The sequence below is a fragment of the Zosterops lateralis genome (assembly GCF_965231275.1).
Source record: "Zosterops lateralis genome assembly, chromosome: 3".
Taxonomy (NCBI): Eukaryota; Metazoa; Chordata; class Aves; order Passeriformes; family Zosteropidae; genus Zosterops; species Zosterops lateralis.
In genome coordinates, this window is record NC_139764.1 from 20,207,434 (window position 1) to 20,310,394 (window position 102,961).

Below are 102,961 nucleotides of genomic sequence, written 5' to 3' on the forward strand. Positions count from 1 at the left end.
TCATTTAAACAGGCCATTGTGGTTGAACTGTTAAAAAGTTCAGGAATGCCTGTGTCAGTTCTTTCCTTCCAACATTTTATTCTATCCTGTCATTTTGTCAATTAAGGCTATTCTGCCAGTTCAGTGCAGTCAGCAGAAAACAAAACAAGGCAACTGCTTTTTTTTGGGGGGTGGAGGAGGGGCTAGGGGAAAGATGGAAAAAGAAGTACTACATAACCCAAGTAATTTTAAGCCTCTAAAGTGGTAGAGTGACTCAATAAAAAAATGAAACCTAGTACACTCAACAAGGTACATTAACCAAATAAGGTATTAGAAAAATAAGTCCTAAATAAGTAAAAAAATACACAGAGAGATGTACACAGACATACTTAAATGCAGTCAGGACTTTAGCTCAAATCTTTTTTTCCCTGGTCACCTTAAAATGGGCAGAGGAAATACTTCAAACTGACCCCATGCTCCCTGAGGATTACATACAGTCTTTGCCACAGTTAGAGACCTTCCTTTTACAGAATCATTTTTCAGATCAACTCATAACAAATCCTCCAATTGTTTCTGGATCAAAAGCTGTTCTTCCTTAGATCAGAATATGTAATACTGCTGCAGGACAGCTCTGCACCTTTCTGCATCAAGGAGTGTTTGTTGTGCTACTGTAGAATACATCTTTGGAAAAATTAGATCCTGCCAGGGATAGCAGCTTCATTTAGCACAGAGTTTCTGTTTCCACAGAAACCACACCACTGAAGTCTGCAGAGGGCAGATGTGGAGTGGGAACATCTGTGACCACTTAGGTTAATTGCCTTTCCCAACTCTTCCCCCACTTCTGGTCTCTGGTGGCCCTCTGAAGATCAATGGCAGATCACCAGGCGTCTTGTTGCAGGCTTTCTGCCATCCTGCCCCATCTCCTGGGGTTATCTAAAGCTGGTTTTAAAACTGTATCCAGGGGGTCCCCAAGGACCCTCTGTCTCCTTTGTCCCTGGCTTTATATCTGCTCCTGGACAGACCATTTAGAGCCTCTGCTCCTCACATCTACAGCTTAGCAACAGCTCAGGAAGCTTCCCAGCTCAAATGTAGAGGTGCATTATGTTTTATGTGATAGCTCAGATACAACTGTGATAGGAATCATGAAGATTTAAATAGTGATTTTACTCTTTAACATGCTTTCATAACAAATAAATATTTCCAGAGAAAGGGAATACCGAGATATTGCATATGCATTACAGATACTTCCAACATACTACATTGTTTTCATTACTACTCTCTGATAATCTTTCCTAAGAATGTTAATATTTCCCAAAAAGTGAATAGCAAAAAAGATATTGTCAGTGCTGATGCATGAAAATGATTCAAGCCTTACCTCCTCTGCCAAGATACTAATCTAAATTCAAGCTACAAAGAAAAAAAGAGGAAAGAAAGAAAATGAAACTTTTTTTTTTAAACTAAGTTTGAAACCACCACTAAAAGCCACAACAGTTAAAAAATTCTGCAGCAGAAGAAAACAAGGGGTGAAATTCTCACAGTTGACATTGCCCCAGGTTCCATTCTGGTTCTACCTCAGTGCTTCAGTGGATTGCTACTTTCCTTTTGAAACTTGTCAGATGTGGGAAGAAGTTGGCTGTATGGCTGAAGAGACTGGGGGCATCAAAAGAAAGATATCAAAGCTGAAGGAAACAATCAAAACTAGCTATTTTTAGCTATGATTATTAAGAGACAGTGCAGAGATCTTTAACATGGTGGGACCAGTTTACAAGATCCTTCTGGTTTTTTAGGCTATCAGAGACATGCTCAGGGACAGAGCAACTGCCCTTGGAAGCTTCTTCAGACCATTGGCAAATCATATGTTTAGGAGGTAACTCTCTCTTCCCTGGAGTAGATTTTCTAATACCATTTTAGAGGCCTTGGGGATTTGCAAGAAATTTCTGCAACTATAAAGTTGTGCTGTGATTTTATTATCCTTCTCCCAGATGTCCAGGCTAATCAGTGACAAATGCTGCTTTTATTTACCGTTTTCATACGAAGTTCTTACATGGATATTCTTAGGACAGTTCTTTGTAATGGCATTGGAACAATAAAAACCTTCAGTTACCCAGAAAAAGTGAAGACACAAACTTAAAGACTAAATTTCAGTACAACTGACGTTGAGACAAATTCCAGCCTGTTAAATGTATTTAAGCATTTTGGGGAGGTTTTTTGCACATACATGATAGGAGTATTCCCAAAAGGTATGGCTTGCTATTAAAAAAACCCCCTCAGTTGTTTGCAGGTTTAAAGTATTAAGGCAAATTTTAAGTTACTTAACTTTCCACTAAGACTCTACTTCCTAATGATTCTTACAGCAAAATCAGAATCTTGATTGTAACTATTAACATATTTACCAAGTCTATACACATATTCGGAGTACATGTAATTTTTTCAGTGTCCCTCATGAAAGTAAACAATCCATAGAGCCCTCTACCTGTAGCTTGCAATGACCTCAGGACTACTTAATGCTATTTAAGCCTTATTGCATGCAGCTGGAGGTATTTTACTCTTTCATATTTGCCAGGTCTTTCATTTAGTTTTCCACACCACAGTAGATGTTCTGGTGTAATGAGAGGCAATAAAGAACATGATTTTGCTCTGTTTCGTTCACATCTCAGTGGTCACTTGTTCCCATGGTATTTCTGAACCTCCCACCCTTTTGCTGTTGAGAACTGAATTTGAAAATTGTGGGAAAAAGTTTCATTCAAGCCAGAGTCTGAAATCATTACTATTACAGTGGATGGGATGTGGGCCCTGGTAAGGTGGTAGAATATCCATGTTTTGAGAGCCGAAGCTGAAGCCACTCACTAAACACACACTGTTCCTGCTGGGCACCAAGCAGGACTTAATGCTACTTGAAGCAGCAATAACTTTTGGCATATTTTAGTTGCATGTCTCAGACAGTTTGAAGCTTTCTCCTTTCAGGCAATTTTTGTGCTCAGCCCACTGCCTTTCTTCTGCTTTGTCTCTTTGAGGAGTGACTGAGTTATGACAGCTTCTCTTCCATACAGCTCTTCTCAGTCATTGTCCCTGCATTTTCCCACCTGGGGGAAACATGAAGTCTGTAGTAATAACACAACAAAATTAAACAGAGCTATTAAATGAATGACTGACCTTGGTAATACGAAAGAAGATGATAATGGTGGATATCCCATGGCCAAAACAACTGCAAAGCAGATCTTCAGATAACAAGAATTATTACATTATTACACTTTTAATTTCTGATGAAATTTTCCTACAAAATACTGACCAAAGCTTATTCAAATTGTAAGACATGAAGGCTCTCTAAGCTTTGCCTGAGTTGATGGTGCCATTAAACACAAGTAGAAGACATTGGAGCTTACACTTCCTTCTTCTCTGACCACATGTGCATACACAAATCCACACCAGGATGGGTTTGCATCAGTGGGAGTTTTGACCAAGTAAGGATTGCAGAGTCAGGCCCCACACAGAGCCCTAGACACAGTCTTGTTCTTACTTGGGATAAAAGTGAGTGCATTTTGATGAGCTAAGCAACTAAACTGGGTTAATATCCAGTTTGTCGACAAACTTGTTTTGGCATGCCGGCTAGACCATGGCTGCTTACCTCACATAAACCCAATCTTGGATTATTTTGTTCCCAGTAAAACAAAGGACCCTAAAATTTCCTTTGCAGTTGGTAGTTCCAGCTATGTGAGGAGAGAGCTAGGAATTCACAAAAGCCCTCACCAGGGTTTGGGAGGCTTTGCTCTGAGGATGAGCTGAGAACCTCTAGCATTTCCTGACTGACAAATCATACATGCTCAGAGCAACAGGATGCTGAATGTGCAAACAGTGAGTGCAGTTACACTGCTCCTACAACATGGGGATGTTCTCTGCCTGTGCCTCCATCAGCTGTTTTCCCAAATATGTGGAAAACTCCATGGTAGGCTAAGCAGTGTTGAAGCTGGGGGTACTTCTTGAATGACACTAGAATTAATATAGCCAGTTTAATTAATATATTAAACATACACTACTGGTGTGTTTACCTATACACCCAGATGCATATATATATATATATATATATATGTTATTTATAAGTAATGTATAACAGTCAGTGCTCTTTCATGAGCACATAAGAGCTTCCTGAAGACAGATACACAACTCATGAAGTGCCTTCCCAAGTGTTTTCCTAAGGAAGGTTTTCCAGAACGAGGATTGTGTTTACAGAATTTATGAAGATGTTTACAGCCTCAGCTACACAAATCTGTCAAAATATTGCAATGGAAATTCAGACCCACTGTTTTGCTTCTGGTGCAGGAGAAGTTGGGGGGGTTCTTGCATTTTTTGCAGATTATTTTTAGAATTTGGTGAAGGGTTTGGCTGGTTTTCCAGCAAAAGCTGCTGTTGTGTAAACACTAGTAACTTCTCAAAGACGAAAATGTGTGCATGGTTCTAATTTTAAGCACATGAGGTCACTGGTTAAGTGTTCAAGGACTGTGAGCTGGTCGGACATGAGCGGAGGGATGCGCTGCACAGCCCTGTTGATCCCATTTCAGCTTCAAGTGGGTAAAGGAGGCCGGCGGGCTGGCTGAGGTGCACAAATAAACAGTTTGATTTACGCAGACGCTCTGATGCTGACACAGGGTTTTACAAACCTCCAAAGAATCCATGAATTGCAGACTTGAAGCTGCGTAAGAGGCAGATGGGCTGCCCCACTGCCCTTCCTCAGGCTCCTGGTCACCAGAGACAACTGAGAGCCCAGGAGGGACAGCTGCTGGCAGCCAACACCAGCGGCCCTATGGGCTCTGTCCCACCGCCCACACGCAGGGGGTTTGGGGCTCTCCAGGCCACTGACTGAGCGAGTCCCGCCGGCTTTCTCCGAGGCCTCTCCAGGCCGAGGGACACGCCCGGTCCCGCACACCTGCCCCGCTGAGGCACAGCCCAGCCCGGGCTGGAAGGGACCCAAGGGGAGCATCGAGTCCCGCTCCTGGCCCTGCACAGGACACTCCTGAAAATCACTATATGCCTGAAAGCGTTGTCCTAAAGCTTTCTGAACTCTCTCAGGCTGGTGCTGCCACCACTTCCCTGGGGAGTCTGTTCAGCGCCCAACCACCCCTAGTGACGAACCATTTCCTGATCTCCAACCCAAACCCCCTCTGACTGAGCTCCGGGCCATTCTCTCGGGTCCTGTCACTGGTCACCACAGAGCAGAGATCAGTTTTGCCTCTTGCTGACCAGGAGGCCCCGTTCCGCTTCAGTCCCGGTCCCCGCCCAGGCCGGGCCGTGACGGAGCCGCGGCCGCAGCGCCAGTGGCGCCACAGCAGCGCCCGCCCGCCCTCTCTCCTGCCCGCGTTTGCCGCGCCCGCCCGCACCGCCCGGCGCTTCCTGCGGCGGGCCCGGCGGGGCGGGGGCGGGCAGGGGGAGGAGGCGGAGGAGGAGGAGGAGAAGGAGGGGAGAAGCGGGGAGGGGAGCGAGGCGGAGTCGGTGCCGCCGCCGGATGCTGCGAGGAGGCGCCGCGGCCCCCCTGCGCTGCCGGTGGCTCACCTGAGCGGGCAGGAGGGCGGGGAAGGAGGAGGAGGAGCCGGCGGCCGAGCTGCGCGGAGCCCGGCGGCGGCGGCGAGGCGGGCGGAGGGGCAGTGGGGCGAGGCGATGGCGCCGGGCGCGTAGCGGGCAGGAGGCCCCGCGTCCCGCCGTGTGCGCCCGGCTGCCGGCGGGGGCGGCGGGCGGGCTCCGCCGAGGCCTAGGAGCGGCCTCTCCCCTCGGAGCGCCGGGCGCGGCGCCGCCGCGGCCCGCACCATGTCCACCCGCACGCCGCTGCCCACCGTCAACGAGCGGGACACGGAGAACGTGAGTGCCGCGCCGGGACCCCCCTCCCTGCCTGCCTCCTTCCGCCTCTCCCCGGTACCGAGCCGAGCGCCCCAGGGGCGGGCGGGCCGTGCCGTGCCGAGCCGAGCCGGGCCGGCTCCTCCGCCCGCCCGCGCCCCGAGCTCCTCCATGCGGCGCTGCCGGGGCGGGTCCGGCCCGCCGCGCTCCACGTCGCCCGGGCCTCCCGCGGGGAGCCCTCCCGCAGCCCCTTCCAGCGCTGCTGGGCCGGGCCGAGCTGCCCTTATATGTCCTCGGGCTGCGGGCGCGGGCCCCGGCGGCGAGAGGCCTGTACCCCGCGGGCCGCAGCCGGGGGCCCCGCCTTAGGGCGGCCCCGCACTCGGCACCCCCGCGCCCGCCCGGGGATGAGAGCCACTTGTGGGTGAATGACGGCCCGGCACTTGGCCTCGCCTCACCTTTGGGGCTCGGCGGTACTTGCTCTTTGTTCGGTTTGCACCTCCGAGACGGTCCCTGGTGTTGTTGTATTCCTTCCTCCGCTTTGCTTTGTGTTGTCTCCGAGAGAGGCTGTGGTCGTGTCCTTGATTCTCACCGAGTTCATTGTATCTTCCTTTGTGCTCTGTTTAAATATCTTTGCGGTCTCCTCTGCTCTGCCGGGACTCGATGGAGCGGGAGCACGGCGGTGTTCTCTGCTGTGGTGTCTTCCATAGAAAATAACCCGTCTTGGCTGTGATGGACAGCGTACCTGAGGAATGCTGGACCGTGTCTGGTCCTGTCCATCCGTGGTGATTATTTACATAGGTGGTAGTGTGGGAGGCGTGAAATTTTCTTCTTGGCTGAGGAAACCAGAGTTAAAAGCAGTATTGTTTGCAATTCGTATCCTTAATTACCTTTGGGAAGGTGGCAGAAGGAGGGGGGAAAGGAGGCATAGGAATTGTAACACATGCAGTTATACCCTCCTTCTGTTTGTGTGGAAATTGATTGGTAAGAAACGAGGGAAGATGGCCTAGAGGGCTGAAATGGGTTGAAGATGTTTGTTTGTATTGCACCAATGTATTCTATAGATGTCCTGGCTGGTAGCAGGAGCTCCTAAGGTTTGTTACCTACAAGCCCAAGCAGCAGTGCCTTCTGAATAGGATACTGACAGATACCAAAAGTGAACGTAAGAAGATGATTTGGAAGACAAAGGTAACAGAGGTAATACAGCTAGAAAAGTTAAAGCCTAGTTTGGTGAATTATTATAATGAGCTTTTAGTATAGTCACTCAGTAGAAGTTTAATTCATACAGCAATATCAGACTTATTAGCTAAAGCAAATAGATGTGTTTGGTCTCTCCTTAGTCTTCATGGACTGATGAGTTCTGTGTTGCTGTAAGAACAAAAGCAAGTCCTTGGGCTGAAAATTTTGATTTAATTAAATGATAAAGTCCATGTTTGTGTGATGCATGTTACTCATGAGTATCTATTTCAAATGTATTTAGGAATGTAGGTGAGAGATAGATGACAGGAAAGGATAAATATTTATGTATTTATCTGGTAGTACAGTCCACGAGGCTTGCAAAATTTACACAAGGCAAATGGAAATATTTTCAAATATCACCTTTTATGGAATGAAAACTTCAGAGTGTTGGTTGTTAATTTAGAAAATACTATGCTACTTGTGAGTGCTCAATTTTGACACCTAAGGAATAGTAAGTGTTATTTTTTTATTACTGTGGTTTCAGAGAGTGCATTGGGCATCTGAAACATCCAGGTTTGCTCAGGGTATCAGAATACTCAAATTTGCTTCTGAAAACCTTGGTGTAAGTCTGAAACCTTTTACTAATGAATACAATCTTCTAGCCAGATTAGCACCAAAGATCTGTGCAGTTGTAAGTTCCCCAGTCTGTACAGAATTACTTCAGTGCTGTCATTAGTGGCATCCACAGGATTTGGAGCAGAGACTTTGAGTTGTGCCTGTTGGGCAGCCTCAGGAGCAGCCCTTGCTCCCCGTGGTGTCTCTTACGTCAGACCTTTGGCTAAAGTGGCAAATGTAGGCTGGAGGAGGAGTAGGTGGTCTGTTGCTGACTTCCTGATCAGCAGCATTCCTTGATTTAAAATGGATTCTGTGAGGGTGAGGTGAGACTCTTAAATTACTTTTAATGCTCTTCCTTCTGCTAATAAACAGTGATGGGCGGGGAGCTGGTTTTGCTGGTGGCTCACAGTGGACAAAGTCGAGCTCACAAGCTCTGGGCAACCGAGGTGGTGAGAAGTTGTAACTAAAGGGGGATGTAATTGGAAAGAGTGAGGAATTAAGAGCCGGTTAACAAGTCCATCTTTGTAGTGCATACTTCCAGTTCTCCAGCCTGTATCTTAGCAAAGCTCCCCTGAGCAGCTAATGGTGATCTTCAGGAGAGGCTCTTTTCTCCCATCTGCTGTGCGGGGCCATCTCGCAGTGTTGCTCCATTGTGTGACTCCCAAGGGACAGACTGGAGCTCTGTATCCCGGAGAGAGCTGATTGATGCTTCTGAGGACAGCCCTGCCTGTGTGTCCAGCTGTGCTCTGCTCATGGGGTGAGGTTGTTGCACGAAATCATGGGGAGCTACCCTGCCAGCACCACCCCCTGTCTCTTGGCAGCTGCTTTTAGTGCTTTGAAATAGAAAATAAATACAATTTTAATGTGTGCTTTTCTCAGTGAGTGTGCAAGCATTTGTGTTATTATTTGAAAAAAGAAATTATAATATTGGCTATAGCACCTATTAGAAGAATATACATTCCTCGAGGAATTAGAGGAGTTCCTGATGGGATGGGTGAAAAACCTGCTTGTTACCATAAAGCCTTGTGCCTTTTGTCCCACAGTGCCCTTTGAAAATATTTTAGAAGGGATAAGATCAGGCAGCATATTACTTGATAAAATCTTATCAGAAAGCTGGAGTGAAAAGAACAGGAACCGGCAGCAAGGGACAGACAACAGGTGGAGGGAGCAGGGCCTGGGAAGCATCAGGGTGTGTGTAACTGATAGGTCTGTCCTGGGGAGCTTCACACTCTTTCTCTTTTCTTTGCCTTTTTCTATTCCTGACATCTCCCAGTGCTATGTTTAGCTTCCCTAGCTTATGTCCATAAATACTTTTCACTGGAAATGTTATTTCTTGTTCACGAAAGCTGTGTTTAAGGAAGCTAAGTAGGTTATGATTATCAAACACTTACTCTTACTAACAGTTTATTGGGAATCTTGGGGAAATTAATGGGTGGAGCAGTACTGTATTTTCATGTGTATTACTGGATTTCAAGTGAGGGGTAAGAGCAGTATTCAAAATAATCATTTCCTCGTGTTTTGATTTTGTACATGTAACTATTTACAGCCTCCTCTTGATACGTTTTTGGTAGGCTGTGACAGGTAGTGTATCACTGCATTCAAACAATTGCACTTGGGGTTAGTTTGGGTGAACTGAGCTTCCCATCTCTGCTGTTGCTGGGAGAAGAGAAGGACAGGAATCAAAAGCTTTGAGGTAGAGTATCTCTTCTGTTTTCATTGAGTTGGTATTAATTGAGGAAAGAGGAGTTTTTATGTTTTTCCCTTCATAATGTGTTGCCTTGTATTGTGTCATTAAATTGAGGAATGGTTTTTCTAAATTAAGGCAAAAGAAGAAATACATAAGTAATGTATTCTCTTAGTTGGTTTTGGGGAGCTCTGTGTAAGAAAAGACTCAGAGATTCAATAGTTGGCTCTATACTGTTTGCTGTATAGTACTTTTAGTAAAGTTAATGAGAATGCTGGAAGTAGTTTGCTTTTTCTGACATGAGGGCCTCTTAGTCTGGCATAAGAATATGTGTTTTTTTTGTCTATAAGTGTAATTTCATCTTTTGAAGGTATTACTATTATCTGTGGAGGCATTGCTGTTCTCGTGCTGTGGTCTCACCTATCTAGCTAAGTTTTAAGGTGTTCTTTCATTTTGTACTTTTCAAATACCTGAAAGTTGTTTAATTCTGCTGGCATGTTTACAGTGGAAGAAGGAACAAACAAGGCAGGAGTGCTGGATGATAACTCTGGCCGGAGCTGGGAAGGAATGTGGGAGTTGTGGTTTGTCTCACCTAGCCGGTGCTGTATGAGAATGATTGAGATGTCATGGCAAGGGAAGTTTCAAGAAGGATAAATGAGTTACCTATGGTCATGTGATTTGCTTCATTATCATACAAATAACGCTGACTTTGACACGCACACACGGGTTGGTGGGTGAGCTGTGGAGGGTGACATCTCAGCCAGCTCAGGTGGGTGTGGTTACCGGTGTCTTTCTGACAGGGCAGCCTAGGAGACAGCTGCATTTTAAGGAGGAAAGAAGTTGAACAGGGCAAGAGATAAGAGGATAGAATGAAGTGGTCAAGTTGAGATGATAATGATTATACCATGTTTAATTTCCTTTTTTTTCTCCTTCTGGGTTTGCTTTTGCACAATAAGAACACATGGTTTTGATTTGGACAGAGGGGGCGTGGGAGAAAGTATCTGACAAGAATTCTTTCCTTCAGTGCCTTAAGCAGAAGAATGGCCTAATTTCCAAACCTTATGGGTTCAAGAGTACAGCTGTATCTTTCTTATCCACAGGAGATGGACTTGAGCAAAGTGAAGAATGCCTGTGTTTTTTCCTTGCAAGTTTGTTTTCCTTGACCATAAATACACCATTAGGTTTTATGCTTGTTTGCATGGTAAGAAGAGGGTATGTGCTCCTAATCTTATTTTGAAGGTTTGTGTTTCCTCTATGCAAACTTTTGTTATTGTTTTACTTCACATCTGGAGTGAGCTCCTATGTTGTGGGGGAAAATGTGCTGAGCTAGAGCACTGTGCATGGAGAGAGCGAGGTTCATTTTGAAGTTATGGGACAGGTGATACACATATTTAGTTTCATTTTCTTTATGTAAAGAGGAATATTTTGGTACAAAGTACTGAAAATGTTCATGGTTCAGTGTTCTTTCTAGGCATCACAAGTGATGTACAGTGTTAAAGTTCAGAAAGAGTTAATGCAGTTTGCTTGTAGCACTTGTTTCATTTCATACTTCATGGGGGTTTGAGGTTCATAGGTAAACATAAAGTTGGATTGTTTGTGGTTGATGTTCTGAAAACTGTACTTACATGGTCAGTGGACTTAAACACTGAACTAGAACAAGGAGAATGTGTTCTAGGAAAACTGACCAGTGGGGTCCTTACAATTGTATATTTCTGATCCTATGGACTTACTGTTTCTATTGAGAGATTTATATATTTTTTATATCTCTGCACTTTAAATGTTTCAATCATCAGTAAAGGCAGGAATTTTTTCCCCATGACACCTGATTACATTTGCAAACTAATGTCTACTATAAATGTGTAAATTTTCTGCCATCACAATTGCTGTTTCTCAGCAGAGGAATCTTCTGCCAGCTTCTAACTGATATCAGTAGTTAAAACACAGAAAAAGCAGTTACTTAATTTTTAAGTGCAGATACTGGGATTTCTCTAAAATTATAAATCAGTGATTTGTAGTTGTGGAATTTTTCTTCTTCTCAGAATTTAGATAGACCTGACCTTAATATCTTAGTGATGCTTGAGAGAACTTTAAACAGTGTTTCAGAACAGATTCATTAAGAAATTATCCTGTAGGAAAGAGATGATTTTACAATTAATGTGGAGATAGAAAATTATAGTGCAACTGAAGCCTTAAGGCAGGTTTCTTAAAGCTTGGCCTACTCACATTGAGAGTTGAGGAAAACTTTTCATATGTCGCAATATCAGAGAGAAAGCATTTTATCACTTCTTTTTAGACTTTATCTTTTAGTATCTTCAGCCTGTCCTTTATTTTAAAATACATGTTTACAGTCTGTGCTGCCCTCCAGGTTAAACATACTACTTGTAAGCTGCTGCAGACAGTGACAAGTTTCAAATTCAGCTTATTTATGTTGTGGTCATGACACCATCTATTTTTTTGTTGTTGTTGGAAGCACAATACTTGCTTTTTGTGGTTGGATTTGTTGTGTTTTTTTAATCTTTCTGGAATTTCAGAATAGGCAAAAAAATTTGTTAGAATTTCACAATTTTTTTTCTGCGTCTTGATTCTTGAAAGTTTACTCTGCTCTAGATAGTGGTAAATTGGGAAGAAATGTTTTCCACAGTCGACTGTGAAAACAGTCATGAAAACAGGAAAGTTTCATCAAAACATTCACATTGTTCAGTGTAATGAATATAATGCAACTCAATCTGAGTTTTAATAAGAAGCTCCTTCTCCACATCAGCTACCAAGCCTGATTAATTGTTAGCATTTCTCTACTTCTTTCACATTGTCAATTAGCTTTTCTTTGGTGTGTTCTCTGCTCAGTGCTAAACCGAGCTTTAAATTGGGCCAGTTGTATTTCATGTAAGAATGAATCATCTTTGTTTTTCTGTGAATAACTTAGTAAAATAGCAAAATCAAAGGCTTGTTGAGATCTCAAGGTCAGTTTGAGACTTCATAGCTGTATGTGATGATTCAGCTTAGATTGTTTTGGTGAGCATCCTAGTGAATCTAAGGTTAAAAATTCCATGATGATAAGATGGCCCTTGTTTTTAAAGTACACTTCCCTGTGACTATTTCAACTTTTATTTCCTAAGTAGTGACCAAATATGCTGTGGCTATTGTGGGAAAATAGTTGAAGGCAAGAGCATTTGAAACTACACTCTGTGCTTGTCATAATCCTGCTTCTTTTTGACCTGAGATGGCAGTTGAAAAGAAAGGTTTTTTGGTTGGATTTGGTGGTGGTGTTTGGTTTGTTGGAGGTTTTTGTTGTTGGGTGTTTTTTTGTTGTTTGTTTGTTTGTTTGTTTGTTTTTTAGCATAAGCTCTTTTTTTGTATGCTTACAATGAAAACAGCAGCTTCTGCTGGGAGACATATGCTCACAGTTGTAGGGTGCTTGTACAGTTAAATTCAGCTGGGCTACAATTAGCCTTAAAAGCACTGAACCAGACATGCTCATGGAACACTTCCACAGCTTAGTGTCTAATGATGGATCAATAGCTGTACTTATGTGAAAACCACAAGTAAGGGTTTATTTGGCATCTCTTAGAGTGAAAGATCATTATGTTATTCTACAGTTCTTCATCTTATCAGGACAGCTGATGAACAGTCACTTCACATTGCTTAAATCCTTGTGGAAAGCAGGCTCTCATGCTGGAATGTGTGTGCTTGTGGGTTTTCAAGCTCTCCTGTTCTGCTGTTTATTGTATATGGTTTCAGGAAAAAGTAATTTTCCCTTTTTTATCTTGGTGTTCTGTGCTTGTGGAACACCTTAGATAGAGGCTGTGATGAGCTATGTCAAAATGAGAAGTGGTCTGCACTCCACTTGTTTGGTGGGCATGAATGTACCTTACAATTAAGATGACTTTTGTAAAGAACCCTTCATGGCTGTTCAAGATCTAAGTACCAAAGACTTCTGTCCCTTTGTGTGCAAACTATTTCAGTTAGAAATGTTTTATAAAAGTGTATGATTGTTATAGAGACCTAAATATAAAATACAGCAGCACAATGTGTGTTGAAGAAAAGGATTCTTTTTCTTCACACTTGGTTTCTTCAAAAGCCTGACAGTATCTCAGAAAGAAGACTCTTGGTTACAGCAAGCTTTAGCCAGAGTAATTGTTTATATTGCAAAGATGTATACCCAATCTAAGAGAGCATTGAATCACCACACACTGGTACGTGTGTTCACAGCCATCGTGATTTCTGAGGTGAGGGTTGTTACATGTAATGGAGTTTTATTGAGGTCACAGCGAATCAGGTTTGTGTCTTCAGATCAGCCTCTGCCTTGCTCACTGTGACCCTACTGATGAGCTGGGAAGAAGCAGAATAAATATCCTGGCTTTTGTTTAAACATCTGTAGAATTCACAAAAGTAGCAGAATGTTAATCAAAGCAGAGAGTGATGTCCAAACTTAATATGTATTCCAAGTGGTCAAACATGAGGAGTTTCACCCAGAATTGCAGAACTCTATTTTCAACACAGACAGTTGTGATATTTTGAATAATAAGAAAGAACTTTACTTCACCTCTAATGAAAGCACTTGTGTAGTACATCAGTGTTCATGTAGCTGAACATACAGAGTTACTGGATAGCCCATGGCAGTCTTTTGCAAAAGCAGATAATGATAATATTACTGGTGACAAAATCTAATTGCTTCTGTATTATAAAGTAAAGTAGTGCATGATAACTTTTAAAATCTCAAGCAGACGCAGAATTAGGCAAGGTTGTTAGAGAGCAGCAATATCTTTCATTAGACAGATGTGGTTGAAGAAAATAGATGAGATTTGGATAAGTAGCAGGGCTTGCTGGAAAGGCTCTTGCCTAAGGTGAGGCTGGTGGTAAAACCTGTAGTGCCTGTGCTGTGCTCCTGTGGGAGGGCCCACACCTCACTGCTGGTGCAGTGAAACGCACACCTCCTTGTAAGCAGAGGCTCAGCCACTGGGGTAGAGTGCTATTTTAAGGTCTCCTGGAAGGATTCCTCCCTTCCCCACTGTTGCTTCTTGTCTTTTTCATCTTAACCCAGTGCTCAAGAAGAAAGTAATAGGAAAAATAAAGTAAAACATCTTGTATTTGTCTTCAAGCAGTCCTTTTCTTTTTTTTTTTTTTTTTTTTTTTTTTTAGAAGGGAAAAGGCCATTTATTTGTAATCATAAGGTTGTCACGTAGGTAATTTCTCTTATTTAGTCCCTCAAAAATTTGACCAATTTAATTTTAAGCATGGTGTTAGTCCATAACCTGCCATCACATCAGCTTTATCCTTACATATCCAACATCCATCTTTCTGTGATTTCAGTCGACTCTGTTGATTAATTTGCTGGTCATTAAACCCCTGCAATTTGCTATAATCTCACATTCTGGCCCCCCTGCCCCCCTTGTTTTCTCCCCCATTTTGCTTACTAACGTGCTTTTGTGCTGGAGCTTGGCGTGCTCATTGCCAGCTTCCTTATGCTTCTCACTCTTTCTGGGACCTTTTCCAGTTTTGCTCATTTAATGACATAAGCAAACCCAATACAAAGCTTTATAAAAGCCATGTAGTTGCAACTCCTGTTTATCCTTCAAGTAATACCCTTCTGTATGAATCCCAAGGAGCATTTTAATGTGGGAATAATCTGAATTGTAAAGCTGAAGGGAGGGGAAAAAATTGTTTGCTGTGGGTGGGCTGGGAAGACCTGTTTCTGTGTTGGGGGCTCTTTCAAATATTAGTAAAAATGATTATTACTACTTGAAATATTCATCAGTTAGACCATATTTTCCTCATTCTACCTTTCCTTTCCTCCACCCTGGTAAAGTTACTGGGCTTTCTTCTCTCAGATAACAGCAGAGACTGACCAAAGCTTCATAGTGATTACTTAGACAGGACATAAAATTTTATCATGTTCTCTTAAGGATCTTTTCCATACACTCAGACGCATGAGGAATTTAATGGGTGAGTTGCAGAGCTGGAGAAGGGGAGAGCAGGGTGTACTGCAGGCTGTGTAGCAGCAGTGTAAATTACTTGTGCTTAAACAGTAAATATCTGAAATTCCTTTTGCGAGTGCATGCTTGGCTTCAGTCATATGTAAGTATCTTTCTACTTCTTAGATGTTTGTCTTCACTTAAAATAAGTAGAAGCATAGCTCAGAAATTCAGAGAATCTTATGTGTTAAGGGGAGTCTTGTTTTTGCCATGGAAATTACCTGAGTCTGTGAAATGCTACGTTGAGTTCTTAGAGAGGATATGGTTGTTTTCCACAAATGGATTACATGTGTAATGTATTTACTCATATCTCGTTCCAGATAATATTATTGATTTGAGGTAATATAATTCTTTAAAGCATTTGGGGTTTTATTTAGTAATTTTTTTTTCCAACAGTAATCTAATTTTCTTCCCCCTGCCATTATAGTAAGGACAATCTACTGGTGGTTACAAAAAAAAAAATAAATTCAAAGAATGTCTTTACTTGTTGGAGGACTAAAATGGTATTTTTTTCCTCAAGATCAGACTTTTTCCTTAAGATCAGACTCCCAAAGGAATAGCATTTTTAATCATTCAATACAATGAAATGGATACAGAAAATATTAATAATATTGTTCTGAGTAATCTTTAATAGACATACCTATGTATAATAGCTTTTCAAATTTGTTTTTCTTAATTTGATATTAAATGAAAAAACACTGGCTGCTATTTAGACTTCTTTCTTCCAGTGATAGACATAAGATGCACATGAACAAAGAAAATTTATGAAAGCCCTGCACAGTGTAACTCTTGCTCCATCTACTGCAGAGTCCAGTGAAATCTTATCCTCAAACCTGGTATGAGCAATGAGGGTAGAGCTAATATAGATGCTGGAATTAGTCAGTGGAAGACATAATTATTATCAGAGAATGTATGCCTCCAGTAGTGTTTGTAGTCAGCCTGAGGGAAATCTAATCCCACAGCCTGTGCAAAGTAGACTGATAAAATTGCATTTAAAGGTCCTTTTTAAAAAAGCTATTCTTGCTCATCCAGTGATAGCAGAAGTATAGTGCTCATATAAAAGTCAAGTTTGATGTTTTGTAAGCGCTACAAGGTAACATATTATTATTACTGCTGCTGTTATTATTAGTTTTTTGTGTGACTTTTTGTAAAACTGTGTTTTGGTATTGTGTACAAGCTTCTTCCCTGTTACTCATTAAATTAATTTCCTAGTGGTATGTACCATTACATTTCAATAGAATTATTTTCAAGTGAGAGATGTCAAGCCTTCTGGAGTGGTGTAGAAGAGACAGAGTGGACTCCTCTATCCATCTGTTTGTTTTCATAACCTTCACAAAATAATTACTAACCTGAAGAAGCTGAATTAAATACAGCCCTTGAGTATTAGAGTGGAGTTCCAATCAAGTGAAGTGTTAATGGTGCATCGGCCGTTTTCCTCATATTATCTTGATTTAATTGAAGATTAAACTTGGTGAGTGACATAGGAAAAGAAGAAAGCAGACTGGGGGACTGCCAAGTTTATTGCCTGGTAGAGCAGTTATGTGTTGGAGTTAAGTGTACCTTCAGATGGCTTCCTACCCTTTCTCCAATACTATTCCCGATTTCAGGTCACCTGTTGAATCATAGGAAGGCAGTAGAAAATGAATAGATTTTTTTTAACTGTTTGATGAAAAGAGAAAAATATTTAACACAATAGTTGTCATCACCAGAGGTTGGGAGCATTCTGGTTAGTTTGGCTAAATTAAGGGGAAAAAAATAGAGTTCCCAGCGAGCATGTGATAATTGCAAGGGATTGCAATGGTGTATGAAGGGATAGGTGATCATCTCTTCTACGGTGCTGTGGCTTTCCTCACCTGTTAGGAGGCAAAGAGCATTTTTTCCCACTGTGGATGGGAGAAGGACCCTTGGCACATTGGTGGTAGAAGAGAGAACAAAACATTGCTGGCAGCTCATCCTAAGACTTGGAAAAATTCAGTTGTGTCCACTTGTAATCTGCTTAGGGATGACTTCCTTTAAAGTTTAGGGACAAATTCCCAGTTTGCAGTATGGAGGTTGGTATAATCCCTGTCACCTGTGACATTGCCCTCAGATCCCATTACTTCCTCTGCTTTTATGACTTTCCTTTCCTTGAGACTGAATCAAATTAATTCCAGTTTTAATATGAGACAGCATTCAGTAAGGCACTTCAGCTGGGGATTTCCAGGCATGCTGCTCTAGTATTATCCAAACTGTTTTGATGTCCAACTCAGGACAGAATCAAGAGTTGCTCCTACTAATGGTGGGCTGGAGGCTGCTGTTGCTGCTACTGGTTATTTGATATGTCTCACCATCTAGATAAAGAATTCTGAAATGCCCAGTTTTCACAGCCTGCAGGCTGGGCTGCTGTGTAAAGCCCAAAGCTGGGGGGATCTGGGATTCCTCACTCGCAGATTGTCAAGGACTCTAGAGAAGGTCATACATTTTTTTTCTTACTGTTGGATTGGCTGCTTGTTTTAAGGCCTTTATTAATTTTGAATACATACTTACATACAAATTTGTTCAAACCTCTAATCACAGATTATCTGGCTTGTTTTATTAAGATTTACCTATATGTGTATATATATGTGTCCATTATTTCTTCCACATTTTCCTAACTTGTTATTTTAATGGTCTGGGTCAATGCAATATCTGCTGGTCTTAATACTTTCTTTGCATCCTGTGATTTTTCTTTCACTTCCTTAGCCGAATTGTTATGTGGTCTATTAAATTTGTTTTGTTCATTCTTGTGCTTGGTTTTTACATCTCAGTTAGGTGTGATTTCTGTCCATGGTTTGAATTCAGCACGTTGACATCAGTCTGCTGTATATGTGTGGTTCTTGGTATTCATTATCTATTGTATCACTGTATCTTACAGCTTAAAACAGCTAAAGAAATGTATATAGCTCATTTTCTAGCTATATTGCATACTTTGCAAAATCTTTGAGGAATATTGCTGCTGTTTGCTTTTTTTTTCTAGTTGCATGCATTTCTGCTTCCTAGTTGCATGTATTTCTACATTGCATACTCCATAGTTTGTGATCATGAATAATTGAAGCCCAAAGGTTAGAACAGGGTGGTTGCGTGAGTTTAGGAGCAAGGGCTCTGTAGATATTGTAGTCTGAGCTCTGTGAAAAACACACTTTGATCATAAGATAGGAGCTGGTCCAAGGGCCAGACGCTGTTTGGACAGCTCAAAGTTAAGCATAAATCTGTGCAAGCCTGGGAATATATTTGCTAAGTTGAAATGTGGTATAGCATTATCCAGATAAAGGTAAATAATTACTACAGCTCAACTGAGGACATTTTATTTGATCTGTTAATTAACACTTACGTGAAGAACAAGGTAGAGAGCACTCAGCAGAAGACTCTCTTCATTTTGCTGTTTTGTTTGAGTTCACCATGTCCCAGCCAGTTGACTTGGATACATTGTCATAATCTTGCTCTCTTTACATAATCTTGTAAAGCATAGTTAGTGTTCTGAAAGCATAAATTCAGTGGTGTCCTTATAAATTTATCTGCATCTCCCACCATCAGGTCGTGCTCTGCTGGCCTGTTCTCAGGAGACAAAACTCTGGTAACTGAATGCTGCTTGAGTGCAGGCTTGTTGGTAGAAATGTCCATGCCAGCTAAGGTGCTTCCTCCTCTTAGGAAGGTGTTCTGGTTTTCCTGTGTGAAAGTATCTGTTACTCCTCAGAGTCAACCTCATGCTTACAAAAAAAACATATGTCTGCAGAATGCTGGGTGTGATGAAATTCTGGTTTAAATATGAGAAACATGTTGTTGATAGATGAAGTCCATCCAGCCCTCTGCAGCTCTGTCCTCTGAGGCAAGGCTTGTTACTGACACCAGAAATCCTTGGCTGCAGAGTGGTGGACCAGCACATATTATAAAGCCTTGAAGGTGGAGAAACTGAATTGGTATGTTCTAGTGCAAGAGCCATGAAAGTGCTCTTCAGGTCAGGAAGGATTCCCTGTCCCTCCCTTAAAGGCTCTGTGGAAGGGCTTGAGACAGGCCTTGTTAATCTGCTGTAGTTTCATGCTTTCTGTTCCTCTCTTCTGTCTAGGCATCAAGTTAATTTTGATAATTACTTCTAGTTACATTTATTTTGTATGTACTGTGTTGTATGAAGGGAATTGTTAAGATGAGTGTCTGTACTCTTTTAGATTAGACTTCCAGGATCCCTAAAAGGAGCATGTCAAGAGAATATGGGAAAATCGTGCTGAACATTGGGTAACGGCATTTGAAACAGAGCCTGATGTGGTCCTCAAACATTACAGAGTCCTGCATTCCCCAAGACAGTTTCTTTTCTAGGACATGTGTACATCAATTAGTATGTACTGCTATCGGGTTGGATATTCTAATTGGTCATCTCATCACTTTTTAGAAGCTGGCTTTCCTTCAGAAAGTTAATAAGACCTTGAGGTAAAATAGTCTTCAAAATGAGATGGTGATCTGTCTTGACGAATTTGTCATTGGATCCACTGGATGAATCCAGTAATGGGAATATAAAGACTTCAGAAATACTGTCCAGCTTTCTGGAGGAGGAACTTTATCTTTTGTGTAGCAAAGTGTTGTCATCCCTATGTCATCCCTAAAGAGGAGCTTCTTAAGCTCACATTGTGTGCTCTTCTGAGGGTAAACAACACGAGCAAGCAAGCCTGTTTACTTGTTTGTGGGATTGTTTTTGTTGGTTTTGGTTCTTTTCTGAGTCCTTGTGTGTTTTTACCTTGTTGTGGAATGGGAATAAGTATCTCCTAGCTAAAGTTTCACTACTGGTGTCAATTTGCCTTTGGATTATCAAGAAAAGTAGTGTGATCAATTTTCTTTTCCATGTTGTTCCCGTCCTGATAGCGCAGTTCCACGAGAGTTTAACATAGAGCTGGTGTGATCTCATCTTCCCAGTGCTGGGTGTTGCCTTTTGTCCTTGTGCCTGTGCTGCTGCTGGGGAGGTGTCAGGGGCTGCCGGTGCTCAGGGAGCTGGAGGTGACCCTGGCAGCAGAGTTGCAAGTGTTTGTCTGTTTGGCTGCCTGTGCCGTCTGTCTGTCTGTCCTGCTGTCCCAGCAGTAGTGGGGTTGTAGGTGTGTGTGTGTGGGCACGGGAGCAGTGCTGGATCAGCTTCAGCAGCCATCGTGCCACATGGGAACTCATCCAGAGCTGTTGTAGGAATGCAGTGGATAAGGAAAAAATGCCCTTTCAACAACTTTGAGTGGAAGAACTTTGAGTTGCAATTCAGAGCCTGGTCCCAATTAGCTGCTGTGTTCTTTCCTTCTGTAGGAAAACCTCAGCTGGCCTAGAAGGTGGTTGTTTGATCCTGAGTGTCAGACATGCTTCACACTCTAATCTGGTCGCTCTTTTGTGAGTAAACCTTGCCTCCTGCTGCTGTTTTCCTCGTCTGGAGGCCAGCCTCAGGTTTCAGAATTGCAGTCCTTAGATTGTAGAAACAAGCCTTTCCCCTCAGTTCTGAAGTTTGATATTAAAGAGTTTTCTATTTCTTGAGCCTTGCAAATGCTCGAGAAGCTCCATATGCTTGACATGATCCTGAACTGTAAGTTGTTTCATGTCTCCCTTCTGCCTTTCATCAGGCCGATTGAAAAATGACCTGGCTGCATCATTTATAAGTGCAATGAAAACTCCTGCCAGTTTCCTTTGCCAGAAGTTTTGCTTTCTGGGTGTGTTCCTGTTCTTGTTTGGTTGGTTCAATTAACAACCAACATTTGCATTTAGTTTTCTTTTTGTTTCACAGGGGATTTTTGAGCAAACTGTTGGTGCTGTGGCATTCAGAATCAGTGGTGCCCTGCAGCTGCCTGTGCCTCCAAGTGCTGGCAGGATGTCCTGGGAGAGATGGGAATGTTCACTGGGAGGTCTGTGCTGGCAGGTTTGAAGATCTCATGAAATAAGTCAAAAAAGACTGGTGAGGTTAAACTGTTCACCTCCTGAGGAAAGAGCAATGGCTGGCATTGTCTGTGAAGGGCTGTGTTTAGATGTGTCCAGGAGGCTGCAGGAATAGTCTTATTCCTTCCTTCACTCTCCCATAAGCGCTTTCCTTCAAAAGAATAGTTTTGTGTTAGGTTTCATGTGTGAGAGACATTTGACATTTGATTTTGACAAGATAAATGTTTTACTCTTTTGCTTTATAGGGCTGATGGTAGTTTCTAGTACTGTACCAAATGACAAAAATGAGTACACAAGAAGATTTTACGAAAACTTTCCTTTTTTTCTCCATCATGTTGGTTCCACCTGTGGTTTACAGCTTTTAGCTGGCTTGTCTCAGTTTTCATGGGGCTACAGGGAGGGTTCAGTTTTGTCCTAGCAATTAATGGAGATGATATGGGCTGGCTGTCCTGAATTAGCCCTGGAAAATCTTGTTTGTGTGTTTGGGATGAGTCAGGAAGGAAGGTGCCAGGTTGAAATAACTGTGCCAATTCTGAGTGAAATGGAACAAAGGCAGGAAGGTCCTGTTCTGCTGCACCTGCACGCCTGGCCAGGCCCAGGGAGAGGAGGAAACATGTTAGCTGAGTTCAGGTTACAAGACCTGATTTCATGCTACGGAGGTATTTGTTTTTCTGAAATGCTTTGGCTGTCATCTTGAGGGTGGACCAGCACATTTTTAAGGTTTTTTTTCATCCATCAAATAAAAAGGATCTGAAATTCCATGTGATAATGAACTCCACCCTTCCACATGACGTTACTGCAGTGTTTAAAAAAAAAAGGGAATGAGCAAACTGTATCATGCACAGGATTAATACAAGTTGGTGTAACCATATGAAAATTAGGATTATTCTAAAGATCCTTTAGATGAACTTCTGAAACTTATTATATGTGTCTAGTTCTTCACTGATAGATCATGGGATGTTTTCTTTCCTAGATTGCCTCAAGTATGGAGCTGTAAACATTGCATCCTGTGTAGCTTGAGATGAGAAAAACAATTCTGTCTCAAAGTTAGCAAATTTATTTCTGTATGTCTCACATAGATCTGCATATGTTGAGCACTTAAAAGACAAACAAAACCATAAATAAAACAAACAAAAAACCCAGCAAAACTTCCATGGGCTTAGATCCCATAGTAACAAACACAGATTAAGATTTACTTAATTCTCAGCATAAATTTACTGTCACCTCTGTACATCTGCTTTCAGAAACGCAGCACTTATTTGTCTGTTGGCATTGGGGAATTTTATTTCACCTTGTAGTAGAAATGTTTTCCTGTTACCACTGAAGTTGTCTCCATGAGATAGACACAATATTACAACTGGGAAGAAAAGGGAAGAGATGCAAAAATAAAAAGAGGAAGTTATTTTGTTTAGTATCTCTTGGTGCTGTATAGTTTGGAGGGTTTTAAGAAGTTTTAAATTGCTTTTCAGAGTTGCAGTGTCAGTTAATGAAATCTTCGTGTATGCTTGACTCAGACCAGCTTTATTCAAATTGTATCTTATAGCTGGTAGATTCAAGCTATCCTAAAGGATGATGTCTGGCATTTTTACATATTATGTAAGTGATCTAAAGAGAAGGATGCACATGCACGTGTTTGATTGTTTTGTTGTTGCACTTTCAGAAAGTGCATAAGCAGGCACAGGAAATGGGTACATTCTACATTTTGTCACAGCTTTGTCTGATTCTCTTCTTTGTCTGTCATGCACTGAACTTGGTATCTGATTTAAAAACTGTAACTACTTCTTTCCTCACTCTGTTGTTGTTGCTTTGGTTTTTCTGAGCTTAGTCCTGCATATTATCCTCTCTTTCAGGAGGGAAAGGTTGGTTGCTTTGGATTTTGGTGGTTTTTTAATAGCAAAGCTTCTATGATGCATTCACAATCTGATGTGCATGTAGTTGTTCTTAAGAAATTATGAAGGAAATCATGTGTACATACATTGTCTTTTAAATTGCCCCTTCCAAAACACTTCTTGACATGTCTGAGAGGGAAAATTAGATAGTGCTCTAGTAGAGCAGAGGTGCTTTAGGAATTGTAGTATGATATGATAGATACATGTGGCAGGAGTAAGGTGCAGTTTTGAGCAGATGTGAGGCTTACCTGGGAGAGGAGGGAATCCCCTTCTTTTGCCTCTAACTGGGGGATCAGGTACTATCACTGTGTGCAGTTTGTATCATACCTGTGCCACCTGGATGCTCTTGACACGACGCAGAACAATCTCATCTGAACATTTCTGATAGTTTCTACTTTGAGGTTTACCAAGAACTTTCAAAAAATTGGACTCTTTCAGTTTAGTTTGACTGTTGCTTCAGCAAAAATTTTGCTTGAGGTGGTTTGCTAGAAGCTCCTGTGTCCTAAGGAGTAGTGACAGACAGCAACGTGACAGCAGGTGGACATCCAGGACTGTATTTCACATCTCTGTCCCCTTTCCTTTCCTGGCATTGTATTTTAAGAAACATCTAATTTTATGTGTTTATTTCTAGAGATTTTATTTTATACTGACATGAACTGAGTATATCAGGAGTCATGTTTACAGTGTGCTAGTAAAGGAGTGTTTCCCACTACATTTTACATATATTAAGAGCAAAGCTGTTGCAGATTGGAGCTATTTAGAAGACTGTCTTCTCAGCCCTTCAGATTCCCTCTGTCTGGGCCAGCTATTTTGAAAAATATTTGCAAAATATGACAGCTGTTACAAATGCTCATGTGTATGGCACATGCTTGGAAATAGTAGGAGTTATGAATATAAAAATTTGGCTGCAAGATACTTATGTCCAGGACAGGATAGAAAATACTGAGAGAGAAAAGTGTGATGACTTGCCTTTTCTAGAACTGCATGTGCAGACTTTGCTTCCATGGGCTGAGTCTACCAAGGAATTTACCTTGTGATAAATGAAGATGGGGAAAATTCAGGACTAAGAGGTTTGTTTAATCAAGCGAGGTGTGTTTGTAGGCAGATTCATGTGTGGAAATTACCCTCTTACTATGAAGGACTATAGAGGCCTTCAGTGTTTTTTGATTGAGAAAGGCTGGATTAGTGACTAGAACGGTTTGGGGGGATTTTTAAGACCAAGCTGTAGCAGCAGTTAATACAGGTGATGTTGTAAATTTGATTGCAGTGTATAATCCCTGAGGGTGCTACTCCAGTGGCTGGTAAGTGGCTAAAGAATGCTGAATATGTGAAGCAGTGAAACCCACACGTTGTACCTACTTGGTGGGGTTAGTTTTTCTGTGCTTTCTTAAGGATGATGTGTCTGGGCATCGGGTCATCTTGCTTTGGCAAAGTTAGCTTGGGTAAACAAAGAAAATGATAGCTTTGAGAAGCAACGGGTCAGGTTAACTCTTGTGGTCTTACTGCCCTTGCCTTTCTGTAACAAGCCTGGTGGAACGTGTCAGAAACAGACTTGGTATGGAGCAGTAAGTGTTAATCGAGCTCTCTTCTGTTACAATTTAAAATTGAATGCTAGAAATACTTAGAGATTCCTGAAAAGGTGGATTTTGTTTTGCACAAGTTACTTTCTTATTTTAAAATACTTGACTAATGTGAAAAATACCCGAATGCTCTAATGAACTGTTTCAGCTCTAAACTTGTTACTGCTTTACCCTATTTTCATTTAAAATTGCATTTTAAGAAACATCTAATTTTGTGTTTATTTCTACAGACTTTATTTTACACTGACATAAATAGAATATATTGAGTCATGTTTATGATGTATTAGTAAGGTTGTGTTTCCCACTACATTTATATATCTAATCAGGGTATCTAGTGAAATAACAGAATCTCTAATTAAAATCCTGTGTGGGAAATGCAGCTTGTTGGCTGGAATTGTTTTTAGAGGACAGTCAACTTCAAGGAGAGTATTGGTTTTTACAGTCCCCTTGTTTTCAGCACCCTGAAAAATTTCTCAGAATTTAGAGATTGTTCTACTGAAATGGCATTTTAAATAGCCACATAGTAGCGGATGCATAATGAATAAACGTATTGTAATGGACCAGAAGGATCTAAAAACTATGTAGCCTTTCCTTCTAGACAGTGTGGATGTTACATACTTGCGTGAAATTCAGCTTGAATATTCTTTGAAAATAATCTCTGAGATACTGTTATTTGACCTTGATTTTCATTTTTTTCCAACTTCTTAATCTTTTGTTTCAATTTCACTGAATGTTGATTTCTAGGAGTTGATAAGTTTCTACTTTAAATTCCTCTTTACCTTCCAACAATAGCAAGCTGTTTATGTGTAGAAAAGAGGCCTAGTGCAAGAACAGTTTGAATTTCATTCAGTGCTGTTCAAATTCAGAAATTGTATATATTTATTTATGTGTGGCTTACAGACTAGGAAATTTGACCTTCTTTATGCATGTTTTCTGTCATCCTTGGGCATAGCTGGAGAAAATGGTTTACTCTGAAGATAATCTGTTTGAGAAGGAATAATTATGTACCATCCAGAGTGGCTTAGTTTTTCTGTCACAAAAAGACCAAAATCCAGAATCATCATGCCCATGAACCTTGTTACTTTTTTTTCCTCTTCAGGTTTTGTACTGTTACACTGTAATATTGATTAAACAATACTTTCCCTCTTCAATCTGCATTGAAATTATCTATGCTGTGAGGGCATCTTCCTCTTTGCCCATGGCATTGATTGAGTCTATCCAACTGTTTCTCTAAGGGATCCCTTCAGGATCTGCTGGGAGTAGGCTAATCCTGTGAGGCATGTGAAATTGGCCACTGATATTAGGATTGCCAATGCTTCTGGTGGGCATTGTGTCTCCTGTAGTGAAGCTCTAATTCAGTGAGTGAAGAGGCTCAAAGGCTTCTAAAACTTGTTTGTGTAGCACACTGCTGTAGCCCTGGATGGGGTTCTCAGTACAACTGAAATATTCATTGTTAGCACCATACAGATACTGATTTTGCAGGGTGCATTTTTAGGGGAGGCTTTTTTTTTGGGCTGTGGTTTTATCCCATGTGGGACTGGTGTCCGATGCTGAAGGAATGTTTCAAAGCCTGTTTGCCTGGAGCTGCCCTTATGATCTTCTCTTTCAAAGTCCACAGAAAACATATTAATAACGTGCTTCTGAAGAATAAATACTATTACTAGCATGTTATTTCACAGCTGAATAAATTTGTCTGATATACAGAATCTCAACATGCCTGGCTTGCTTGGTTCTCCAGTAATTTGGAAAACAGTTTATCAGTGGGAGTACAATAGTATTTTGTAGAAGGACTCATGCAATGAAAAGACAAACAAAATTATATTTAGGGCTGTTCTCTTGGCCGTAGTGAATAATTAATAATGCTGGAGGTGATGTAAGCAGGGTTGTGCTACATTTGGGAAGAACATTCTAGTTGTGGTATTTTCCTTGTTTTTTCCGGTTGTGTTGCAGCTGTTTGCTACTTTTCCCAATTCCACTACTGCTTGTGTCCTGAAATAATCTTGCCTGGTTCAGTGGGACTGTCTGTAAGCCTGAGTGCTTACAGGAGGGCATTGACTTCAGTCTCCAGCAAATGCACGCTGAAGCTGGAAGTACTGCTTTAAATTCTGGTTGTATGTGAAAATAATTCCATAAGGGAATGATGGATGAGACCAGCACAGCCCAACATAAGGTTGGGTATTGGGAGAAGCAATAAAACTTCAGCTGCCCTTAGACTCTGCTTTCAGCTTAAGGTCAAGGATCTGGGAACAGGCTTGTTAGTACTCTGTACAGAGATAACCACTTTTTAATTGAGGCAGGCAGTAATGGGAAAATATTCAGGTGTCTGTTGGTGCTTTATGTTTAGCTGGGTGTAAGCATGCCTTTCTGGCTACAAATCTAAAAACTGCACTGGGAAGACACTCTCTCTACCTCCAGTATTTGCCAGCCTTCAAAGTCTGTAACTTAAAAGATTAGAAGCTAAATTTTACCTGTTAAACATTTGTACCCATCTGCCACTCTTAGAAAGTATTTGAAATACTGAAACACTTAGCACTCCTTTGACATTTTTCATTACTTTGGTTTCTCCTTGGAAAAATTCCAAGCCCCATCTGTAACTTGCCCCTTATATACTTGGAAGTTAGAGTACAGAAGCACTGCAGATTTCAGTGACTAACATTTAATGTGGGATGATGTGTTGGCATGCATTAAAAATAACTTCCTTTTAGTTCTTCAGACTTTTGAGATTTAAAATATTTTATGTGATCTCATGGAGTTTTAAAGAATAGTTATTTTTAAATAAAGATGTAAGTTAGTTTGCTACTTGAATAAGAACTTAAAAAGATGCAAACATGTTCGGGGAACAAAGCTTACTTGAAGAAAAAAATAGTGTCATTTGACTGAAGAAAGTTAACCAAAAAATAGTGAAACTTTGTTTCTAAATATGCCAAGGTACGAGTATATTTTCTACAGTGTATTTTTAAAAGACTAACTTTGATTATCATTAGACAAATTTATCTGCAGCAGAATGCTATACTGTGTGGTTTGGCATGTTTAAAAATGTCTGTAGTGATTTATAGGTTACTGCCTAGGTATCTGGTGTTGCTTTTGGAGCTGGTAAAATCTTTCTGCAGACTTTTTCATGAGACATGTATTGAACTCTGCCTGAAGGCAGCATTTTCTCCTTAGGCTGCCATCCAGAGTTTTTCAGTTACATTGTAAAAGTTAAATAAATTATTCCCCCTTTACATCTTTTTATGCTTGTGGTCTATTCTGTTGCAATAGTCTAAAATCCAGGTAGCTGAATTCCCAACTCTTTTGTCTGTCTTGCAGCACACCTCTGTGGATGGATACACTGAACCACACATCCAGCCTATCAAATCAAGTAGCAGACAAAACATCCCCCGATGTAGGAACTCCATCACCTCCACAAATGAAGAGCATCCTCACATTGGAAATTATCGCTTACTGAAAACAATAGGAAAAGGAAATTTTGCCAAAGTGAAGCTGGCAAGGCATGTGCTTACTGGAAGAGAGGTAAGCCTTGGGGAAAAAAAAAAAAAAGATTGACAGTCTGGCTTGTTTTCTTTGGCTATCTTTATGATAAGTATTTCTTCTAGAAGCTGTTTCAGGATACAGAAGAAGTTACCTGACATGCCCGAGTTTCTACCTAACCACCCACCCACCCCCTTTTTAAAATGTAGCTTCTTGGTGAAAGGATCAAAATGTTTGTTGTGCATCAAACAGTATTTTGGGTCTGAGAAGGTGTCTGTTCATCTTCATTTCTAAAACTGAAGAGAAATGTATTGATAGGCAGATTTCATTGATATTGGTGATCTGTTAATAGATAAATCTTGTGTTTGGAGGGCCTAGACAAAATAATGTTGTTCAATCCAAACACACAGAAGTATAAAACTCATTCCTTGGTGGCAAAGTTCCAAGTTCCTGCTGGTAAATCTTAATAGGTGAGAGAATTTTGTTTGATGAAATGTATAGAAGTAGACACACATGCATGTTTTAGAGATGCATCAATGCTCTTGCTCACAGAGGTGCAATATATTTTTGTTCAAACTTAATATATTCAAAAATATATTTTTGTTCTGGGTTTAGTAATTCATAGTTTGTTTTTTTTCCCCAAGGTTGCTGTGAAAATAATAGATAAAACCCAGCTAAATCCTACTAGCCTGCAAAAGGTAAGAATAGACCATAACATCTGAAATTCTGTAAACAGCTGAACCACGATCCTTTATTTATTTGACAAAAACATTTGATCCCCTTATCTTGCTAAACAACATTTTGTGTGTGACCTTGGCAGAATGTGGTCTCCCTGCTGTAATGTGCACATACATTTGTCTGAGGGCAGTGACTCCATGTGGTTCCTATCTGAGCTTTGTTGTTTTGCTCTTCCTTCCTCCTCTAGCTTTCCTCTTTGCCAGCAGTAACATTTCTTTCCAATTAGGTATAAAAACAGTTTGTCTACGTGCTAAACCAAGATCTAATGCTGTAAAGGATGGAATTTTCTTGGATTTTTTCCTTTAATGTAGTAATTTTATTTTTTTTGTGGACTTAGAGTACTAACTTCTATTGCTTTAATGGGTTTTTCTACATTTGTCTTTATACTCTTCCAACTTTAATAAAATATTAGCTGAACTCAGGGGACCTGTGGCAATTAGTTTTTGTGCATGGAATTGACAAAATGAGTGAATATAATCAAAACAGTGTTGTTTATGCCTGTAGATAAAAATTCAGAAGTCTTTCATAGACATTGTGATAAGGGTTTTATCAAAACCCTGGGGATTTTTGTTTGGTTTGGATTTTTACTCTTTAACTCTGTGTATGTTTTGTTGTGGCCTAAGCACAGAAATGTTGGAGGATGTCCATTATAAAAATTTGAGGTATTTTTTGTTTACAAATACTAGACTGCTGCTGTCTGTAGCTGTAGAAATGAGAGAAAGACATCAGCTGTTATCTATGGCTGTATTAAATTTTTACAATTTATTTTATTGTGTAACTTTGGTTATGGGGAGTTATAAACAGCTTTGCTTTAATTTTTTTTTTTTTATCTCTTTTATACTTTATTTGCTTTAATGTCTCCTTTGTAGTACTTGAGTGAGTTCCTCTGGATTTTTTTTTTTATTTAACCTGCTGTGCAGTCCATGCAGAAGCTTTGCTGTTAAGTCCTCTATCCTATATTAAGCAAATCTCCTTGCTAATATTTGAGCTAGAGAAGGGGGACCCTCAGAGGCAGCGTGACAGATCATATTGTGGAAATCCTGTGCTGCTTACATAGCTCATTTCCTACCTAGCTTGGTGTTTACACTTGGAGAGCTGGGTTTGTCTCATTGTTGAGCAATGAGAAGCTAAAATATGTTAAAACTTTCTGGAAAAGTAAGCAAGAAAAACTTAGCTTTGGGACAATAGTTTTAATGTTAAGTTGTATTTCATGCAAAAATACTTGATAATAATTCAATAAACCATTCCAAGTATAAATAAGACTTTCATGGCATACAAAAATGCTGTCACACTGCACAAATAGTACATAAAATACTCATGCAATAGGACATGCTGTTATTTGTTTTTTTGAGTGGGAAGCTGGCAACAAGCGAAACAGTGTTAGGTACTGTTAGAAGCAGCTGATAGTAGAACTAAGGATAGACATTTATATTTAGTGATTTAACTGCAATTCCATTCTTCAGTAACTTTTAAATATATTGATCCTATACATCTCCTGCTCACACTGAAAAGTGGGGTAATTTGTTGGTACGATGCTTTCATTTGGAATACATTATAATTTTCAGAAAAAATAATCTTTGTTTTGAAGCTTTATATGTCTTCAGCTGTGACTAAGTGAATGCATATTGATTGCCTGAAAGCTCTTAAGTAAACTTCAGCACAATTTCTGCACAGTCACTGAAGCAACTGTGCATATAAAGCAAATAAGAGTGAGAGGGTGGTTTATTAGCGTGCTTAAGATAATTTCTGTTAGTTTTTAATGGGTCATTTGTGAATTGTAAGTAAAATAATAAAAATTCTATATCTGTTCTATGAAATGAGTCACCCTTTTTTTCTTTCTGCACTGAACTATTACATTTTGTTTCTGATTCTTCATGTACTATTTAGTATCACAGCAATGTGAAGTTTTATAATTTTGTCATCAGACTTATACTGTACAAAGTGCTGTTAAGTGGTTGGGCTTTTTTCTTCAAGGCAGTATGGGGAATGGAAGCAGTGATAGTAGCATTGTGTTAATAGGAACAGACACTTATCTTATGAGGGTTTATAGAGGACACTGGAGTGTGTTAATGGCACAAAAATACCGCTCCTGAGTCTGAACCCATTTGAATTCTCATGGTTGAGAGCGCAGTCTCTAGAATTTCAAAGCTGATAAACTGTATGCAGTTCATAAAAATTTTTAGACCTTCAATCACTACTGATTTTATTAATCAAACAAGACAAATTTGTAGTTATCTTGGGCATGGGGTCATTCACAAAACCATCCCCTTTCCATTCATCAGGGAAGTATGAAGGATACCAAGTGCAAGTCAGTTCTGTTACAGTGCTTGCTATTGACCTAATTAAGTGAAATGAGTCATCATGGCTTCACATGCACCACTCTGTTTTGTAAACAGAAATATTTGAGCACATACTTCACTTGCTCTAAGTGTTATACAAGCTGGGTCTGTAGTTAGTCATGGGTATGAAAGCAAAGTGTTTCATTTCTTAGCTGCTCACCAGTGGCTTTCATGCCCTGTAACGTGGCCAGGGCACTTCAGACCATTATTTCAGCTTGTATCATGGCCTAACATTTGATGACTTAAGTAAGCTGACCTTGTCAATTTTTAATTTTGCTTTCTTGTCCATGCAATGTGATAGTCTTAACTTACAGCATATTTCTCACTCCAGGACCTCTACCTCTTTAAATAGAAAACCCATGTTGAATTAAGGGTTCTGCCTTTCTATTTTGTTTTCAGTTTGTTCAGTATATGGTTACCACTGGTCTCAGTGAGCATCCGTTTAGAACAGAGCTGGCTTTATTGTTGACTTGCAGTCTTGATAGTAACATACTGTACTGACTTAGCTCTTTCCACTGTCACTATTGTAATTTGTTCCCAAATGTAAGTATTTGGGTTTTGTCATAACACAATCTTGTATTAAAATAACTGGTCTATTTTTTGCATATCTGCTACATTGAAAATATTGTCTTCTACTGGCTTCACCAGGGATGTTTCTGAAGCAGCATTCTGTTGCTCTTCCTCAAACTGCTAATGGAGCAGAAGGTGCTTTTTTTCATTAATTTGTTTAATTAGAAAATGATATTTCAGATATGCCCCTTTTAGGGGTCAGCAAGCTTTTTAGTCTTTAAACATGTTTGGAGCCTCTAACTTAAGTTCCTTCTGTTGTTAAAAAAAACAGAACAGAAGCCAAGTAGTGTGGAAGATTTCAAACAATTTCAATATATTACCTATTGAGAGCTGTGCTTCTTTTGCCACATCCCTTCTTAGTAACAGTTTAGAAAGCAGAGCAGCTTTCAAGCACATTTTTCGAAGCAAGACAAAGCCTTGGTTAACTGAATATTTTCAATTTGATTGTAGTAACTTAAAACTGTAAATCTTAAACATGGATATCAATCTGCCAGCAAGTAGAAATGTTATTAATGGTGTGGCAAATCTTTGCTTTCTGCAGTTTGTGCCTTGGAAAATTAGGCTGGAAGCACAGGAAACAGTTTTTCAAGTCTTTCAATTTTTTGCTAACTACTGATTTTAGGAACAATACAGTGCTGGCTGTCTCTTTCTATAAGTGAAGCTTTTGAATCTGCAGCTTTCCAACAAGGAGATGCTTGTTGAAGTGCTTTTTTTTGAATGGTGGCACTTCTTAAAGAATGAAGAGTGGTCCTATAAATACGTGGAGGGGGGGAGGAGAGACAAGTCAGGGAGCACTTACACTTTCTGAGAGAAGGACGCTGCTGCTCAGGAAAATACAGATGTGTCTGAATTCTGAAAATGCTGGTTTTTGTCAATAAAAAGATCATCCTGCAGCAGGTTGTCTTGTCCTCAGAGAGGAACAAATACCACTGTTCTGTCCAGATTTTTATGAATTTAACTTGGCTTGGTAGGAAATAACTGTGGCCTTTTTGCTTAAATAGCTCTATATGCAAAGGAAGAGATGCATTCTGAGTGTTATTGAGGGTTGTAGTGGCTATTGTTTAGAGGTGTTTATATGTGTAAATACATCATTATTGACATTGCAAGTGTTAATGACCAACATGCTTCTGCATGGGGAAAGCGTGGGGGAGGGGATTTATCTCAAAGTAGTGCTTCGTGGAATGCAGAGATGCAATGTAAAATAATATCCTCAAATACTGTTAAGGCTTTTATTCAGAAATTCTTGTGGAATGAAATTTCATGTCACCGTAAAACCAATTTGAATCTTAAGCCAATTAGTGAACTTGTAAATCTTGTCAGAATATTTAATAGAATTATGCACATCTTGGTTTATTTTTCAATGCCTACATGCTTTGTATTAAATATAAAATTGTGAGAGTTAAAATTATTTTCTATAGAAGTCTCATATTTTAATCATACTTATGAAGGTGTGTGTTCATTGCTGTACCTTTATACCAGCATTAGTAGTTTCAAGTTATGAAATAGGTTTCCAGTCTTTTGGGAGGAACTGATTTTCCACATACCTGCTTAGAAGCTCCTTTTGATGCTGTACTATCCATTGGATTAGATTTGTTAGCTTCTGATTAGTTTGTATTGATTTAGCTGAGAAATTTATTCTTGTGCAACAAATTCCAATACTTAGGAAAACAGCCAGTTCACAAAGAACATCCTGGTTTGGTATTTTTTCTTAGCAGTGACTGATTTTATGAGGAAAAGATATTTGCTGAAGCTAATTCTGCTGCATAATGTTACATACCCTTGTTTTCTGTTTTAGACGTAAGCAAACTGCATCTGTTCATATTTGCTCAGAGAAATGCTTTTGTAGTCCTTACTTCCCTCTGAAATTATTTTAATGGCAGTTATAAGGCAAGTGCATAGTAACTAGTGTGAAATACTTAAATAATGCAAGTATAATTCTGTAATATTATTACTTTGAGCTGCAGTAATCATACTTCATCAAAATCTGATTTCCAGTAAGACATTGCTCTGTAGTCTTAACTTGCAGAATAAATGCAAAATTTCAGAAATCTAAGATACACTAAAGTGCTACTCTTTGGGGAGCTATTTGGTCTCTGGCTTGAATCACTGTACCCTTTTGCAAGGGTTACATCTGATCAAATGGGACTAATTTTGAAAATAGAGGGTGGGATGTCTCTGAGACATCAGAGACACGAAACTGCAACGGCACAGTTAATGTGTTAAGCACAGTTTCTCTCTAAGGAGGACTCTAGTGCTAAGCTGTTTCCAAAATATCTAAGCATTACACTGAGGAGTGAGCATTTCTTCATTTATTTCAGCATCCTACATTAGCCCAATAAGGTACTCAGAAGTGTGCAGCACAGTAAACAAGGGCTATGCTGTTCAATTAAACATGCCTATCAGTGTTGCCAGCCTCACGTACACAGCACCAAACTACATAGACATTTTTGATTTCTTTAATTTGCCTTTCCTTTGAGCCCCTAGGTTAGTCTTGATGCATCTCTAATTAATTAAAGCCATGAATGTAGAAATTTAAGAGCAATAACCTCTTTGTTATTAAAAAAAAATTGTATTAAGTATATATATTAAGGGCTTTAAGTTTGTCCAGTTTTTTATAATTACGTGATTCAGTGTCATACAGCAGGCTTTCAGCAATTATAAATCTTCAGGACTTGCAGAGGGAGAGAGGGGGCTTTGCTGATGCTTGTGACCAATGTAAAATTTGGTAGTTGTGGGAAAAGCAAACTTGCCTGCTTCACCTCTGTGGAGCAGCAGGATTTGGAGGGTGCTATAATTCCCGGTGTCTGATTCCATTTGAAATCTGTGTGTGACTTTTCTCTAGTGCTACACTTTGTACTTCCACCTGCAGTTTCGATGTGTTCAGGGTGGTTGGCTGAGCTTGCCAGCCACCAAAGAAATCAGAGAGAGTGAATACTTGTGTGAACAGTCTGTGGGGTTTGGTCAATGTGAAACTCCAGAAAGGGCTGTGCAAGTTTGTGTCTGTTGGCATAAAGCTTAAAAATTAGTCTGATTTTGGTATGTAGTTATTTGTAGTGGTTGTATTTATGTCATACATAAGATGTAGATTATGTTTTCTGGAGTTCACTGCACTATATTTATTTTATGCTAATGCTACTTTCTGTGGCCTTTTCTGTCTTCTTTTTGACATTTAAAATTGCATATCTTGTGTAATTTTTCCCTAATAAACACGTTCTAAGGAAATTGTCCTGCTTCCTTGACAGTTGTTTCGAGAAGTGCGAATAATGAAGATTCTGAATCATCCCAATATTGGTAGGAGCCCTGCATTTCTGCAGACTTTTTTTATGTTACACTGTTTACATTTTATTCTATTTGGCTGTAGTTGAATGTTTTGCTGTTAAACTTTTTTTGAAGCTAATAGGACAGTAAGCATCCAGTGAATGCTTCATTGTGTCACCTCCTTTATTGACTCTGCTTGTATCAAGAATTTTGCCCAGAGGAGGTAAACTGCTCAGTCCAGGAAAGCCTTACACAGAGTAGGAGATAGGAGCTCTCTGGTCTGTCAAGTACCCCATCTCCCTCTTCTATTGAAATTATTCTTGAGATCCAAAAGCATGAGTTTCTCAGGTGAGAGTAGCAGAACTCCACTAGTTCAGTCTAGGAAAGACTCCTGCTGACTGATATTTCCAGAAAATTAGAATTACCAAGTATGTAATTTTCCCTTTCTGCTTTAGTTCTTTCACCTACCCCACAGCTTCAGGGCCCTACTTTGTGATGACAATTCTTCTGGCTGAGGAGGGCTGGACAGTCTTGTTCCAGAGACAGTTAATGGTCCTGAATCGGCCAGAGGGCTTGTTGCATACAAGGTATGGACGAGGTGTACAAGTTACTACGTGCTAGGCACTCCCTTCTCATCCCTTAAATTGTTTGTTGCTTTTTCAGCATTCATAGCTTCTGCTGGTTTTTGTTTTCTTGGGGGTGGTGGGGGTGTGTTTGTTTTAAATGAGTGGTTATATTGAAATCTGAGGAAAGTGAGACTTTAACATTTCTGGTATCCACTTGGTTTTTGGTTGGTCAGAATCTCAGATTTCTGACTGTGAGCAGTTTGCTAGCAAAACAGGGGAGGTTTGTATGATCTTAAGTTAAGTCTGTGTCAAATTAAACACTAATTTCAGCATGAACTTGTTTGTACAGTGTGCGTAAACTTCTGAGAAAATTGTGAATTAATATGCTTTATTATCAACTGTGATTTAGAAATTAATTTTTGGTCTTTTTCCCCCCTTTGAAAGAATGCTAACCTAAAGGATTTAAAGTTCATATATTATTTTGCATTATCACTGGCCATAAATTATACTCATTCCACGAGTATAATTGTTTGTTTGTGCTGTGCTTTTACTCCTGGCTGCAATCTCTCTCATTCATTTTTCTTGCAGTAAAATTATTTGAAGTTATTGAGACTGAAAAGACGTTGTATTTGGTAATGGAATATGCCAGTGGGGGTAAGTGGATTCTGAAATGTACATTAAGGGTAAACTGAAATGCCAGTTGCATGCCTAGAAACGCTTTAAGGATTTAATGGGTTATTCCAATCTGGCCTTCTGAGCAGTCCCAGCAGACCTCCCAGGGCAGGATTTCTTGACTCTGTTAAGTAACCTCTTAGGTTTGTGCTTGAAGGTAAGTTCCCATTCTGAGGTTCATGCTGCAGTATCAAGAGATAATCTGGCACAGATTCTGGCAAAAACTCTGCACTGGTATTTATCTGCTATTTTTAGGCGAGCGCTGGTGCCTCATTTTATCTTGCAAATGTGTGCCAAAGCACTTGAGGAGGCAGATTCGCGGATGGGAATCAGTCACACAGGAAGGGGAACCAGCAGGCTCATAGTGAGAGGGATGGCAAGTGCCTGCTGGAGAAGCTGCTTAGCATCTGAATGGGAAACGTTTGAATGTGGGAAGAGAATCCAGCACAGCCAGTGACCAGCTAGGAAAGGCTGCTGTCAGACAGTGCAAAGATGAGAATCTGAAAGGCATTTGAGCAGCTTTATTAAGAAAAGAACAAGAGGGAATAAACAGAAATAATATAAATAACATTAAGTGAGGCCTCTAAAGATGTGAAAACAAATCTGGTGCATAAGTTGCCTCATTCCCAATGTGTCTTTATACATGTTATGAATATTTTTCGTTATTGATTCTGTTTGTTTCACAATGGTGAAGTAAATTTGTTTTAAAATTTGAAGAAACCTTAATATGAATGGTTCCATTTTTACTTAGTTATTTGTCTGAACGAAATCCAATGCAAAAAGTCAAAAGGAGTTTTTCTTGGCTGCTTCTATTTCCTTTCCCTTCAAGAAGAGGTAGCAGCATGGGGTGTGTGTTGTTTTCAAGCATGTTTTGATTGTGTGTGATAGTAAAAAAAAACATAATACTGCTGTTTTGTCCTTGTCATGATCAGGAGAAGTGTTTGACTACCTAGTTGCACATGGAAGAATGAAAGAGAAAGAGGCTCGTTCAAAATTCAGGCAGGTATGAAATTAGTGTGTTCATCCTTTCGTTTTTGTTTCCATTTATGTTGTTTTCAGATAGATGTGAGTGTGAGCAAACTTCTTTTATTAAAAAAAAAAAATTGTATTGGTAATGTTTATTAAAGCTGCAGTGGAAAAAAAGAATCCCAGAAGAGAAAAATACCTGCTTCCTACATACTGTCTAAAAAGAGTAAAATTGTTTTACATTTTCTTTTAGTCAGTGTTCCTCAGGGTCACTTTTTAAAATTGTGACTCACTTGGGTTTAAATCCTTTTCTGAATTTTTTAGAACTTTGCAGCTGTTCTATGTAGAAATGTTGATATGATGACAGGTACTGCTGTGTCATGTCATGCTGTTTTGTATGAAGGCTATTCTGTAGCAGGCTTTCATACTCTTATTACAGACTTTCATATTTTAATCCATTTCTTACCCTGGTTTTAGTGATTGTTTTGGAAAAGCTGTAATCAGATAAATATATTTAAGTTTGGTGTTTTTCAAAATTAAGTTATATAATTAACATTTAAAGAAACTGCTTTTAACTTGCTGTTTCAGACTTGGTTTTTGTTGTACATGTGAAAGACATTAAAGTGTTGAATGAATTGTTCTGCTAGGGATGAATTGCAAAGATATACAGTTGATATTTTAGAAGATAAAATCTGAGCTGACATATCTCAATACTGGCTTGAAGGGTAGATTAATTTCAATAGTTATTGCTATTGGATGATTTGCATTAAAAAATAGGTTTCTCCAATTATCTTAAGTGGTATGTATTAAACTTTTTAGTAGGAAAATGAGCTGCTTATAGGGACTTTCTAGTTTTAGTATTTAAGATTTAATGAAAGAAACTTAGATTAATCTTTTTTAAGATAAATGCTTTATTCATTTCTTACATTCTAGTGAATCAGAATCATATCAGGAAACAAAATTACTAAATTATATGCAAAAACTTTTAGTGAAGTTGAAATAAAGTATTTCACTGATCATTTTGGTGTTTCAGATTGTGTCTGCGGTACAGTATTGTCATCAAAAATGCATAGTTCATCGTGATCTTAAGGTAGGTTGTTACTTATTTTATTTTTTGCTGCCTATCATACAGACCTAATTTCATTCTGTATATTAGTCCTTGCCACTGCCAGTGAATTCCTCAAGCATGTGAATGAGGGAAGTATCACTTGTATTTTATTCTCAATTTCCTGAAGCACAAAAATAATGTAGCTTGCCTCTTGGAACAGGGGAGAGACAAGAATAGAACATGTGTTACTTTCATTCCAGTTTTGGCTTTTAGAAAAAAAAAATGCTCTCCAAAGAATTATACCTGCTGTCATGCTGGTATCTACACAGTGAAGCTGCAGAAGAGCAATTGATACCAGCCATCACTACTTAATTAAAATATTTTCAGTAAAAGTATATTGCAAGGATGTATAAAACAGTCTTTCCTTAGTGATTTATAAGAAATATATTAAGTTTGAATTTGTGGTTTATAGCCTAATGTTTTCGTTTGGGCAGGAAAAATCAATTAAGGGTAAACAGAAATCAGTTGAATTTTTTTTTTTGATTCCTTCTAGTAATCTATCTGTATAAACCACCAGACCATATTAAGAGTACAAATGCAAGTACAACCTAGGCCCTGCCTGAAGTTGTCTTCATGCCAAGTTTAGGTATCATGGGACTTGGACATCGTCTTCACCCACTTAAAAGCTGTCTTGTGCTGTTGCTTTGATGTCTTTGAACATTTACAAAGAAAATACTGGTGTAGGTTCTTTCTTACTAATGTATCTGAATACTTGTGAAAAGCTGAGATTGAATAATTCCTCAGAGTTTTTTTCACCAGTATCTTTTATCTTTTAATGCACTGCAGTGTTCTTTCAATCTCATTCTTAAAAATTTGTTTCCTCGTACCTATCAATCTGCCGGCTCCTGGATGTGCACATGAGAATGGAAAATAAATACCTCCTTTTCTGCTGAGTTGTCACTGCCCCAGGAGTGTTGTCATCTGATGGTGGAGGTGCTGCCCAGCACTCTGAAGTCAAAATGCAAGGAAGGAAAAGGGCTGGATCTCACTGAAATCTTGATTTAAAAAAATTCCTCCATATCTTGCCAGACTGTGAATGTTTTGTCAAGCTCTCTGGAGCTTACTCTGCAGCCACTGCTGCTGAGCTTTGCAGAAGCCTGCACTCAGGGACTTCTTGGCCAGCCAGGATAAGCCCTTCACTGATTCTCTTGATCCCACACTCAGCTGGGAGTAGGGAGCCAGCCATCTCCTCATGATTATCCAGCTCTGGCTCCTCCAGCCCAGCTATGTGCCTGAATCTTGCTGCATTAACCCCTGCAGTTACTCAGCATCCTGCATCTTGCTTTCTCCCAGAGCCCCTTAGAACCTCCACCTCTCTGTCATTTCTTACTTCCATAGCACACACACACCTCACAGGTTGTGCTCTCAAGCTTATGCAAAACAGCTTTGCAGCATTCACACAGGGAACTACCTGCCACGAGGAGTCTGCTACTGATCTCCTCCCTGTTTGCAAGACAGCCAGGCAGGCTCCAAAATAACTTTTATTTGATTTTTTTTTTTTCTCTCTCTGTCTTCTCTTGGCTATGGAGTTATGCTAGACTCATTTGAAAAGTTCAGAGTAAAGTGTGATTGAGAGCCAGTCAGCCTAGCTGATGAAAAATAAATTCTCCAAAGGAAAAAAGGCTAAATGTGTGGCTTTGAGGGGGTGTTCTTGCTTCATCTCTTCTTTCCAAGTGATATGACATCTCTCTCTCATTTAAAACTCTTTTCATGGAGCTGCAGAGAAGGGAGAAGTAAGTTTAAAGTGGTGTCTGCATCTCATCTGCTTCTGTTGACTCTCTATGTTATCAGCTCATTTTGCAATTGATACTGCAGCACAACAAGGCAGAGGTTTAGCAGCACTTTGGATATTTTTGATAAGACTTCTTGGTTTTAATAACAGCCAGAAAGTCTTATCAAAAGACTCTTATTTACAAGTTATTTCAGACTAAACTGGAGAGATGTGTAAGAAAATACACAAGTTTGTCTAGGCTCTTCTGGTTAGAAAAATTGTCTTCTTGTTACTTTGTAATTATAAACAACTTGTGTAGAAAGGGCTGTAACCAATTCCAGCTTTGTGATCCTGTGATGCAAAGAACTTACCTTTTCAGTTCATGCTTTTTGCTCTGAACATGTAATCAACAAGAGCATCATCTTTCTATTTGGCATACTAAAAAGGTCTTTTGGTGTTCTTGGTTGAAATCAGGAACCTGAAAGCACTTGCCATAGGGCACTTGGGTGGCAGAGTACTGTTGAGCTAGGAGAACTATTGTAATCACAGAGCAGCTGCACTGACAGTGCTGTTTTCACCACAAGGAAAATGAAGTCTTTGTGAAGTAGTGTAGAAGGCTGTCAGATCTGGAAAACAGCGCTATGAGTCTGTCTGCAGGCACATCAGCTGGAACCAGCTGGGATTACAGGTCATGAATTGGAAAAATAAAATATTTTCCAGGATAGAGTTTGTAAAAATGGGCTGTATTTTACTCCTGATAAAAGCTAAATTCTTTGGCTTGATATACTGATAGATAATTGTCTCTTGTTCTGTTCACTGAATATAAGTGAAATTATTAAAAATAAACTCAAACAAACCCAGGTAAAATCATGTTTACCCTTTTAATCAAATCAGCTGACAATTAGATTGCTGCTTCTCGGATTGTGAGTTGAAACATTTTTATATTTTCTGGGCTCAATTCTGAGCACAGCATCTGATGAGGAATGTCTCTTTGCTATAAAACTGTTGTTTGCTATAAAACTCTGCTTGGGTTAATATCTGACCTCCTGTTGTAAAAGCAGGATTCTTCCACTGCTTGGTGCTGTCTTCTGTTGCTGACATGCAGATCAGGAGCTGGGACCCAGTTAGATCAATAAACATTGCCCACTTCTGCTGCACTCTGTGCACAGCATCCTTCTCAAGTGATTTGAGAAATCACTTTATTCCCCCAATAATTTATTAGTATTTCTGTAACTTCACCATTTTAATCTTCTTACCTGCTTACAATACTAAATATAAAATACTGTTTACTGACACTCCAGGTACCTGTGCACTTGCATCTATGTATATGTGATGCATTGCATTCACATGATTGCTGCACAGGCATTAATCTTAGATGTATAGGGTACATTCTGTGTGAAAAGAATTAAATACTTGAGTGCTGACACCTTGGTGTTGCTGAAGCAAACTAATAATAAAAGAGAGAGGATTTTTTGGTACAGAATGTTAAGGTACAGCATGTAGCTTGAAGTGTTTCATCTTAGAAGCAGAAGGTATCGTCTTAAGTCTTAAATTCCTTCTAACATTTAGTCTGCCATAATGGTAGATGATGTCTAGGATTAGATTTACTCTCCTTGGCATCAGAAATTGGCATGAAGCTGTCAAAGGCTTCAGCTGCTATTCTGAGATGTCTAGATACTTTGCTCCAAAGCTGAACTAAGTTATTTCTTCCAGAAAATAAAATGTTCATCGTTGATTCACTAGCTGACTTGTAAGTTTGTTTAGCTGCTTTTAATAATTATATTTTCTTGAGTAACCGTTGCTGATTTTCAGTCCTTGTAACGTACGTGGGGGGATTAGTTTCTTCTATTCTGCAAGAAGGAGGCAGATGGTGAACCGTTTTAGAAAAAAACATTTTTGTATTTATTGATAAATGATATATTGTACTATATATATTTATACTTACTCTGATACAAAACTTGTCTTATTTTCCTCTTAGGCAGAAAACCTTCTACTTGACTCAGATATGAACATAAAAATTGCAGACTTTGGGTTTAGTAACGAGTTCACGGTCGGTAACAAACTGGACACATTTTGTGGCAGCCCGCCTTACGCCGCCCCGGAGCTTTTCCAAGGGAAGAAATACGACGGCCCCGAAGTGGATGTGTGGAGCCTTGGGGTGATTCTGTACACACTAGTGAGCGGATCACTGCCATTTGATGGTCAGAATCTAAAGGTACAGTTACAGCATGAATGCTGGGCTTCTGCTGGCATTAAATCTTCTGTGTCGTCAGGAGCTCACCTTTTAAAACTCTTATTTTACAGGAGCTGAGGGAGCGAGTGCTGAGGGGGAAGTACCGCATTCCATTCTACATGTCCACAGACTGTGAAAATCTACTGAAGAAGCTACTAGTGCTGAATCCAATAAAACGAGGCAGCTTGGAAGTAAGTCATTTTGTCTTAGAAAAAAGGGAGTTCAAATTAAGAAAGAATAAAATACAACAGTTGCTTGAGAATTCTTAATTTTTCAGGATAGATACTTCCTTCCTGTTGTAAGGGCCCAAAAGTCTTGTTTAAAAAAAAAAAAAAAAAGGAGGAAATGTCCCAGAAACACTGCAGCTTGAAAATAGAAAGTGTTAATCAATGAAAATCTAACCTTAATTGCAGCTGACTAACGACTAAATTAAGAGCATTTCAAAGTGCAAACTGTTCCCACTTGTTTCAGTCAGATAATGGAACTAGTTCAAAATCTGTGGAAAGCGGGACAAGATTGTAAATATCTTCCCAGAGTTTTTCAGAAAAACAAGACCAGCAGCAGGCAGTACCATAAGCTTTTTCAATTGGCCATTTTCATGACTTCTTAAAAAGGTACAAGAAGCATAACTAGCTGATGGAAAAGAGTGCGGAGTTTTTTTGTTTTAGTGCCATAATACATGTAAACACTAAGAACTCTGTGAATGATAAACTAATAATGGCTAGTTATTACTGTTCAAGCCTTTTTTCTCCCTTTTCTGGTAGCTTTGTTTCTGAGTAGCTGGAAAATTTATCTATATAATAATTCCTGCTCTGTCCCTCAGGTAAAATCTGTTTTGGGGATTTCTAATGAGTTATGATTGTTGTTAGTGAATTAGATTTTCTTTTTATTAGATGTGGAAAATATCTGTGCACAACTGGTAAGGTGTCTAAAAGGTTCAGTGTTTTTTAAGGGGGTTTTGTTCAGGATTGTTGTATTGGACAGTACTTGCTGCATAGCTGATATTTAACAAATAATTGGTGTAGAATTCACTCTAAAAGCTGCCTGGTTCTATTGTGTGAATTCTTTAGCAGGAGGAATTTTTTTAAATAACATCTGCTTACCATAGAGATGAAAGTAGAGCGGAAGATAAATAGAATACTTTTAAAATAGTATTTGCATGAGTTAATCACTAGTGACTTTTGTTTCATCTTTCTACACATACTTGTGCAGGAGTGGATGTGTTCCAGAGAATAAATCCCACTTAAGCAGCCTTTTGTTTCTAGTGGCATGACTTATGCTTCCTGGCATGGAGGCTACCTGTGCAGGGAAGCATGCACTCACTGAGCTCTGTCTGCATGCACATTCCAAGCTGATACTGGTTTATGGCTTTTTATAAATAGTTTTAAGTAGAATAAAGTCTGTGCTAATGAGAATAGTGAATGATAGCTTCTGCTTTACTGATACATGCTCATTAGTTCTGTGATTACTAATTTATGTCTAAAGGACATAATGATAAGAGAGTAGTCACTTCAAAGGTCACTGTTTACCTGTGTCGTGTTTAGGTTTTAGGGAAGTAGTTTTTTCTTTTATTGAATTTTGCTCCAGATTTTCAGCAGTTTCTCTTCAAATCTAATTTCACTTTCATTCTAGGTAGTGTAGTGTTATCCAGTTCTTGTAAAATTCCTTCCTGGAGAGAGGTGTTGGATAGCAGCCTCACTGAAAGGCCGAGGTTGTCACAGTGTGTGGAAGAGAGCAAGTAAATGTGTGTGACTGAGGGTCTTGAGCTAGTTCCAAAAATACTGATAACTGACATTGATCAGTGTGCTAACCTGAGGGGAGAGAGAGAGGCATCACAACCTTTTTTTTAAAAGGAATATTCCTGAAATCACATTTGCCGAATTAAAGAGTGTGGTATGTGGTTTGGAAAGAAATCTGTCTGAACACTTCTAAAAATACATGTTTAGAATGAAAGTATAAATTAGTTGGAAGCTTCTAAAAGTGGAAAGACAACGTCATCTTAGATGGTGAGGATTTTCTTGTGCTTTGCCTTTTGATTATTTGCTCAGTCCCAGCCATACATCATCTCAGTTCCCATGCATATTTTTGGCAGACCATCCAAAAGGATGTTTGTCAGTGACATCGTCATCAAAGCTGAGATCCACGCAAGATCAGCACCGTATGGGTTAGGCTTAGCACTTGTCCTGTGGCAAAGACCAGGCAAATCCTTATTAAAATGGTTCCTCTAGACTTTTTCATTGTTGCAGCTGAGAAGAAACATTTCAGAAACTAGAAAATGTTGATATAAACCAGTAAATCTTTCCAGGAAGAGGTGGGGGAAATATACTGTCAGAAAATATCTCTTAACTGTCAGGATTTTGAAAAATTCCTCTTTCCCTCTCCCCTACTCTTTTAATTCTTTTGCATAGTGTTGCTCTGAAATCCCTCCAGAGCAGATTTATCATTACAGAGTGTAATAAGTCAAAATTATTTTGACACAGACAGGACTTGAGCCAGACCAGATTTTCATTAGTTTTCCTGAAAATCGAGGAAAAACTCATCAATAATATCTAGCTGGTTGAAATTTAGTTTGGGTTGACGTTTAAGAAATACAGTTTGGGTCAGATTTCTAAATATTCTGATTTCTAAATAGCTGCTGTTTAATCAGCTGACTGAAAGCCCAGCAGAACTTACACAAATGTAGTATTGATCCTGGAATTGGATTGTTTGTGTCGCTTCAAAATGCTTGATTGTAAGAGCCTGTTTAAGAGTTGTACAATAACTCAGTGTGCCTCTGAGATAATGTATTTAAAAGTCAGAAGCCAGCAGAAATGTAGATATTTAACAGATGGAAACAGAGAGCAGATTACATTGAACTCTAGATCCACCTACTGAAGAGACATGAAAAATTGTAAGTGGGAATTTTCAGGCTTGCCTGTTTATTCAAGAAAGGGAGGTAGAATTTGAGCAGTAATTTGTCATCCACTTCATCGTGCTTAAACTTCATATTTATTTAACAGTATCTTTAAAAAACTGTGGTTGCAGAGACTGCATAGTACTCTTTGGAGAGGCTCTCCTGTTCCTGCTAGGCTACAACTACATAACCCAAGTCTGTTGTCAGATTTGTGCTCTGTGTGTCAGAAATGCAGTATAGCAGTATGTGTTCACAATCCCTCCCTTTTTATCCCCTCAAAAGCCAAAAAATCAATTCCATGATAGAACAAATCTTTAAGTGTTATTGTCAGCAAAATGTTAATTGGCACAAAGTTCTGTATTGTTCTTGTAAGGGTACAGCTATTAGGGGTCTGTAATTTGGCAGCAGCCCTACACACAAAGAATTTGGTTTATCAATGGAAAATTGAGTCTTTAGCTCTTTGTGAGAAATAACTTAATTTAGTGTTTGCAAGGCATATTTGGAGCCTGTGGGAAACTTGATTTGCTGGCACTTGTTTCGTTCTTGTGTCCATGTAGTGAGCAGTATTAACATCTGTCCCTGAAGAGACCTGTGTGCCTGTTGCCGTAGGAGGGAAAATGATTTTAACTTTTTAAAGATGAATATGCCCATAAGGAGTATTTGTGATGGTTTGGGATTCCAGACAAATCGGTCTTGAAGGCCTACAAAAAGATCCCAGCCACAACAGAGGAAATTTTCCAAAGAAGGCAGGAGAAATTTTTGAAGTAAATAACCACATGGCATAGAGAGAGTTAAGAGGCATTTCTCCCTCCAGCCAAACTTGGAAACATATTTAGATCAAGTGCAGTGAGAAGATCCATAGGAAAAAATGACCAGTTGGCATCATGATCTTGAAACTAATGACTGTAGGAAGCATCACTGCATTCCTGAATTATTCCTTAGCTTCTAAACATGTCCTTTGCTATTATTTAAAGGAGCCCTTCATCATCATAGGGCTGGTATTGCATTAGCATCTTAGGATGTTAACCAAGAAAAGCATATGAGTGTCAGTCACTGGGCAAAATGAGATAAAAAAACAGTAGAAGTCAAGGGTACAAAATGAAATATTTTGGTTTTCAGTGGTTTTTCTGATATTTTAGGCAGGGTGATTGTATAGGGAATAGTAAAAAGGAGGAATGAACTTATGGGAACATAAGGATGCAAAAGAAAAAAGAAAAATAAGATGTTAGGAGAAAAGGTATGAGGGAAAGAGCAGTATTCAGATTATTATGAACTTTAAATTGATTTTCAGCAGACAAGCCAGCACAGGTGTCATATGGGGTATGGTAAAGGGCATGTTGGCCTAAAGCTCTTTGCTTTTCTTAGCAAATCATGAAGGATCGGTGGATGAATGTTGGCCACGAAGAAGAAGAACTAAAGCCATATACCGAGCCTGAACCAGATTTCAATGACACCAAAAGAATAGGTAAGACTTTCAGAAGGATGTTGCACCTGGTGGACATAGGCAGTTTTATTTTGGAAAGCAAAATAAACTTACAAATTTGACCTCAAATCTCATCATACAAGTAAAATGTGTTCTTTTTATTTAAATGAGAAATTCCATTATAATGGCCTCCTTATAACTACTGTTGTGACTTCATTGAGCTGACATCAATCTACAAGCAAAGCAAAAGACAAATAAGACCACAAAATTTAACAGACTGAAGGAGACAGATTTTGTTATGAGGGCAACACTTCTTGCCTCTTGCAGTTAGAGAGAGCTACTGTTTTGGCCCAGTAGCTATTCATAGTTTCTATTTGCCAGTGCTTTACTTGTTGTTGAATAACATTGAATGTTGTATAAATTAGTTAAGAGTTGTATAATATAGTTAGGAGTTTTTAAGATCAAAATAACAACGAAAGAGAGGAGTTTGTAGCATTTTCTATTTTAGCAAAAAACACCTTAGTGTGGGTTGAGTTGAGTCTTAGTTACTTGTAAATTATAAGGCTGTTTTTCTGTTTTCACTGTCCCTAAGTTGTGAGTAAACCCAAACACTTACTCTGCTGATATGTCTGGCTCTTTTTACTTTTAGACATTATGGTCACAATGGGCTTTTCAAGAGAAGAAATCCATGAATCTTTAGTAAACCAAAAGTACGATGAAGTCATGGCTACATACCTGCTTCTAGGTAGAAAACCACCTGAAGTAAGTGTTGTTTACATTTTCTGGTTTGGCCTTTATGTGTTGCTGGGTTGAATGATGTTTTTCTTAATTATTTTGTAACATTTTTTCTAAAATTGTGATTGATAACTTATGAATGTCTTTCCTTTTTCATATCTTCTTGGATATCTTGTTAGTTCCTATACGAAGAAATAAATTGAATCTCCAGTATGTTCATGTTTTCTTGTAAATGTGTTGAATTGTTTTTCTTAAAAAGCTTCCTGTTTATCTGAAGTGCTGTGACTTCTAAGTGCTGAGTTTTCATCTTGTGTGTTTTCAGTTAAAATCTGAACTAGTTAATAGCAGTTATTTTTCTAGCCATTCAGATGTGACATCCTTTATTGCTCAGAAATGTGCTCATCCTTTCTCACTCATATACTGTTTTATAGTATATTGAAGTAGTCAATCAGTTATTGCATTGTTGTCATTAATAAATTTGTGGCAGAAAATCTTGTGATCGTTTTGGAACTAGAAGGATCAGTACATTTTTGGGACCACATGGATTTTTCAAGAAATCAGAGACTAAGGCTTTCCTTGTGAAAGAATTTTTTCCCTGCTGTTTCATTGGCCTTCCTTCAAATCCAAGAAAGTGTAGATCTGATATGTGCATCCTTGAGTGCATTTTCTCACATCTCTGAGCCAGAATTCCCTTATGATGGCAGAGCATGGAGGGAATCTGTCTGAAATCATTTTGGCTCAAATTGCTTGGAAGAGGATATTTGTCTTTTCCTCTGCTCTTACATAGAAGTTATGCTTCTTAAATACGAACAAATCAGTGGCTGAGTTACAGACCTTATAAAGATGTTTTGAAAGTCATAAAGAATCCTTTAGTCAGTACTTGCTTTTTTAGTCCTTCTGACTCAGTCCAATTCATTTTAAAATTGTTCTGGAGCTATGAATGCTCTTAGGCTTTAAAACAAAATTTGAAAAGGCAGGGAAAACCATTCTGTCACTTCGGTTTTAAAATAGTACCGTATTTGTTTCTGTCAAGATTCTTCTAATTTTGTTTTAAGCATTCATTAACTATGTAGCTTTAGCTATGTGTTTTTAAAGCACATGAAACACAAGATGAAGTGATATAATTATTCTTGAAGAATATTAAATTCTGGATGCAATGCTAAATTTTTAAAAAGCGCCTTTGATTGGAACTTTTTGCTTTATAATGCTATAAAAGTATCAGTAGTGTTGAATTTCATTTATGCTTTGAAAACCTGTTTTCCTTGTAGTTTGAAGTAGGTGATTCCTTGTCCAGCAGCAACTTGGGTCAAAGGTCTCGTCCCAGCAGCGACCTCAACAACAGCTCTGTGCAGTCCCCCGCTCACCTGAAGGTCCAGCGGAGCATCTCCACCAACCAAAAGCAGCGGCGCTTCAGTGACCACGGTGGGCACGGCGTTCCAACAAGTGAAGTTACAGAGACAGCCTGGTGGGAGTGGGCAGGATTTGTAGGCCTGGCAGTGCCCCCACTCTGTGCATTTGTTGTGTAGCTCATCGTGATGTGTCTCTGTATGAAAGTTGCTGTAGTAAATCTGGATCCACGCACCTCGCAGATTTAATTCTTTGGACTTGTTACTTGGTTGACTCGCTAAATGAGACACTGAGGGTGTTTTCTGTTTAGGAAATAATGGCAGCTATTGCTCTGGACAACCCCAAGGGCAGCAAGCCAATAATTTTATCATTACATTTGGCTGTGGGGCCAAATTGTTTGCTTCCAAGAGGCAACAATTTTCCTGAGGATTCAGGAAACGTTTTCAGGTGAAAATGTTTTTATCAAAAAGGAATACGTATTTAAAACATTAAATGGAAGATGATTTTTTTCCTCAGCTGTCAAATTGCTATAAATATTTCTTAAAATGTTCAGCCCTTTTCTCTGCCTAATTTACATTATTGTTTTCTGTATTTTTGTTAGCTGATGTGATTTTTATTTCAAAGTAATGTAAAAGTCTACTGATAGAGGAGTTTTTCCAAAATATTTTAAATAATGATGAGGGGAAAAGAATTGTGATATTTTTCAAGTATAAACATGCTTGTAAACAAAGTAGGCCTATGGTTAGGGGAAAATAATCTTTCACAGTGTTTAGAGGAAAAGGTCTGCAGCAAAAAGTACTAAAAAAATTGAAAAATATAATTTAATTCATTTTTTTCATAATGCTGTACAAAATTCTGGATGTAAAATGTGAATTAAAATGCTCTTCTAGGTTTTACATATTGATGTGAAGTGGGAAGTAATTCTAAACTGCAAATTGGTAGTGAGGAGAGAGTGGGTAAAAAGAACACAGGCTGTCACAGCTCGATTTAGTAGGTTGGTCTGTGTACTGAGTTTGCCGTCAGAGTTGTTCAAATGCTTTTTTTGGACTCGGCGAATTATATTTAGACTACTTTGGCCAAGAAAAATGCAGTGATTATTTTTAGATATTTATTAATTCTATTTTTATTTGGCAGTTGGCCCCTCGATTCCTCCTGCTGTGTCATACACAAAAAGGTCTCAGGCAAACAGTGTGGAAAGTGAGCAGAAAGAAGACTGGGACAAGGATGTCTCACGCAAACTTGGCAGCACTACAGTGGGATCCAAAGGGGAGATGGCTGCAAGTCCACTCGTGGGTCCAGAAAGAAAGAAGTCAAGTGCAGTTACCAGTGTGAGTTGGGTGTGCTTCTGGCTTGTTATAATTATTTTTCCCTATTTAAACAAAATGTGCGGCACAAGATTACTATAGACATGATGGGTACTAAATAAGCCACTAAGTCTATTTCTGGTAACTTTTACTGGCAGACAGAAATAGGCTACAGTAGATGTCTTTTAAAATAAACCTTTCCCTTCCCCCACAACTTCACTTTTTCTAGCACTAACATAACAGTAAACATGAGAATGTCTGCACTTGGGCAAACTTCAGTTTCTGTCAAGAAAAATACTGAATATTTAAGGAAGGAACATAAGAATGGAGCTAATATGGAGTGCTCTTTTGCTGGTTTCTAATGCTTGTCTACCTACAAGGAATTCAAGGGACTTCTGATTCAGAGATTTCATATGAATAATCCTTCATAATATCTTTAATGAACTTTCTCTGTAAATTTGGCTGTCTGGTTCTCTGAAACCACTTTATTTTGGACTTCAGAAGTGAAGTGAGATGAGGGGGAATGACTCACTTGTTCCCTGGTGCACGTGCCTGCTGATATGATTTACAACCTGACTGTTGTATTAAGGAGCTGAACTAGCAAACTAATAATTTCTTAATGTTTCTGTTACAACATTAGCAGTTCTGTAAACGATCATATAACTGCCTCAAACACCTTTGTTCTAAATCAGAGAGTGTGTCTCTTCTAATGTGAAAGCATCTACTTTGCCTTTTGATAATTCTTGTGCAGCGAGATTGGTGTTTAGGATTCACAGTGAAAAAATACTGCATGGTGTTTAAACAGCTACTTAGGAGCAAGAGTTCATGTGGGGAGAAAAAAATATGCGTGAATCACGATTTAAGACTCAAGTATACTTTGGGTATTTAGGAGACATGGTCTATTAAATACAAAAGCTCTTGCCATCTTTTAATACAGTAGACTGGCAGCAGGAATTCTCATTGTCCTTTGAGATTTTGCATGCTCCCATCTTGGATATTCTGAAAACAAAATAAATGCTGAAGTTCATTTAACTCCTAATGTTCTGCAGTACATCTGCACATGCTTAATTATTTTTTTTTAATTCTAAATAGAGTTGTTGTCACTCCACCCCCGCAAAAGTCTTTGAAATTATGACTGTGTGGATTGCATGCAGGAACTTTGAGTCTTCTAAGATTAGATCTCATATCTGAGCTTTCCCAAAACTATATTGCCCCAAAGCTGATTAGAGTCATGTGTGGTACATACTGATATGTCACAAGCATTTCTCTGCTTTGTGAGAACTAATTAAATGGAGTATCTTTGCTATGAAGAATGAGAAATTGATTTACTTGCTAACGGCAACTTCAATATTTATGCATTTTTAGCTCTGTTACTATTTTGGGGACTTTGAAAGGCTTTGTGATGGGCATGATTAGGGAATATTGGTGTCTGATAGTACAATAGTACTTCAAGGTTGAGCAGCTTACACAGATACTGAATATTTTTGTTTAAAACTCAAGCATTTCAAGTGAAAAAAGCTAATTTAATGTGGATAATTTTAAAATACTTCGGTGTAACTTTGGGAGTAATATGATGTTCAGAAAGGCAGAATTTCTTGAAAACATATTTATCACCTTCAGTCATATTTGTGTAACTCAGGAGAGTTTACTTTCAGAAACAGTTATTGCAGTTGTTAATCTTCCTTGCAATTTGGCCTTAAAACAGTTTATTAAGTGGTCTCTGTGGGGTCATATTAATGCTGACAAACTGTAGATGAGGGAGACCTAAACATAGTAAATCTTGCAGAGTTCATGATGTCCTGCAGTACATGATTCTAAGGTGTTTGAAATCTTTTGCCAGCAGCATCAGAATGTAATGTTAGCACAGTGCAACCTCTCCCACCCCAAATTCAGTATGTAGTGTATTAAAAATGAGAATCATATGTCATGTACTAGAGCTAAGCCTTCAGCAGCTGACCTGTGCTTGGTAGGGATGGAGTGTGTTTATCCAAACTTAAAATTAAATTAGTAACAGAAAGAAATACCATCAATATTTTTGCAACAAGCCGTATTTGCCATGTTATCTGCATCATAATTTCTGGGTTGACTGACACAGATTGATAGTATTTCCATTTTCCTCTTAAAAGCTCTTTTGGCAGGGGCAACAAACTGGAGCCCTTGGTGGAAAACTGTGCTGTGCAGGAAAGCCTTTCAGCCAGCCATAGGTGTGTTCTCCGGGATCCCAGTTTGTTTGATCCCAGGGACAAATAATACAGGAAGACAGTATGTGGGAATTGCATAATAATACTTAGTAAAGCGTGTGTCAGCAAAATTAAACTTCCTTGTGTTCTCTCAGTGTATTCTCAATGGTGCAGTAATGAGATGGTGAATGAGCTATTGGAAAAAAACAGCTGATGATGTAAATGATTTGTGTTGACAGATTGACTTGGTACATTTGAAAGCATTAACAATGTACATAAGTGGCTGAAACACTGTTTTGATTTGCTTCTTCCAATGCTTAGATTTTTGTACAAGGTGATATACAGTAGAAAGTATTTAATTTAACTTTAGTGTTAATTCTCTTCTAGAATAATGTATTTTCTGGTAGTGGAATGACAAGGAGGAACACTTACGTTTGTGAACGTTCTTCGGATCGCTATTCTGCAATACAGAATGGGAAGGACAACAGGTATTGTTCAGCTTTCCTTGTTGATTAGTTTGGGTACAGGAACTGAGGCACAGAAGAAGCAGGTTATGCAAAATACCACTATGTATCATAGTGTAAAATACATGAAGTCCAAGTGTATGTTTTCATCTTCCACTGCTGCTTCTTTGTTTGTGATGAATTTCTAAGCTAAATGTGTCAGTCGGCCTTTGCTTCTTTTTATGGGATCACTTTGATTACTGAGGGTTGTCTTCCAGCACAGGATGAAGTAACTGCTAACAACTAATTGCTGTGTGGGCAGTTGTGCTGTGGAGAGCTTCTGATGGATTACTCTGGCAGTGTAGCTTGATCCTTTTTCATTTTCCCCCTAACCACTCAAAAGGTGAAATGGCTAATATTTGTCGATAGCTTTCAAAATAAGTTTTTGGCCTAAACAGTATTTTCATCATGATGGTAACCAGTTTGTTTCTATTTGTGGGATGACAATGAAGCTCAGTTTAGTATGTTTTATTAAGTAGTATTGTGTTAACACAGCCAGTCTTTCTAAAAATCTTTTTTTCATCCTTAGTGTTATTTAACCCCTGTACTTGACTGAAAAATAAAATACTGGCTTTAATGGAGAGTAATAAAAACTGGATTTTTTTAATTTAGATTCAAATAACAGCAGTTACTCTGATGCTTTTCAAGCTATTCAAATACAACAGTTACTGTAAAATGAACAAAAAATTTCATATAAGCATAAAATGGCATCATCTAGTAAACTAGTTCTCTTTTGTTTTCTGTCATAGTGTTTGAGTTTTTTAATGATGCATAAAATTTTGGAAATAAGAAATATGGGGTTGTTCATTTACAGTAAAATGAGCTGTGGAACACATAAAACACAACTGTTTAATTAAACACTTACAATTAGTTTTCTGCTTTTCAATGTACTTCCTTAAAGCATTTGAATTTCAAAGTATTGGATGGGTGCTTTCAAAAGTGTTTTCCCAAATTTTTGTGTATAGTTTCAAATATTTGAACAAAGGTAGTAACAATCCTTTTTTGAAAAAAAGCAGGTAACAGATGGTTTTTAGATAAAGGTTTATAATATAGATTACAATATTTTTTTCTGATCTGACAAAGATATTTTCTTTCAAGAGATTTAGTACATAAAACACAGTAAAGAGAAGGGATTTTTTTTCCAAAGCTTTTCATTTTACAGTGGATTTTTTCTATAGTATTGAAAGATTCTTAATCCCTATTCCTTTCATGAGGGTAGTGAATATTGTGCTCAGTTCTCAGAGCATGTTCTGAAAAATTAGGAAGAATTTTCTACAAGATGTTGTGTTGCAGTTGAATTTGTATTTGGTGCAGCTGAATGCCTTATGTCATCGAATTATTCATCTGAAATCTTTACCTCTTTGCTACAGATATTATCTAGCTGTGGGACTCCAGTTGCTAATACATTATTAATGCAATTTCACTTATGCTTGTAGAGGCAAAGCTGTATTTTGCCTTAATTCATTTGACTTTTGTTTTAAAAAGTAATGGCACAATAGTTTTGCCCCTGCTTTCATCTTTCTTGCCACTTAGGGAAGGAGAAATAAAAGTACTGATAGAAGGAACTGTACTTTGAAAGGGTTGACTCAGCCCAGCAGTGCCTGGAGGACACTGTCCAGAGGAGGACAAATTGCTCCTTTAAAAACCAGTCACTTCCAAGTGATAATGTGACAGCAGTTCCGATGTTTCATGTTTTAGATGTTTGTTTTAACTGCAGGTAGGGGTATTCACAAAAGGAGAGTCTATTTGATCAATCTATTTAAGTCTTTGTGAATTTCTTTTTCAGTATTTTTATTATGTCCTTGTATTCACTTTCTTCATTACTTTGAATAATGTGTGTGCAAGCTTTAATCTTGGGGGGAATGAAAAGGCCTAACTTAACACATACGGAGAATTCATTTATGGATGAACATAATTTTGTTAGAAATATGTATTCTTTCCTTTAGCTAAGGCAGGCTGGTCACTCAGTCTTCTGTTAAATTAAGCAGCAGTGCTGAGTTCTAAAAGAAGAAATTAGTTATTTTCTGTCTTTTTTTTATAAGGGGTTTTACACTAAGCTTTCTTTTCCCCTGTCATTTGTCCATCCCTGCTGCCATGGAACAGCCTGACGGAAATGTCTGCCAGCAGCACATCCTCTGCAGGCTCTGCAGTGGCCTCTGTGTCCACACGCCCTCGGCACCAAAAGTCTATGTCTGCCTCTGGTCACCCCATCAAAGTCACACTGCCAACCATCAAAGATGGTACTGAAGCTTACCGACCAAGGTAACAGATTGATGGGCGTTTTCCTTCTTGCTGTGCACTTCAGAAATGCTCTTGTTCACTTCGTGACAGACCTCAGAGGGTTTGTAATCCAGTCAAAACTGCCACGTTGCGTTCTGGTTTTAAACAGGAGCTTGGTTGAATATTGTAGGTTTTACAGATGATTTAAACCTGACTTTGCTCATGACACATGTTTGCATACAGTTAAAGAAGTTCCTTGACTGCCTCCCTCTGGAAACTTTTAGAAAATTTAGGTAGTTAAAAATTTGACTACTTTAGATGGGACTATACAACACAGGGCACCATAAATTGAAATTAAGTACCAGAATGTTAACCTCTCTGATTTGTAGGTTGCTAAGCTCATTGGTGTCTAAAAGCACCACAGTATAGTTGTTCTTACTATAAGTTGCCTGAATAGCTTTATACATTTATTTCTGTCAGGTTATGACTTAAGAAATATCCATTATGTTTTTTGGGGAGTACTTGTTTTAAGGGCATCAGTGAACGCATTTTTCTGGAAGAGAGCTGGGGATGCTTTCTTCAGATCTTGCTACAGACTTTTCTACTTTTTTCCTTTTGTCCTATTATCTGTGTATAATTTTAACAGCTCTAATACTTGATACAGAAATAAGCAAGAGATATTTTCATTGTAAAAACAGAGTATGAATCCTAAAAGCAAATCAATAGCACATTCAGTTTTTAAAGAGGATCAAGAGCAGGGTTTCTTTTCCCGGCTTTTGAGAAACAGTTGTCACGTAGGAGGGCTTTTAGCCTGGTCTTTCTCGTTATTTATGCTTCTGTTTTCCCAGCAGTGCAACTCAAAGAGTGCCTGCTGCCTCCCCATCTGCTCATAGCATTAGCACCACCACTCCAGACCGGACCCGCTTTCCCCGGGGCAGCTCCAGCCGCAGCACTTTCCACGGGGAGCAGCTGCGGGAGCGGCGCAACGCCACCTACAACGGCCCGCCTGCCTCGCCCTCCCACGAAACCGGCGCCTTCGCCCATGCCCGGAGAGGCACCTCCACCGGCATCATCAGCAAGATCACCTCCAAGTTCGTTCGCAGGTTGGTACCTCGAGTTTACAGAGGAAAAAATTATAAAAGCACAGCCTGTAAGCAGGACTTTAATTGGGAAGTGTTTGACAGATTCCAGTTTAACTCTGAAGTAAATACAGATTTAGTTAGAATGCTGCTTGGATTGTGTGTTCCTTCCAGAATCTGCCTTGTTTCACTTCCGTGGGTATGTTGTAACCATTGTTTGACCAGCTATTCTGCTTCTTTATCTTAAAAAGGAGCAAGAGAACACTGCTCAAAAGGGGCTTTTGCTCCTGTTTCACAGCTGTGATACAATTAAATTAAAATCATTAAATTCATTTAAATACTGAAAAAAGGGACTTCAAAATGTGTCCTTATTTAATGGACTATTAACAATATTTTACTTTTTTAATTGTATGCAGTTTGTCACAAGGGCTGTACTTACAATCATTTAAATCATTTTATTGCTGTGCTTAAAAGGAGTAGGTATTCACAAGTTATTTCAGGTAATTCTAAAATCTGTGAATAAATTAGAAGTTAGAAGCAGGCAGAAGTCTGGAAGTGTGGAAATAATAGTATTTCAGTATCATACAGCCTGTTCTATTATGTCACCAGCTTCTTCAAATGTAAGTTCAGGTTTCTGAAAGGAGAAAACCCACACATCCTGGATCTGCATTCATTCCTGTGATGATGCTGTCAGTAATTATCCTGTGAGGAGAGGTGCTGAGAAAGGTTCTCAGATACGCTGTTCAAGTGACTGTTGACTTAGCAGTCACAAGAGCTTTTGCAAAAGGAGACTTAATTTGCAGTTTGCCTCTTTCCACTGGTGATTTATCTATTAATTCTCAAGCCTGTTTATGAATGTATCCATAATGCATTATTCTCAGTTTTACAGCGCAATTATATCCTGGAAATTTCTCCTTCCCTTGCTGAATCAGGCTGTTGTGCACTGAATTCTACCATTTGTGTGCAGGGAAAAAAAAGATAAATTGAAAGTTAGTTTAAGCTCATATTTGCAAATTTGTAAGTAAAATATTGTGAATTGCATAAGCTGGTACTCCAAGGGAAGAGAAGAGAAAGCTGGAGATGCAGTGATGTTCCCCACAAAACTGATTTCACCTGGTGAGCTGTTAGTGCATCAGTGTGTGTCTAAGTAATACCTCCTATGAAGACTTAAAAAGAAAAAATTGTATCGATTATTTTCTTTTTCCAGAAACCTGAACATACAGCACTGTGATCCTCCATTACTGGTATCTCCAGCACTTACATAGTTGCAAGGAGAGAATTGTTCTCTGATTTTAAAGAGAAAAAAAGTACTACAGCAAAGCTAGTCATCTGTTGTCAGTGTAGATTTCTAAATGGGAAGAAAGGTATTTTCTGTAGAGCAACTAATCGATTTCAAGAGTACAGACTGCTTTTTAGTGTAATAGCTCCTTGGTTTTTTTTTGCAAGAAATGATATCTTGACTTTGTTTTTAAGAGTTAGATAAAAGAAATAATATTTTGATGATCTTAAAATATTAAAATAAAAAAAAAACCTATGTGTTTAGAATTGAGATACATCAGTTTGGGATATTTCAAATTTATCTTTATTATGGAAGATTTTATACAATTTCCTAGTATGTTTTATAATGTTAAAAGTATATTTTGTCATGGCCCGGTAGGGTGTGTGTTTGTTTTGTTACTGATGATGGTGGGGTGTTTTGTTGGGGTTTTTTTGGGGTTTTTTTGTTTAAATTTGGGTTGTTTAAGACTTAAGGGCTGGGATTACATGGGTGGAGGTCGAGGGGCTTATTTTTTGCTGTTCTTTGAGCTGGATCACATAACTTTTAACTTGTGTACTGTTCAGGAAATAATGGTTTAAAGCATACTTTGACTAGAAGGTGTCATGAAAGATTTTTTTTTTTTTACTAACTTTTGACAAGGGTAAATGCCTTTTCTGGTAAGTATATAAAATGAATGCTTAGTATAATGAGAATGCTTAGTGTATAGGGTATTGAAGTATTTTGAATCAATGATTTATGTCAAATGATACTTCCCTGGTGTTAGTTACAAAAGTATTTGTGTTTTGAAAGTATCAAGCACCCAATTTAAATTACCTGATTAATGCAATATTGGTACAGCAGCACTAGGAACATACCTAGGTGGCTTACACAGTATGGGGATATATTTCAAGTTTCTTCATACTAAAAAGACATAATATAAAACAATTCCTTGAAAAGCACAGCTCTAATGCAACAAGCTAAAGATACGTTTAATCTCAAGTTCTCTGGTAATCTCACCAAAGTCAGTGTAACAGCTGATTTGCTTAAAGTTAAGCAGATGTTGAAGTAACCTTCCTGAACTGGGCTTCAAACATTTGGTCTCACAAACTTCTTAGGCACATCTTACTGTTAATTGCTTGAGTGTGCTTAAGCATGGGCTTGTCTCAAAGTGCTTTCAGGGAAACACAAAGGCCTGACCTGCAAGGGTGCAGAGTGGAGCCCCCCTGGACCACCTTGACCAGCCGCTCCTCTGTGCTTGCTGGAATTACATGTGGCCATTGCTCTGTCTGCAGTAGGTTCAGAACAACATGTTAATTTTGCCATCAGTTGGGAAAAAGGAATTAAACAATTACATGTCAGAGCTGGAAATAACTAAGATGTCATAAAGGGAAACTAAAATGTGAAAAAATTCCATTAAAGAGTATTAGGCTTGACATTATTATTATATTTTTTTTTTGTCAGTAGCTATTTAACATTGTTCTAGGTGTAGGTTTACTTAACTTTTATTTTTCACTTTTATCATTGAATCTCAACCTTAACTTTGTTTTGAGGGATCCAAGTGAAGGCGAAGCCAGTGGCAGAACTGACACCTCAAGGTGAGGAGTCACTATTAATACTTCGCTCCTAGGTCTTTCGAATCAAGTGATTTCTTAAAGCCTTTTAAATCAGGGTGTAAAAGAGAATAGTGCTTAAATATTCTGTATTTCAAAAATGTTTTCTATTTGGGGGGAGGGGGTCTTGGCAAGGTCCTTTATATCCCTCATTTCTGCTTTCTTGCGAAGTATTTAATACAAAACTTTATGTAAGCATATTCTTTTGAATAATAAAGCCCCCTGTAGGAGTTAACCAATCCTTTAGGCACTTAAAATCATGTTTGGACTTGCAAATATTTAATGGTGTTTACTTTTGGTTTCAGTGGACAGTGTAAATACTTCAGGTGTCTGTGTGTATATATGTATCTATTAAATTTTTACGATAGTTACATACTGTGCTCATTACTAAAGCCGCTGCTTGCCATAAGTAAACACCTTATAGTCCCTGAGAAATGAATGTCACTTGTTCTGAGAAATAAAGCAAGTGACATTCAGACAAAAAGGGTGGTGACTGCCAAATATTGAATTTCTGTGGCAACCACTGCACACAAATCTATAGATGCTTTGTTAGCAATAAAACATTCCTTCATATGCTCATTTTCCAGTATATCTGCTCTTTTGCCATGTTTCAGCTTTTGGTGTGCTTAGCACAGTGCATACCTCTTTATTTTTCTGCTCTCTAATGAACAGGCATTGTAGTTTGCATTTATTCTAAACCAGTCACTTACAGAAAGTATTGATTTAGTTTTCAAAACAGAAAGCCTCTATTAAAAAAAAAAAAAAACAAGCACATTCTTACCCAGATACACGGTATATAATACACAATGCATTTATCTAAGTTAGCCCTTTGCAATTCAGAGTCTCTTAGCTGTCAAATTATTGGATGTGGAAAGGGAAAAGAGACTGAGTGTTCAAATCAAGTGTAAAGTTGCTTTCAGCTCTTGCTTTCATTCTCTAGCTTTCTCTGCTTTTTGTCATCCTACAGTGTCTGTTTTGGGCTAAAAAAGTCATTTGAGATCTTATCCCTGCTCTATCCCTTGATATCAATGTGGTTCTCTGGGGGTCACACAAAGTTGAATTAAAAGTGCTTGTTTTGACTCCTCTCTGAATAATCATCACAGTTTCTAGACTGGAAATGAGAGCAGCACCTTTCCCCAGTGATGGATGGGGAGGCATCAGCATCAGGAGTACCTGGGGCAAGAACAGATACAGCTGACTGTGGAATTACTTTAAAATAATTAGTGCTGGTTCTCAAAATGTTTTCTGCAATGGAACAAGTAATCTATTTGATAAGGATGCATCAGACTAAGAGCATTAATTGGAAATTGCTCCCTTGCAATTTTGTCCTTTATTAAATAATATAGTTTGTGTCTGTATTTGTAAAACACAAGTCGCTGTTTCTTATTTGTAAAAGCTGCTGGCCATGTACTCAAATGGAGACCAACAGGCTGTTCATGACCAAATTACACTCCAAAATTCTGCCTCATGAGTTTAAATAAAACACGTTATTATAAGCTCTTTTGATGCAGAGAGAGGTCAAAAATCTAAACAACTACAAAAGTGGGGGAAAGAGAAAAGAGGGGGAGGGAATTAATTAAAGACTTGTGAATTGCAGGGTGGGATTTCTTCCTCTGCTGCTTTTACAGTATGATTTCCGCTTCAGGATTGTGTCCCTCAACTTCAGTTTTGTTGGTGTATGGCATGCTCCAGATCATGAAATCAGCAGAACTTCAGTCATGCTTTTACATAGATTCCACTTTCTTTGGAGCAGTATGGAGTAACGTGTGTCTGCTGCAGTTCCCATTGCACATGTTGCCATCAGAACATTGCAGAGCAGGGGTTTCCAAACTTGCTTTGCCATGTGCCACTACTGTGGCACAGTGCTGTGCTGGGCACACACGTGGGGCAGGGCTGTTCCAGCAGCGCCCATCCTGCTCCCTGAATTCCCTTGCCCGTGACTTGTGGCATCTCAAGGGCAGTTTAGAAACCCCTGTTCGAGAACTGTACTTCTCTTCTCTCTCTCTCTCTCAGCTAAACTGCTCTGGTTCTGACTTTGCTGTGTGTCACTTGTTCCAGGAGTGTTTCTGGGGAGCCTAAAGACAGAGAGAAGGAGGATAGCAAAGATTCGAAGCCACGCTCATTGCGCTTCACGTGGAGTATGAAGACCACGAGTTCTATGGACCCGAATGATATGATGAGAGAGATTCGGAAAGTGTTAGATGCCAATAACTGTGATTATGAACAAAAAGAGAGGTTTTTGCTCTTCTGTGTCCACGGTGATGCACGACAAGACAGCCTTGTTCAGTGGGAGATGGAAGTCTGCAAACTGCCACGATTGTCGCTCAATGGAGTTCGCTTCAAGAGAATATCTGGGACTTCTATCGCATTTAAGAACATTGCATCCAAGATAGCAAATGAGCTTAAGCTGTAAAGAGAACCTAAATTCTTTGGGATCAGGGAAGATTCATACATGATCTACACTTTGAATGTACTGGTTTCGCCTAATGTGATTGGCCTGTGAAACTCCCCATGTAGAAATTGCCCTTATTGCAATAAGGTTATACATAGTTATTCAGAATTGTAAAGTTAAATCCAGTATGACCTATATTAAATAACTGTAGCTAAAGAAGTTATGTTCACATGTACAGGTAAGTATATAGAGCATTCTGTTCATTTTATGTTCATAGAGTTGTATAATAAAAAGATGACTGCTTAAATTCAGATCTTGTATAGTTGTCTAGATTTCTGCACAGAAATGTATGTTTGATGCTTTGAGTTGGAAAAGTTCTTCCCTATCATTTACATTTTTGGTGGGTTTTATAAGTCTTACTTCTACCATGCGTTTTTTAAAAAACTTGTGTCCTGAGTCAAATGCACAAACTAGTTTTCACAACTGTAGCATGACCATTTTTAATTATTTAAAAATTGTTCATGAGTTGAACCAAAGTCGATGAGTAATTGGCTTTTGTTCTACATGAGACTGTTCCTGCTTATCTTTGGCTCTTATCCTTGTTATTGGACAGTGTTTAGTTGAAAAAAACGAGACAAATATGTTTACAGTGTTGGCACTTACAGTTTAGAAACTTTGTTCTGCCTTTGGCCAGCTCAGAGCTGTGGGGGAACAGAAACCAGGCATAAGTGATTTCTGTCTGCAAATTCCAGTGCTTATTCCCATGGCCCATTAACAAATGTAGCACCAAAACTGAGAACCAGAATTATTTCATTTGAATATCTTGGTGTAAAATATCACTTATTTGCTGCCTTCAGAATACTACAAATTCCATTTTATGGAAATCTATTAACATTGGGACTGTTTAATAGCACAAGATAATCTGAAGTGTTGACCAATTGTGTAAGTTAATAATACCACCTCAGGAATTAGCTTGGCTTTTGGAACATGTGCCCCCAAAGAGTACATGCAATTCCACATAATACTTTACAGCTAAACATACATTGTTTATAATGATAAATTGTTGATTTATGCTTTTGTGATTGTACAGTTTGTTCCCATGTAACCTGTTTGTGTTTAATATTTTACCAGATTTCTTGTATTTATTCCACATCATTATGCCTGTAATGTGCAGCTTTGTAATTAGGCACTTGCCTACAGAAAAGAAAAAAAAAAACAGCCCCACATTTTTTTTTCCTTCATAATTAATGATTCTAAACTATGTAAAACCACTAGTACTGGTACATTTTAATACTTGTTCTTTTGTACTGAATTAACCATAGAGGTTGGTTGTGCAATGTTATTTAATGTCGTAATTACTGTAATATCAACATATGGGCCCCATCTGCACACTCTTGTGAAGAATAGAAAGTTCATTAAGAAATTGTCACTTTAAAAAATAAAAATGAAAAAAAAAGCTGTGGTAAACTCTGTAACCCTAAGTTAGAAAGCTGTAAGTGTAGTAAATGTGCCATTCTCTAATGGCTTCTTGACCGAGATGGACTTTACATACTGTACTGTGATGTAGCTTTCCTATGTAACAGTTATGTTCGGAAATGGACGTGTATTGTTGCCTTAGAAAAAGGGTGGTGTTTGGAAAGAAAGAACTGTAGCCCCTTTTCTCTTTTTTTTTATCTGATGTTCATTGAACCAAATCTGATGCAAGTCATCTTGATTCACTGGTGCACTCTATTAAAACTTACTTGAACAGTTCTCATACTAAAATACTTGTTGTTTGCCCTTTATAAAAGCACAGTCATTACTGCAGGTAGCAAAACAGTTGAGAGGTGCACAGGCTCCATCTTCAGCATGGTGCAAATTCAAGATTAGCATTTCATGGGTTCAGTGGTCCTGCACTGTTCAGAAACTACCATTGGTTTACCATTGCTTAGAAATGCATGTCCAGGAGCTTTTACAGGAATTCACCAAAAATCAGTCGGGAGGGAGGGGGTTGTGTGTCTGCTCAATTTACCCATAAATGTCCATAAATGTTTGATTATTCTTAAAAATACACAGCTGGAATATAACTGTGACGCTAACCTAAGCTCATGTATGGACTTGGTAATGAAACAAAACCCTTTGCCTTTTCAGAAGGTTCAGTGGAAAAAATATAGGTCATGCTGTGAGACAGTAGATTAAGTACTTAGGAGAGCTTCCTGCTTCACAGGCGCTGCTTTTCCATGGCTAACTTTGCCCTAGATTGCTGCTGGTTTTCATCGCTCCATATAACCAGAGATGTAGCAGTGTTCCATAAAACACACATAGCTTTTCCAGAGGACAGAGCTGATGAATCGTAGTTCAACTTTCCCATGAAACATGGCACTGCCAATTTAATGCTTATATATCAGGGCAGCTTGCAAATTGTGTTCTGTCCAGTGCCTGCCAGCAGTGTGAAATTGCCCTGATTCCTAAGCCCACCTCCTTTTGCCCTGCTGGAACATGAGCTGTGACTCACCTCACGCTCCGCAGCAAATACACCTGGAGCTTTCTCAAGGACACAGTCTGAGTGCAAAAGGTGTAGCTGCACACAAGTGCAGCATTTGGCTCTCCAAGTCTGCTGCTCCAGCAGGAGTAAGACTGGAAGATCAGAGAAAGCAGTTCTGAAAAAGGTTTCTGAACTCTGCTTGCCAGTAAAACTTCTTAGTCTGGGATCAGTGAGATGGTGCCTACCCAACCTCAGTGCCTGGTTCTGGGTGCCCTCAGCAGCTGCCTTGTGCTGGACCTGTTATGGGTCAGTTACTCCTTAGGTAAGAATGGGATAAAGCTGCATTCAGATCTAAATGTTCCCAACCTCCATGTGGGAGGGGACTGGTGTGGCATTTTATCAGCACAGCTTAAACTGCAGGAATACAAAAGAGTTTTGAATGCCACATCCTATTTCCCAGCTCCAGGCAGGGATAGGGATGCCTCAAATCTTCAGAGGCCTCATGAATTCAACTGTAGTTTGTTGGCAGCATTTTGGGGGGTTATTTGGGATGGGTGGAGGGTGAGCAGTGGGGTTACTGCATAGTTCAGCTGGTCTGGGTTGGGGGATTTTTTTGCATTATTTCTTTTGAGGTATATCAACATTCCCAAAACTAGTGCCTCCCTTTTCACACAGTTTAAAAGCGTCGAAATGTATATAAATCAGTGAAAATACAATAAACAGTCATTCCTGGCCCACTGAATGAATGACACTGCTGGGGAACCAAGTGGGGTCACTGTGCCATTTGGTAATGGATGATGCTAAAATTCCATCAGCTGTGTAGACATGAGGTTTTGGTATCTGGTGTCATACACCTAAGGGTACCTTGGACCTACTCAGAATATGTGACTCCCCTGCCACCATGCAAATGGAGACACTAAATCTCAGCTGAGAGATGCATTCTGTGAGGTCTCTGATAGCTGAGTTCTGGAAAAGAAAGCAAACTTGCGAGACACAAGCCAAGTCCGTGGGAAAGGCCTGCCTCTCTTGGGAAGATAGGGAAAAGTTATCTACCTCAGCTTCTCCTGTAGTGACAGTCCTGAGGCTTAGCTCACACCTTCCACCCTTCAGGGACATGGCCCCACTGTTCCTTACACAGCTTTTGGAGCTGTGAAGGTGGTGGATCACCATCCTTGGGGCAGGTAGGAATGTGGAGTGCAGGATTTACTTTCCGAATGTTACACATACATCCTGGGGAGATGCAGGTTTAAGACTTTGTTCCTCGGTAAGAAAAATCCAGGGGAAAGGACTGGTCTGCCCCGTGTTGCATCTGCTTGTCCAAAGCGTCCACACGCCAAATGTTGACAAATACACCAACTGGTTTAATAAATTGTATCTCTCCTCCCTGTATAATTTTACATTCTATGATGTTCCCCAGGTGAGGAACACTGCTTAGGAGAGGCAGCTGTTACCCTGCAGCAGCCCAGCCGTGGAGCTGGGGCTATCACGGCCTCCCCCAGCATCTGGGCAAAAGCCACTGAGAAACTTCTCCGCCACTTTCCCCTTGGCCAGGGGTAGCCGAACGCAGCCCAGGACGCAGGAGAGGCTGTTTACCCTTGGCTTTATTAGGAACACCTATAGCTGAGGCACATCCGAGGAGCTTGGCCTTTCTGGCTGCCGGGGAAAGAGCGTGCCCTCCCGGAGCGGTGCTGCCGTGGCCGGGGCAGTTCGTGCGGTGCCACGGGAGGATCTTCCACGGGTCTCGCCGAGGCCGAGGCAGCCCGGGGCCGGTGCGGGGCTCAGCGCTCACCTGTCCCCGCTGAGCTGCCGGGCTCCAGTCCCGGCTCCTTCCCGCACCAGAGCGGGGGGCACGGCCATCCCTCGGCCGCCTGCCCCGGCCCGGGGCGCCTCTTCCCGCAGCCGTCCCGCCCCGGGGAGGGGGCAGCGGCCGCCTCCGGCCACACCTGTGGCGCAGCGGCGGAGGAAGCTTCGCCCGAGGTCGGCGCGGGCGGGTCGGCGCCCGGCGGCACCATGACGGTGGGTGCGCGCCTGGGCGCCAAGGTCAGGGGCCGCTTCTCCCGCCGCGGGGCCGGCGACGACCAGGTGTCCATCCTGCCCGGCCAGGAGGAGCAGGAGGAGGAGGCGGCGGGGGCCGGGGGCAGCGCGGGGGGCCCGCGGGCGGCGCGGCAGCAGCAGCAGGAGCAGGAGCAAGAGGAGGAGGAGGAGGGCAGCGGGTGCAGGAAGGTTCGCTTCGCCGTCCTGCCCGGCTCCTACGAGCCGCTGCGCCCGCCGCGGAGCCCCGGCAAGCGCCACTACGGAAAGCGCCTCAAGAAGTACGGAAAGGTGAGTGAGGGCACAGCGCGGCCGGAGAGGGACCCTCGGGATGGGGACCCTCGGTGTGGGACCCTTGGCATGGGACCCCCGGTATGGGGTCTGTGGTGGCGGTGCCTCGGCTCCAGCAGTTCCGAGGCGCTCTCAGAATGCCCCTTATCCCTCGGGCTTTCCAGAAGCCGCTCTCGGCTCCGAGGTGGGGTCGGGGTTTGCTCTGGACCTGCCCGGGAAGGAGCCGGTGCTGCTGGGGCGGGGGGGTGACGGACACCGATCCTCGCCTGGATCAAAGAGCACAAAATCTGTCTAATTCGAAGTGAAAATGACACTAAGCTGATCCATGTGACGGGTGCTTTGCCTCGCTTGGTTCTGCGTTTCCCTGGGCGTCAGAATTTTAAAACTGTTCCTTAAAACTTCCAGTTAATTGGCCTGCATTTTTTCCCCCTTCCACTGAAGTGCCTGAAAGAAACTGTAAACAGCCCTGCAGGACATTCCTTGGCCAAGGTGACTCTTACAAATCACTGCTCTGAGTTACAGGGAAAAAAAAAAAAAAATTGCAGCTTGTTCTTCATCCGTAACAACAGTTTTGGATCGAAATTGTTCTTTTGCTTTCCTGTGTGGGAAGTCACAAGTCCTGCAGTCTGGTGGTTTGGTTTTCCTCCCACCGGAAGATGGGTGCCTTTGGTTACAAAACTGCCATGTGGAACAATTCTATTGTTTTTCTCTTGTTCGTGTCACTTAAGTACATCTCAGGTATGTTTTGGATGTTCGTAGCAAAAAATAATTTCTGTGTTAGCAGGAGAATCCTGTCTGTTGTCAGGAATCCTTTCCTGCTGCTGAGATTACAGATGTCACCTGGAGACGTGACTTTCTACTGCATTCTATTAAAAACCCATGATTTTGGTAAAGATATCCTTGCTATGTCCGACATGCAGAAAATGCCGTTACCTTGGCAAAGTTACTTCTGAAATTGAGTTTACAGATGTCAGCATTGATGGGAGCTGCCTCTCAAATCCTACTGTTTCATAAAGAAACTAACAGAATATTTCATTCTTCCGAGATGAAATTGATTCCTTGAGTTCCCAGCACTCTGTTTTCCAGGTCCCATGCTGCAGGAAGCTGTCTCAAGCCTCTAGGCCTGATCTGTACAGTGCAGTTTTGTGAGAATGGTTGCAGCAGGTCATGGCTTTACTGGGGGTGCTGTTGCTATAAAGGTGCTTTCAGTGGTGCTTAGAGCACAGGCCAGTTCTTGGGCACTGTGTATTCCCTTTTGTGTTGGTCAGATGACATTCCCACGGGGAAGGGTTGCCAGTTTGGCTCTGGCATAAAGAACAACTCATGAAAGAGCAGGTGAGGTCTGGGTAGGCAAGTGAAGGGCAGGAAGGGGGAAAGAAGACTCCAGTGTGACACAGTGAGGCAGGGGCAGATGAGGGAGGGGAAGGCCCTGCATCTCCTCCTCCAGCCCCAGGATCTGCCCCCAGGCTCTGGCTGCCTTTTTATCTTGGCATCTTAACTCCTTTTGAGTAAAACCAGCACAGTCCATAGGAGTAAAACCAGCAAAGTTCATCTGTGTAGTAGCACCATGACAGCTGAAGGTTTTTATGTGTCAGAACCTCTGTAATCCAGCTTTAAGAAATCATAAGAATATAATAGATATTGATTGGATTTCACTGATTTAAAAACACTGATTTCAGTGTTTTCCATGTTGCAAGAGGTCAGTTTAATCTAGTCCCACACAACCATAAAGAGTTACTAACAGTAATTCTGATGTTCCTCCAAATCTGACCACATTGTATTAATTCCCCAGCCGTGAGCAGCCACATGAACAAAAACTATCAAAAATTAAATTAAAATTAGATTAAGGTTTTCAGTTAAATAATCCATGGCAAATTTATCCCTAGTGCAGTACATAGATGAGTTCCTGAATGTGTACTGATATGGATCAAAACTTTCTTATTTTTACCAAAAAAAATCTTGACAAAAAGCAATGCAATTTCCATAAAAGTATTCTTAGTAGTTATTGCCTTCTTGTTCAGCTCCAGTTTTAGCACTTTATGAACTTCTAGGAATTACTAACATAGTTAGAACATGTAATGTGGGAATTATGTACTTCTACAAACTAGGGTGAATTTAAACTAATTTTATTCTTGAATAGAATCACATGTAAAAGCCTGGCTTCCTGTGGAGGCTGCATCCGTTCAGTTTAACTATACCCTGTGGGTGTGTATGCCTATATAAAAATAGATGGTAAAATGTTTTTCCACTCTCCAGCCCTCGTTAGCTGTGGGAGAATTTCATTTTCTGGGGCTGTGACACTGGCTGTCGGAATGATTTCAAGTGAAGGTATTTTCTATCACTTTGTCTTTTTTTATCCCTTTTTCTCATTTCTCTCCCCAGAATGTCGGGAAGGTTCTGCAGAAGGGTTGTCACTACGTGGTGGTCGGCCTGCAAGGATTAGCAGCAGCCTATTCTGCTCCTTTTGGAGTGTCAGCACATGTGGCATCCTTCGTCCGCTAGCGCAGCTCCCTGTGCCCCACGGGAGAGGACACGAGGCCATTGCTGCTTTCTCAGGATTAAATTTGAGACCTGGATCTGAAAAACCTCTTGGACCAACAGCCCTGAGTGCTTGTGCCAGGTCCTTTCCAAGACTGAGTGCTCTTCTCTGAAAACAATTCCAGTGCTTTGTAAAATCAGACCCGGTCAAAAAAGTGTAAGGAGGAGAAAATAATTTTTTGATTATTTGAACTGAAGTTTGGTTTTGGGCATGAGTTGGTTTTCCAGAACTGTATGGAAGGGAGCCAAGGATGGATGGAAAAGCAGGTAGATGAGGGAGAGAGGAATGAAGGAAAACAGAGGATGGGAGAGCAGCTGGGGAGGTGGAGATGAATTTGGGTAGTGAGAGGAATTGTCAAAGCAGTGGAGGAAATAGATAACAGAGGATTAGGAAAATTTAGGTTTTCTGAAGATTGGTTGTCTGAGATTCTGAGTTTGGTCGTGTTTTTTTTCCTGAGAGGGTTAAGAATATGAGTGTACTTAAAAATATACTTGGACATAAATGGAATGTGGCCTGAGACGTGGAGAGCTTTGCTGCATCATGGTTGTTCATTTCAAACACTGGGCATAATGAGCCTTTAAATAATCATGAGAAAGATGTAAAAATCCAGAAAGAAAATGAGGCGTGTATTTGTGATTTTGGGGCATTAAAGGCTCACGGTGATTAACATTTTAAACTTTCCCTCTGCTACTATGAAATCTGCATATATTCTTTTTACTGAGAACAGAGTTCATATGTGATATATCTGATTCTGGAAGCTGGGGCATTTTATGCCTAATTCTGTGGTGTTCACCAGGGGAAAAACAATTGATTGCCAGCTGCATCTGAGAAAAAAAAATACATACCGCATTTAGTATAAGAATGTACAAGTGTGATGTATGAGAATGGGGCCAAATAACCTGCCAGCTCCATCATAATTTCTGCACCTGGAAGCTGTAAGCAAAAGATGTCAATATCAGATGGCTCAGCTCAGTGGTGCAGATGCAGCAGCTTCCATGTCACACCTCCAGGGACATAAATTGTATATTGATGACAGAGGACCAAGGTGGTTTACGGGCCTTAAAATTTTTGTGGGGTTTGTTAGTTTGTTTCTGTCAGTCTTTTGTGATAGTCATAAATTACTTCCCTGCTAGCACTTTCTATGTATTATATATCTTTCTAGTTTTCATGGTGTTTTTTGTAATCAAGGAGTTGACTTAACTGGAAAAAAATGCTGTTCACTGGCTTTCTTTGCCTTTTCTGAACAAAGGAGTTTGTATGTCTTGGCAAACCACACTGTATTTCTTTTAAATGTAGCAAATGAATCAGAATGGGGGGGTGGGGTGGGGTGTTATACTCTTTTCTCACTGGACTGTAAATAAAACCCACGAGACCCATGTCTGTTTTTACCTACACACGTAAATAAGCGCACAAAGGAGGAGTTTCTCAGCAGCAGCCCAGCCAGCAAGGGGAAGCTGCAGTGTAAACTTCCCCACGTTGTTTTGCCTGTGGCCTCAGTGCCCTGATAGAACATGATTTTAGCCCAGACTGTATGGAAATGCTCAGGAACAGCAAGGTGCAGAGATGAGGCTGCAGACGATCTAAGGTTGCAGAAGCTGGGGTGGGAATAGCCACAAAGGGATTTTGCTCATTGATTTCATGCCTTCAGATGTTTCTCTTGAGGTTTTTAGTGGGGACAGACCTGTCCCTTTTATCTGCCCCACCAGCATGCCATAGAGCTGTTAATAATGCAGTAAGAACAGGGCTGCCCTAACACCCACATGCCACACCAGCCTGCGGAGTTTGGGATTAACTTCAGATTTTGTTACACCACTCCATGTTTTACAGTGCTCTTAGAGCAGAAATCATTAGACCTTTTTTTTTCAAATTACTAAAGCCATGCAGGAAGAGATTTGTGTCTCCATTTTTCTGTGTGGACTGAGTGTCCCATCTATTTGTCTCTGTGTCCTGACTAGTAAGGCTGCTCCCTCATTGCAACACACAGGGTCCAGCCCATTCAGACCTTCCACAAAGGTAAACATGAACCTTAGTTCCTGAACTGCTCAGCACAGTGGACTTTTGCCTGCTGACACCCGGCCTCTGCTCACCCGGTGCAACTTTAAGGGAATAAACTGGGTGCCATCCATACAGAACCTGAATGACAATGTACATGGTGTTTCTGTGTGAGCCTGAGAAAAGCAAAGCCTCAGGCATATTGGTGAGTCAGCTTTGGCTGGCCAATGTTTCTAAAATAGACCAAAACCAAAGAAAGAGGAGAGAGAAAGAAAAAGTAAGCCAGTAACCTGTGCTATTGCAATAAACCAGCTAATGATTCATTTTCCACCCTCAAAATGAACTGAGATGGTTCTCACTGAGGTTACCAATTAGTGCTGCTTATCAGTTCTCCTTGAACAGTGATTCACTCTTCATCTCCTGAAGGGAATTTGTGAGGCCAAGCCCTGTCCTGAGGGTTTGCTACTCTCTTCATTAGCCCAGCTCAGGAAGCAGTGTCTAGCAAACCTGAATCCAGAGGGTGAGGTTCATTTTTCAGCTGGGTGGATGGCAGAGGGCTGTACTTCCTCTCAGTCATGGCAGCATCTCTGTTGGGCCAGGTCTGTCTTAGCTATGATGCAAACAGGTGGAGCAGGGCAAGTCCTGCAACTCTGTTGCTAAATCTTGTCTCCATGACATAAGAGATGCAAAAAATGTTCCCTGACCACCTCAGCATTGGCTGGCAGGTCATCTGCTCAGCCAACAAAATGGGCAGCCTCCATCTAAAGCAGTGCTGGAAATCTGCACATGAGATGAAAGAGAACAAGCCGTTGGTGATGGGGAGGAGGCTGGGACTGGTGAGGAGCCTGGGTTCCCAGCCCTGGCAGGTGCCAAGCCATGAGGACAGTCTGGGACTGAATCTTTGCTTCTGCACAGGTGTTATGTATTCTTGGCAAGGTTGTCCTTGGAGGAGCCACCCCAGCAGGAGCAGCTTTCAATCTACAGATGCACACAGGCTCTTTTACTAAAACAGGCTTGTCTGCAGCTGAACTCCTGGTGCCTCTGGAGGAACAAAACAGATGTTTGACTCGCTCATAAACAATGTGAGATGCTGTGGATACCAAGGTGGGTATCCTTCCCACCACATGGTGGGAAGACTTGATTTGATGTTTGACCAGGACAAAATATGTTGCTCATTGCTTTACTTGCCAGGTTTTGTCTTCAGTGGTGTGCTACTGTCCCATCTGGTTCCCTTCAGATTTCCATACACCTTTCCCTGTGCTTTATAACAAACGGCAGGACAAATAGGTTTGGGAAGCTGAATGCATGCAAGAGTGGGAAGAAGTAGGTAGTCAACTTGTCTCTGCTTCTCTCAGCAACAAACTCCACTAATGAGACAACCTGGCAAGTCAGTTTTACTTTAAATTCCTGGCTATTCCTGGTGAGTGCTCAATGACTCACAGAGCAGAATAAAGCATATTTCTGCTGGTTTTGCCAGAGTATTTAATTACTCCTCTGGCTTACCATAGGCTCTGAGGAAATGGCAGAGGACTCATAGCTATTGTCCTTTGCCCTGCAACATTAGCAAGGAAACACTCTTGCACAGCTCACTTTGGAAGTGCAGTGACTGAGGAGAGCTGTACCACACCACAGCACTTCGGCACTTCCAGATCTTTGCCACTCCCAGGTCACGGATCACTTCAGGGACAAATATCCTTTCTGATCTCTGCCTGTCTGTCATACTGGGAAAGGGGCAGTTTTGTGTTGGGGTGCAGTAAAACTAGTTGTTGTTTTCTGTATCCTGAGTCCCTTGTTAGCTGAACACTGGCCTCTTCTGAGACAAAACTGATCCTAAAATATGCACAAAATTGCTGCAGTTACCTGTACAGAGTGTGCTGTGGAAATCCTTTTTTCTTTAAGGAAGAGTAGAGAGCCTGAAGAACTTGCAGGTTAATAGAGATAATTAAATCAAGAGAAAATAAAGGAATAAAATCCTTCTCTTCCGTCTCCTTTCAGGAAGTAGTATTGGGCTGCCAGGCCTGTTTTGGGGTGAAGTCTAGACTGGGCTCAGAGAGGGTGGTGCACTGTCCTGAATCCTGCAATGTGCATAAGGAGAGATGCAGGGCTCTGGACTCGTTCAGCTGGAGGAGGGAGGACTTAGAGGAAACTTGACAACAGATTTTCAATACATAAGAAAGGGTTTCCAACAAGATGGAGCCAAGCTCTTAACTGGAGTCTGCAGCAAGACAGCAAGAGGTCATTGTCATAAATCCAAACTGGGGAGTTTTCAGCCAGAAACAAGTCAGGGAAAGCAGTAATATGATAATTAAGCATGAGAGGAGGTAATTTCAGGAGGCTGAAGTCTGCCTGTGGAGTGTCTCAAGGCACGACTGTACAAAGTGAGAAGCAACCCAGTGCAAATGCAGCGTTTACTCTGCTGTGAGCAGGAGGCTGGATGAGACACCTCCTGGGCTTCTTCCAGTCTGGATGAGGGATCCGGCCACGGCAAGCAGGAAGCTTTTCATTTACCTATTGTATGGAAATGTAGAAGACTAAGCTCCTCATCCTTGCTAGAAGCACTGACGAGGAGAATAAATAAAGCTTTGCTCCTGGTAACAAGGAGCGACCGGCGAGGGCGGCAGCGCTGCCTGAGGAGCAGCTCGGTTTTCACCGCCGCTCCCACTTCCCTGCGCTCCGCTGGCTCAAAGGCGATTGTCCTTTACTGCCATCTCCTGGGAAAAAAACCCACAGATTTCCAGCCTCGCCAGCCTGCCCCGTTGTTCTGCCTCATCTCCTGCAGGGATTTCCTGCCTTTCCCTAGGCTGGCCTCCCTGTTTGTCCAGATCCATCCTCAGGATGTGGGGTCTCAGCAGTGTAATGTGCACCTCAGTATACCAGTGCTTCCTACCCAGTGGAATCCTGAGCCTCCTCTATCCAAGCATTTCAAATGTAAAGCCTCAGGCACATTGTTCTTCTGTCGGGTTTTTTTTTTTTTTTTCTCTCAACACCTAAAAATGCATTGCACTTTGCCCTTAAGTTCTTGCTGTGCCTCAAACACATTCCTCAAGGAACATTCACTGGAGGTGAGGAGATGAGCCAAGGCCACTTCATATTTCTAAATCTCACCTTTTTCTGGAGAGATGACAGCTGCCTATGAAAGGATGTGTAATTTTGAATTGGAGGTTGGCAGACTGGAATGAAACCCCACCCCCTAGGAGTGCCTTGGACCCCAGCTCCAGCAAACCACACGTACTTGGCTCCTCATGCTTTACTCCCCTGTTTCTGCTGCCCGTAAAGGAATCCTTGCTCCTTCCTTTCCTGGGACACTGAACTTGCATCCGATTGTTTTTTCAGCTGTGCCTGAATTAGGGTGGGGACTTTCCTGCCCATGATGGCTGAGAAACCGGAGCTGCAGAAGTGTTAATGTTTGTGCCGCTGAACAAATGTCCTGCTCTCCTGCAAAGCCTCTACTTTGGTCCTTACCTGCTCTCCCAGGTGCCACACAGCTCTACCCTGACTCTTCAGACTCCTGAAGCTGCCGGTGGATGTTATACTCACATGGAAAATAGCATTTACAGAACACTGTCAACAGCCTCTGTTAGTTAATACTGGACCAAACATTTGCCTGGAACAACAATTTCTGTGTTGTCCTATTGCATTTAGAGACTGAAGTTTAGCTTTTGACTGGAAGACAATTTTCAATTCATCTTTCTATATGTCGGCTACCAAAGTAGCCTATCAACCCATCTGGGTTTTGGGTATAAATAATTCTCTGTATAGAAAAAACCTCACCAAAAAAGAGAGATCCTTTTATCTCTTTGCTCTGGCTCCATTAAAAGACATCTATCATTAATGACTCTATTTATAACTCTATCATTGCCAATAACTCGCCTGAGATTTTTCCACAGATGAATTTCACTGAGCCCATTTCTAGTGCATGACTCACTGAACTCTGATTTCCTTCAAGATTTTAAGAGGAAACAGCAATGCTTTTATCCTCCCCTCCTCTCTGTGAAGGAATTCTTTGAATTTATTCTTTGTTCTAACTTTGGAAAAAGGACATAATTTCTGTGTGTGTGTATGATTTTTATCATATCTTCTTGAAATCAGCATACTTGGCCACATTATCTCCTCATCCCTGCCTTTTGCTGAATTATCAGAGAGTCACTGAAAAAATAATTGCCATATCCCTGGTGTGTGTGTTTAATTCCTTCACTGAGACAAGCCCAGGCTACATTTAGCTCCATCCTACCACACTGACACCTGATTGAGGCCAGCATTTTGCTGTCTTTGTCGCTGGGTTTTTTTCATAATGTCCATCCAAACCTCTCCCCCTCAACGTGGTAATTTATACCTTTCCAAAGTACAGCACTGTGCATATATTGAAGACCCGGAAGATCCTCAGCTGCTTGTCTTTTTTTTTTCAGTGGAAACAAGTAAAATTGTTCAGCTCTTTCTTCATCATTTATCTTAGACCTCTCATTGAGCTGCTGCTACAAGAGATCCTAGGTTTGCCTCTAGAATTATCTCAAATTGCCCACTACATCTGAAGGCAGATATGCCTTTTACTTTTTCCATAAAACTTTTTCCACCTGAAATTTTGTCCTGTGCTACTGAGTTAACACTATGCTTTTTAAAGATATGTCAATATCATACACTTTCATGGCTAAGGGAGCCCAGCAAGACTGACAGTGTGAATTTTTCATGTGATCAGACACATTTTAAGGAAGCCTGAAACAAGACCCTGGTGCAGAGAATTTCAGCACGACTGTCCCAAACTTTGATGAAGGTATCAGAAATTGAAAACATGATCATTTGCTTTTAAGGGCAGGAAAGCTGTGCCTGCTCTGGCTACAACAAACACAGTTCTGTCACACAAGAAGCTGTGTTTGGATTGTAACAAAACCAGCACCTATTTTGTCTAAATGGCTCAATTCACATTGCTTAAAAGTACAAGGACCTTGTGGCTCCTAGGTAGGCACCAATGTGCCTGGGATAGAGGATTAAACAAACCTGCTGTTCAGGCTGTTTGGGAGGCACCTGGTGCATGGGTGAAGAGGGCTTTCCTCAAAGCCTGCAGACTCACACCTGAAACATTTAGCCACAACTGCGCTCTCTGCAGCTATTTCTGATTTTATGTTCCTTGTTTCACAGCAGAAAATGAGAGATTATACAGATGCTGCTGCCTTCTGTTATTTCCTTAAGCTCCTTCTCACCATACTCTCCAAGAAGAGTCAGGGCTGAATGTAACAGAAGGGCTGATGTGAACAAAATCTCCTTAGAATCCTTAGGTCAGTAGGTCTACGGAATGAAAGTTTAAGGTCCTTCTTGGATTTCAAAATATGTTGTTTCTGAATTCAGTTAACAAGTCCCTTGAACTAAAAGAATCTGGTTCTGTACATTGCTGTGCTGCCCATAATGTGCAGCTAGGAAGGAGCTGTAGCTTCTCACAACCATCAAGGTCTCTACTTCTCCAAATTCTCAAGCTGGTAAAGCATATAAATGCTCCAGACCTATTTTCTCTGGCACCTAGAAGAAGCAAGCCAACAGTAAATCACCCATTTTTTCTTTTCATCTCATCTCAAATTCTGTTATTTTGATGCCTCATAGACAGAAGTTGGGAGAGCAAAATCATTCTGCACTTTGCAGTTTGCACAGTGGAAAACACTGTGCTCAAGAAACCACAGGAGTTAGTTACTCATTTTTGCCTTAAGCTTATGAAAATATGTTTGTCAGGAGTGGCCAGCATAAATAGCAGTTTGTTTGGGTTTTTTTCATTTATTTAATGTGATGCATCTCTTTCTTTATTAAATTCTAAAAGTAGTTTGTGGTTTTGTTTTCCTTTCTTTAGTACTTCAGTTAATATGTTTTGATTCCTGCCTGCAAGCACTGCTTATCAGACATTAGACAGTTGCTGCAGTTCTACTGAACATTTGCTAACCCATAAGATGCCTGGTTCCCCTTGCAGCATTTTTCTGCTCCTGTGGGTGCAGATGCAGATTAAAGACTTCTGTGTGAATTAAATTTAATTCAACAAAACATAGACTCCATGTTAAATGAGAAGATTAATGGTTACCAAAGAGTGTGCAAGGGCTCTCAGTCTGCTCAGCAGGATTGGCTCCCTTCTTGTGTCTGTGCAGGAGTCATAAAAACAATCACAAGTAATTATTTTTGACCCAGTGGGTCAATGATTTGAAGATGGTGGGGCAGGTCTGGTCAAACCAGATTAATTTAGCACCTATGATTTACCTGGAGCAATGTGGGGATCCCAGGAGGATGGGATGTCCCAGTAAAGTAGCATAAGAAGGGATTTCAAGTGATGTGGAAGGTGAGCAGGCAGCAGACTGTCTCTGCACGTCCCCCACACAACCCAACAGCAGCACAAGGCTCTGCTGATCAGTACGTGATCTCCAGAACTGTCCTGGGCTTGTTCAGGGGGCAAATTCAAAACGAACAAGTTCTGTTTATCTTTCGTGTTGTGGTGTACTTGTAGAAGGAGAAAGGTCTCAAAACTCATGACTGGAATCAGGGCATGGTTTAAACAGCAAAGTGGTGAACAAGAGGGCAAAGGCATTGCCCTCCCTGTTGCCTTTTCACAAAGCTAATGTTACCAGAGACCTTTACCCCAGTGTCAACTAGTAAAATGTGAATAACAAGGAGCAACTACCCAAAATGGCTGGGAGACCACAAAAGTAATACAGAGCATCCTGATGAGGAAAGTACACATTATTCCCTTCTGTACCACACCTGCTCAGGTGGGCTGCTGTTGTCCCAGCACTGCTGCCTGCCCAGCATCCCTCATCTGAAAGAAGCAGGCAAAGACATCTGCAACAAAACCAGGTTTAATTCCCTTCTCTGTGCTCAGGCAGATGTCTGTCTCTTTAGCACTATTTGTGTCACGCTTTCATTCTCACAGTTATATCCTGCTCTTTTTAATTAAGCATTCTTCTTTGGACTCCCTTCTTGCCCATGAGGAAGATGAGGTTTTGGGGGTCATGCCAGTAGGGATAGACCTGCTGTCACTGCCTTTGCTTCTGACATCCATCACGTTGTCTTCATCCACCAGCAGGTTTTCACAACTCCCATTGTACTTTTTACAATCTATGGAGATTCTCACTAATGGGAACATTTTCTGATCCTGGTCTGTGATCAAGTGATTCTTGAGGTCAGTGTGAGGAACTCTCGTGCCTTGATTGCCCACACGTACCCATTACCAAAGAGACCCACAACAGCCTCATCTTCAATGTCCCTCTCCACCAGGATGCTGCTGATGGAGTACTTCCAGTAATCCATCGTGCCTGGGCTGTCTGAATCTCCCAGAAATGCCCAACACTGAGCTTCCCCATCTTCCACCTTCTAGGACTTTGCTCTCAGCACATCGACCATAAAAAATCCAGTTTGTGAGTTTGGCCACCAGATCCCAAAGCTCTTGCTTTGCCTGTGAGGACAGACCCGTGGAAACAGTGGCATTTGCCCCTCCAGCCTGTATTTGATGCCATACTCGCCTTGCAGCTGGGTATCCCTCACAGTGACCTCCCTGGGACCCTGCCAACAAGCAGGAAGCTCTTGGAAGGGGTCTCAGGAGTTTGGTACAGGCAGCTGCGGTGTGCAGGTGTTCCAGGGAGGCCCAAAGAGCAGTGGACACTCCATTTGCCTCCCTCCACGCCTCCACCCACCTGTTCCCCTCTTCTCCGAGCCAAACCAAAGGCAGGAATTTGACGCACTCGCCTATTCCCACAGAGCCCACACTTCCCGCAGCGCTGCTTTCGCTAAAAGCCCGGATATCAGAGGGAACACCATCATCCGCCGGGTTTTGGCTTTTTTTTTTTTTTTTTTTTTTTTTTTTTTTTTTTTTACTAAGCCGGACGCTCAGCCGTGCATTTTCCCCGTTGCCTTGGCCCCATTCTCGCACCCAAGGCCGCGGCTCCCGCTGCGCCGGGATCGGAGAGCTGAGGGCGGTGTGAGGGAACGGGGCGGTGTGAGGGCGGTGCGAAGAAATGGGGCGGTGTGAGGGAACGGGGCGGTGTGAGGGAACGGGGCGGTGTGAGGGGCGGTGTGAGGCAATAGGGCGGTGTAAAGACGGTGTGAGGGGCGGTGCGGTGTGAAGGACGGTGCGGTGTGAGGGAATGGGGCGGTGTAAAGACGGCATGAGGGGCGGTGTGAAGACGCCATGAGGGGCGGTGCGGTGTTTGGGGGCCGCCCCGCCCCGCTCGGTTCCCGCCCGCGGCCTGTCGGCGCTGTCAGCGGGCCCCGGCGGAGTCGCCATGAGCGGCCCGTGGGGCGCGGCGGGCCCGGCGCGGCAGGGCTGGCTCTGGGGGGCGGCGGCGCTGCTGGCCATGGGCGCCCTGCTCGGGGCCTGGCGCTGGGCCGGCCGCCGCCGCCGCCGCCGCCTGCAGCGGGTGGGGACGGTGCTCAGGCTCTTCGTGTACCCGGTGAAGTCGTGCCGGGGCGTGTCGGTGCGGCGGGCGCAGGTGACGCCGATGGGGCTGCGCTGCGGGGACCTGCGGGACAGGTAAGGCGGGCCGGGCCTGGGGGCTCCGCGTGGCTCCGCGTTGTCAGATGTTTGTTCTCCTGAAGGCCCGGGAAGGAGCGCCGGCCGTGCGGGCGCTGCCGAGCCCGGTATTAACGCTGCTCGGCCCCGTCCCGCCGCAGGTTCTGGCTGGTGATCAGGGAGGACGGGCACATGGTGACAGCCCGCCAGGAGCCGCGCCTCGTCCTCATTTCTGCCGACTGTGATGACGGGCACCTGGTCTTGGAGGCCGGGGACATGGAGAGGATAAGCGTGCCTGTAAAGCTCCCCGAGAAAAACCCCATCCGCAACTGCAGGTACTGAAGAAAGCTTTTTCTTTCCCCCTTCCCTCTCTCTCAGTGCTGGCTTTCTCATGTGCTTTTCTTTTCAGGATTGTGTGAAGCTTCGAATTTTCTTATGTACAAATTTGAGTGTAAAAGTTCAGTACCTCCATGTCTTTTCTGTGCAGGTATTTCTCACCATCTGCTTTAGGGAGATAGACTTCAAACTAGAGCCTGTACTGACAAGACAAGGCATAGGGATGTTGGTAGGTTTAGATTAGCTATTAGGAAGAAATTCTTTGCTGTGTGGGTGGTGAGGCATTTGCACAGGTTGCCCAGAGGAGATGGGGATGCCCCATCCCTAGAAGTGCTCTGGGTCGGGTTGGATGGGGCTCTGAACACCTTGGACTAGTGGAAGGTGCCCCAGCTCGTGCTAGGAGACATCTCCTAGGTGGTCTTTAAGGTTGCTTCTAGTCAAGACTGTTCTGTAATTCTGTGAAATCCTTTGCCATGTGTTACACAGAAGGCCAGGAATGGTTGTCATAACAAAAGCTCTGCTTTTAATCTGCTAAACACTGGTGAAAACAAATCTTAGGAAAAGATGACAGAGTGTCAAAGACCATGCCAAATGAACTGTGATCTCCTGTCTTGATGGAATGTCATGTTTGCTTATTTGTTTTTACTTCTAGTGTTTTTGTTCTTGCTTGGGTGAGCAGCCGCATCTCAGAGCCTCGGTCATGCACTTTGGTATTTCTTGATCACAACTACCACGTGCATCAGCGTTTTTGCATGCACACTGGCTGTTCAGAGCTGGTGAAATGTTGGAGTTTGATTCCCTGACCCCCTTCTTTAGCCATTTAACTGAGGTGTCTCAGTTAAAAACTTGGTAGTGCAAGGCTCACCCTGAGGTCACAGGGGAAAGACCAGCATCCCAAGACTTGGAGCATTCCCTGTAGGTGCTACCCCAAAGGATTTTCAGGTGGATGGGTTAAAAACAGTGATTTAGATGCGTGCTTAGAGTTTTGAGTTTTGCTGTATGAGTGCAGGTCTAGTTATTGTATCTATGTATAGAAATCCATGCTGGAAAACTGCCAGCAAGAAGAGGAAAACCTTTTCTCTGCTAAAATGTCAATTAATATGTAAGTGTTTAGAAACTGTAAGTGGTGTAAAGCCCTACAAAGATAAGGCCCTACAAAGGTACTGTAAATGTTTGTTCTCTGGATAACAGAGATGGTTAATGCACCAGCTGCTGCAGTTGTAACTAAAAGAGTGCTGGCAAGGAACTGTGTTTTCATGCTTTATGCTGACATAAATCTGTTGCTGTGGAAACCCTTGAGCATAGCTCAGCATCTCTGTTTATACAAGGCAGGTGCAAGTCCCACACGGTAGCATTTCTCCTGGAGAAATGGAACAGGCTTTTACAAACCTGTGCATAACACCAATGGCACGTGCACTGCAGATAACACAGTTTGTGAGATGTCATTTTTCTACAATTTATTGTGTCACTAGACAAATACTGAAACAGACTAATACATTGCACTAATGAAAAGTTAGCTTGGATTTCTTGGATTTTCTAGTTTTAGAGCTCAGTGATTTGTTCTTCTAGTTTGGTTTTTTTTTTTTAATTTCTTCCTTTGCCTTAGTAAATTTGCTTTCTGATGGGAGCTCGTGGGAGCTCATGCCCCATAAACTGGAGCCAAAGCAGTGCTTTAGTGCCTCTGGTTGCATGCAGCTGTGCATGTGTCGATCTTGAAAACTGCTAAGTCCACTTGCAAATTTTATATGGGTATTTAAAAATCTTGTGCTTGGGAGAGTCAAATATAGGGCCAAAGCCATTGTATAGCCACGTGTTTTGCTTGTGCACATGCTAGAGTGTTTCCCTCTGGCTAGGAAACCTCGTGCTCTTCAACTGTGCCCTTTGTCAGTGTGTGTTGCAATACTTAAATTGTGTCATGTATTCCCATGGATCCCTGCGGCACTGAGTGCTTAGGATAGATCCACTTCCTGAGTGAAAAGCAGTAGTGCTGGAAGCAGTAAGAGCCTCTCCTCTCTTATCCTGCCTTCAGAAGGCATGCAGGAAGTGTGGGATGGAGGGAGGAGAAAGGCAGTTGAATGCTGTCTGGAGCAATGACAATTAATTCCAGCCTGTGTCACAGGGTAGACACAGGAATCCTAGCAAATAGAGCAGGGATATTGATGCCAGCACCCTAATGATCAGTCCCCCAGATGAGTAAAGAAGGGCTCCTAGGAGCTGGGCTCACTCTAGATGAACTGCATGGGCATCTGGATGCTTCAAGCTGCCCAGGATTTGATTGCAGATAGGAAATTGCAGAGCATCTGGGTCAAAATGGCTACTTTGAAAAATGTAACAAAACTACTCATGACTGGAGTTAAAGTTTATTGAAAGATTGAGTCAAGGTTTAGCTTTTCTTGCCAGGAAAATGCTCCTTGAATGAACTTGTTTGTATTCTGCTGGCAGTGGCTTTTTGTGCCCCATGGACTTTGTTTCCTGTACAAATCTTTAACCTCTCTTAAGACACTGAGCTGTTTTGTATGTGAAATCTGAGCTAAAGTGTCTCACTCATCTCTGGCTAAAGTTTGACAGCACTAAAATCCGAAGGAAAGTTTCCTTAACCGTTAGGGACGCTTTTAATTAATAACATTTATACATATCAGTTGTGGTAACATCACATTATTTCAAACTATCATTCATTTTCTAAAATTAATTACCTTTCAGTTGATTTCTCAATAGAAATCATTTGGTGTAGCAGTCATGTGCAAATGCAAGAGCAGGCCCCTGTTTTCCCTCAAAGTAGGGCGAGCAGGTAGGTTTGTTACTGTCACTGATGAGGCTGTTAGCTCTGGGCACATAACACTATTTCAGAGCTCATTCTTTCACCAGCTGGTATTGTCTGGTCATGTCCATGTTCCTTAGCTTTCAAAACACTGTGGCTACAAGGAGATTGCCCTTTGGGAATGATTTGTTTTCTGTATTTTGCTATTAAAACTATTAAAACATGGGTTTTGCCTTCTAATAAGAAATTTCCTTGAATGTTTCCAGCTAACTTGTTGACGTGTTGTGACTCTGCAGGGTGTTTGGGCAGGATATCCAGGGCAGGGACTGTGGTGATGAAGTGGCTCAGTGGATCACCACCTTCCTGAACTCGGAGCCCTGTCGGCTGGTGCACTTTGAGCCCTCCATGGTGCCAAGGAAGTCAAAGGACTCGATCGCCCTTTTCCGAAACACCGATGAGGTAAATGAATGCTCTTTTTCTCAGAAGTGTGTCCTTGGAACCATTCCCCCCCACCAGAACCTGCCCCTTCCATCTTTGGTGGTGATTGAGCCCAGTTTAGCAAGGTGTGGTGTTGTGTACTAAAACCAAGTGAGTATTCTTTTCTGTAAAGAAGTAACTTGCTTAATTTTTACTTCAGATTGGTTTTCAGCTGTTGACTGTTCATAGCTAAAGAGTCTGAAACTGATACTTGAAGAGGAACTATTACATTGCAGAATACAATACCCTTTTGTATCTCAGTGACTAGAAAAAAAGTTACATCTTCAATGATGTTTTGATGGTGTAATCTGTGTTGCATACAAGATTACACTCCCTATCCCTTGTTCGGTCTGGGAGTATAATGATACAAGTTGTGTTACTTTGTATTTTCTTTAAAGGAATGATGTTTAAACAGGCAGGTTATAGTTGTGGGCCTAGGAATTAAGATTCAAAGGAAGTTTCAAGGGTTTTATCTCTTTCTGTGGAAGAGGCTTGAAGGTATGATATTAGAGAAATGTAATAGAAAGGTATGAAAGGAGATGCTGTGCTCAGACATCCTTATATAATTTTAGCCACTGCTGCCCTTGTTTTTTCCTGAACAACTCTCTCAGGTGAAGATGCTTTGAATTGTATCAAATGTAAGGCTTTTAAACAAATGAAAATTGTGAATACCTTGCTTTTGTGATGTTATTATCTATAGGTCATCAGTGTCTTGCTTGTTGCGCAAAGAGAAGAAACGATATTCAATTACAGACTTTTATGGATATGCATTTGTTATGTAAAGGCACTGAAACCAATACAAACACAGTATTTCAGACAGAGGGACATCAGATTAGGAGGGGTGATGTTCTGGAATTGTAGCAAGAAAGAAGAGGCAGAATTTTTTGATTGTTATTTCAATGCTCATCATCTTGTGGTTGAAAGGTACAAGAATGGGGTAAGAATAATACAAGAGAAAGGCAGGAGAGTTATACACTAAAATTTTTACCAAAATGTGAGATTTTTTATTATTATTTTCTTCCCCCACCTCAGTGGAACTCCACTTCTTGGAGGTTTAGAGGATTTTAAATACTGTTCATTGGCCTTGTTTGCTAAAATGGCCCTCCCACTGCCCCTCCCAAACTGATGAATGGGCAGCTGTAATTGACCATTGTAATTGTCAGCTGCATGGGCTGTTCTGGATGCGGAACTCCCTCTGGTGTTGTGATAAGGCAATTTGATCACACAAAAATTGCGGCGGTGACTGAAATAGGGAAGAGCATGTTGTTTGCCTTGTTAACCTGCTTTCAGGAAAATCAAAACTTGAATGGAGCAGCCTAAAAGGCCACTGGTTCCAATGCTTGTCTTTTGCCATGCAGTGGCTTTCCTCCATGCTCTTTCAGCAAGCCCAGGATCTGTGATGTTTGTTTCTGTAGGTTGCCTATCCTGACTGCAGCCCAGTTCTAATGATCTCTGAAGCTTCAATGGACGATTTGAATACCAGGCTGGAAAAGAAAGCTAAGATACAGAACTTCAGGCCAAATATTTTCGTAACAGACTGCAGTGCTTTTGAGGAGGTAAAGTAACCATCTTAAATGTCTTTTTGAAGGCTTGGTTGTGTTTCTTTGTAACTCAGTCACCTTGTGTGATAGTGCCAAAAAGGGTGAGGAAAGGTGCTATTCTGTGATTTGTACAACTCAATTCCAGAGAGATAAAGCTTTAGCTCACATCAGTGCACGTGAAACATTGGTGGAGGACACAGGTCTATGAATGATTATTTCTCAAACTGAAGAAGTTACTAGAGCAGGAATAGATTCTTATCTCCCAGGAGGGTTTGCAATAGAAAGCCTGTATAGATGAGAGGCAAAAACTTCCCCTAAAAATTTTCTTTCTGCAAAACTGTAGATTTATTTACCAGAGGCCACAGATCAGATCATCACCTGTACAGTAAGAATAAATTGCTTTCGGTTCAGTGCTTAGGCAAGTGTATATTGTAGAACAGGATTCATTACTTGTGTGTCTCTCTTTTTGGATGGAATTATTAGTGCGTCCTGAATTAGATAAATGCAGTGACAGCAGGGTTTTCATTATAGTACTGTAGTGTAGCTATGCATATTTTGAAGGTGCTGGTAAAGGTGCTCCTCTGGAATGGTGCACCTTTTTGTGAATGACTGTGCCACTTCTGGAAAAGTAATTGCATGTGCCTAATATTTACTTATATGTGCCTTATGTTTACTTCCCTCAGGACAGCTGGGAGGATATTCTCATTGGTGATGTGGAGATGAAAGGGACCGTGTGTTGTGGCAGGTAAACACTGGAGACCTTTATTTTCCATAAGAACAAAGAGGTTTATGATAAGAAGCCCTGACTGATTTGGCACTCTCTGTCATTGCAGGTGTATTTTAACAACTGTTAATCCAGACACTGGGGTCATCGACAGGAAGGAGCCCTTGGAAACATTGAAAAGGTTATAAAAATACCACTGTTTCTTAGACTCTGGGAGAGGATTTAGGCTAGACCCCAACAGATGTTAGACTAGTGTTTTAAAAGTGGTTTGAAGTGTGTGTGGGGCATAATAATAATGCAGTGTGAATGTTTGTGTATATTGACTTCCAGTCTACTTGCAATTCTGTGTGGTAAGAAAATTCAGGAAGTTCTCTTCTTTCTTGCAAATTTCACATTCCCTGTCTTTCATGTCTGCTACAGTGAGAGCTTGGGGTAGCAGGTGTTTAAGGTATCTAAAGGTCTAACTTTGCTTCTTTGACTTTCCTTTTTATAATGATTTTTGTATATATTAAACATGAATCAGTGAACACAATCAGCCTTTTTCCCTCCATTTAAACTGCTTGCTTCTCTTAGCTACAGTATTTATTTAGTTTTTAGCCTAGTATGATGACCAAAACAAGGCATCATTATTTGCATGTCCTCTCTTTCATCACTGATATTTTGCTGTGTAGGTTTTGCTGCCACTTGTTCTAAAGAAGGGCTTTCTCTCTGCAGCTACCGCTTGTGTGACCCATCTGAGAAACACATTTACAAAACCAGCCCTCTCTTTGGGAAATACTTTGCTGTTGACAAAACTGGAACCATTCAAATTGGAGACCCTGTGTACAAGATCATCTGGGAATGAAGGAGACTTTGATCAGAAGATGCTTTTTCACTTTAATGCGCAGATTCCGTGTACAAAGTCACCAGCATAACTTTTTCTTCTTCCTTGCAATATTTTTTGTGCTTTTTAAGGTGCAGGAGGTTCTTTGAGGCTGTGAAGTGCCAGTCATTTCTGATCATGTCATCTACTGGCATACCTGTAGTAACCACATCTTTATTTTCCTGGAAGCTGTGGTAGAAGAAACTGATCCATGACAGACTTCACAGCACTACTGCAAGCATCACACCGCCTAAAATTTCATGTAAACCGCAATATTGGAATCCAAATTTATGTACCAGGGTTTGCATCATGTGTTAGATACATTTAGTGCCTATAAAGAACCACAAAGATAGTCATGCCAAGCACAAAGTCTGTTTGTCACAGAGCTGCCTTTACAAGTGATTATGGAGTGCAGACGGCAGGGCTCTGCTTCCCTCCTCTGGTCCTAATCTTTGTTTGATTCTACCCTCGTTTGGTCCTAATCGTCTTGCCCTGTCCAGAGGTAGTTTTTAGCAGTGTTTCTTTCTTTGAAGTTGTTTCCTGAAGATTTCTACACTCTCTGGAGTTTGGATCAATATCAGAAGGAGAATTCTGAGCTGACTAAATGATAGTCAGGTCTAGAGGTGGGGCTGCCAGGTAGTGATGTGTAAGGCTGTGGGCTTGTTTGTGACCTCCCCTTGACAGTTTGAGCTGTCAGTTTTTTATCCTGTGGACAATACCATAACACTGGGGCTGTAGAGTAGTGATGCATTTGCTAACATAGTAGAAGTTTGATGGAAAGAGCTGGCTGTTCACTGTGTCAGAGACCTCTTGCACATTGGAGGGGAAGAAAAGCTGTAGGGAATGGTCTGATGTTGAGCCTGCCCTGTTCAAGCTTCTGTCCAGGCCAATATTGTAGGGCTCATGCACTGGCTCAGTGGATCTCTTTGTGTAGAAAGCTAGGCTGCTAAGGAGATGTTTGGGAAGCTGCAGTTTGAGCATATTAACATCCTTACTGGTTCTGCATTTAAATCTCTGGTTGTCCCCCAGTCCTGCTCCAATTTAACCAAAATGTCACCTGTTTGTAGGAAGCTGATAATTATATTTTCTACTGCATAAAACAAATAAGGGAGAAAACTAGTGAATTATAACAGTGTTACCTTTTCTTTAAATGTTACATGATTTATTTTTTGAAGTGGCCTCCAGGACAAAAGCCTGCCATCTTTCAAATGTTTGTCTGCTTGTTTCTTTTATGAATTACTAAACTTGAAGAGTTGTTCTAGCCTAAAAGAAGAATCAAATTAAGTGCAAAGGACAAATATGATCCAGTCTGATGTTTAGATTATTCATTTTCTGCTGTAAGTATGAAAAGGGAATTTTGATGCATGTTCACAAGTCAGACCTGTAAAATGAAGAGCCGTTGAGCTTTGAGAAAATGCAGGTAGATGTATGGGGCAAGCCTGAAGCAATCATGTAGGGGAAGTGCTTTTCTACTATTTGTGAGCTCTGAGTTGCTCTGAATGGCATTTTGTCAGCAGACTGCTCTGTAAGTATTGGGATTTCCTGGGACAGACGAGTGCCGAGTTTGAAGTGCATGTTGTATATTTGTGTATTGTTATGCCTGATGCAGCAACTAGTGGGAAGAAGTGAGAGAAAAAGCATCTTTTGAAAAGAAAATGAATTTTGAGGTTCACTCTTAAAAGTTCTTAATGTTTAAAGCTGAAAGCTTGTGGAATTCCTAACGGTATCATTAAGCACAGGCAGCCTGCTGGCCTGCCAAAGCAATTAGTTAAGAGTGTGTCTCTTCATTAAGTCAAAGAAGCGGAAGGAAAAAGAGCTGATTTTGTTGCTTCTGGCCAAATGTATTTTTTCCACTGCTGTTCTAGCAGCACATCAGCATTTACATAACACAGATTGTATGGTGTAGATCTCATTGCCTCTCATTAGGCTGCTGTTGATTGGGCTGATTTGGAGATGGGGCTGTCTTTGCAAGGAGAAACTGCCATCTGTATTCCTGTTTGGGGGAAGCCATGGATCTAAACCCCTGCTTTACTCCTGTAAAGCCTCTTAGCAGAATATGGCTGGAATCCTAGAACAGGAGTGCATCTGAGTGCAACATGGCTCACAGATGACACTTAAATCAATTATGTGGCCATTTTGTGAAGTTGAGAGCATGAATTAGAATATTGCATATTTTCATATAAATGTTGATTTGCTGTGAATGTAAGAATTGTGTTTGATTTTGTTTAAGCAATTTAGAAAATTGACTGAAAATGTGTCAATCATAACCCACTGTTTTTAATTGTTTTTAAACAATTGTTAATTTTTTTTAACTCTAGAGGAAGAAAACAAAAGTATAAACTTCTAATGAATCAAACTTTCTTAAGGTGTAGCATTTTTTGTGAGTTTTTTTATTTTCTGTTTCAGCATTTAATTTTGACTGCTGTTACCAAGATCGCATATATAGTTAATACTGATGATTGTCTCTTTTAATCCTACCTGACTTCAGAAATATCCAGTTAACCAGAGGTTAAGAGAGTGTAAGAGAACAGAACCATCAGATATAAGTGGTCAGACTCAGTTTTGCAACCCTTATGATCTAGATAATGAAAAAGACATTTACAGACTTTTTTTTTCCAGACATGTATGAAAATAGGAGGAAATGGGTTTAAAAATGAGAGTTTAGTGAAGTCAATCCATGTCATGTCTCAGAGTATAATACCAAAACTTTTTTTTTACAGCATTTATTGTACCAATAGTTCTTGCAAAAGACTACATATGAGAATGACAGTTGTTAAAATGAGAAATTTCTGGGTTGCTTAAGATTTGTGGTGGGTACCTTTTCAGACAAGTCTACTCTCCCCACAAAAAAACTGAGAAAGATTCTGTGTCTGCATCCTAAGGAGAAAAATAGCCTTCCAAAGGTATCCCTCTGCTGTGCTTTAAGAAGACAAGAGATTCACACATCGTGCCTCCACAAATGGCAGAAGTTTCAAAAAGGGCTCCCACAGGGTGTTTGTTTCTGCTCTGTCCTAGAACCTGAAATTGCCTTTTTCTCATTCAGGATCCATAAGAAATTCCCTGTGCTGAGTAGCTGCAGGGCTGAGGACTATGCAAAGTCTTTGTTTCTTCTGGACAGAAGATTCTAAAAGTGATGCAGGCATAAAGCCCACGTGTGTATCAGTCTTCAGCTGGAAGAGAGGCAGCATTCACATCTCAAATGTTTGTATTTTTACACAATCTACCTTGTGTTATGTTAACAATCTCAACTTAGAATGTCACTGTTACTAGTAATTCCTTGTATTTTATCTGAAGACATTGGTAAACTCAGTAAGGGTTTCACACACTGGGCCATTTCTGTAACAAATCTGCTTACTCATCATGACCAGGGAACGGGAATGGTTGGAAGGGGAAGGGAGATGGCTAAGGCTTAGGTGTGTAGAGAGTGTGCATTAGGGCTGGAGCTGCACGAGATGGGACTGTCAATGAAGGCAAGGTATGTGGTTCCAAGTTCTCCAGGTGTTTCTGTGCTGATGGACTGAGAATGAGCCCTGGTTGTGGAATAGCATTAATTCCCAGTGTTCAGCAATAACCTGGCCTGACGAATGCCACTCTCCCCAGTGAGTCACAGCTTATCACGTCAACTTCAGGAAATCACAGAATTGGTCAGGCTGGAAGGGGCTTCAGTGGGTCATCTGGTCCAACCTCCCTGTTCAAGCACGATCATCCCAGAGCACAAGGCACAGGATTGTGTCCAGATGGTTCTGGAATACCCCCAGTGAGGGAGACTCCACACTCTGGTCAGCCTCTTCCAGTGCATGGTCCCCTGCACAGTAAAGAAGTTCTTTGTATTCAGGTGGAACTTCTGTTCATCAATTTCTGCCCATTGCCCCTTGTCCCATTGCTTGGCACCACCAAGAAGAGCCTGGTCCATCCTCTTGCTACCCACTTTTGGATATTTACAGACACTGATAAAATCAAACCACAAGTAATTCTAGCATTCTACCTGTGCAGAACAAGGACATGGAGCAGCCTGTTGTACATCACATTGAGGTTTGGATGGGAAGCTCTCACTTTTCTGACACTGTAAAGCTAAAGAACCTCCCCTTTGCCCTTGGATTGTTATGCGTGAGACACCTAGGCTGGCTGAACTTTCCCTTTCCTCCAGGAGCAGTATTGTAGAGAATGTTATCTTCTCTAGTGCACAAAATAGTTCTGACAGCTTATCACTGCTTGTTTAACAGCTGACTGTTCTCACTTTCTTTAGGCATGAGATAATAAGCAGGGTGAAACAATTATTGTGCTTCACTGATGTGCTCTCATAGCCTCTTTACTGTTGAGTTCCAAAAACTAGCTTCATTCACTGTTAATTGAGGTTTGTCTTTGAGAGGTTATGTAGGATGACAGTTCCTCAGTCACAGCAGCCACAATTACTTTTACTGAGTCATGGACTGTTATTTTCAGCAGACCTACCTACATCACTTTGGCTTGAGTTAAAAGTGGCAGCTAAATCTCTTTATTTTTTCAAGATTTCACACATAAATGTGTAGGACTAAAAAAAAAACCAAAAGGGGTAAGAGTGCAGTGTCCTCTGGCTGTGGAGAAAAAGCAATAGACATGAAGTTCAGAGTTGGAAAATACCTGCTTCATCTCTTCATATAGCAAGGACCACAGGGCCAGATTCCTGCATGCTTTGAAAACTGGATTTTTGGTAAAAGATCCAAAGCTGCAGTGATAGTTGGACTGCAAGAGGATCATGAGAGAGATAAAGAATACCAACAGTGTCCTAGATCCTTTCAAACATAAAGTCTTCAATCACTGAAAAATTATGTTCCGCTGTGTTTGCAGTTGTGCAGTTTGGTGGTCTGTATTAATCTTACGTTTCTTGGGTTTATTTAAGGTAAAGCAGAATACTGTCCTTGCAGTTACCTCAAGGAACAGGTGACATAAAGTTTAATTTCCCTCAGTTGTCCTTTATTTCTGTTTAATAGACTTAAAGCTGTCCAGTGATAGTTTTCCACATCCTGGGCTGTGTGACTTTTAGCAGAACTAAACCTTTTCCAGTTCATGTTCATGTGCTCAGAAATGTGAGTCACAAGCATCCTGATTTTAGGGGTGCAGGTTACCGTGTAATTAATCCTTGACGGGAACCAGCAAGACAAATAGATCCATCACTCTAAATGTGATTGTAAAAAGTCTGAAAAAATAGCTCATAGTTTTCATGGAATTCTAAAAGTATCTTCTCAGTCCTGGAAGTGATTTTAAGAAAAGGTTGGGTTTACTTGACACACAAAGGCACACAATGGAGTCCTTCAAAAGCCAATTCAAATAAGAACAGCTCTTGGGCACTGGGTCTGATGGAGCAGGTCTGTGCTGCACCTTGCTTGCAGACAGCCCTGTGTGTTACTGCTCTCTAGTTGGAGAAACTGTACTGTGCTGTGCTACCCAAATACCTGCCCAAGTGATCAGCTAGGATCTTCATCAGAGCAAGACTCTTCTTCTTTAAGCAGAGTGGCAATGTTGGCTGTGTGCCCTCAGAGGACCCATTCTGGGAGCAGGAAGCTACTGGGCCTCATCAGCCCCTGGGAGGATGCTGAGAGCAGATAAAATTTAAACAGCTTGCTGGGAGTTCTGTGGCACTGCTGATAACCTGGCTCACTTTATCACCTAGGCTCAGGTTGGCCTGGTGGAATGTCTCTTGGAAAGAGGTGACAGCAGTGCTGGCCTCAGTGCTGTGCAGCCAGGAAGGGGTAAGTGACATGCATATTTTAAGATTACCAAGAGCAAAATCTATCTGATTTCTTTAGGCTGAACATGCAGCTGGAGCTGAGGGAAGTCAGGCAGTGCAGCAGACAATGGAAAGCTGCTAAAATTAAAGGAAAAAAAAAATAGTGTGCTTTCCCCTTTTATTATTCTGTATGGAACACAGAATGATTTGGGTTGGAAGGGACTTAAAATATGACCTAGTTGCCACCCCCTTCCATGGGCAGGGACATCTTCCACTAGACCAGAATTACTCAGAGCTGCATCCAACCTGGCATTCAACACTTCCAGGAATGGGACATCCACAGCTTCTCTGGGCATCCTGTGCCAGTGCCTCACCATCTTCACAGTAAGTATTGCACTTACCAGCTGTAGAGAAACTGGAGATATGGATGGCGTGGCTGGGTAGTCTCCTTACATAGGGAGCAGAAGAGATGAGCTCCTGCACCTATAGAATTTAGAGGGTGTCTGAAGCTTTATTTACCTTGCTTGACAACAAAAATCACTACATTTAAAGGGTTTTTTTTTTTGTCTGCTTTTCAAATGAAAATTGTCACCTTATTTGCACAGATATGTTAAAATATTTAATTTAATTTGAAACAAACAAACAAACCCAAAAAACTCCTCCCCATGAAGAACCTCCAAAAACTATAAACTAAAAATCCCCTAGAACTAAAAATCCCTGTCTTTTTTCTGTTGTGTATTATGAAAAAGATTCCTGATAGCACAGCTCCAAGCAGTAGAAAAGTCACATTGCTGATCAAAAAGTGAATCCTTCACTTAATACATTTAATCATTATGAAGTCCTCTGACAGCATCTCTGTAGTAAAAATGCATTTTCCTAAAAAGCCCTGTCAGGTTTAGCACCCTTACAAGAGCCTTGGAACCCCAATACTTGTCTTGTGTTCTGCTGACCTTCTTTCAACCCTAAAATAGCTGTTCCTACCCCACTGAACTTTCTATGTACAGAAAGATGTTTGATGCCAACTACATTTGAAGAAAATAAACTATATTTAAAACTATTAGTCAGTATCACCGCTAGTTCCTGCCCTCCTCATTCCTCTGGGAGTGTTTGCCCTTTTTAAATGGAGTAGGTTTGGATAGGGCATGTGTCTCTTGTATGCCTGTTCTGAAAGGGCCTTCCAGAGATGCAATTTAACATATCTTCTGTTAATTAAAGGAGAGGTCAGTGTATTTTATCTGGTCATCTAGGTGGAGCTCTCAAAGTGGATTTGGAGCTGGATTTGAAGACCATTTTAAATTTGTAAATTTAGTGGATGCATGCCTGCAGGTGAGTCTGAAAGCAACCACAGTTACACTGACCTCATCCTTTAAAAAAATAAAATTTGATTGTCTATTATTTAAAATGGACTTCAATTAATGGTTTTGGTTTTATTTAAGTTTTATTTGTGGAGAGTCAATGTTTAGTCTGCATGTACTCCCAAAAATTGCAAAATCTTGAAATTCGCCACAAAAAGATCATACAACACAAATGTGGTTTTGAAAAGCAATCTGATTACTTCTGTCCTATTTCACTTTTTTAATTGGGTAATGCAATATGGGTGTTTTCTTTCCATAAAGTAGCCAGCTGTTTGTAGTGTATGTGTCCATGTGTATATATGCATAAGTATGTATTTATTGTTGAATGTCTAAGAAATCAGCCTTGGTTTCAAAATGGTGTGCTTTGAATTTATACTCAAATACTTTATTTTGTCAAGTTCCCCAAGGTTGCCTCAAACAGATGTCTGAAGGCATCTCAGAGTTAGCAATATAATCAGTTCTAACCAGTTAGTTTCCATTCTTGATTGCTTACTTTTTCCCATGAGAAAATCTTTTTGGGATAGCATGTTTAACTTGTAGAGGGAATGGAAGCTCCATTCCTGCAAAATGTGAAGGTTCCCTGACTTGCTATTCTTGTTTCATGCCCACCACAACCTATTATAGATACATGCGTGGATTTTTCTGTTTTCTTTCCTGGCAGGTTTCCACTAAAAGAAACGGAGGCATTGCTTTTGGTACATCCTCTGGACTAAAAGTCTCCTGGCATCAGTGAAGTAAAGCAGGAAGGTACACAGTGTCCTAGCCCTAGATGAAGTTGTGATAATTAGCTTTTGAACCTTTAAAAGTTGATTGATTTGTTGTTGTTGAGGAGGTGGTTGTCTTTTTTCTTTCCATTATTTTTCTTGGCTTAATTTTCTTTCTCCTTTCCTTATCTATGTTTAGTGACTGGAAAATGACCTGGTTTAAGGTACCTTAAAGGAAGTTTCTTCTAAATGTCCAGCCTCAGTGCTTCCTGATGCACTTTAAGTCCCTTGCTGTCATATAGATGGTGCATCTCTTAGTGCATTTGAGTGCTCAGTCTCCTTTTCTGCAGGTTGAACATTTTTCCTAGACCTACAGTGGCTCTTAGTCTCTTAGTCCATTTGCCCATGTAGCCATTCAGGGTGTACTGCAGCCAGATGGGAAGGAGATGTTGGGATTGCATTGGGACTCTCTGCTCGCCTTAACATGTGGTGAAGTCAGGGAAAGGAAAGGGAGAAAAACTATCATAATTCATTAAATGGAAAATAGTTTGGTTTTTAATTTTTTTTTTTTTTTTTTTTTTTTTTTTTTTTTTTTTTTTTTTTTTACCAAAGCCCGGTGAAAAAATGGGTTTCTACTGGATAAGGGCAAGTTCTCTTGGGAGCATAGAACCCTCAGTGTTCCTCCTGAAGTTCTGTTTTACCCCAGTATGTCAAGCAGATTTCTGGAGAGTCTATGGTCACAAATGGGGTCCCCTCTTGAAAAAATGCCAACCCCTGGTGCATGGTGGGCTGTACTGTATCAAAGGGCTATGCATCTTTGAGGTGTTCCTGTGCACTTGTGGGGATACTGTGCACAGAAGTGATGAGCTGACCCAGCAGCCTTCTCCTACTCCAGTGCGTGCACATCTCTACAGCCTGGTAAAAGAGGCCTCCATGTGCTGGATGGTGTCAGGTGGCATCCCCAGAGATTCCCAGTGGAACTGGAAAGCAGCCTTGTGTGTGTCAGTGACCAGCTGCAGCCTGCTTTAGCTTTTGCTGTGACCCTTCTGCTGAAGGCTGGCTGCTGACCTACTCTGGGAAGTAATGATACTTATTTTAGTTTTGAAACTCCAGTAAATCTTTTGCTGTCTTTTGCACTGTGCTGGGACGTGTAGGGTTTTCCAGTGTGAAAGGCTTTCCTACAATATTGGTTATGCCTGTACCGTCACAGAAGCTTTTGATTAATGTATCACCTGTATGCCAAATATCTGCCTCTTGAAGATGATATACTGAGAAAGAAAGATGCAAAATCATTTTGGGATATAGGACGTCCCAGGCTGATTTGGTTAGAGTGAATTTATTTATGTCTAATCCCATTGGTGTCAGAAGTTCTGCTTTCAATCTTCACCCCATAGGGAAATTAAGTCTTGGCACTCATCAGTGCTAAGAAATAAATAACTGACCGAGATTCTCTCTTCAGACCTGTCCCAAGTGAAGTTTTGTGCATCATTTTTTGTTTGTTTGTTTCATTTGCATATGTGACCGGAACCAGTCCCTGCCAGTGGTATGGCTGAATAGCAGGGAGCCTTCCATAAATTGTATGGAAAAAGCTCACACCAGGCAGGGGCACAAGGGTGACATGAAGGTTTGACATAGATTAGCTTCTTGAAAATGCTGTATATGCTATCAGTCTCTGAGAAAGAATAACTATGTTAAGCAAAACCTTTCAAGCTGCTCTTCTCTTTAAGATGCTCTGGCAAAATTCTGCAACAGGGACTAAACAAGTCGGAAAATGATCAACTGGAAAGGAAATCTCTGGGAAGCTTTTGAGAGGGTGTTGTGGTTTAGGAATGGTACTCCTCAGTCCAGTGCCCCCACCCTCAAACCACACAGTCCCTCTCAGCCCCCCTATTTTCCCTTTTGCTTTGGCCAAATTGGGTATTTTTAATGACATTCTTTTAATATCCTTTTGATGGACCAGAACAAATAGAAGAAAACATTCTTCATGTATTACAAAAACACCAGGTGCATTTTGGAAGAGCACTGGGCTGCAATGGTTCAGCCCTAGGTACCAGCCTGCTTCACATTGCTGCTCAACAGTGCTGCACCAGCCCTGTGCAAAGGAGGTGGCACCCATGGGTAGTGGAGGGCACCAAGAATTCCAAACCCTCTTTCACAAGCTTGTGAAAGCATGGTTGAATATTGCTTCTGCAGCCAACAGCAGGAGCAGAAAACTACTTCTGAATTAGAGCCAGGAGTCACTTGCAAAATACTCCTTTGGCCACCTCTTGAAGGGCTTGCAGCACCTCAGATGTGTCAATTCACCTGGTTCCTTATAAACCCCAAGGGGAAGGGATAATCATCCTCTCTTTCTCAGAGAAGAGCAGAGTGAAACATGAGAGATAAAATGCTTTGATAATGACAGCCAGACTGCCAGCATTTTGCAGTCAGAAAGTGGTGGCTCCTGGAGGTCTGCCAGGCATTTCTCAGAGACAGGGAGGAGCCTGTGTGTGCTGTGCAGGGCATGGGCAGTGAGCTGGCAGCATGCGTCCTTTGTCATGCCAGCAGGCAGACTGCACATGAGCTGGGTCTGGAAGCCCATGGTGGTGCAGGCCAAGGAACTTTGAGCCAGCCAGCCGGGGCTTTGCCAGGTTGAATCCAGAATTGAGGTAACACTTGAATTCTGCTTTGAGGGCTATCTCTGCTTGGTGCTCCACTGTGCTGTGAGGAGCTTGGTGATTATTTATCTTGTCCTTGGCTTTTTGGGTACAGAGTCTTTAGTTCCTCTTCCCTTGCAGTACAGGCTGTAGTTGGCTCCCTTTCTGAAGCAAGGCCTGGTGATAGTCATGTGTTACCACCACAGATAGTCTGTGTTGATCCACGGCTGCAGTGGTGGCAAAACTGCATTTCATTTCTATGAGGGGAAGGGCAAAAGGCTCATTCAGGATTTAATGTTGCCTGCTGGAACAGAAACCAGAATGGCTTCTCTGCAGGGCATCCTGTCTCCCTAACTTTACTGCAGCCCAAACAGTCTGGCCTCATAAACAGATAGGATTTAAGAGACATGAATGTATGGTCGCCCCTCAGTTTGTGCAGGCTCATCCGGGTTAGGCATTATGAAAACCCTTCTGAGTGATAAAGGGGAATGATAAAATCATTTATGTTAGAAATAATCTCTGAGATTGAGTCCAACCTGTGGCCAAACACCACCTTATCAAGTAGACCATGGTATCGAGTGCCACATCCAGTTTCTTGAACGTCTCCAGGGACAGTAACTCCACCACTTCCTTGGATAACCCATTCCAATGTTTAACAACCCTTTCTATGAAGAAATGCTTCTTAATGTCCAACCTGAACCTCCCCTGGCACATCTTGAAGTCATTTCCTTGTGTCTTGTCACTTGTTACCTGGGAGAAGAGACCAGCCCCCACCTGGCTACAACCTCCTTTCAGAGAGTTGTAGAGAGCACCTGAGCCACCTTTTCAAGAGAAAGAGAAGGTGGACAAGGCTGTGCAAGTGTCAGGAGAGGCTTTGCTGCTGGAGACTTTTAAGGACAAGTTGGACAAACCTTGTATAATATAGTAATGGATCCTGCCTTAGAGCAGGGATTAAAATTGAATGGCTAGTCACAGTCTTTTCCACCCCCTTGTTGTGTTGTTTTGGTGTTTTTGTTAATTGGTTGAGTTTGGGGGTTTTGGGATTTTTTTTATTATTTTTTTTAATTGCTACTTTATGCTCTAAATTCTTTCTAGAAGTGTAAGTGCAGAAAGTGGTTCAAAACATTTTAGCCCATGGGTTCAGGCACTTGCATAATAGATCTGGCATTTTAAATCATTAACAACAAATGCTGATTCCTGCCTATTGTGCAATAGATAACTTTGGATAGAAAGAATAGGCAGGCTAAAGGAGATTTAGGTTGCTCTTGAACTCTCCCTGCACCTTCTGGGAAAACAAAACAAAGTAAACAAAATCTAGGTTGTATGCAATCTGGGCACACTGACAAGCTGAATCGGCTTCACATATCCAGTGAGCACAACAAACCTGTATGGCTCCTCTTCAGTTATTATTTATACTTGTCAAAGCTCACAGTGGCAAATTTACCCTCAATTTCCACTGGAAATTGCTTTTAGGGTGACTTATTTATTCCTTTTTTTGATTACTGACATTTGATTTGACATTTTTGATTACTCCACATTTCAGTAGTTCCTGTTTGAATACACACACCCTTAATCACTGGCCTTTATTTACTTATCTAGTTTAAACTGTAAAAGTTAAAGGTTTGTAAGCCCTAAAAAAACCATATATCCAGCATCTCCAGGACTGAGAGTTGAAACTGAATAATCATATCACCTGAGTAAGATTTGACTTGAGGTCTCAGTGTGCTACTAATGATCTTTGTCTTTCCCTTTCTTCAAGATGTTTTTGTGGAACTGCAGGGGTTTGTCTTGCATCTTTCAGAGCTCTGATTTTTTTTTTTTTTTTAATGTCTGAGCTGGCAAGCCTGATAAATTCACTACACAGGAGCATCCCTGTTTGTGTTACCATGTTATTTATATACAAAAATGCAGCACTGGAAACAGCACTTCTGCTGTAAGACCTGTTCCAGCTGAAGTCTACATCCAAGAAACCCTGATGTGGTCTGCTGCCATGTACCTGCTCACTAGGATGTCTGTAAGATGAAATGAGAGCTCTATCTGTAATGGGCCTCAAAGCAATTAAACCAAACTCTCTATTTTTGATCGTCTTACGAAACTCATAAACTTCTTCCAGATAAAAGAATTCAGCATGACCTCTCTAGCCTGTCTTAGGACTGTGCATGAACTTTAGGCTCCCATAGTTACAGCAAACTGTAGGTTTCCAGGAAAGGGACTCATTAATTTGAGAGACTGACATCGTTTGCATCCCAAAGGACAGATCCAGCTGAGGATCCTTCACTCATGCCTGAAGGAGATTTGCCTTTGGCAACACGGTGTCCTAAATCTATACTAGCTCTACAGTTGTCAGCAAACTGTTCTCCTGCTCCTGTCTTTTTCCAGATGTTCAAGAAGTAAAGCTGTATTTTACTCTTACTGTCAGCTGTTTGACAGTGCTGCTGCTTTTTAAATAAATACATAAGTTAGGATCTTAAATCATAGATAAAGTATAAATACACTTTAAACCCACATTTGAATAGAGTTGCTGTTGCTCACCTGTCAGGGCTCTGTTGCTATTACTGGAGCTTAGATCACCCCTGGCTGAACGTTTCAGGGGACTTTGCTCCCCTTGCTGTTTAGGTGGTTTAGTAATACTGGAAAATGCAACTCTTTTGGCTGGGTTCTTGAGAAAGATTGTCTCTCTCTCACATATCCCTTATGAATTATGTTTTGCATCATATTGAGCTCTGGAAAAATATTACTCATACACAGATCCTGTGACTGGCCAAACTTTATTTATTCTCTCCTCTCATGCCACCAAGTAATATACTGATGTTTGATCTTCAGGTTTTCTTTGCAGCATACGCTTACTCCATCTAATAGAACAACAGTCCTGAAATTAATACGAATTATATTTTAGACCATATGTTTTATCTGATTGGCAGAGTAAGGAAACAGAAGGAATATGACAGGGAAGGCAGTTCTTGTTTGCTGTACTTTCACTAGCAGACCAATGTAATTAGAACTCACTTAGGTTAGATGAGATGGTTTTGCTATGCTATTACAGTTTGGACAATGACCTGAAAAACTTTTACCAAGCAGAAGGAATGCTGTAAAACAGCTGTTGCAAGTCACTTAGTCATGAGCACCACTGTCTGTGATAGTCTTTATTCATTTGCTTTCTTCACCACCTGTCTGCTCTTCCTTTGTTAATCTTGTGAGTTTACTTTGTCTTTACTCAGCAGTGGTCATGAGGTGGTTCCTTGCCCTGGCTCTCTTTCCTAATAACACTCATTATTTGCTTTCTTAACCTACTAGAATTGTATAGAAATAATATTGTTCTGTCATTTTTATAATTGAAAATTAATTCATATATGGGACCAGTTTTTCAAATAACTTCATCAAATGGTATACTATTTGAAAATAGGACTGTAACTCAGATATTCAAATTCTCATTTTTCATAATCTCACTTTTTACACTTTTAGACTTTTTAATGACAGCTTCATTCTTTGATCTGAATAAGCAACTCAGACCTTGTGCAAATGAATAGTGTTTCCACTAAGTGTGTGTATTTACATTGTATTTTACGTATAAGAGCTCCAGCCAACTGAAATATTGAGAAGTTTGTTTAAATCAGATTTATTTTTTTTTATAGTGTCTAGTTGCACATGACTTAAGGTTATGTGCTTTCACTTTGATCAGCTCCTGGTCTTTATGTTGTATGTGTATCTGTGTAACTCCATCTCCCTCAATTCATGTGTGTAGCCACAAAACACCCCAAACAAAGCAAACCACAATTCTGAGACAAGAGTAACACACTTTTTTAAAAAAATAAAGGTATGTCTATCAAAGGCAACAATTACTAGATTCCTTCTATGCAGGTTTTTGTATTAGATGGTTAAGTATCTTAAGAAGAAGCCCGTGGTAATAGAGATAATTGTATTGGAAGGGTGGTGATGCACATTTTATCCATCTATTTTCTTGCTCTAGCTGCATGATGGGAATCAGAATTTCCCTAAATTCTCCCGAATTTCCTCTTTGCAGTGTCTAATGCAGAAAAGCCAATTCTCTCATTTGCTTTTTGTTTTGGTAATGGTTATCTCTTCATTTATCTGTTAGTGAAAGTAGACAGGGAGTATTTTATGTGCAGGCACCTATAACTCACAGGACTGGCATAATCATTTAGAGGAGAGTGGTGGAGTGAAATGGATGAGACTTTTGTTTAGACAGGGATTCTGTTCCTAGCTCTGCCTAACGTGACCCTGCTCAACCTTTCTGAGCCTCCTGTATTTTATCTCTGACATGGGTGGACTGATACTTGCTTTCCTCATAAAGTAGGAAGATGGAACTGTGCTTACTAATTATCTATCTGAAGTGTCAGTATCATTAGGCATGATCAGGGGAAGAAGTAAAAACAGGACTCCTGGGTCTCCTCCAAGCTTTCCCTGGCCGGCGAGGCACTCCAGCAATCCCAGCTGTTCTTCCGTGCCAGTTTTACTCAGTTTTTTTTATAAATGATGGAGGAGGGACAATGGGTTCAAGAAAAATGCATAGGATGGGTAGGTAAAGTCTCTAGAAATGCTAAAAATACATATGAAAAGTGAAACCCTTCTTTCTTCAGCAAGTGGATCTCACAGCAGTGCCACACCACCTCTTAAATTCTGATAGACTCTCTTCTTGCCAAAATCTAAATTCTTTCTACAAACCCCATAAATATCACAGTCTTTTCACAGAATCATAGAAACATTTAGGTTGGAAAAGGTCTTTAAGATCATCAGGTCCAGCCATAAATTACACTCTTAAAACAGTGTAGTTTTACTGTCCTTATTTCTAGAAGTAGATGCAGGCCAATATAAAGGGTGATATGTCTCCTAAAATATGCACACATTTTTGTATTTACTCTGGAAGAGAACATGGAATTAAACTGAGGCTAACTGATCAAGGTAAATACCAAAAGGTCAAGGTAGGAATTTTTTTGATTTACTGGCAATTTTGAAAAAACCAAAATCTTCAAATCCGTAGTCGCTTTTTTTTTGGTATCACAGCATCTTGAGAATTCAGCCTGAACACAACGGGTATGTCAGCATGAAAGATATTACTATTTCAAGTCTTTATCAGTTTGGTTTAACCTGAATTATTCACAGAGTTCAAATGTAATTTGGTGGAGTCCCATGTATAAACATTTTTTTGCTGTCTGCAGAAATGCAATCTGCATTTACCCTAAGCTTGAGTGTTCCTCATTGGTTTTAGCATGTAGAGGAAACTGTAAAAAAAAACCCCAACAAAATAACAAACCCAAACAACTTCTTAGTTCCCCTCAGATTAGCTCTTTTTATGAGCTTGCTTTGAATTTCATTGCACTGTGTTTATATCCAGATTTTCTCAGTTCCTTTTGTGTGGCAGTTTTCCCTGGTTTGGATGAGTCCTTCATACCAAAAAAGGCAAGAAGAGCATAGATTAAAGAGAGCTGAAGGTGTGATATTTAAACCTCTTTAAATCATACTCATTTGTTGTAGAAATTTTTCAGTCTAACGGCTTTGTTAGTGTCTAGAGTAAACAATCGCTAAGAAATGAGAAAAATGTAATTCAATCAGAGCAGATTAATTGCATGCATTATTACCACAAAGATGGGTATATGTATCCTCAATATGCCACGCACAGGAAAGCTTACTTGGCATTTCATGTACTGCCTTTGGAGCAAGAGCTCAGTTTTGGTTGCCTGAAGGTCCTCTTCCCTGCCCTGGTCTTCCATCTTATCATCCACCCAGCCCTGGGTCTCTGGAATTTTGACACCTGCTGGGTCTCATGCTGAACCCAGTTAATTAACCCTTATATTGTTGTTTATTTCAATAAAAATACCAGATTACTTACAAAGAAATTAGGCAATCTTTTCAACTTCTGAGCGCAGCCTCATGGGACAGCCAAGGACAGCTGTAAAGTTCTTCTTTTTAAGAAGTTCTGGTTAATGTCAGCTGAGAAAGCTCTCAGTAAACAAATGAATAATTGATTGCTCAGCTTTCACATAGCTACTGCGTTTCTGGGCTCACATGACTCATTTGTGAACCATTCCTGTCGTCCTAATGCCATAACATTGGAGAAATGATGATTGTTTCTTGGAGGATTCTTCTGTGGACATAGTTGCCAAGACCAAAGCTGTAATGGTTTGTTATTATGACCTTTGTTATTCCATTAGGCTCAATAGCTTTAAAAAAATGATGTGTGCATACTTTAGGAAAGTTTTTACCCTTTACATTGACCTGACATCATAGTTTATGCTACAAAATGTATTAATGACAAAGTAGTGTTTTCATGTCAGGAGGACAAATTTTAACAACTATAATCTGCCCTTAGTCATCATAAATACAAATGTATTGGTAAAACAGACCTTGTTAATGCAGCCAAGACAAATGCTAGGCAATATTTCAAATGAATTTGAAGCACTAGTCTATACACTCCACGATTTTTTTTGTGTAGCTTCAAATACATTATTGTCAAAGCACTGTTAACATGGTTTTCCAGTGGGTATTGCAGAGCAGTAATGGCCCATCAGATGCAAACAATCTAGGCTGTTTCTTCTTGATTACTTGAAGATGTGTAAATGTCTCTGAGGATATGGAAGGGCATAGGGAGCATTCAATTAATATTATTTTGATGTTTTTTCAATACTGAAAAATCAGCTGTAAGAAAAACCCCTGTGAGCCTGACAGGACTTGCAAATTGCCTTGTACAGTAAAGAGTTTAATTTGTAATAAATTCTGTATATTATAGTTAAGTACACCCTATCCAGTACCCACTGTTCACTGCAGTGATGATATAGAGTAGGTTTGCTATTTTCAATTGCTCTAGAACTTTGAGGGCAATACAGTGACCACAAGTGCTCTGTTCTGGTTTTG

The 102,961-nt window shown here is 40.7% G+C and overlaps 3 protein-coding genes and 1 long non-coding RNA gene across 9 annotated transcripts; all 4 read left to right on the top strand.

Annotated features, from left to right (window-relative positions):
• The first annotated feature begins 5,749 nt into the window (after window positions 1–5,749).
• MARK1 (microtubule affinity regulating kinase 1) lies at window positions 5,750–62,968 on the top strand. 4 transcript variants are annotated; one of them, XM_083856697.1, is made up of 18 exons: window positions 5,750–5,826; window positions 27,938–28,141; window positions 28,744–28,797; window positions 34,989–35,037; window positions 36,159–36,224; window positions 37,175–37,245; window positions 38,242–38,298; window positions 42,006–42,242; window positions 42,332–42,451; window positions 46,519–46,618; window positions 47,226–47,338; window positions 48,580–48,733; window positions 49,793–49,986; window positions 52,530–52,630; window positions 54,749–54,907; window positions 55,714–55,968; window positions 58,753–58,797; window positions 60,871–62,968. In XM_083856697.1, exons 1-18 carry the CDS (start codon window positions 5,776–5,778, stop codon window positions 61,223–61,225), a joined length of 2,385 nt encoding a protein of 794 aa, XP_083712823.1. In that variant the 5' UTR covers window positions 5,750–5,775; the 3' UTR covers window positions 61,226–62,968. The 4 variants fall into 4 exon arrangements, 3 of the variants coding, with proteins under 3 accessions (XP_083712823.1, XP_083712824.1, XP_083712825.1); XM_083856698.1 differs by having other exon boundaries at window positions 55,717–55,968; XM_083856699.1 differs by lacking the exons at window positions 5,750–5,826; window positions 27,938–28,141; window positions 28,744–28,797; window positions 34,989–35,037 and adding an exon at window positions 35,488–35,591.
• Window positions 62,969–65,639: 2,671 nt separating this feature from the next.
• Window positions 65,640–69,905, top strand: LOC310906667 (required for drug-induced death protein 1). Its single transcript, XM_083856105.1, has 2 exons — window positions 65,640–65,990; window positions 68,373–69,905. Exons 1-2 carry the CDS (start codon window positions 65,679–65,681, stop codon window positions 68,490–68,492), a joined length of 432 nt encoding a protein of 143 aa, XP_083712231.1. The 5' UTR covers window positions 65,640–65,678; the 3' UTR covers window positions 68,493–69,905.
• Window positions 69,906–78,749: 8,844 nt separating this feature from the next.
• Window positions 78,750–88,042, top strand: LOC310908013 (mitochondrial amidoxime reducing component 2-like). Its single transcript, XM_083858622.1, has 7 exons — window positions 78,750–79,012; window positions 79,153–79,326; window positions 82,382–82,544; window positions 83,978–84,118; window positions 84,787–84,848; window positions 84,937–85,008; window positions 85,542–88,042. The coding sequence occupies exons 1-7, from the start codon at window positions 78,765–78,767 to the stop codon at window positions 85,669–85,671; spliced, it is 990 nt and encodes a 329-aa protein (XP_083714748.1). The 5' UTR covers window positions 78,750–78,764; the 3' UTR covers window positions 85,672–88,042.
• A 1,485-nt stretch (window positions 88,043–89,527) lies between these two features.
• On the top strand, window positions 89,528–94,058 carry LOC310907882. 3 transcript variants are annotated; one of them, XR_014589737.1, is made up of 3 exons: window positions 89,528–91,418; window positions 91,659–91,780; window positions 93,413–94,058. It is a non-coding gene; the product is annotated as an uncharacterized lncRNA (long non-coding RNA). The 3 variants fall into 3 exon arrangements; XR_014589738.1 differs by lacking the exon at window positions 89,528–91,418 and adding an exon at window positions 92,644–92,722 and having other exon boundaries at window positions 91,427–91,780; XR_014589739.1 differs by lacking the exon at window positions 89,528–91,418 and having other exon boundaries at window positions 91,427–91,780.
• Window positions 94,059–102,961: the final 8,903 nt, after the last annotated feature.

What these genes read in the sequence shown, in the direction of transcription:
- MARK1 (XM_083856697.1), top strand. Translation starts at nt 5,776, where the DNA reads ATGTCCACCCGCACGCCGCTGCCCACCGTCAACGAGCGGGACACGGAG. An exon ending in AATGGAATATGCCAGTGGGG is followed by an intron (nt 36,225 to 37,174) that starts GTAAGTGGATTC and finishes TGTCATGATCAG; the next exon opens with GAGAAGTGTTTGACTACCTA. An exon ending in CTCGTTCAAAATTCAGGCAG is followed by an intron (nt 37,246 to 38,241) that starts GTATGAAATTAG and finishes TTGGTGTTTCAG; the next exon opens with ATTGTGTCTGCGGTACAGTA.
- LOC310906667 (XM_083856105.1), top strand. Translation starts at nt 65,679, where the DNA reads ATGACGGTGGGTGCGCGCCTGGGCGCCAAGGTCAGGGGCCGCTTCTCC. An exon ending in GCCTCAAGAAGTACGGAAAG is followed by an intron (nt 65,991 to 68,372) that starts GTGAGTGAGGGC and finishes TTCTCTCCCCAG; the next exon opens with AATGTCGGGAAGGTTCTGCA.
- LOC310908013 (XM_083858622.1), top strand. Translation starts at nt 78,765, where the DNA reads ATGAGCGGCCCGTGGGGCGCGGCGGGCCCGGCGCGGCAGGGCTGGCTC. An exon ending in TTTTCCGAAACACCGATGAG is followed by an intron (nt 82,545 to 83,977) that starts GTAAATGAATGC and finishes TTGTTTCTGTAG; the next exon opens with GTTGCCTATCCTGACTGCAG. An exon ending in GGGACCGTGTGTTGTGGCAG is followed by an intron (nt 84,849 to 84,936) that starts GTAAACACTGGA and finishes CTGTCATTGCAG; the next exon opens with GTGTATTTTAACAACTGTTA.